At 43.9% G+C, this 144,179-nt stretch overlaps 1 protein-coding gene across 1 annotated transcript; it reads right to left on the reverse strand.

Annotated features, from left to right (window-relative positions):
• Nucleotides 1–4,564: 4,564 nt before the first annotated feature.
• ADGRA3 (adhesion G protein-coupled receptor A3) lies at nt 4,565–120,531 on the reverse strand. The gene is made up of 19 exons (XM_036243405.1): nt 120,038–120,531; nt 90,621–90,692; nt 85,093–85,164; nt 78,763–78,834; nt 72,550–72,621; nt 68,667–68,827; nt 65,857–66,070; nt 61,163–61,327; nt 58,269–58,470; nt 56,820–56,975; nt 43,829–43,990; nt 40,543–40,746; nt 31,566–31,779; nt 31,150–31,358; nt 22,273–22,397; nt 21,060–21,183; nt 10,798–10,943; nt 6,295–6,390; nt 4,565–6,153 (listed from the first exon to the last, which is right to left on the reverse strand). Exons 1-19 carry the CDS (start codon nt 120,277–120,279, stop codon nt 4,911–4,913), a joined length of 3,951 nt encoding a protein of 1,316 aa, XP_036099298.1. The 5' UTR covers nt 120,280–120,531; the 3' UTR covers nt 4,565–4,910.
• Nucleotides 120,532–144,179: the final 23,648 nt, after the last annotated feature.

Consider the following 144,179-nt stretch of genomic DNA (forward strand, 5'->3'; position numbering starts at 1 on the left):
CATTTGCGCACTCTAAACTTATCTATCCAAGCAAACCTTCATTAAAATAGCGTTTGCCAAGACAGAGTGAACACATGGCTGAACTGAAGATGTGATCAGCTGTATTTCGAATAACCCAGTTTGAAATGCACCTGAAGAACCTTCTGAAAATACTTTTGATTCATTACAATCAGCTATTCATAATAGGCAAGAAGCAAAAGGAAGGGCAGACATTATAGGCATGGCCATCTGAGCAGCTTCCCCTGGAAGCTGCAATTCCACACTCCCCAGGGAACACTGGCCCATTTCCTGCAGAATCACTGAGGGAAGGGATCCAACAAAGTGGAGACAGACACATGCCCAGTGAAGTCAGGGCGACATAGGGAAGATGCTTGCCTATCAGTCAAACCTGAGAACAGAGATGGTTGGCCAGAATGGGCAGGGCCACTGCAAGACTGAAAATTTGGAAATACATAATCTCCTAAACAAAGGAGCTCACTCTTGTTGCACTTGACTTCTGGCTTTTGGGGCTCTTTTACTCCTGCTTCCTTGCATTCAGCCATGTTTCTTCCTTAGCCAGGTGGCCCTGCAGACCCCACACGCAATGAGCTGATGGTCTGCAGCAGGGAACACAAACTATACCAGCCTGACGCTGGATTGGACTCTGCTCCAACATAGAAATGAAACTGGACACTGGCTCTGACTTTAGCTCTACTGAAGCCCCAGCTACACTTTTTCTATAACTGGACAAAGGGAAATGGGAATTTGGAAACTTAGGGATTTAATTCCACGCATATAAAAATCACTCATTCTCCAGTGCGAGTCTCAAAAAATTCCTTTTTTTGGGGTATCGCAAGAATTCCACTCCCAAAAGCAACAGGTGGGGATGAGGAACCCTCTCACACTGCCCACTGGTAACCCTTTGAATATTGGGAAAATACCTGAAATATTTAACTAATGTCTTCACTAGTACCTTGTCAAACTAAATGGCAGCAGCAGATAATGGATTCAACTCTCTGTGTCACCTTCTACCATTTGTAAACATGACACAATTAGGACAATACACTTTTCAGACAACACGCAACCAAAGTTAACAAAAATCTAACAAGATCTTGGCCAGAGGTAGTGACCCACAGTTAATATATAAATAGAGATTTCTTCTTCTTTTTTTTTTTAACCCTCACCCGAGGATATTTTTCCATCTATCTCAGATAAAATGAGGGGAAGAGGGGTAGAGAAAGAGAAAAACACATCGATGTGAGAGGAACAACTAGCTGTCTCCTGCACACCCCTAACCAGGACCAGGGACAAACCGCAACCGAGGTACATGCCCTTGACCGGAATTGAACCCGAGACTCTTTGGTCTGCTGGCTAATGCGCCAACCACTTAGCCAAACTGGACAGGGTGTAAAGGGGGTTTCTTAATACCACATGTCAATGTGGTATCCACCTCTGAGCCACTGGCATCCCCAGTGAAAGGAGGCCAAAACAGAGCCGTGACCAAAGGCTGCCTGGGGCCTCACTGCATGCCCAGCGGGGTCCTCCACGTAAGGCAGAAAGACAAGACTAGTGAGCGCACGGGGCCAAGTGAACAGAACGCCAGCGGTCTGAATTCTGTGTATCAGTCAATGCCTCCTGTATGGCAGTATCGCCACTGGCTAGGAGCTTTAATGACCCATACAAGACCTGGTTCTACACAAGAGGCCCCTGACTGCAATTTCAACTTTGTCTAAAACCAAGCACCATGTAATCAGAGGCTTTTAGAAATTGACAGATTACAAACAGCTAGAAATTTCTCCTTGAAGAGTTTCCTTATACTTCAGTGAAAAAGAGTGAGTTGATCCATACAACACTATTTATATAAATGTTAGGGAAAATATGGCAGAGTTGACAAAAGTGCTGGAATGACTCAAGTTTGGGAAACATTACCATCATAAGTCATTAAGAATAATCAAATCATCTCTAGATAAGAGCCCTGAGGTGAATACCAACATAATTAAATGATTCCGGGGATCTGAAAAGAAAAACAAAATTAGTATGTTTTAAATTTTGGATTCCTGTTGTATGAATCACTATCCTTGATGATTTAGTTTAATTCCAACATTAGGTGCTTTCAGTTAATTTTTTACTTTCTCATTTTTTTATGGTCTTAACCAACTTCAGTTTGAACATTCTGAGCTCAATGTGTGAAACATGCAGGCCTACATGCTTTAACATTGTTACTTCTTAATAATGAGCATGACCTAAACATCAGCATTTCTATATAATGTGACATCTGTTTAGAAGATTGTATCTATTTATATAAACATATTGAACATGGACAGAATGACATGAAGTTATATGTGCTGAGATTTAGAAATTACTTGCTGCCTGTTAATGATCTGAAATATGAGCACGCATTTATACACACATATAAATCTAGTTACAAAAATACTCACACACAAACCTGACTTCTAATCATCACCTAAAACATAGGTTAGCATCTAACATCCAATTATGGATATAAGATGTGTATATTATATACACTATATAGTAAGTATATAACGATATGATTAAAAAAGCTTTGATGGAATGAAAGAATAAACCATGTATGTGTCCTTGAATAGAATATAACCAATTATGCCTTATTATAAAATTAAAACTCAAACACAACTGGGATGAGAACACAGTTGGTTGACTTCAGGAAACAATGAGAAGTGGAGCTGGTGGCCACGGCATCGGGGACGGTCGTGGTCCTCAATGTGGCATGACCTGCCGCACATTCAGGGTGTCAGATTTGGACCTCGGTTGCCCAAATTTTTTAATGCGAAAAATGTATGAACCAATCTTGAAGAAAACTGAAACATCTCTTAATGAGCGTATGATTCTATGAAAAAAAAAAAAACAAAATAGGGAAACCTCAACCAGAACAAACCATAAATCATAAATGACAAAGATGGGGGAGGTGATGTGTTACTTCCTACACCCAAACATCAGATTTCAATTGAATCACATACTAAGAACAGAATACATAAAATCACCACTCACCAGCATCAAAACACTCCAAATATTTTAGTGAAATCATTTTATTCCAGGCATTTGAGTTTTTCTTCCAGTCTGCACGCCCCCACCCCGCCCCAAGTCTCTCTTCCTTCTGTTACCTACAGGAAGTGATGTTTCAATTAATAAATGCTTACTAAACAGTGAACATTTTCAGGAAGGGAATTTATCACTTCCTGTGGAGAGGTAGGAAAACAAAGAAGAAAGAGGTTCTTTCCCTATGTGGGATTGACCTGTGGGTCAGGGAAACAGGTTAGACGCAGGAATGATGAACTGCAAAATAGCAGAACAAAATTAAATAGCAATAGAAAATAATCGTTCACGCCATTTCTTATTAATCTTTGTCATTTCTAAACATCACTCTGCACATATGCACCAACTCAGCAGGAGACCCTGGGCCGGGCAGTGGTGTAGCGTACATGAGGCACATCTATCCATCTGGTCGCCTTGATTCCCCACCAAAAAGAATGTCTCTAAAACTAACACCTGACACAAGTCTTAACTAAAATGACCAGTTTCATTACTGCAAAGCACAATGATTTATTTTGAATGCAGTAACTTGATAAAAAGAACATGTATACTCTAATGGGTGATCTCGTGGTGTCTGAGAGAATCACTCTGCAAAAATAAGCAGTAAGTCAGGTTTTGAGGTTTATCAAAGTAAGCTAACTCTTAGCATTTCTTGAATGCATACTTTTGAATTGGATCTGATTTTGCAATATACATGAAGTATTATAGAACTGTACACTTGAAACCTATATAATTTTATTAACCAAGGCACTGTTTTGCACAGCAGAGGAGCTAAACCCCCAAAGGAGTCAGGACAGACCCAATCTGACTTTCGGAAGAACTCCCCAGTGGGAGTGGGGAGTGGACATGGAGAAGGACCAGCGTTAGCTTTTGGATCAGATCTACTTTTATCCTTGCAACATAATTTAAAAATCAGGACGTCAGCATGAACCTAAGGAAGTTCCTCTCTTTAAGACCAAAAGAACAGCCAACCCAAGAACAGTGACGAAAAACCCAGAGGGAACATGAACCTTACGTGGTAGCTCTTCACTTACATTCAACAACCATGTGCTGAGGGGAAAAAAAATCAAATGAGAAAACTACACCCAAAAATAAACCACCGAAAAGCCACAAGAGTGGTAAAAGTAGTATCAGCAGGATCAAATGGATATGGCAAAAGTAATGAAATCTCGGAAGAGCTTTTCAGGCATTTCCATTTCAAAAGACATGCTGCGAGATATTTTTGAAAACCTGTAGCATTTGGAGAGGGGGGCAGGAGCAGGTAAGAGGGGAACAATGGTGAGAAACGTAGGGCCATCTGTAATACTTTCAACAATAAAGATAACTTGTTAAAAATTATATTTATAAACTGCATCAGTCCAAAGGCCCTTTGATTAATATGCCACAATCAGGGGAGCTAATCATGTAAAAATCTGGTACCTGACTTAAGTACACATCTCATTAAACTATCCCAATGTATAAACATCATTAAAATACAACTAGATGCTTCTATTGCAAAATATAAAAATATAAGATTGACACAATGACAAACACCTATTTATTGCATTAAATACAACTCTGAAACGTGAAGTCGATGTTACAGATTTCAGGAAATCACATTTCAGGTTCCCAAAACGTCCTGCTGGTACTCTGACAACTAAAACAATGCTTGAGAGGTTTCCTTTCTTTCTTTTTAATTCATAAAAAAAAAGCAACAACGGAGTGGGGGATATAAAATAAGTACAATTCAAAACGCTGACGTTTATTCAAAACTCGTTTGAATCCATGGGTGGCTGTAAACAGTTTGCTTTCACGCGTTCACCGCTTGAAGGAATGTGACTGTCAGAGGATGGACGGGTGTCTGCCCGGGAAGCCCACCCCCGCTACACAGTAGTTTCATGTTTCCATAATCCAGTCCTAACATTGCCAGTGCTGTCCGTGCCCAGCAGGGCTCCATCCTGCCCGCTGCTTTTGACTGGTCCGTTCTGAATGGCCAGGTTGAGGCCATAGGACTTCTGCTGACTTTCAAGTTCAACGGCAGTCGGCTTCCTGAACGCATCCTTCTTGCCGCCGGCTGCCGCGGGCTTCTCCACGTTCCTGCTGCTCTTGGGGAGCGTGCTGCAGGCGTCGCTGCTGTCTTGCTGGGGCGGGTTGTACTGTCTCTCCCTGTAGGCCAGGTACGCCCTGCGACTCCTCGAGTGGCCGTCGCCATTGGGCGGCCGGCTCTTGGGCGCGCCGTTCTGCACGCTGCCCTCCACGCTGGTGGGCACATCGTAGGCGTACTCTCTGAGGACGGTCAGGCGGCTGGCCCGGTGTCCTTTGCTTCTGTTCTTGTGGTGGCGGCTGGGGTGCACGTTTGTTCGAAACTGGACTTCTAAAGGTGCCACGTGCATTTTGATGTCGTTGTCCACCGAGTGTTCGGTCAGACTGTTGTCAAGCTGCGGCGTGGCGCTCAGGGGCAGAGAGCTGGTGCGGCACTGCGCGGCCGCCGCCTGCAGGTTCGTCAGTTTGCAGCCCTGGGAGGAGTTTTTGAAGCTGGACGCGCTCTTGTTGGTGCAGGAAGACTCCGCGCTGCTGTTGGTGCACTTTGGGGCCTCTCCGTTGGTGCCACTGGCATTGGGGGGCTGCACGTTGACCTGCACCGAGTACGAGCTCCGTCCCGGGCAGCAGGTCATGATCCACGCCAGTCGCACGTCCTCCCGGTTGACACAGTGGTGCACCACGAGGAACGCACTGAGGCTTAAACACGTGGCCCCGAAAAAGAAGCTAAACACCAAGTCCAAAGGGTAATACAAAGACACCGCCAAGGCCCCGCACAGCCACAGCGCGACGTACAAGAGCAGGGCGAGGCTGGCCCCCAGGAGCTGCGAATGGAACGTGTGCTCGTTTTCCAGCGCCGACGTGGAGATCAGAGACAGGGACAGGGAGTCCTGCGGGTTCGCCTCGCCGTTTTCACTGGCCGCCAGCCTCTGCTGCTCCTCCGGGGGCTCCTTCAGCTCGTACCTGCGCTCTGGGTGTCTCTTCAACTGAATAAATATGCTTAGAAAGTACATGCAGTTTACGAACGCGATGAAGCTGGCTGGCCCGTAGAAGGCTCCCAAGGAGGGTTCCCACGCCATCCAGCAACTAGGAGAGAAAACGGGGAGCCAGCTCAGACGCTACATGTGTCACCAAACTGTTTAGGAAATGGCAATAAGCTTTAGTGCCCGGGAAATAGTTAAAAAAGAAACGACTGGGTGAGGCACACAGAGAACACAAACTACTCACTAGGGCGCATTTGGCCGGCTGCCATAATTCTTGATGTTTGCTGCCGCGGTTATGCCGCAGACGATGATGGGGATCCCGCCCCCGATCAGGTAAAACCTGGGAGGAGCAATAAAAGAAGTCAGGGTTCGTCATCCAATCAGTTAAGGTGTACACCTGGCATCACTGCACAAATCATTCTTTAAAGATGATTATTCCTATTCCACAGTAAATGAAAGGTCAACTTTCAGAGGCTGCTGTGTTAGCAATAATCTCTTTAGAATTTTTTTAAATGTTTGTTTCAATTTCTTTTTTTCAAAGCACAAGGTCCACCAAGTTTCGAGTTGAGGAAAGATGGTCATCTCCTGCCACCCTGTGGACGGACAAAGTAACACTCAGCTACAGCCGGGAGGGTTTTAGTCCATACTTCTTTTAGGAGATCTGTTTTTGTGGGGGGTTTTTAGATTCAGCTGGTGAACCAGAACGTTAGTCCATTCCATTAGAAAATGGAATTCAATCTTTATTGATTTTAGAGAGAGAGGAAAGGAAAAGAGTTATAGGAACATCAATTGGCTGCCTCCTGCATGCCCCCCACTGGGGATCAGGCCCATAACCTGGACATGTGCCCTGACTGGGAATCAAACTGGCGACCTCTTGGTGCATAGGTCAATGCTCAACCACTGAGCCACACCAGCCGGGCCGAAATGGACTTTGAGATCTCACTGTGCCATAGTGCAGACAAAATACGCAACGACAGATTATTTATTAATGTCTGGCTAAGCCTGTGTTTCCAGGACGCTCTGGTGCTGTGTATGCTTACTGTCAGTCACCTGAGATTAGGCCAGGAAGGCACCTGGACCCCAGCAGCCTCCACCGTGCTCAGCCCCTCCTGGCCCCTTTCCCATGACTACCAGGGAGACAGGACAAATGACAGGGACTGAGAATCGAGGTGCTGGATCTGGGCACACACACCTCTTTTCATGGCTGGAGCTCCTTTGAGCTTTCTGAAGACAGAAACAGGCAACTTTCTGCCCTGGCTGGGCACCCCTGGGCGGTTAGAACCTTAATTCTGCATTGGCCACTTTCTGGGACACAACCTCAAAACTGAATTGGCTGGAAAAAGGCAATATTCATTTCATAACACCTTTTCCACAGACTGTTTCTTAGTCATGCATGCTCACAGGTACTAAAATCCTTAAATAGGATATTAATTAGTGTTGCAGAAAAGAACAGCTCATTATGGTATAAAACCATAACCTGCCTTCTCTTTCACACATTAGAGGGAGGCCGACATCCTCCACCTCCTCCTTCCTGCTTTATTAACTCCCGTCGCTTCTTCCCTGCGAAGGCGTCGTTTCCCACATCAGTGTAGGTCCTGCCGCTCTTCCCCTCCCACCGCCAGCACGGGTGTTGTCAGTGAGCCTCCTTTTGCACCTTTCCGTCTTCTCCACTGCCTCGCACCTGCAGCCCATAGTGTGCTCAGGTTTTCTCCTCTCTCCTGAACCTTCCCTGGACCTACACCTTCTTCGCCTCTCCCTTCCGGGATAAGCTCCTGGAGATATGAACACCTTTCATGTGCTTCACCTTCATCACCTTATTGTGAGGCTGCTTCTACCTATATGCTACTGACACTGCCCTCCCTGGGCCAGGAGAGACTCGGGCACCCCCAGCCCAGCCTTCAGGAGGCCAGGTTGCCGGGGCTTCAAGCTCCAGGTCAAGGGGAGGGAGGACGTCCTAGAGGGAGGAGCTGGCACGTCTAAAGGTAAAGGGGTACTTGTGGGTCATTCAGGGAGTGCACAGGGTGTGGAGACAAAGCTGCCGTTTACTTAACCACGAGGACAGAAGGCCCAGGTCTCTTAGCCAAACACCACCTCCGTTCTTGTAATACAAGTGACAGAGATGCCAAAGCTCTTACTCTATAAGCCGACTGTGGGCCGGCACGCTACTGTGCTCTGTGTTCGGGTACATGCTCCCTGAACCTTCTATGTTCTCAGCAATTCATTTCTGTCATCAGAGTACTTTTATTTTATTTTATTTTATTTTTTATTCTATTTATTGGGATGACATCGGTTAATAAGATTATATAGGTTTCGAGTGTCTATTTCTATGATACATGACTCTTCCTTTTATTTTCCATGGCCTTTCACAGACATGGCCCAGGAATCACTGTGCTCTTCTTAACTAGCTTATCCCAGGGGGCTCTTGTTTAGGTGACCAGGCACGTAACGTCTCCTGTCCATCTACAGTGGGTCCAGCTCGTCTTCTCCGCAGAGCACCAGACTTCCGACAACGTCAACTCTCCACAAGAGAAGTGTGGTGAGCCGGCCTCCCTGTGCTTACCCGTCCCACACCCCCTGCCCCCATTCACTTCTCTTATCCGGTTCTCAGTCCATGGGGCCGCCGGCTGAGGCAGCGAGCGCACCGGGGTGGCATCTGCGGCGTGTGGCCCTGTCAGCGCACAGCTCTCCAATCCAGTGGTCATCAGCGCAGAGAAGCTGTGTCCAGTCCCTCAAGCACACGTCCCCCTCTCTGTTCTCTATGCCACTGCTCCTGTTTGAGCCCTTGTGGGGACCCCCAACGCCCTCAGTGGAGCCTTTATTCTCCGGTCTTGCAATTCCTATTCCAGCCTGGTACCTTCCTTCTGATGGCTGTCCTTCTAAAGTCACCTGGTCAGGCTCTAAGCCCCCAGTTAAAAACCTTCGATGGCTGCCCACACGCCACCACCGCACCGAGGCCGAAGCTCAGCGCTCACCCCGAATTCCTGCTCCTCCACGGCACTCAACTCGGCTGCAGACTAAATGCTTTTCTACAAGCCCCTCAGCTACCACCTTGTCCTGCATCTGCAGTGCCCCCCCTCTCTGCTCCGGTCTCTAATGAAGGCTCCTATCAGTGGTCTGACAATTAACAACAGCCCCTCACCCCCAATAACGGCTGCTTGGTTTGCACTTTCCAAAAATCCATCTATTGCAGTTCTTCACTGTCACCGGTCAGTTTTCCCTGTGCCTGTCTCCTCGAAGACTGGGGAGGAAGGCCTCGAGATGGGGGGGGGGGGTCCCTTCAGTCATGTATGTATCCGGCACTCAATTATCTCAGAGACGCTGATCAATTTTTACTCATCAAGCTTGATAACCCACTGACAACTTTCTAATGATGATGGGTAAAAAGGGCATAACTCCAAACTCTTTGTCTTTTGCAGAGAATAAAAGAACTGATGCAGCCCTGGCCAGTTTGGCTCAGTGGTGGAGCACTGGCCCACGGACCAGAGTCTCAGGTTCGATTCTGGTCAAGGGCATGCACCTCGGTTGCGGTTCATCCCCAGCCCTGGCTGGGGTCGTGCGGGAGGCAGCCACTCAATGTGTCTCTCTCACATCACTGTTTCTCCCTCTCTCCCTCCCACTCTGAAAATAAATGGAAAAATATCCTTGGGTGAGGATTAAAAACAAAAATCATTAAAAAACAAACAAAAACGATGAGTGCTTGAGTAAAACCTATGGCCTGACCCTAGGAAAATAAAACAGCTAACACTTACACACCAGCCCATTTCTTGTCCACACTGGTTCCATGAGTCGGAACCATCCCCTTCACAGCTCAGGTGGAAGGGCACCAAGAGGGTCCGAACTTCACGGACTCTGAGCTGGAAGGGGCCCGGCTGGTCCTCAAAACCAGAAGCCCAGCATCCAGGTCCATTCTCTCCCCTTCCCACACCCAGTGGGCCACGCTGTCACGACGGCACTGCATTACAGACAGCGACTAACGGAACCCCGGGCGCAGGGGGCACAGGGGGCGCAGGGGGCACAGAAGGGCCCAGGGGGCCCAAAGGGCACAGAGGGTGCAGAAGGGCCCAGGGGGCCCAAAGGGCACAGAGGGTGCAGAAGGGCACAGGGGGCGCAGAGGGGTGCAGAAGGGCCCAGGGGGCACAGGGGGCACAGAGGGTGCAGAAGGGCCCAGGGGGCACAGGGGGTGCAGAAGGGCCCAGGGGGCACAGGGGGCGCAGAGGGTGCAGAAGGGCCCAGGGGGCGCAGAAGGGCCCAGGGGGCACAGGGGGCGCAGAGGGTGCAGAAGGGCCCAGGGGGCGCAGAAGGGCCCAGGGGGCACAGGGGGTGCAGAAGGGCCCAGGGGGCGCAAAGGGTGCAGAAGGGCCCAGGGGGCACAGGGGGTGCAGAAGGGCCCAGGGGGTCAGAGGGTGCAGAAGGGCCCAGGGGGCACAGGGGGTGCAGAAGGGCCCAGGGGGCGCAGAGGGTGCAGAAGGGCCCAGGGGGCACAGGGGGTGCAGAAGGGCCCAGGGGGCACAGGGGGCGCAGAAGGGCCCAGGGGGCACAGGGGGCACAGAAGGGCCCAGGGGGCGCAGAGGGTGCAGAAGGGCCCAGGGGGCGCAGAGGGCGCAGAAGGGCCCAGGGGGTCAGAGGGTGCAGAAGGGCCCAGGGGGCACAGGGGGCACAGAGGGTGCAGAAGGGCCCAGGGGGCCCAGGGGGCACAGGGGGCGCAGAGGGTGCAGAAGGGCCCAGGGGGCGCAGCAGGCGCAGGCACCTGAGCATGGGTCGAGGTGGCGGTGGCAGCTCGTCAGGGTCCCGGCATCTTTTGGCTTTTCGGGTGACTTGTTTGTAGATGTTTCGGGCCGTCACTCCCACCCAGAGCACCGTGGCGAGGGTGGAATAATGAAGGAGTATTCCAACCTAGAAAGAAGATCGAAAAACACATAAACTAAGAAGAAAAAAAATTTCAGTCATACAGTGTAGTCGCTGCTAGTAAAGTTTATCAAAAAGATTAGCGTGTCACATTCAAAAATCTGGTTCGGAAACAACAGGAAGGTGTACTTGAATGATCACCTGTTTGCCCTAAAGAAACAAGAACGTGCCCACTGCCGGCCAGGAGGGTCGGTCGTCACAGCAAACAGCAGCGGGCTCCTGGGGCAAAGATGCACACCAGCTGTCGGGGCACAGATGCACACCAGCTGCCGGGGCACAGACGCACACCAGCTCCGGGGCACAGACGCACACCAGCTGCCGGGGCACAGACGCACACCAGCTCCGGGGCACAGATGCACACCAGCTCCCGGGGCACAGATGCACACCAGCTCCGGGGCACAGATGCACACCAGCTCCCGGGGCACAGATGCACACCAGCTCCGGGGCACAGACGCACACCAGCTCCGGGGCACAGATGCACACCAGCTCCCGGGGCACAGATGCACACCAAGAGACCCTGACACAGCACGGAACTGGTTATGGAGCAACGTCATGCCACAGGCATGCGTCCCCAGGTGCAATGTTATCACATAACTCAGAGCTCCTTTCTGAAGCCCATTTTAAGGAGTAATATAGAGGACAGAGGTCAGAGCACATAAAATAAGCTTCAGAGTAAGAGACCCAGGTTCTTCTATTTTTCACTTGTGAATTGATCTTTATTGTTGAAAGTATTACAGAAGTCCCCCCTTTTTGCCTCCATTGATCCCCTTTTCCCCATTCCCACCCCCATACCTTCACCACACTGTTGTCTGTGTCCGTGGGTGAGAGAGACCCACATTCTAATTCAGGGTGTTAACACACGGTCACGGTGAGAAAGCAACTTAACACACTGGCCTTCAGGTGGGCGAGAGCTGCAGTCAGAAAGCTTTGCCGGATCCCTCCTCACCTGCCCTGATACCTTAGCAAGTCACGTGACACCCCAAGCACCATGTTCCTCATTTGTAAACTGAGAATAACATGACAGCACCTCGAGGTTTCAATCCAATGCTATTCAAAGCACTTAGCACACTGCCTGGTGCCTGAGCCACCGCTAACGCAGCTCTGCATTTCTCTGACTGTGCCCTGGGAGCTCGGACTTAGGGCAATGCTACCTGTCCACAGCATCTTCTCACTGGAGCAGTGGGGAGATCATCAAAACCATCTCAGGTGTTTACAGGGGCTGAATGGGCAACATCTGGGCCACGTAAGTGTTCAATAAATAGCGGGTAACTGTAATGTGTGTAACAATTACACTAATCAAGTCACTTCAAGGAGGGGGCTGAGGGGGCATGTTTATCATATGATCTGTGTTCGAAACAACCCTAATTAAAGATACAGTTCTAGGCAAAGATATATGGGAGGCTAAGAGAGGTTTAAAATTTATTTTAAGAAAAATAAATGCATGTGTCAGTGAAACAGCAAGGGCATAATTCAGCTTTCCTATCTAATTACTTACTATCTCTTTGATCATTTCTTCTTATATAATTATTATAGGTAATCTCCTATTAACAAAATTCTCCAAGGAAAAAAAATTTTCATTCTAAAAGGATGGCTCTCCAATCTCAAGAAAATCAACTTGACTGACATTATCACATCTAGGTTAATAATGGAGCATTCAGACCTCTGCCCAAAGTTCATTTCAATGAGACCCAATCTGCAGGCGGAACGTCGTGATGTGGAACCTCAAGCATTATTCTGCAGGAAGAGAGCGAGCGCCCGCCCTGCCCTGGCGAGGGTCCCGAAAGCCCTGCGAGGGTGGGGCCCCCGGGCAAGGGAGGAAAGTCCGAGTTATATTTTCCTGGAGAAAAGTGGCTCCTTGGTTCCTGTTAGTTTCACTGACCGCAACGTAAAAGCGAAATTTATAGAGAGAAGCGGAACAAAAAGTGTCAAGTAACACTCTGAGTTATCTGGAGCCACCCCAGGAAACTGCAGGTAAAAACAGTGTCAGTGAATTTGGTCCGTGGGAACCAAACACTCTGACAAATTGATGACACTGATGGAAAACGGCAGGCTCTCCTACTGCCGGGGTTTTCTCCGGAGCGAGGTCAACAGAATGAGACAGGGCTGTAAAGTAGTAAGTTTTAAAACAGAAGTTAACAACATTTTCAATCCAGGAGGTGCAAGATGAAAAATTCCTTTTTGTTGTTAAAAACACGTGCTTTTTATTTTTATTTTATTTATTTATTTTTTTATTTTTTTTTATTTTTATTTTTTTATCCTCACCCGAGGACATTTCTCCATTTTTTGTTCAGGTAGAGTGGGAGGGAGAGAGAGGAACAGAGAGAGAGAGAGAGAGAGAAACATCGACGTGAAAGGGACACATCGAGTGGCCGCCACCCGCTCAACCGACCAGGGCCGGGGACAAACTGCAACCGAGGTACGCGCCCTTAGCGGGAACCGAACCCGGGTCTCTCAGGACCGCAGGCCGACGCTCTAACCACTGAGCCAAACCGGCCAGGGCTATTTTTATTTTTTAATTGATTTTTTTTTTAGGGAGAGGGAGAGAGTGAAACATCGATGAGAGAGAGAAACACTGACTGGCTGCCTTCTGCATGCCCTCTACTAGGGATGGAACCCCCAACCTGGGCATCTGCCCTGACCTGGAATCAAACTGGCGACCCTTTGGTGTATGGGATGATGCTCAACCAAGCCACATCAGCCAGGGCTGGAAACTTATTTTTATTGATGTATAATTTACATACACTATCCTATTCATTTCAGGTTTACATTATAGTGATTTGATATTTATACATACTATTAAATGATCCCCAGGATAAGTCTAGTTACCATCTTCTACCATACAAAGTTGTTACAGTATGGACTATATTCCTTATGCTGTATATTACATCCCCAGGACTTATTAATTTTATAACTGGAAGTCTGTACCTCTCCATCCCCTTCACCAATTTTGACTTCCCTGAAATCCCCCACCTCCCTGGTAACTACCAGTTTGTTTCCTAAAAATTCCTAAAATTTGTCTGGAACCGTGAAAGACCCTGAATAGTCAAAAAATCTTGAGAAAGAAGAGCAAAACTAGAGATGTTGTGTGCCCCGATTACAAACTATACTACAATACTATATTAATCAAAACAATATGGTACTGGAACGAAAACCAACCCACAGATCAGTGAAACTGAACAGAGAGCCCAGCAACAAACCCACACCTATCTGGTCAATTACTCTATGACAAAGGAGGCAAAAATATACTATGGGGAAAAGATAGTCTCTTCCACAAATGGTGTCAGGAAAACTGGACAGCTACAGGCAAAAGAATGAAACTGGACCATTATCTTAAACCACACACAAAAATTCAAAATGGATAAAAGACCTAAGACCTGAAACCATAAACCTGCTAAGAGAAAACATAGGCTGGCTGCAAACAATCTGACATCGTCCTTGCAAACAGTCTCCTCGGACAAAGGCAAGAGCAATCACAACAAAAATACACAAATGAGACTCACCAAACTAAAAAGCATTTGCACAGCAAGGGAAACCATCAACAAAACAAAAGGTAACCTACTGAATGGGAGAAGATATTTGCAAATCCTACATTCAGTCAGGGATTAATTTCTGAACCATATAAAGAACTTACACAATTTGATATAAAAAACACAACCAACCAATTAAAAAATGGGCAGAGACCTTAAACAGACATTTCTCCAAAAAACACATGCAGAGAGCCAAGAGGTACATGAAAAGACGCTCAACATCACTGACCATCAGGGAAATGCAGATCAGAATCACAATGAGACATCATCTCTCATCTGTGAGAATGGCTATTATCAAAAAGACAAACATATAACAAGTGCTGGAGAGGATATGGACCAAAGCAAACCTTCATACACCATTGGAGAGAATGCAGACTGGTATAGTCACTCTGGAAAACAGTATGAGTTTCCTCAAAACATTAAAAATAAAACTACTACATGATCCAAAAATTCCTCTTCTGGATATTCATTCAATGAAAATAAAAACAAATTTGAAGAGATGTATGTAGCCCTATGTTTACTGCAGTATTATTTACAATAGCTAAGATATGGAAGCAAGTGTCCATCAATAGGTGAATGGATAAAACTGTGGTGTGTCTTTATGTATTTGCATGTATATTAGAATAATACTGTAGTCTAATAATACTGAAATACACAATGAAATATTTCTCAGCCATAGAAAAGAGTGAAATCTTGCCATTTGCCACAATGTGGATGGACCTAGAGAGTATTATGGTAAGTAAAATAAGTCAGACAGAGGAAGACAAATACTGTATGATCTCATTTTATATGTGGAATCCAAAAAATAAACTAATAAAACAAAACAGAAACAGATTCACAGACACAGGAGAATTTTCTTGTTTTAGATCTAAGAGGGAAAACTCAAGGTTTAGATTTTGAAGTGTTGCCTATGACATTTCAAAATTTCTAGATGATTGTTCATACATAAAAGATACTGAAGCTGCCTGGCTGGTGTGGCTCAGTGGACTGAGTATCGCCCCATGGACCGAGAGGTCCCGGTTCATTCCCGGTCAGGGCACATCCTTGGGTTTGGGGCTCCATCCCCAGTAGAGGGTGTGCAGGAGGCAGCCGATAGATGTATCTCTCTCTCTCTCTCTCTAAAAAAAAATCAATCAATAAGTTAGAGAGAGAGAAAGAGAGATGGAAGCCTTTCAGTTAAATAATTATTACCAATAGTGGAATTTTAGGGGTCTGATGTTATCGGTCACCAAACATTCCACAGGAACGAGAATACAGGCAAAGTGAGGTCCCATAGAGAAGGTCCTCCTATCTTTTAGAATGAGGTATTTCTTATTGTATTCCCCATCAGATATTTGGGCTGCACCTCAAATTCAACTCCACTATCACAATCTCTTCCAAATAAGCCAGAAATACTCAGGAAAAGTTTGTCAATGGTTTGGCAGTAGGTAATCTAATTCAGAAGACATGTAAATGATTCATTAAATGCAACAGATGACAACTTAAGTCACCTTAGCTCAGAACATCAATTTCCAAAGCTACAAAATGGATATAAATTCATTATCCTACAGAATTGCACTTTATCTATAGGCATGGAAGCATAAACTCTCCCGGACTGGCGATCAGACATCATAGCAATCGCATTTTTAACCACTGAACGCCTCAGAGTGCAGCACGCACAGGACGAGTGCCAACGACGACTGCAATGCTCATGTAACCACACGTGAAGACACACAGAAACCAAAGTACGAACAGCTTCCCCTACTGAATGCCTGCTATGTGCCCAAGAATGTATTAGACACTCTTACACGTGCTTCCATTTCATCCTCCTCGAATCGCCCTTCAGTTAGTGTCAATAACCTCGAGTTTCAGACACAGAGACCGAGGCTGGAAAATGTGAAATCATCCACCAGAGGTCCCATGGTCAGCAGCAGGGCCCCAACGCACACCAAGTCTGTTGGTTTCCAAAGCCCGTACCCCTTCCATTATACCACGCTGGTCCTCACTACATAGGAAAGCACAGTGATGGAGAGTGGGGGACACTCGGAGTCAGAGCCTGGCCTTTAAATCATGCCTCTGCCACCCAGGGACTGGGGCAAGTTAGCTCAACCTCTTAGACTCTGTTTCTGTACTTATGAAATATATGAGTAAGAAGTGTGTGCTAGGGTTAATAATATGAAAGTTAAGATACCACATTTGCAGTATTGGCAAGTAGAAATCTTGAACAGCTCCCTGATTGAACTTCTCCCAAAGCACCTCACAGGCCACAGCAGCAGTCTGCTTGATGACAGATAGCAGAGGACACCTGAGAAGGTCAGCTGGCACTATATTTAGTTGATTAAATCACGGAGTGGTGGAGCAACAAGGTCACTTAAAGGAGCGCCAGCCAAATCCTTTCACTGAGAGTGAAGGAAACGAGAAACCAGAAAATGAATGATCAAGCACTTATTTGGTGGTGCGGCATGACCCAGAACCCAGATCCCTTCCAACCTCGAGGCAACAGCCGCTGCTACTCTGTAATCACTCACTCGGCTCCTTTTGCAAAAGAGTCAAAGGTTCTAGAAAGCACCCAAGGTACCACCTGGAATCGACATAAAGAACCACAGTGGAAAATACCTGGCTGGTGGCACCTTTCATAACTTCACCCAATTACCGTGGGATAGAAACTGTTAACACTGTTCATAAAACATGTGAGCTCTGAAAGAGATAAGAAAGATAAGACTACACTGATAGGTGCACAGGTAAAACTGCATGTAAAATATGTACACTTTAGAGTTCAGTTTTTGATTTGGAAGAACCTTAATGATCACTGAACTTAACTAGCCCAATCCATTTTCTTAGAGCAGAAGCATTAAGCCCCTACTGCGTTAAGTGGCTCAGACACAGAATTAGAACCTACCTACTAGTGTCTGCAATCCCAGGCTGCTCCCTTCTGCCTTCTACCACTCCCCTCTCAGCTGGCTACCGGCTGAATTAAGAATGAATTACATTAGGAAAGTAGACCAAGTCCTGTCTGAGTCAGAAATAACATGAATGAAGCTATGTTTTTCATAGAAAAGGAGGACACTGTGGAGACAGACAGACTTGCCTTTCCCTTTTCATATCAATCTTTAAATGGCCTGGCCCGGTGTGGCTCAGCGGATTGAGCGCCGTCCCATGGACTGAGAGGTCCTGGTTCAATTCCCAGCCAGGGCACATGCCCGGGTTGCAGGCTCCATCCCCACCCAGTAGGGGGCCTGCAGGAGGCAGCCAATTGATGTTTCTCTCACATTGATGTTTCTATCTCTCTCTCTCTTCCTCTTTCTAAAAAAAAAAATCAATAAAAACATGTTTTTTTAAAAAAGTCTAACACATGGGCATTTGCCCACTCCTAAGAACTCACTACCATTCTCCTTTTCTTTCTAGACATGGTATAAAATCCCATTTGGGACCATGAAAGGCAGCCATCATCACAATGCTTTTTTCTATTCATGTCCTTGATGAACCCAATGTATGTGTGCCTACTTCACGAAATCAATGAATATTTTTTGGTATAATTGAGACTATTACTACCATGGTGTGCTAAGTAGTCTCTTAATAGTTTATGCTCAAAATGGCTCCAGGGTTGAATGATTTCTACTATTTGCACACAGGGGTCTTTTTGTTCATCCACACAACAAATATTTGCTAAACACCTACTGTGGTCAGGTCCCCGGCTGATCCTTAGACTAAATCAATGTAATTCCTGCCCCCGCAGGGCTGAGAGGCCAGCCACAAGAAGTAGCTAAACACCAGTCAGTCACGACATTCTGTAGGCGCCACTAAAGTGTAATAAGCACCACAGGATAGTGGGGGAGGCGAGGGCAGAGTCTCTGGAGCAGTAACAGTCAGCTGGGCCCTGACAGGTAAGTGGAGGCAGCCTGTGAAGGGGGACAGGCTAAGCTGTACTAATCGGCCTGACTGAGACCCATCACCGGACTCCCTGCAGGCTCTAAACAAGGTTGTTTGCAAAGACACAGTAACACCTGAAGCAGGGAAATGTTCTGCAGAGCCAAGAGGTAATTTCCTCCGTAGTAACGGTAGTAGTAAGAGCTAACATCTATTGGCACTTACTGTATGCCAGGCACCCTCCAGCCATTGACTCCTCTCGACAATTCTTTTTTTTTTTTTATCCTCACCCGAGGACATTTTCCCATTTTTTTGTTCAGGTAGAGTGGGAGGGAGAGAGGGGAACAGAGAGAGAGAAACATAGATGTGAAAGGGACACATCGAGTGGTTGCCACCCGCACAACCGACCAGGGCCGGGGACAAACTGCAACCGAAGTACGTGCCCTTAGCGGGAACCGAACCCGGGTCTCTCAGGACCGCAGGCCGACGCTCTAACCGCTGAGCCAAACTGGCCAGGGCTCGACAATTCTTATACACTGACATTTTACATGACACCTCAGATATACACTCTTGGATAAATCATCTGCCATAGGTTCATGGCACCTGTTAATGATTGGGCCAAGCATGGCCCGCCTTCACCTAGGTATTTACATCTTGTTAATAATAAGTATCCCAGAATCCCCCAGCAAGACAGCAGGTAAGACCTTGACAAAAACCCACATGGAAACATACGCTCCCCTTTGCCCAAGGTGGCCGTCACCTCACAGCCTGTGCTTCTCATGCCCTTGCTTTCCTTTTCGGACAGTTTTATTACGCACTTCATTAAAAGGGTAGTTTATTTTTAGTTACTTTTATCTTTATGAAAAAAGATAACGGGGGAATGTAATTCATGGTGCTGAGACGTATTCGAAGTAACGCATTGTTGTAATTCATTAGTGTTGACTCTTGTATAATATCCCCGTTTATTCTTTCCCGTGCTCCGTGATAGGCATTTGGGCTGCTTCCAGGTGGTGGCTACTCTGCAGAGAGCTGCTATGAATATTCATGCGCACATGCACCCTCATTTGCACACCACGGTTACGCATGCGCAGGCTTCTGTCTGAGCCCGGGTGGGGCTGCGGAGTCCCAGGGAATGTGAATGCTTAACTCCAGAAGGTAGAGCCCCCCGAGCGCCCACCTACATTCCCACGCACTACGCACAGAAAGGGCCTGAGGACCCACGGGCTCTGCACGGCACTGTTATGGTAAAAGGCATGAAATGGTAACTCACGGTGCTCTTCATTTGCATCTCCGTGACCAAGGACGTGACCATCTCTTCACGCGTCCACTGGCCCTGTGCGCTGACAGTTCTACCACGTCCTGCCTACTCTCACGTCCTCTTTTTCTACTGGGCTTTCCGTGGCCCTCTCACTGATTACATTTTTTAACATATTTTTTTATTCTATTGTTGTCGGAGGTATGGATTGAGTACATCATCTTATATTTTCACTTCTGTTAAGGAAGCTTAACAAAAAAAAAGTTCTTAATTTTTAATTTAGTGAAAGGTATCTCTTTTCTAGTCATGCCTTATTAGTGTCATATTTAAGAAATCCCTCCTTAGCCCTCAAACTGATTATCATCTAATACAAATTTTAACATTTTGGTATGAGCATGTAAGTTTCTTAATCCACTGAGAGTTGCCTTAAAAAAACATATATACATCTGTGTGTGTATGTGTGTATATGCATATATGTATGTGTGTGTGTGTGTATATGTATATATGGCACGAGGTATAGATCTGTGTTCATCTTTTTCTAAACGGACTTTCCCCAGCTCCCTTTACTGTACAGTGGTCTCTCCTTACCAGCTGATGAGGCACACAGCCTGTCTTCTGCCAAAGTCCCACACAGGTCTGCTTCTGACCTCTCTTCCATTGCACTGGTCAATCTATGATCCCTACACCAAGTGCTCCAGTTTTCATTACAACAGCCTAATTAGCCCTGATGGCTAGACGGACAACTGCCCACTCTTCAGAGGTGCCCTGGCTATCTTTGGTCCTGTACTTGTATATGCATCTTAAAGCCACTTGTGGAGGAGAGACTGGTCCAGATGTGACTGCTGCTGGACCCATGAGCCAGACCAGGGCCAGAATGGAGATGCTTCCTGTAACTCCCGCGGAGACTGTCGGCTCATTACTGGATGCTTTCCTTCTGACACAAACCAGGACCTGTCCCATGTCCCGTGGCATGTTGGTTCCTGGAGTAGGCCATTGTCCTGACCAGGTCAAGCATGTAAGGCGTTTTCCCATCTGGGGACCAGTCACACCCCAGCACCCCCATCCATCCTGCTCTGCTCTATGTAATTCTTTGGCACCTGCTAGGTGGTGTGGAGGGTAACCAAGCCGTCTTGCAGGCACCCCAAATGTGCCTCGTATGTTGCTTCTCCCTCAGCCAAAGTCAGGATGTGGGAAAACAGTAAATTAAATGCTCAGCATTATAACAGACTTAACAAGTAGCTCTGAATTCCCAACGATAAAGAGACGAGCTCAAGTCCTATGCTCCGTTATGAAATAACAATTCAAAACCTACAGGACACCAGCAAACTGTTTAGGTGACAGACTTCAGTTCAACTTCAGTTAGTTCAAGAAAACAACTTGAAGGGGTCATGTTTCCTTTTACAGCTAATGAAACGTAAGACACTACTTTCCAATAACAGCACGTCTTTGTCCATTGCAGTTTCCCCTCGCACTTACTGCTTGGCAAACGCTGGCGTTCCTGGTCTGGGTTATTCCTCCCACGAAGACCACACAGGTCAGGAAGATGTGGCAGCACAGGTTCACGAGCATGTGCCAGCCCTTGAGGCTGATTCTGATCGCACTGAAAGCACAAGAAAGCAGGAAAACTCAGCCGAGCAGATGTGAAGCAGGCACCACAGTACTGGCCTTCAAGTTATCAACTCCAATAGCCTAAAACACCACACTGAAATGCTTAAACATTTCACTTTAAAAGCCCAGACTATCAGACAGAAAGACAGACACACACATGTTGAGAACTCATTTAACTCAGTCCTGTTTCTTAACATTTAACTCGGCATACTAAACAAGACACGTCCCACCGGGAACCACGGCCCCCACCACAGGCTCAAGAAATTCTCCGTAATGAAAGACATGTGGACTTTGGTCAGTTCCGACGTCTTCTGACAGGGTAGTGACCTGTCTGCTGCCTCGAGGTCTCTGCCAGTGGCCAGTCTGTCTCCTAACCTGAGACTGCCCAGTGCAGGTCTTCCTGGCCTTTCCTAATGAAATGTTGAAGTCTTTCTTTCTTTCTTTTTTATTTTAGTTTCAGAATCTCCTTTTGTTTCTTAACTAAATGTCAAGAAATGCTACAGAGGTCCAGCTAGAATAGGAAAATACATTCTACCAAAACCTCTGACAAAGTGAGTTTCTGCTTAACAAATCCCTCCAATTCACTATTTCCTGCCATAAAATAGAAGTTTCTGTAGCTCTGCCTCCAATTAACAAAAACCATATCCCATGCTGAAATGCCACAGACCTTCTTAAAAATGCCATCTGCAACATAAAGAATATCACAGCAGGGGGAAAAAATCATAAACCAGAATTCTGTCCACGATCTGACTCTGGAAGACACCTCTCTGGGTCACAAGCCCCCACCCGACCTCGCCTGCTGGTTGCTGCCCTGCCCCTCCTCCCAGCCTCCAACACAGACCCCCACCTTCTCTCCCTGACACAAACCCAGAAGACTGACTGGATGCTATAAAAGATGAACTGACCATCTCGTGTGCTAATTATTTATGTCCAGAAATGCATGAAATGCACAAAGCTTGTATGCACTCTAAGTAACCGTTCTGACTTTAGAAAGATGGCATAAAACTGGGCGATACCCTAATTATGTGTGAAATCAACTCCTCCAAACCAAGTCCGATACTTGTGAAGCTTGACTCCTTACCTGTGATGGTATATGTAGCTGACCATCACCGCGAGGAGGCACATGAGAAGAATGACGGCCGTGGTGTACACCACGGGGTGCAGGAGGCTGGCGGCCTGGGTGTAGAGGTCAGATCCCGTCAAATCCTGGGGGGAAAAGAAAGCATCATTGTCGCCGCACTTGCCTGGACATGTAACCACTGAGATGTTCTCCAGTGAAAACACACTGATAAACACAACTCAGGTCCTTCTGGTTCTTCCTTTTATTTAAGGACTAATGTGTTGTGCTATTTTCCTCGCACCTTACTTTGCCTTCCTAACTTCCACAGTGTTAATTACTAATAGTATACATACTTATGGGGGTGAGTGTGTGTGTGTGTGCACTGACTCTTGTCTACACTATACTACTCTTGTCCTACCTCTGCTCGATACATCTGAACACTGACAGTGCGGAGGCCAGTGGGGAGAGCATTGAGCCCACATGTGGGTGACCTAGAGGGGCCGACCACAGACTTCACCCTTCTCAACGCTCTTTCTTCCCACTCATCACGCTGCGTGTTCACCAGCCGATGCGGCAGAAGTCAGCAGTACAGTAGCCCTCAGTCAACAAAGCTAACCGGATCTCGCTAACGGCCTGTAGTCAAGTTCAACCAATACGCATGGACCACACACGGTGCAAGGCACTGGGGACATCATGGTAGGATGTGGTTCCCGACTGTGCAGAGCTGACAGTCACAGGAAGACAGGTGCACAAGCAGATCACAGCAATGCCTGACAGAGGTAAGGCAACAAGGTTCTGGGGGTGAAGGGCTCAAAATCAGTAGGAGTAATCGATAATAGCAAGTCACTTCCATAGCAGTCACGGAAACCCAGGCACCATGCCAGCACTTCATACGGGGTAACCCTAGGAGCCAGACATAGGATTAGCCCCCCTGATAGCCTGAAAAACTGTGACACAACGGGGCTAAGTGTTTGAGGATTCGATGCAGAGGCGGTGGCTGCCGCGTCTGTGCTCCCCAACACAAAGCACCTCCTGAAACGACAGTGGGCCCCTGAAGGCGTCCTTCCTTACAAAGGCCCAACGCAGGCTGAGAGGCGGCCTCCACCCCGGCCACAGCCGCCGAGTCAGAACACTGCGGACTCGCCAGATGCCACGACTAACGCGTCTCTAACGCCTGAGAGCCGAGATAATGTCTGAAAGGGAACCGCTAGCTGAAGAAGGGAAGGGAGCAGATGGCAGACAGGAAAACCAAAGGTGGCCTCCACGGGGGAGGAAAGAAAGGGGCACGTTTTCCCACGCAAGAATCGGGAGCTGATGATACACGATTATAGATCTGAACTGGTCAAATCAACAAGCTCCTCGCTGTCATGAATGATGAACAGTGACCCAGGGAGCCTGACCCAAATCCCAGTTAACGGGAGACAGAAGATACAGCCAGGAACATGGAATCCCAGCCCGACTGCACTGTGACGAGTCTAAAACCTGTAGCTTGTCTATTTACTTGACAAATGGTAACTGAGTGCCCACCATGGCCAGGCGCTATGCCAAGCACAGGATACCCAGGGAAACACAGAATGTAGTTCCAGTCCCCGAGGGCTGACAGTCTGTAAACTAAGTACCTGGACAGGAATATATGGGAGAAAAAGCCCAGCACCGGGCATTCGGAACAATCGGCCGGCGAGCTGCCCAGAGATTCACCTGTGGTCCGTGGCCTAATGTAGTGGCCTCGGCTAACAGTCCAGATGGTTAGCGGGAAGTTCAAAACCACACTGGGGCAAGGAGAACCAGGCAGGATTGCAGGAAGAGTGGACATTCCCCCTCAATTCCTACGAGAGGCAACAATGCCAGCGCAGAATGAATGACGGGATACACTTTCAGGATCGAGGATTTGGCCTCCAAGCTCCTTCCAGGCACTAGCTGCTTACAGTCCTCTAGGAACTGTTGTTCAGTAACACGTCGCCACTTTCTCGTTTGCTATACAATTGTGGGGCAGTCAGAACTGGAGACACCTCCAGTGCCTGGCAGGGTTGGGGTGAGGGCGGAGGAGGAACGTCTTCCACAGTCCTCGGCAGAGTGTAACACAACGCAGGCAGCTGGGTATTATCTGACAGGACATCAGACAGAGCGCCGGTTCGGTTCCCAAGATATGCTATAGATGGTATGTAATATTTACATTGAAAAAAAAAAAAAATTAGTGTTTTTCAAAAGCCACATGAATGTGACACAGTACGAGAAAGAAACCGGATTTTGAAACAGAGGACAGCGACTCCTGATTCAATGTTACGGCTGGAGAAAAGTGACGACGTCACTGGTCACAGGGGCCACTCCTTAAACGGGGCATTCCTGGAGGCCAGAGCAGACCGACCTACACACACACAAGAGAACCCCATGCAGAGACCGACCCAGGGGGAGGTACAAAGGCTGGGCAGTGAATGTTCTGGGCTTTGCACGCCAAGAGGCGAACCGAGGCTGTTATGTAAGTACTTAAAGCCACTAGCCACTAACAAATTTCCAGATCATTCTTAGCATTGAAAATAAACAGCAACTAACTGAACTGGGCCTGAGGATCAAATGTCTGTGGGGTTTACACGCCCCAGGTATAGAGAGAACAAATAAGCTATTAAAAAAACCTATCTTGATGGCACAACATTCTTGAGAATAAACGTCTATTTAGGACGGTCAAGGAGATTAGTACAGGGAAGATGTCAAAGATCTCAAACAAGAGAGGTCAGGTAGAAATCGGAATCAAAATCATTTTTAATTTTACTAGCAAACAAAGACAGGCTCCGTGATACTGTAACCAAAACATTACTAAATACACTGTCCAGAAATGGCCACTAGGAGGCACCCATGAGAAGGAAAAGGGAGCCTCATTCACAGTTGCAATGCGGTGATAAGACAGGGAAGTCTCTGCCTCCAGGGTTTAAGGACAACCACCAGTCACCAAAGGAAACGGTGATCTCAGTCACTGGTCTACAGGGTACAAAGTCCAAGAACATACTGAGCCAGGAAGTGAAAAGTAAAGTTGTCCCCATACGCTAAGCAGTAGAATACGTGTGTGTTAACAGTCACAAAGATGATTATTACTAAGGACCCAAATAAATGAAAGAAGAGAAAGTTACTTTTAGCCCAAGAATTATTATAGATAAAATCGCTGGCGGTTTTAAAGAGTTCACTAGCATCATATCAATAACAAGGATAATTATAAAGCAGTAATTCTCTAATTTCACCAGGATCTGAACAATGAAAGTAAAAAATATATATAGTAGGGTACCATCTGTCTGAATACAAAGAATAATTTTTTAAAATTTTACCAATAAAATAAAATTAATACTTTCAACAGTAAAGATAAATTTTAAAATATATAAAAAAAATAGATCGGAAATCAAAAATGTAAAAAAAAAAAAAAAAGGCGATGACCACTATGTTGCTTTTTATATGTCCCCTAAGAAACAAGGAATAATTTAAAGATTTTGCTCCCCCTACATCATGCCATACACAGTCACTTCCAGCCGGGTCATGAACCTAAATGTAAAAGATAAAACACATTAAAGCTGCTTAAAGAAAACAAAGAATATCGTTATGATCATGACACAGGCAAAGATTTCTTAGATAGAACATAAAAGACAATAATTATAAAAACAAAACAGAAAAAACTTCAGAAAAATTAAACATAAAATGACAAAGAAATATCAATATGCTAAGTGGTTGTGGCCCTCATTCATGTATGTTGAAATGGGACTCTCAATGTGATGGTATTAGGAGGCAGGACCTTTGGGAGGTCACCAATGGGGTTACTGTCCACATGAGAGAGACCCCAGAGAGCCTCCTGTCACTTCTACCACGTGAGGACAAAAAGTGGGCCCTCACCGAACACTGAACCTGATGTTGGACTTCCAGCCTCCAGAGCTTTGAGAAATAAACCTGTTGTTTATAAACGACCCGATCTGTGGAATGCTGTTACAGAAGCCCGAATGGATTAAGACAGACATGGCCTGAGAGAAGGTATTTGCAACATATAAATCCAACCAAAAGCACCTGTTTACAATTCATATCAAGAACCCCCATAAATCAATAAGAAAACAATAGACAGCCACATTAAAAACAGGCAAAGATTTATATGTGGAATTAAAAAAAACACACCACACAACTCCTAGAAAAAGAGAATGGAGGCCAGGTCGGGGTGTGGGGGGTGGGGGTGTGGGGGGATGGGGAATTGGATCATTTGGATCAAGATGGGCATAGGGTCCAAATTTCCAGTTACAAATCAAGTAAATACTGGGGATGAAATGTGAGACATGATGAATACAGTTAACAGTGCTGTGTGGTATATTTGATAGTTGCCAAGAGAGCAACTTCTAAAACTTCTCATTGCAAGAAAAAAAGTTAGTTTTTTTTTTTAATCCATACGAGAACATGGATGTTACCTAAATTTACTATGGTAATCATTTCACAAAATATGTAAGTCAAGTCTTTCTGCTTACACAGTGCTGTCGATCACATCGCATAAAACTAAAAGAAAAAAAGGTCAAAGATAATTTTAAAAAAGGGCAAGACGTGAGCAAGAACATGACTAAAAGGGATACCCGATCTGACAAGAAAATGAGGAGGTGCTCAACATCATTAGTCACCGGAGGAAGGCAAATGAAAACCACAATGATATATCATAATACCACCACCAAAGATGGAAATTAAAGACTTCACATCCTTGCCAAGTAACTCAAAACTCTCATTACGGGTGAGACCGTAAACCAACACAACCACTTTGGTCAACTGCATGTCATTATCTACTAAAGATAAAGACAGGGGTAGCCTTCAATCCAGCTATTTCATTCCATCAAAAAACATGTACATGAATAATCATGGCAACATTTTCTTAATAGGCAGAACCTAGCAACAGACCAAATGTCCATCAACACTAGAATGCACAAGTTTGGGTATTTTTATCCAGTGGGTTACTATGTAGGAATGCTGCTATATGCAAAAACAAAGATAAATTTCACAGATATAAGTCATGGGAAAGACACCACACACAGAAATGTATATACTGTATGATGCTAATTATATAAGGCAAAACTTACCTATCGTGGTAGTCATCAGAAAGATGCGTATCTCTAGATGATGAATGGAATTAACTAGGAACATGGGAGCTACCAAGTCCTCAAGTAAGAATCCTGACTTTGACGGTAGCTAAATATGTTTTCAATGTAAAAATATCAGCAAGCCATACATTTAAGATCTGTGCACTCTGTTCAATATCTCAATTTAACAAAAACATGGAAAAAGCGGTGGTCCCCCTTTGATTACCAATTCCACTTGAGGAACTAATCTTGCAGATTTTTTTTAGTAAATGTGCAAAATAATACTGTGTAAACACATTACTGGAAAAAACCAAAATAGAGGAAAATCTAAATTATGGTAAGGACATAAAATAATAGTCAAAGGTGAAAAAGAATGGGGGAGCTCTTTCATATTGATATGAAAGATTTTAGAAAGGAGACATGGGGAAGTGATTAAGAACACCAACTTCTGAAGTCCGAATTCAAATCTCAATTCCAGCACTAACTAAATTTTGTAAGCTGGGGCATGGGGCTTAAGCTCTCTATGCCTCAGATCCCCAATCTGTAGACTGGGGGTTAAGATAATAGTACTAGTGTTCAAGGGGTGGTTATAAGGACCAAATAAGTTAATGCCTTTTGTAGACTTCAGAACAGTGCCTTGCATATAAGCACTTAATGAAAATTAGTCACTGTCGTCACCATCACCACTATCATATCATCATTAGATCTCATCATCATATAATCTATTTTTCCATCGAAACTATCATCATTGTAAAATGTCGTTTCATGGCCAAAAAAAAAAAAAGCATGGTTTAAAATGAGATTTGTAGCATGCAACCTTCCTGTATAAATCAAAGAAAATGTATTCGTTTTGTTTCAATATGCCTGAAAATCTCTTCAACAATATTCAAGAAACTAAAATTACTGGTTACCTAGTTTGTGGAGAATGCGAGGGGAGGCAGGTGGGAGTCAAGATTTCACTGCACATTAATGTGTGGAAATAATTAAAACGTTGATCTATGCCAATGCAGTACCTATTTTAAAATGATGTAAACAGAAACATGGCTGGCACTCGGGTTCAACTATAGAGCCAGTGAAACCAAAGTTTGCTTTCATCAGCAAGTTTATACAAACAGTATTTAAAAGCAACACTAGAGAGATGTAAAATCAAGTGAGTGCTCTCCAGTTTCACATATTTCTAGGTGAATACAACAACAAAGGGGATTCAAGGTACAGAAACTATTTCACCTTCACTACTGTTATCAACTGAAGTACGAAGCACATATGCTTTGACCCTCATCATCCCCTACGTGCTATTCACGTTTTTTCTTTTGTTGTTTCCTGCTGGCCCAGCTCCTAGAATTCTTCTTGACCCAACTGGCTCTCTCTGATCATCGCGTTCAAACAGACTCAATTCCTGCTGGATGTTTTCTGCTCTCACAGAGACCTCAGGTTATCACAGGTTATGGAAGGCTGTCTACTGGACCCACTAATGGTATCTGCTTGAGATTTACAAACGAACATTCTTTTTTGTCTCATTTTTCTAATTACAATATTCTTTAAAGTCAGGACAAGATTTATGGGCTACCTACAAAAAACAGAAATTTAGACTTGCTATACAAAACCATATTTCAAGATATTTTTCAAGAAAAAAATAAGATTTTATCTATTATTCAATTTAGTGTCAGGTGAGGGAAAAAAATGTTGACTTCCATATATTTTTTTAAATCCTCACCTGAGGATATGTTTATTGATTTTTTAGAGATGAATGTGAGAGAGAAACATCAACTGGTTGCCTCCTATACATGGCCCAACCTAGGTGTGTGCACTGACAGGGAACTGAACTCAACCTTTTGGTGTACAGGATGACGCTCCAAGCAACTGAACCACCTGGCCAGGGCAAACTTCCAATTTGTAAAGACATTTCTTCTAGTTTAGACATTATTTGATAGTAGGTATGATTAAATTTAACTGCTTTTAGTGTTTAATTAGCAACTCAAACAATCCCACATACTAATTTTATTATAATTTTGTCAACAAATTTAGATACATTTTACATTGCAGCCTCTAGGTGGCACAGTTATATTTAAGCAAAGGAAAAAAAAAAAAATGGATATTCTTTGAAAATGAATAGAACAAAATCTTAGTACTATATTTTAGCTTTAAAGAATTGTGTATTGCAGTTTTTACAAGATTAAAGTATGAAAGATAAAAGAATAGCTTATTTCTCCTGGAAAGGGATTATACTAATTTAAATAGTTTAGAAGAACAGCCAGGAAGTTCAAAAATAGATGCTTTAAACTGGTATTAGATTAAATAAAAATAAGTTTCACACGGTACTGTATCATGTCATTACCAGTGAAATGTATAAAATGCCTCCGTGTGTGTGTGTGTGTGTGTTTTGTGTTTGATTTATTTTTCCCAACTTTTTCTACTTAACTATTATGTACATTTCAGACAATGCTGTATCTCTATTATTTCTCCTTCAGTACTACGTAGTTTGTGGTTATTTCGTAATCAAAATCTGAATGAGAAGATACTTTCAAACTGAAAGAGAAAATGCTTCATACTTTAATTAATGGTTCATGCTTTAATTTGGAAGGTTACTACAACTTTATAAAAAGTGAACTTACAGATACCAGACTCACACTTATAGAAATCCAACATCTTCTATTTGGGAGGAGATTCCTAAATTATGAACACAAACTTGAAACCCCAAAGGATAAACGACTTATATAAACACAGCTGAGTCTAAATAGTATAGAAGACTCTTCCACTGTCCCCTGCGGTGAATAACATATGTTAATGGACGTCACTGAAGAGACGAGCCTTATACCCTGCTAAATTATCTATTCACTCTTCCTGCTTGACAGGTATGCCAGGTAAGGTGTACTAAGTTGAGCAGCAAAGAGAGGAAAATCTATTCTAATTCAAGCCTGTCTTAAGATCATTTCTGGTAGTAAAGGCTCTTTAACTTTTTTCAAAAAAAGAATCAGAAAAAAGCAAAATGTATCATATTTCAAGATTAGTTAAGGCTTTCATGAAATATTGTCTAGATAACGGATTCAGAGTTGGAGACAGAAATAAAACGTAGGTGTCCTCACTCCCAGGCTAGCCTCCAGCTATTTCTGAGAAATGTCTTTCAGATTCATTAGTCATCCCTTCCACTATACCCTAAATACATGTATAGACACTGCAGGATGTATCTTATAATGACTGTAAAATAAAATAAAAATTAGCAGGATTAATTTCATAATTATTAGCTCAGGGACCAGATTCACATAAATAACCCATTCATGAAAAGACCTGCCCCTGTACATTAATAACTAGCTACTTTACCAAAGATGAATAATGATAAACACAAAACAGCCTGATTAGCATTAAGACCGAAAAGACATGATTTGTGCTGAAACTGTCGCTGTGGTGGCAACACCCAAACGCTCACCATTCCTCCAAACTCAAAAGGAGATGAAAAACCTCTCACTACTCAGTTTATCTCCATTTACTGGGTTGAGAGCTGGACTGTATACACCCCAGGACGTCTCCAAATTTTAAAGTCAAAGTCGAGGTGAGCTGGCTCACTTACAAAGTCGACTGAAAATTTCTATACCAAATTCAGTCCCCACACATTTCACTCGGCAGAAACTCGATTTCCTTTTGAAATCAGAATTACACCGAACATCACTTCTTATTTACAGGGAGCCATTTATGTTAAAAGTTGGGTTTTCTTTTTTTTTTTTTTTTTTTAATCTTCGTTTGAGTTTATGCATAAGAAAAAAAAAAAAAAAAGAGAGAGAGATGACTTCGTGTTTATGCACACAGTGAACAGCTGCCATACCATCAGAACCGCATAGTTGCTGAGGGAGGCGCACTGAATGGTGGTGATATTTTCATCCGAGTGGAGGATGCGGCACCCGTCGGACCTCCAGCCGCCTTGTCCGTTCAGCAGGTCGAAATCCCACTGCGCGGCCACGGCATCTGCTCCGTGCGCGATGCGACGCAGCGTCACATTAACGGGGACGCGGTGGCTGGCGACGTTCACGCCATCTGGAGAAAGGGGGGAATAAAAGCATTTCTGAAACAAACTCCGTGAACAATTACATGCCAGCCGATACCCAAATGGGCACTGAGCAGTATCTGCCTTCACTGGTGACTCATTAGAACGAGGAGGAACAACAGTACGCATCCTAAGGAACGCTGAACAATGAAGTCGCGCTGCCCGGTGACACAGGATGGCATCTGCCGCATACCAACCTATTTTGGTGAGAATCACGGGGGTGACCACTGTCCGCCGCTTCCCATCATCGGCCAAATGTGTCGAATTCCCCGTGGCTGGAAACAGCTTTCCGTTGCGGAAAGCGATGAGCTGAAGCTTGTAGAGAGAGTCATCGGTGGGTCTGACTTCTCTTTTTTGCTTTGGTGAGAAAAGGGATGGCGGAAGCTGAATAGAAGCTTCTACAATAGTATTCTGAAAATATATAAAAAACAAACAAAAGGATGCTGTATTAGTATGCAGAAACCAGAAAGAATATCTTGCATAGTTACAAATGTTTCCTAACTATATGCTGAACACTTTTAAAAATGTGTACATGCAAATATGATGGTTGAAACAATTTATCAGTTAAGTGAAATGTCTGAACACCACATAACAGCATAGAAGCAAAGAACTATAACATAAAGAGAAATGCAACTCAATTTCAAAGTTAAAGAAGTAAAAAAGAAATAATTTCAAACCAGAGTGAATTTTCCCAGGATAATTCTGCTGAAGTAGATAGCATTTAACAGATCGGGAATCTCTGATCACTCTTTATATCAATTTTATGATGACAAAATTTGGTAAATAAGTACAAATGTTGCATATCACAAATGTGAGTATAATTCACTTGGGTTTATGGAACTTTAAGGTTATTTATGATAGATTCAAACTGTCAAACAGCAAAAGAAAGAAATTATACAAACATAATAGAAGCTTAGATTCAGCAAATTTTTCTTCTGGAAGTTTCCCTGAGACTAAGAAACACATTATGTTTAGAAAAACATAGTAAGAAACAGGAACAACAGAAGATGCTGGCTGATCACTGAATGTTTTTCAAGCTTCTTTATTAGGAATTTTAAGCATATAAATTATTCAGCATTCAATAAAAAATAAACCTATAAACCCAGGAGGCAAATAATTAACTACCTAAAACAAACATCCCTATTTTAAGAATGTACCACAGTCTTTCCATTGGCACCAACCAAGCCCTCTCTCTCCAATCCAATGTTCATGTTGCCAATGGAATTTCCTCTTAAGAAATGAATCTGATCGTGATAGTTCAGTTTATTTATTTATTTAAAATATTTTTTTATTGATTTTGAGAGAGAGAGAGGAAGGGAGCGGGAGACAGAGATAGAAACATCGATGAGAGAGACACATCGACGATTGACTGCATGCCCCCCACTGGGGATCGAGCCTGCAACCTGGGCATGTGCCCTGACCAGGAATCAAACCAGTAATCTCTTGGTCCATGGGGGATGCTCAACCACTGAGCCATACTAACTGGGTGTGATAGTTCAGTTTAAATAACACCTTGGTTCTCAAATGATTAGAGAATACTGCCCCCAAATCCTACATACACCATGTCATATGGCTAAAAGCTATGTCACAAATTCACCTTTTATTTATTCATTCATTCATTCTCTTTTTTCCTTTATTGATTTTACTGAGAGAGGAAGTGAGAGGGAGAGAGAGAAAGAGAGAGAAACAATGATGAGAGAGAACACTGATTGGCCGCCTCTGGCATGCTCCCCACTGGGGATTGGGCCCACAACCTGGGCATGTGCCCTGACCAGGCATCAAATGGGCAACCTCTTGGTGCCTGGGTCGATGCTCAACCACTGAGCCACACCGGCCAGACTCAAATTCCGCTTTTAACACTCCCCATAGCACAACCTACAGTCTGAGCACAATGAATGTCTCTGCTCTCCTCTGCTCTCGATGCCACTGTGAACAGCAGCACACAGGCCGGTGTGCCCGGCGGAAAACCTCCCCTGTTCTGTCTGGCAAACTCAAACAAGGCAGATTTGATGTTTTGCAAGATAATTCTGTTGGCAAGTAAAGGACAGGTCAGGATGAGAAAGTTTGGCAGCCAAGAGAAAGACACTACAAAGTCCTTTAAATTGACCCCCTCCCCCTTTAAAGATGATTAATTATCTGAGTCCTCACTATGTTGCTTTTAGTTGCTCCCTCTTCTGGGCTCACGCACTATTCTGCACAATCTCTAGCATAACTAATATTTGCAGTATCACCAGTGGCTCTCTGTCTGCTCCTCCAACTAGAGCAGGAGCAATTTTAAGTACAGACAACCTCACTTATTTTTCTAAACCCCTCCTGGTGTTAATAATGGCTCCTGGCAGTCACAGTTGATCAAAGTAGCCCATTGTCTATAAGGTGAATAAAAGTCCGTGTGACACGTTTATTTAAAATAAAGGTTCTACTTAAGCAAGTGGACAATTTTTAGAATTAATTAGTCTCTGACTGCTCGGCTTAGAACAATGCTGGGACACTGCAGCGTCCCCCAAACATCTGTTAATGGAAGTATTTGGAAGTTTGAATACTGCCAGCTTGAGTCTTATTTTTAAACTGAAGATGCCAAGAAAATATTAGAAATACTTCACTAAAGAGAATATATAAGACAGTTTCTTCTAGTCTCACAAATATAATCTGGTGAGGAAACAAAGTGTATTACAAACTCATTCACTAATCTGGTACATTTCTATTAAGTGTATAAATTTCTTTTAAGCATATAAGGCATTAAAAAAAGGAAAAACATATAGAGGGGATAAATGGTGATGGAAAAATGAAATAAATTTTTTTTTTAAAAAGGAAAAACAACAGATTGATTAAAAGGTTTCTTGAAAGAATGTTACATACCAGATATTCATTAAAACTTAAATAGTACGAAATTCTTAACTAAAAATTACTTAAGCCCTGGCCAGGTAGCTCTGTTGGTTAGCACTGCCCAGACACGTCAGGGTTTTGAGTTCAATCTCTGGTCAGGGCACATACAGAGAATGCATTAATAAGTGGAACAACAAGTCGGTGTTTCTCTCTCTTTCTCTCATTCTTTCTCTCTTTGCCTCTCTCTTTTTCTCTCTCTAAAGAATCAATCAATAAATACAAAAAATGACTTGAAAAACCAAGCATAGCTCTCTGCAAAAGTATTTCTTAGGATAAACCTTTTTTTTGTTTTTTAATCATAGTAATATTTTCTCAAAGAGAGCTGAAAAATGAAATGGTATCTAGAACTTCAAAAACATTTTCTTCACATGTTAAACTTGTAAAGCCAACCAAACAATTTTAAAAAACCCAGGTGTATAGACAGGTCAATGAGAAATGAGGCTGATCCATACTTATGGCTTCTAAACTATCCTTCAGAGTTCACTGAAGACCATTAGTAAATCATAATTACCGGTTCCTTGTGACGGAGAGAGGGTAGCCTAGCGGTGCTGACAAAGCAAACTCAGCTGTATCAATGATGTTTAGCGTTTTATAGTAAAAATATAATATCTGTACATTTAATTTTTCGAAAGAAGTGTTGATCATTTAGTATGAAAAGGTTCAAAATCACCGAGACACTTCATTTTTAACATTTATCCTAATTATACCATTTGCCACATGGCCTGAAGTTAGGGACCACAGAGTTTGTAATTTCATTTAAACATGTATTTATTTTTAAAAGTATGGATTACAGCAAGGGAAATGGATGAATTATAGCTAATAAATGAGGGAAATCTCTCTTCAAGTCCTTTGGGAAGTACATGTTTCTGGTGTCTAATATTTATTATCGGAAGCTCACCCGCCACCCAGGGGTTAACGAGCATGGGACTTGAAACGAGAGACCAGGGCTCGGGCCCCAGCTTCACCACTCAGCAGCTTTGTTGCCCTCTCTGAGGCTCATCTGCCAAACACAGTGAGTGACCTTTCCAACAAATGGATGTGAGGACCAAATGGGATCATGACCATGACAAAACAAAAGGCTACAGAACTGTGGGTGGTATTTTTATTATTATGACTGCCGCAGTGTGGCGAGCGCTCATCTGGAGGTTGGGGAGAGAGAAGAGGAAGTACCTGACCTCCCACAATCACCTAGAACCCCGTCCTGTTGTTACTTCTACTCTGGAGGCTGGGGAGAGAGAAGAGGAAGTACCTGACCTCCCACAATCACCTAGAACCTCATCCTGTTGTTACTTCTACTCTGGAGGCTGGGGAGAGAGAAGAGGAAGTACCTGACCTCCCACAATCACCTAGAACCTCATCCTGTTGTTACTTCTACTCTGGAGGCTGGGGAGAGAGAAGAGGAAGTACCTGACCTCCCACAATCACCTAGAACCTCATCCTGTTGTTACTTCTACTCTGGAGGCTGGGGAGAGAGAAGAGGAAGTACCTGACCTCCCACAATCACCTAGAACCTCATCCTGTTGTTACTTCTACTCTGGAGGCTGGGGAGAGAGAAGAGGAAGTACCTGACCTCCCACAATCACCTAGAACCTCATCCTGTTGTTACTTCTACAATTCTAGTGTTCATGTCAATACAGAAAATCAACAAAGTGTGAACACACATGAAATCAGTATTATACAGAACTCTGAAAATGAATTAATTTGCTAAGCTGTTAAATTCACATATATTTCTCTATTTAAAATGACATTAAGGTGAGAAGAGCATGTTAAGTACTCTAAGTGATGTTAACTCCAATACCTCTAGATTTTAACATCATTCCTTACAAAACAATCTGGAGTTCCACTGCCACATAATTAATATATTAAATTTTCCTAAAACCCTAAACTGAAAGTCTATAGAAACCTAACACTAACAGAGAGTCCGAGAGCCCCCTGATTTAACAGAATAAAATATGAATTTCTCCATGTTTTCTTGACTATCTACACACCCGATTTTTAACACAGATATGAGACACCCTAATTGTTTTCTTGTGAATAATTAGTTATAAATTGCACACCACCTTTTGATTATGTCACTGCGAAAGTTACCAGGAATTATGTTTGCCTTTAGAATTAATATTTTAACTGACTTTCTTTGCTAATTAAATATGGCCGTTAATTTTTATTCAACAACATTTAGTGAATGTTTCATGCCTCTGTGCTTGGCACTTTGCAGAATCTAGAGAAACACAATGAAATGAGCCATGGTTCCTGCCCTCAAATATCCATAATTTAACAAGAGCCAGACCACAATAATAATACAACAATAATAATAAGAGCTAACATTTATTATGTGGCTCTCTCTGTGCCAGGCACTATTTTAAATGTCTACACATTTGCTTCATTTAATCCTCTCAATAACCCTTTGAGTTAAGTACCGTTTCACGAGTCCTGTGTAACAGATGAGGAACTGACATCAGGGAGGTTAAATGCTCGCCCCAGTTTGCACAGCCATTAACTGGGGGAGCGGAATGTGAGGCTAGGCGTCTGGCTGCAGGAAGACCATATTCTTAGTCACCCTGCCCTATGGGCTCTCTCCTTATAACACAGCTCACCTCTCATCAGCTTCTCCTTCTGCTGGCGAAAGAACAGAGTGCCGTGGACTGACGCGCACAATGCACTCTGAGAAAGGACGGTGCCGTGCGCATGGGGCCTTACTGGGAAAGCAGCAAGAATTCCACCCGTGGAGGTGGTGCGGAGGGCACGAAAAGGGGAGAAATCAAGACAGGAAGCTCGAGGACACCCAGAGCTGGTCTGGGAACGTACAAGGACTTCAGCTGGGCTAAAGCCCTAGATGTCTGAGAGGAAGGAAACAGGAGATACAGGGAGAAAACCTGATTTCTAAAGTCCAGCCAAGAAAGGCTTAAAGAACCATTTCTTTCTGGCTACAATATAGCTGAACTCAAAACACTAAACATTTCTAAGAACCTTTAGTAGTTCATCGAAAACAGGTAATACTTTGTGATGCTAACATATCTGAGCTAGGGTGCCAACAGTGGAAGAAAGCCTTTGGTTATAAACACGATCAGATTTGCTGCTCTCAGGGTCAGATGACAAGTGAGGCCAGGCTCCAGCTCCACCCTCGGACAGTCCTCGGTCCGGTGTGGGAGGTTCGGACCCATGGGTTCTCGTGTCCAACAGGCAATGGCAGAGATGAGCAGAGTGTTAGGGGCAAAGTGAAGCAGAGACAGAAAGGAGATATGGATGGGAGAGGTGAGGACAGTCAGGATGGGATTAGCTAAGACTTCTTGAAGGTGACATTTCTACTGGGTATTAAAACACAATCAAGGGGCCGGAAGGGAAGGAGAGGGGGAAATGCTGGGAGAAGAATTGGCACGAGCCTGGCCTAAGAATGGCCAGTGGTTGGGAGAGAAACCAAGGGCAGCGTGCTGCACTGTTAATGAGGAGGCAGCGAAGGATAGATACCAAACGCTGAAGCCACCGAAAGCCAGTCTCCAGACAGACAGGAAATATCTGCCGCGGGAGGTACAAGGTCAATGTCCATGTTGGGTGGATCTAGGGTAATGATCCCAATATGAGCACCTGAAATGATGCACACACTGACCGTCAGGACAACCTCCGTCTGCAGAGGGGAGCCTCCGAGATGCTGTACGAAACAGATCCAGGTGGTGTCTCAGAAGGACCAGCAAGACTGAGGAGGCACTCAGGGGACAGCGATTGTAGCTATTTGCTAAAGGTAAGAAGCTATTTCAGTATTTTGCTACCTGGCCTGGTTGTATTTGTATTGGTACTTGTTGGCCAAAGGACAGCCCTACGTAAACTAATCTATATGAGAAGGATGAATTTTAAAGGAACAGCCTGGAGACAAAGAGACTAACTAAATAGGTCACAATTGTTTGGGCAACATAGGATAGCAGTCCATCCAAACCAGGTTGCAATGGTAAGTCAACACAGGACAGAGATTCAAGAAGCATCAAAGCAATCAAGCAAGGCTTCTGTATTGCTAAGGACTGTGTGTTTTGGGGTGCAACTTCATACACGAGCATATCTTCCCACTGAAGGGTAATATAATCAATTACTGGATGTTTGAGTTGTCTAGTGCCATATTTGAGGCATTAAAAAAAAAAAAAAAGGCCCTGGCCGGTTTGGCTCAGCGGTTAGAGCGTCAGCCTGCGGTCCAGAGAGACCCGGGTTCGGTTCCCGCTAAGGGCACGTACCTCATTGCAGTTTGTCCCCAGCCCTGGCTGGTTGTGTGGGTGGCAGCCACTTGATGTGTCCCTTTCATGTCAATGTTTCTCTCTCTCTCTCCCTCCCACTCTGTCTGAACAAAAAATGGAAAAATGTCCCTGGTAAGGACTGAAAAAAAGAACCTGCACAAAAGTATAAACTGTCCTGGTATAAAATTTATGTATTTATTTATTTTATTATTATTATCATCACTATTATTATTATTAGTTTGGTACATGCCCCTAGTGGGAACCAAACTTGGGACTCTCTGGTCTGCAGGCCAATGCTACAACCACTGAGCCAAACTGGCCAGGGCTGTCCTGGTATAAAATTTAAAATAAGTTTTCACCCAGCGGGTGTGGTTCTGTGGATTGAGCGTCTGTCCCATGGACTGAGAGGACCAGGTTCAATTCCTGCTCAGGGCACATTTCCAGGTTGCGGGCTTGATCACCAGTAGGGGGCGTGCAGGAGGCAGCTGATTGATATTTCTCTCTCACATTGATGTTTCTCTCTCTCTCTCCCTTCCTCTCTCTCTCTAAAAAAAAAAAATCAATAAAAATATATTTTAAAAAATAAAATACAATATAAAGTTTTCTGTTAAAGTGCTAAAACACTCTGAGCTGTCGACACTAAGATATTTAACTAGTTGTGTGTCGTGAAGGAAGCATTCCTCTTTGACGCAGTGTAATCACGTCCACGTATGAAGCATGAATAACAGTGTGATTGTGTCCTTGGTTTCTGGCCACAAGACGATCTTAAAAGGATAGAATGGTGTGAAATTGACAAATCTGAGTGTCCACATAAAGCCTTCCACTTTAGCAAGTAGAATCTTTTCTTACCCAGAGGGGTAAGTTGTGAAATTGATAACATGTACAGGGTTTCATCATTTTTATTCCTGTTCTACCTACGACCATCCCCCAAGATAGAAGGATTCATCCACTGTTAAGTGCTCCTCCAAAACACACACCTTTCTCTCAGGGGCTTGTGCGTGATGCTGTTTCTGTTCCTTCTGTGGTATATTTTGCCAATAAAAAATGCAATAAGGAAAGAGGCAGGTCCGCAGTAGCATGGCTGGGTACACTGAGTACTCTCACAGAGCCCAGAAGAACAAATGCATCTTCATGATTTCCCTCTGAGTAGATGGTACCAAGTAAATACATGCTCATTAAACATCCCGACCTTGCTGAGATTGTCTCGGGTTGTGGGAGAAATGGGATCTTCCTGGGTTTAGCAAACTGGCTTTCTTCTGGTGGTCCCCAGGGTCAGGGGTGACAAACGACATCAACTCTCCGTCCTTTCATTCATTCACTCATTCATTCACTATTTCCCACAGGGCATCAACACCTAACACCTATTTGATCAATTATGCAGCGATTTAAGTGACTGCAGCAGTGTTAGTGACATACTTCAGAAACAAGCCAAAGAAAGCACACGGTAATTAAAACCCACAGAGAACACAGTTACACACGACCACACCAAGCTAAATGAAAAACTGTGGTCTCATTAGGGGCTGGAGTTATCCCACACTATTTGTAATTTCATCAAACATGTCTAAACCCCACATTTTAAAAATCAATAGAAATGCTTTTGATTTTGCTCACTGCAATAACACACACATCTTTCTGAAGTCCTATCACGTTGGATTTCTTTGCCAAAAATCGTGGCATACAGGTTGCCCGATTGACTGCCCCAACGCCAGGCCAATTTCCCACTAGGTCCCGTGGGCACAAAGCCAAAGGCACACAACCTTTCACATCTTTAAAATAAAGAGCAATAAAAATAAAACTTAAGGTCGAAGAGAATGTTTTAATATGTAATATTAATATATTCACCTTTATACCACTGCCGTTGTAAAATATAACTTTGGTATTTTTGTGTGTGTGGAGAAAGGAGTTCAAAGGGTGAAAATGTCTGGGCCCATGAAAGTCATCCCAGGTCCCTTCTTGGTCCAAATTTATTTTAAAACAACAATAACTTTGTACAAGGTTATCTTGTAAAGCCAAACATTTTGAGTATTCCAATCTAACTGTACAGCGTCTTAAACGACCGCAGACCGTAACATACCTTTAGCGCCAGACTTGAAAACGTATTTGACACATTGCACTTAAAGCTCAGCTGCTTATCCAGGTTCCCATCCAGGTCGCGCCTGCCGTAGTCAGAGAGGCCTGTTCGGTCAGAAGCTGCCACTTTCTGGAACACGGTACATGTCATCCCAGTGAAGCCGGTAGCCTTGATTACATAAGCTTCCAGAGCAATATTGGGTGAATACTTCAAAAGTCAACCAAACAGGAGTTATAAGAGATTTACCACATGGGAATAAAAAGCACTTTCAAAGAATTTTCAAACACAAAGCATGGTGTATAAATTGAAAGGGGACACTCAGGTTCTTACGAAATACAGACACTATGTAGCTAGATGGCAGAATTGGACAGATACTCGCAAAAAAAAAAAAAAAAGGCACTGGAAACAAAAGCCAAAGCAAAAAGATACCAATGAAGAGGAAAAGTACAAATCACGAAGTGTGGAGAATCGGACATAAATCCAAAGTAAATTAAAAATAATTTAAAGAACACTTTGCAGAAAACTGTAAGCTAAGAATGGACGTGTCTTATAAAAAACATCAGCTCGAGATATCAGTGGACCCTGTTAATGATCTCAGTGCAGGAAGAGCAACAGGGGTTTGGGAGATATGTTTAAAAGTTGCCTTGTTCTGCACTTCATGCCATACTCACTTTTTTCTTTTACAGGGGGATCTAGTTAACTCCTTGCATTAAGGTGCACAGATAAGAATTTCACACACACTCACTTTCAAGGTGCGTCTGTCATTACACTGTATATAGAGCACCCTACAATTCCACCAAAAAAGCTATTAGAACTGACAAGTGAATTCAGCAAAGTAGCAGGATACAAAATAAATATCCAGAAATTAGTTGCATTTTTATACACCAATAATAAACTGTCAGAAAGGGAAACCAAGAAAACAATTCCATTTACAATTGCATAAAAAAAATAATAATAAAATACTTAGAAATAAATTTAACCAAGGACCTAAAAGGCATGAATTTGGAAAAGTATAAAACACTGAAAAATAAATTTAAGAAGATACAAATAAGTGGAAGCATATTCTGTGTTCGTGAATAGGAAGAATGAAGATCATTAAAATGTCCACATTACCCAAAGCACTCTATAGATTTAACACAATTCTTATCAAGATAAAAATGGTGTAATTCACAGAACTAGAACAAATATTCCAAAAATGTATACGAAACCACAAAAGACCTAGAATAGCTACAGCAATCTTGAGAAAGAAGAACAAAGTTGGAGGAATCATGCTACCTAATATCAAACTATACTACAAGGCCACAGTAATCAAAACAGCATGGTACTGGCATAAAACAGATATATAAATGGATGGAACAGAGAGCCCAGAAATAAACCCACACCTTCATGGTCAATTACTATTTGACAAAGGAGGCAAGAATATACAATGGGGTAAAGATAATCTATTCAATAAATGACACTTGGAAAATTTGATAGATAGGTGCAAGAAAATGAAATACCACCTTCTTACACATACACAAAAATAACTCAAAACAGATTAAAGACTTAAATGTTAGACCTGAAACCATAAAATCCTAGAAGAAAAACAAAGGCAGTAAAATCTCAAACATTTCTTATAGCAGTATTTTTCTGATGTATCTCCTCAGGTAAGGAAACACAAGAAAAAAAATAAACAAACAGGACTATATCAAACTAAAAAGTTCTTGCACAGCAAAGGAAACTACCAACAAAATGAAAAGGCAACCCACTGAATGGGAGAACATATTTGACAATGATATACTGATAAGGGGATAATATACAGAATTTAAAAGAACTTATAAAACGCAACACCAAAACATCAAACAATCCTATTTAAAAAAAATAATAATAATGGGCAAAGGACCTAAACAAACACTTCTCCAAGAGGACATACAGATGGCCAACAAACATACTAAAAGATACTCAATGTCACTAATCATCAGAGAAAGGCAAATTAAAACCACAATGAGATGGCACCTCACACCTATCAGAATGGCTATCATCAAAAATTCAACAAACAAGTGCTGGTGAGAATGTGGAGAAATGGGAACCCTCACGCACTGTTGGTGGGAATGCAGATTGGAGCAGCCACTGTGGAAACCAGTATGGAGTAATGTCAAAAAAATTGAAAATGAAACTGCTTTATGACTCAGCAATTCCACTTCTGGGAATATATCCGAAAAAATCTAAAACATTAATTTGAAAGAATATATGCATCCCTATGTTTGTGCAGTTATTTACAACAGCCAAGATTTGGAAGCAGCCAAGGGTCCATCAGGAGATAAGTAAATAAAGAAGTCATGGTACCTTTATACAGGGAAATACCACCAGGCCATAAAAAATAAGAAAAATCTTACTTTTTTTTTTTGTGACAGCATGGATGGACCTGGAGAGTATTATGCTAAATGAAATAAGCCAGTTAGAGAAAGGTGAGTACCATATGACTTCACTTCTAGGTGGAATCTAATGAGCAAAATAAACTAACTAATAAAACAGAAACAGACTCATTGATTCTGAGAACAAGACTGACAGCTACCAGAGGGGAGAGGGGTTGGGGGCTGGGTGAAAAGGTAACTGGATTTTGTGCAAAAAAACAACAGAACCTCATAGACAAGGTCAGCAGTGTGATGATCACCAGAGGGAAGGGGTTGGGGAGCTAGAAGAGGATAAAGGGGGGATACATGGTGATGGAAGGAGACTTGATTTGGAGCGGTGAACACACAACACAATATGGAGATGGTGTGTTATAGAATTGTACACCTGAAACCTACATAATTTTATTAATTAATGTCACTCCAATAAATTCAATTAAAAAAATAAAGAAAAAAGAAAAGTAAAGGAGTTGGTAGTCTAAATGGGAGTAGATGAACAGATCTTCAAATTAAGCCAGAAAAATCACCCGAAAAAGATGGCACCAGCCCAACAAGTTTAAGGCATTCAAGAGTAAGATGAACTCGAGGGTCTGCCAAGTGCAGACATATCGATACCACCCCCTGTACCCCACGTCTGAAGGGCACGCATCACTCCCACCCCTCAGAACCGCCCAGAGGGGGCGCCCCAGGTGACCGGTCTTCCACGTGCAGGAAGACGACAGAGCACTGGAGTCTGAGGACCACACAGCATCGCTCCCGTGTTTACGGACGGTTAAGTGCATGCCCACTCCATAGGCAGGCACAATTCTAAGTACCCCATTCGGACCAAGACCCCTTGGAAAATTTTCTTCCAAGCATAGGACCGTTTGGTGAGAACTCTAGAAGAACTTTGCGCTTACGGTAGAATAGACGTGAGCTCCGTTTGCCAGCCGGTACGTAGCGATCCGCTGCAGGCACTGGACCATCCGACTGCAGGCCTTCGCTTCCCGCTGCGCCAGCCACAGGACCCGCTCGTCCGCCAGCATGATGTTGCTCGCGATGTCCACCATCACGTCCCCCAGCTGGCCGGCGGGCAGGAGAGAGAGAGACAGCTAAGCAGGCTGCGTTACACCAACATCCGCAGAGACACCGAGATGGGCCTGCAGTCCACGTGTTCCAGTGACAACTCAGCAGGCCCTGGACTTGTTCCCCACTCGAACCTCTTCAGATAGGAACTGCACATTCCATGAGGACCGTTCGGTAGCATTTCGTCAAAACAGTGTACTTAAGGACCCATCAAACTTTTGGGGCAAAGACTGACATGCGGTACTCAAATTGAGAGGGGGCAAAAGACATCACGTGATCCCACAGATAAAACGATCTAAACTCTTCGTCTGGAAAACCATTTATGAACACTTTTTCATGTGCAAGCATTCACTTAGTATTATGATTAAGAAATATCGACTGCCTAGCTCTCTAGTACCTGGTCATGTGCAAACTCAAGGTGTGTGCAACCACAGGAAGTCCCCACCCACGTAGGGTCCCTGTGTGTGTCTGTGCACACACAGCTCCCTCTACATGGAATGGACTTGTCCCCCCAACTCAGTAACTGCTGTAAGACCCAATGCCATGAAATAAGTGGGTCGGAAGAGGTGCTCACGTTTGCACTGCTTGTTTTGTTATTTACTGAGTTCATGGATTCTGTTTTTGTTGTTGTTAATCCTCACCTGAGGATATTTCTTCCATTGATTTTTTAGAGAGAGTGGAAGGGAGGGAGGAAGGGGGAAGAAAAGAGAGAGAGAGACATCAGTTGGTTGCTTCCGCACACACCCCAACTGGGGTGGGCATTAAACCTGCAACCCAGGTATGTGCCCTTGACTGGGAATCGAACCCGAGACCCTTCAATGCTCAGGCCAATGCTCTAACCACTTAGCCCACCAGCCAGGGCCTAATGAATTATTTTTATTAGCTCCATTCATAACTTACAGATGGAGCCTCTGTCAGCAATGCGGGTGCGATCCACTGACGGCTGCTGAGGCTGACATGTCCGTCCGTGTCAGGACTGCACTGAACGTGCAGGGCTAATGAGACATACTGGCGTGGAGGGGCTGGCAGTGAGCAGCACGTTCACGAGGGGCAGATCTACGCAGACGGAACAACAAAAGCCTTCCGGGGTGCGATCAGAGGGTTCGGAAGCTGGCTTTTTCTCTCATGGAGACGGAAGCATCAAAGGTGTGAGGCCCCAAAGCTGAGCCCAAAAGCCAGGGCTGTTTGCAAACGTCTTTGATCACTGCAGGAGGTTCCAGGTGAGCTTTCTAACCCATTCTTCCCAGGATCCTCTTCCCAGGATCTGTGATTATGAGGGCTGGGGTGGCTTTGGAGAAAGTTCAGTCTACCCCACCCAGAGTCCACACCACAAAGACAGGCCTGGGGAAACCCACCAGATGCCAACCCTGGAACATGGGGTGAAATAACGAGGGTAGGTACCGGGGTGTAGGACAGGACCAAATCCTATCCCTGAGCTGCACTGGCCACTTAGCCTCTTGGACTTCCCTGGATTTGTATAAAGGGGACAATGACAATCCTATTGTGAATGTTATGAAGATTTAGTTGCAATGTGGCATGTAAGACTCCTAAAATCCCACCTGGTACGTGGTAAACACTCCAAAAATGTGAGCTCTCTTTGCACTTTTATTGCTCCTTTTTTTTACCACTGGGATCTCCACCTAGGCTCTAGGAGTATGAGAAAGGGGGTTTGTTCAAAGTCTGTGCTCACATGCAAACAGGACCAACGCGTCCAGCAAAACTCCTCTTCCTCCGCGTCCCCAGCCCCTCATGCAAACAGTTTATTGCCCTAGCTAGTTTGGTTCAGCAGTTAGAGCATCAGCCCGTGGACCAAAGGGTCACAGGTTCAATTCCCAGTCAAGGGCACGAACTTGGTTTGCAGGTTTGCTCCCCAGCCCTGGTTAAGGTTGTGAGGGAGGCAACCAATCAATGTGTCTCTCTCACATGAATGTCTCTCTCTTTCTTTCTCCTGCCCTTCCATTCTCTCTTAAAATCAATGGAAAAATATCCTCTGGTAAGGATTAACACTGCCCTTCACAAAGTATATCACAATCTTATCCTTATTTTATTTTCAGAGTAAACACCTTGAGGGCAGGGGCAACTCAATATCCTACTTATATTTATAACCTTATTCATTCGTTTAATTCCTGGTATAAAATCCAGTAGGTATACAATATTTATTTGCTCACTGACTAAATATTTACTGACGACCAAGGTGAGCCAGACACTGTCCTGAGCAATGGAGATACAGTGGTGAAAGAAACACACAGGCTGTATTTGGAGCTTATAACCAAGAAGAAAATACAAAATCAACACCTTTTTAAAAAGTGCTTTAGATGATAACTGCAATGAAGGAAATAAGCAGAGTCATATATGATGAAGAGTAATGAAATTTTATTCAAATCCCCTATTGTAATGGACTCACACATTCTCAAAGGGCATGTCCTCCAAACCCAATAAATTAGCAGTGTCAACGGGCAGAGGAGGAAGAGCCTATAATGAACCTTGCAGAATGCCAAGCCTGTTTGTGCAATTCACGGGCTCATCCTAGTATGGGCTCTTAATAATCAAGTATGGGGGTGAAATTCATTCAAACAGAAGCCCTTATTTCTGAAGTTACATTGAAGGGCAGTGACTCCGATATGTCAATCAATGAATATGGCAATGAGGGTTTATAGAGCAATTAGAATAGTACCCACCACCCCTCCATGGGAATGCAGAGTAGCTGGAATCATTTGACTAAGTTTCTGTCTATTATTCTTACCTACTGTTACTTCAAATTTTTATTAAAAAATACATAGGATAAAAGAGATATATGATAAAATAGGCTCTCTGGTTCTCAGAAAAGAAATTTCCACTGGCTGCAAACACCTAAAAGAAAAACTACACCGAAACAATAATTGTATTCTAAGGAAGTGTTTACAGATTAGCACAATTACAAACAGATTTGTCGTTTTATACTTTTTAAAATGTTTAAATGTACAAACACGATGACGATCTAACATGAGAACCGACAGATTCTCTACGGAAAAACTCTGATTATTACATAATCAAAGATCTACTGTTATGACTCACTCGAGCTAGTAATGGGACGTAATGTGTTAATCATTGTGAAGACAAGAAATAGCTCTGGGAAGGTATACAATTAACTCCAGAGATTCCCTCGTTGAGAAAAAGCTATGTTTCTCATCACTTCATCCTCCGTGGCCAAGAACGGGGGAGAAGGATGTCGTGCATCTTCTCAGGAGCAGCAGTCACGCAATGCTGTGTGCTGGTGTCGCTGGGTGACGGAAGCAGTTCCGAATCCTTCATGGTGGCAGAAAGGGCACAACAGGGACAGCAGTGCATAAAAAATGACACTGGAGTAAAACAGCATTCCTGAAATCTGACACACAAAGGGCTGAAAAACTGCAGCCGGCATTAGAAAGCATTGCATTTCCCCTTGACCTCATTCCCTGGAGGCCACTCCAGCCGCAGAAGGGTCAGAAGGCATCACGCACCTGCTCTACCACCTGTCACACTAAACGGTCCGGGTCAAATGAAAATACCTGTGAACACACTTTATCAAAGATAAAGGCTAAAGGATGAAAATGCCACATTAATAACAATGAAAATGTTAAATGTCATCTGTTTTAAAAGACAAAGTAGTTCTTGTTCTTCTCAGTACAGGCGTGAGCATAAGTAGGTTTACAGTTGTTCGTATGGAAAAAGACATGCAGGTTATGATTATTATAATAAACTGTGCTTCTCATGCTCACAGCTGCAAACCCACTCGTGCCCACCCTTGTATATGTTTGGAATTCTGATCCAAATTAGACCAAAATCATCTGTAAATTTCATGGATTTGATATGGTAGCATATGAAATACATAAGGAACTACATAAACTAAACTTGATATTTCATTTTCATGTAGTAAGAAAATAAAGTAACACTGAAGGCAGAATATTTATGGGTCTGGGAGTTAAATTCTCCTGGGTTAAGATTTCAACTCTGTCCCAAGTTAGCTGTCCATGAGCAAATTACTAGCCTCTCCAAGACTCAGTTTGCTCATTGATAACATGAGATTAAGAGCCCTCTGAAAAGTGCTCAGAACATCTCATTCTATAGTAACTTAAGACAAAAGAAAAAAATAAACATAAGATAAATATCTTCATTAATAATCCATGTGATGTTTTGAGGAAAGCAAGGGATCTAGACTCCTCCAGACTCTTCCCCACACTCCAGCTTTCAAGCATAAGGCAACAGGGGGCACTCTTGTTTGTTCTAATAACCAGAGAAGTAAGAACTGAAGACACAAGTGTGGGTGAGGCAGCAAGCTAGGCAGTTATTTGGGGAGAGCTAAGAGGGAAATGAGAACTCCAGAAATTGACATGTAGTCCAAACTGGACCAAAGAATAATAATAACAATAGCAGCCGATACTATTATTAAAGTTCAAGTATGCATCATGATTTTCTCCCGGTTACAAATTAAGTATAAAATTGAGATGACACCTATCTTAAAGTACGTTATTACCCTGATTATTATTATTATTCTTTTAATAATGGTTCTTGACTGATTTTAGAGAGAGACGAAGAGAGAGAGAGACATGGATGAGAGAGAACATCGATGGGCTGCCTCCTGCACGCCCCCAATGCATTTCGGGCTTGAAACCTGGGCTTACACTGATTACTTTTAATGAAGAAACTGCTCTTTTGTGAAAGCCTGGTTTTAAAAGTGTGTTTATGTCACTCTGCGTGTCTCGGGATCCCATTTTCGGCTTCTGGCTTAGCTGTCAATATTCTGTAAGAGGTCTCACTGTGATAACCATCAGGACTCCTGGCAAATACTAAACCTCTGGTGGTAAAGAGGCCAAGAGGATGATGGTGATGACAACGATGGGACTGGAGGAGCAGTTAGGAAAGGAAGAGGGAAAGATGCTGAGGATAATGCTGCATGCATTCATTCCCCATTACCTTCCAGAAAGGAGTTGAGGTTGGCTAGCAAAACTTTAAAAGTAATTATGTTAGACTTCGGTCAAGATGGAGCGTAGGTAAACACGGCATTGTTTTCTCCCACAACCACATCAAAGTTACAACTAAACTACAGAGAAACCATCATTCAAAGCTGCCTGAAATCCAGCTGAATGGAAGTCCTACAACTATAGAATTAAAGAAGCAGCCACACGGAGACTGGTAGGAGGGGCGGAGGCGGACAGGCTGGTCCCACACCCACACGTGGTGGATAAAAATCAGGAGGATACCTCGGCTGGGAAGGTCCTCCCTGAGGACTGAGGGGTCCCCGTCCACACCAGGTGCCCTGCTCAGGGTTCCAGTGCCAAGAAGAGAATCCCCATCACTTCTGGCTGTAAAACCAGCGGGAACTGAGGCCCAGGGAGACTGACGCGGCTGGAGCCCCAGGTAGCTCCTTAAAGGGCCCGTGCTCGGACTTACTGGACTCTCTCCCTCTAAGCTCAGAGAGGAAGCAGCTCAAGGGGCACCAGAGACATACAGGGAAGAACTGAGCTGTTTGGCATTGGGGTGGGGGCTGGAGAGGGGGCTTTCTCCAGGACAAACGTGCTGTCAGAGGCCTTTGTTCCTTTGGTGAGCCCTTCCCTGGGGCGGCAGACACCCTCCATATCTGGGACTCCAGCAACCTGGCTCACACTGGCAGCCCTGCCCTGCTGACTCCCTGAGGCCCCGCCCCACCCTACCCAACTTTCAGGCCCACCCAAGCTGCTGCTTAACCATAGCATTAGCCTGTCTTGGATCCTGCTTCAGGTTTTTCCTAAATTCTTTCAAACGAGCAGCATCTGGTCTCAGCTAGCCCCATACCTCTTGTTAAGTAATACATGAAACAAACACAGGGAGGCAGCCAAAATGAGGAGACAAAGAAACAGGTCCCAAATGAAAGAACAGAACAAAACTCCAGAAAAAGAACTAAGTGAAATGGAGATAAGCAACCTAACAGATGCTGAGTTCAAAACACTGCTTATAAGGATGCTCAATGAACTTAGTGAGAACCTCAGCGAACTTAGTGAGAGCCTCAAAAGCATAAAAAAGAACCAGTCATAAATGAAGGATGCATAGTCAGAAATAAAGGAGGCACTAACTGAAATAAAGAATAATTTACACAGATTCAATAGTAGAGTAGGTAAAGCCAAGAAGCAAACCATCAATTTGGAATATAAGGAAGCAAAAAACACGCAATCAGAACACCAAAAAGAAAAAAGAATCCAAAAAAATGAGGATAGTGTAAGGAGCCTCTGGGACAACTTCAAGCATGCCAACATTTGCATCTTGGGGGTGCCAGAAGGAGAAGAGAGAGAACAAGAAATCGAAAACCTATTTGAAACAATAATGGCAGAAAACTTCCCTAATTTGATGAAGAAAACAGACATACAAGTCCAGGAAGCACAGAGAGTCCCAAATAAGATGAACCCCAAAAGGCCCACACCAAGACACATCATCATCAAAATGCAAACGGTTCAAGACAAAGAGAGAATCTTAAAAGCAGCAAGAGAAAGGCAGCTAGTTACCTACAAGGGAGTTCCCATAAGACTGTCTGCTGATTTCTCAAAAGAAACTTTGCAGGCCAGAAGGGAGTGGCAAGAAATATTCAGAGTGATGAAAAGCAAGAACCTACAACCAAAATTACTCTATCCTGCAAAGCTGTCCTTTAGAAATAATGGCCATATAAAGAGTTTCCCAGACAAGAAAAAGCTAAAGGAGTTCATCACCACCAAACCATCATTATATGAAATGTTGAAGGGTCTTCTTGAAGAAAAAGATAAAAAATATAAACAAACAAAATGGCAATGAATACATACATATCTATCGACAACTGAATCTACAAACAAAATGAACAGGCAGAAGAGATACATTCTCATAGATACAGAGAACATTTTGTTGATTGCCAGATGGGAGGGGGGTTGGGGGAATGGTTGAAAGAGGTGAAGAGATTAAGAAGTACAAATTGGTTGCTAGACTGACAAACCTAGAAGGGAAGGGGGGTTGGGGGATAGGATGAGATAAACAAAGAACTTATATGCATAACCAGTGGACATGGACAACAGTGTGGGGAAAGGCAGAGCGGGGCGGGAGAGGGGAGAGGGGGGTCAATGGGGGGAAAATGAGGAACATCTGTAATACATTAAAGAATAAAAATGCTTTTTAAAAAAAGTAATTATGTTTAATTAAGAGCACATAAATCAAGAGTGGGAAATACAGACTCAAGGAAAAGAGACAGACAAGTTAAAAGCATGCAGAAGACAGAGCTGCTGGGACTGGGGGTAGCTGTTCATCCTGTTTGCAGTCAAGGCGATGCAGGTAGTTTTACAATTACCAACAGAAAGGGGGCGCTTCCTCCAGGCAGACAGAGTTGCTCTTATGATCCGTTCTAGGGGACATGCCAGGCCCTAGTCCAGAGAGGCAGGAAGTCATGAGACCTCAGCCATACCTTCGCCCCAGATGGAAGGGTTTAACTTCAAGGCTTTCCCCCAAGTCTCCCACTGGAAGTAGATTCTGTTTTTTTCTGGTTATAAAACGTATGTGCGTCTCCCTTTCGGAAAGAACAGAGAACTAAGTACTCTGGATGGTTCTTCCGCTAAAAGAGAAAAATGCTGAAGGGAAAACAGTTCTCTTCTTAAATGCGCCACTGACTAGGCAGAACACAAAGACTCCTCCAGAGGCCAAGAGCAAACCCGCAGCAGGTGGGGAAGCTCTGTGGTTTCACTGTGCGACCATGGTCTGGGCTCTGACTAGGTTCTGACGTCCGCACAGGGCTGGGGACTCACCACACAGGCCTCACAGACCACTGCATGAAGCCGATAACCGAGGCAGATACCTCCAGGGTCAGGGGGAACCAGCCCCAAATCAGCCTCATGGGAAACTTGAAACTTGCCTGGCTTGCCTTTGGCTCAAGGTGGGAGAAAGTAAAAAATCTCTCTTCCCTGATGACTTGTCAACACAAGTGGACCTTCACACGGGTCTGAGTCCACAGACTCAGCTGAGGATTAATTTCTCAGTCCTCAAGCTGAGGATTAATTTCTTTTTTTAACATGTCTTTTTTGAATGGATTTGTTTTGTTTGTTTTAAGAGAGAGGAAGGGAGCTTGGCTGGTGTGGTTCAGTGGTTAAGCACTGACCCATGCACCAAGAGGTCACTGGTTCAATTCCCAGTCAGGGTACATGCCCAGGTTGTGGGCCAAATCCCCAGTAGGGGGTATGCAGGAGGCAGAAAATCGATGTTCCCTCTCATCGATGTTTCTCTCTCTCTCTCTCCTTTCCTCTCTCTCTAAAATCAAGAGAAAAAAAATTTTTTTAAGGAGAGAGGAAGGGAAAGGGAGAGAGAGATAGAAACATCAATTGGCTGCCTCCTGTACACCCGTTCCTGGGTTCGAGCCCAAAACCCAGGCATGTGCCCTGACCCAGAACTGAACTGGCGACCTCTTGGTGCATGGACAATGCTCAACCACTGAGCCACATTGGCCGGGTAGAACTAATTTCAAAGCGGCCAGTTACCCTGGTATTGTCCCCAAACAGTTGACAGAAGCAAACATATCACACTTAATGACAATAAATTAGACCATTCTCGTTAATATACCTCATCACCAACATTAATCAACATTGTTCTGAGGTCCTCACCAACACATAACCAGAAAAAAAAAACAAAAAACACAAAACCACATTTTATATAGGAACAGAAAAATTGATTATTTGCTGGTGACATAACGGTCTGTCTAAAAAAATCCCACAGAACAACTGCAAACTTCTGTGGATGAATTCCATGAGGTAGTCAGACAGGATCTACACTATCAAAAATCTTAATCGGCCTGGCCAAGGAGCTCAGCTGGTTAGAGCATCATCCCGGTCTGCCAAAGTTTCGGGTTTGATCCCTGTTCCGGGCACAAACAAGAATCAGCCAATGGAAGCATAAATAAGTGGAACAACAAATCAATGTCTGTCTGTCTGTCTCTCTCTCTCTCTCTACCCCCTTCCTCTTTCTCTCTCTCTCTCCACCTCTCTAAAATCAATCAATCAATAAAAGAAAATCATAATAAAACATGGACTAGATATTTGATGATATTAAGGACTTACAGCTCATTTTGGTGACAACAATAATATCATGGTTCTATTTTAAAATCCTCATGTTGTAGAAAAATTATGGATAAAGTATGACATCCTGAATTCACTATTAAATGACCCAGCAGTGAGAAAGAAAGAAAGAGAAGGGGGTGGGGGAGGAGGGAGGAAGGAAGGGCAGGAGGGAGGGAATGAACAAATGGAGGGAAGGGGAAGAGGAAAACGAAGAGGAAGATGGAGGACAGAGGAAATAAATGAATGAAAGAAATACAAATGGCAAATATTAAAAGTTGTTGAAGGTGAAAGATATAACATAGGTATTAATAAAAATACTCTCCTATACTTTCAGGATTTTCTAATAAAAAAAGTTTCTAGAAAGTTTAACCCAAAGTGGGGAAAAATGTTAACTAGAAAAGTAGAGAGCATGACCATACTCTGGCGGTTCTCACAGCCTTTCTCAGGGGCTGGCTGCCCCGCACCGCGGGAACTGCACTGGACGGAAGGTGCTCAGCACAGCCCCAGGTCACCGGGAGGCGGTCAAGTATGAGAGGCCGTGTCTGACAAGGATCACAGAGCCAGCGGCTGGGTCTCTGCAAAGGTTGAACAATACAGAAAACTCTGACACCCAAGATCAAAAAAAAATCAGAAACAGTGAAAGACAAAAACCCTAACAACTGATACAGAAGTGATTACATTTTAAAAGGAATACATGATGAAAGAACTCAACTTTTTTTTTTAAACCTGTATATAAAAATGTGCCAAGTGTGCTTTGTAGTACAGGAGCCTGGGGCAGCTCACTGAACTAGCGCAGGGTAAGGGGGACCCCACAGCCGGCCCTCATCTCCAATACCTGCTCAGCTTCGGAAACGGATGCTGATGTTTTCTTCGCTCCCCAAATATGGAACACACCACCCAGACCTGGCTGCTTGGTAGCTTTTACTCTCCTAACCACAGAGTAGCCGCTTGTGTCGGCTAGATCCAGTTCCAGGTTAAATGGCAACCGCTTCACAATATTTCAGCCAAGAAATTAACCATAGCAGGGTGAGTTTTTGGATATAAAACAAGAATCAGTGTAATTATTTGTCCAATAAAGCTACATGCATTTTAAGATACCTTAGCATAGCCCTAGCCGATTTGGCTCATTGGTTAGAGTGCCTACCCGTGGACCAAAGAGTCGTAGATTCCGGTCAGGCACATGTACCTTGGTTGCCGTTCAGTCCCAGGTCCTGGCTGGGGTCCTGCAGGAGGCGGCCAATCAATGTGTCTCTCACATCGATCTCTCTCTCTCTCTTTCTCTCTCTCCCTCCCTCGCACTCTGAAATTAAATGGAAAAAGTATCCTTGGGTGAGGATTAAAAAAAAAAAAAAGACATCTTAGCATAATTTTCTTGTAATCAACTTAAAATGATGCCTCCTTTAAGTAATCCTCATGATTTTATTTGAATATACTAATGAATGGGGAAAACTATGGCTTCCAGTCTAACTTTCCAAAGAGTCACATTTATACTTCATTTATTCAGTCCTGAATATTTTTCCTCTGTTTCTATTTGTACTTAATAATTAGTTGCTGTCACGTTTCCCAAGGCAATTCGAACGTTACCCCCATGTCAGCCAGTAACAGCAATCCACACCAAACTAAGTCTTTACAGAAGTCACTAAAGCACTGACATATTTTTTTTTAACGACCTCATTCTTAGCTTCCGAGATCATAAGAACATTCAATTTCCTACCCCACAAAATCACATCCTCGCTTTGCAGCCGTCGTACAAAACACTTCCACCTGCATTTTCTCACTTGCGCACACATATTTTGCAATTTGAGCCGGGCAAGAATCGTCCCCATTTTTTTAAAATAAAGGGCCCACGCATGGTTAATTAACATGATTACTTGTGGTCATCAACAGGACACGTTCCCCTAAGCACATTCCCAAGCGGCAGACCATTCCCACCACACACTGGCGAACGCTGAAATCTACACGTCCGAGCGACGCTTCGCTTTCCACGAGCTGGGAGGGGAGCAAAGGTCCCTCACAGCAAAACAGAGGCGCGGGAATAAATACATGTCCCATGATGGTGAACTCTTTCTCGGTGTCCACATTCCAGATGTCACTCCAATTATTCAAGTGACTCGAAACATCCCACTTCCATGAATGCCTTGTAGTCATGTGGGCAGCTACACTGTGATTATAGTCAACAATGGAGAGCAGTATCACCACAGAGCCAGAACCCAGACAGCCTCTCCCAGGGCTGGGGAAGCTTCCAGAGAGCCGGCTGCAACCCAGGGCATAACAGCAGGTCAGTTCATTGCAAAACTGTGGTCTGGAGTTCAGATAACAGCACTGAAATGCTGTCTCATCAAGCGGCGTGTTTACCTGAGTCCCATTTACATACACGTCTGTCTGCCTTCCTTTCGTAGCTAGGTCATACCGGTCCAGGGCCCTGTGTACGGGGGCTGCCCTTTCCAATCTCGTCTCCGAAATGCAAGACACAAATAGACATTCTACCAAAACCTTTCCTTGCTTAAATGGTTTAGGAAAACAAGGCTTATTTTTCATCTTTGAACCTGTTCATGAATCTGAGTGTCCTACGTGTAGTGTAGACTTCGGTCAGCACAGTGTTTCCCCCACAGCTGTACACTGAGCACTCCTGAAATATCATGACAGGGCAGCATGTCCTAGAAAGTACATGGAAACTACAGGAATTTTTGCGTTAGGCAGCCAAGGCTCCTGGCTTCTGTCTATACAGCCCTGCCCTATCCGAGCTGTATAACCTTGGCTAAACTGTTTAAAATCTTGGGGCTTCAGTTTAGGACTTGATGTAGGTGTCTTCTATCTCTAAAATTCATTCTTGTATACATGATTCTATCACAGAAGAAAGTGCATGTAAAGTTCTCACAAAGCTGGAAACGTAAAGCTTAACAATGGTTAATCTGCGTCTTCAGACTCGTTGAAAGCATGATTTGCTGCCCATTCATTCTGAAAACGGCTGCTGTCAGTGATTGCCCCTAAAGTATATTTTGTGGACAAGCATGTCATAGTTTTTTTGTTTCTTTTATCCTCACTGAGGACATTTTTGCATGTATCTCCAGACAGAGCAGGAGGGAGAGAGGGAGGAAGAGAGAGAGAGAAACATCGATGTGAGAGAGACACATCGACTGGTTGCCACCCACACGACCCCAAATGGGGCCGGGGACAAACTGCAACCGAGGTACGTACCCTTAGCGGGAAGCGAACCCGGGTCTCTCTGGTCCGCAGGCCGACGCTCTAACCGCTGAGCCAAACTGGCCAGGGCACATGTCATAGTTTTAATATGGTCCCGTTAAAATGTATTCCTTTTCAAAGCTACTAAGTGTCCATAACTCATCTATTCGAATCATTCGAAATTTTAAGAAACTGCCCAGAACAGTTGTGCATTTCTCCAGGACATTACAAAAGGAACTGAGTAATTTAACACAATCTGGGTGACTAAACATTATTAAGAAGAATGAATGGGCGCTGTGTGGAGAAGAACAATCTGGAAACCTCAAACGAGCAGCCCTGGCTGAACTTCCTCACAGGAAGGCTCTGCTCTAAGTGCCTTCATCCCAAGAACGGACCATTCTCATCTAGTCTCCCAACTCAGGTCACTAACAGAGCATACGTTTCTGAATGATGGTTTTCAACATGAAAAATGTATTTATTTAGTTCAAATCCAGCAAACATAAACAGGCTTTAAAAACAGAGATTCAACGCTATCACATGACCATTTATTGACTTGCTATCTGCTACCCAAATGGAACTAGAAAAATACCTCTTTTGATTTTTCCTCTTTGGTAAATCTTCCAAATTTTTCTATCATTTCAGCCACAAATATAACATCCATCTTGTCAGAAAAGTTGGCTGCTTCCACGGTGTATGCCAGCAATTGTCTGGCTGTGGCCACAGCGTTGGTAAGATTGAGAGGCATCTGTTTTGAAAAGGCAAGAAGCAGCCCTTAGCAAACAGGTGATCAACATTTCTGACATGTTTTTCTTTGCATTTCATAACACTGCAATTCAATCTATATCATTTGCTCACCATGACTTTCTTAAAATGCTTTTTCAAACCTGAGAAAACTGAAATTTTTAAAAAACATTTTTTATTGATGTTTAGAGAGGAAGAGAGAGGGAGAGAAACATTGATGTGAGAGCAAAACATCAATCGGCAGCCTCCTGCGTATCCCCAACCGGGGATGGAGCCCACAATCTGGGCATCTGCCCTGACTGGGAATGGAAATTAACCTGAGGGGAACTTTGAAAAATGTGAATAAAATATAGTAATACATAAAACTACACCATAAAATAGTATGTACAATATACTCGCCACCTCTTCTCCGACTTACACAGACTCAACCCCAGTTGTTTAGGAAAGACTTCCCTGTACTGCAGCGGGAAGGATTACTACCTGCGTGGGAGTGTGAACCACTTATTTACTTACCTGTAGCACCAAGCACTGCCAGTGATGCTTTACATTTGTCTATTTATTGACTTAAACATGACTCGGCACCAACCACTGCAAAAAGGGTATAGCAGGTGCTAAGGATCATAAGAAAATGCGTAACCCAGAAACTATCTTCCAGCGGCTTACAATCTGATCTGGTTTTTAAAAGAAGCACAGAGCTCTGGCCGGTGGCTCAGGTGGTGGGAGCATCACCCTGTGCACTGAAAGGTTGTGGGTTCGATTACCAGTCAGGGCACAAACTTAGGTTGTGGATTCAACCCCCAGTTGGGATGTGTAGAGGAGGCAACCTATTGATGTTCCTCTCTCGCATCGATGTTATTTTTCCTCTCTCTCTAAAATCAATAGAAACATAGCCTCAGATGAGAATTTAAAAAAAGATGCGTAGAAACAAAAACAGCAAAAGGCATCTGAACAGCATGGGTACAAAAGGTAAATCACCTGTAACAAAGGGACTATAAAAAAGAACAAAAGAGATAGCTCCCCAGGTGGATGTAAAGGATGGCTGGGATCTCCTCTGGTCGACTCAGATGATAAACTTACTCAACAAAGGCACAATGACAGGGACCAGAAAGAGTGACTCCCTCTAGGCCCTGAATACCAGCTGAGAAGACTAGACCTTATTCTAAAGACATATCAGACCACTGAAGGCTAAACACCAAATCCGTATATTTTACTAGTATATTAAAAAGAGACCATACATGTTTGGTACGAATACCATGCTTTATCAACAGCCTCCGCAAACTGAAGACTCTGTAGTTACCTGATTAAACATATAAAGAACTCTAGTGACATCGTTTGCATATTGGCAGCGAGAATAGTCATCATCTGCCCAAAAGCCACCTCGGTCACATCTGCGCCAAGCCTTCCTCTCGTCCTGCGGGTTTCCGGGATAGATCCCGCTGCCGTGGGTGTTCCGCGTGCACTGCAGATAGGCAGTGATGCCTGCCAGCGTCCGGGGCCACCTGGACACGAGGACAAAGCAGCTTAAGAAACCTACACTAATGCGGCCACAGGGGAGGAGAATCCAGGATTGGAACATGGCACGTGCAATCACCGAGAAAAAAATCAAGGAGAAGAACATACATAACTCCTTCAACAATAAAGACCCAAGGTATGTTTTTTAAAAGGTTAACATGAACTAAACACTTTTAAACTATCAGCCAAATGTATTTTAATAGCATAACAGATATTTTCCTAAAATATTCTAAATGTTGCTAAAAACACACAAATTGTATCTTGTGCAGCACAAGAGAAAACTGGTGCAACAGTGTTTTGTGTTTCTTTTTAGTTACTGTTAATATATTGTTGGCTTACATAACCATGAGGAATGTGAAGTCGGAATCTTCTCCAGTATAACTAGAATTTGGCCTTTTGCAGAAGTGGAGCTAGTACATGTGCAGAAAAGAGTTACGATGGCAGGTCGGGACTGCCGTCCTTAGCCAGGCCTGCTTGCAACACTGGCCCTTCAGTGGCGTTTAGGAACTGGGAACTTGACCTTGAACAGTTAACTGGTGAGGGCGGTTCACTGTGCCTACTGCTTGCACAGGCAATGTGGTTTAGGCTGAACGCCTGCTTTCTTTCTGGGCGTCTGAAATGTCGGCACGTGCTGGGCAGAGGGTGCCTACATGACCAGCTATAAGACCTTTGGGAGCTGAGACGTCAATGGGCTTCCCCGGCGGAAGGGCTGCCTAGAGCTTATTGCCTTTTCATGGCTGCAGGAGTCAGCTCTGTGTGAGCCCCCTGGGAGGGAGAGAGCACAGAGAAGCCTGCACCTGGGTCTCTCCAGACCCCCCAACTCCTTTGTGACCCAGCCATGTATCTCACTACATCTCTATAACACATCTTAGTTGTCACTCTAACTATATGCTGAGTCCCGTAGTCCTTCTAGCAAATGTCTGCACTTGGGGGTGGTCTTGAAGACCTCTAGCACAGCACATTATCAAATGTGTCCGGGAGAAGCCCCTTCCTGTGCAAAGGACTACATGAACCTGTTGGCATTGACCATCACTAACCGGGCTGGGAAAACCTGTGTAATCTGAGCTCCATTTCTCCAACACTGGCAGGGAAATCGAACATATTTAATAAAAGTCACAGCTGACCGGTAACACAGGAACTGCTAAATTATAATACCAGTCACACCAAAACGTAATTCATTACCAAAATTTGCATAAATAGATCAAGCGACACTAAACTGAATTCTTATGAATGCAGTGGAAGATTAACTGCAAAATACCTTAAGGCATGTCAAAGATGAGTGAATCATTAATCAGTTAAGTAATTAGATTCCTCTTCTTACTTTAAAAATGTAACACGCTCACACATGTAAGTAGAAATAGAAAATCCCACACAAACAGAAAACATATGATGATTATTTAATAAAAGATTCTGAATAAAACAAAATTAACAAACATTATCTATTTCACTTTAAGGTATACAATATAAATATCAGAAATTAACAGTTAATCCAGATCAAAGACTTATCCACTAGCAGTGATAAATGCAGGTTTCCATATATTCATGTCAAGGAGAATTTTAAAAAGATAATTTTGTAAACAGCAATGAAGAACTAGCTGAGCTAAAGGCGTTATGCTGCTTCACCTTGGACTTGAAAGACTGACACCAAAGAATGTCCTTATCCTTAAAAACAGGCTTATAGCCATGAAGCAGCAATAGAACCCATGGCGAACAGGACAACTGGTATTCAACAATCTTCATGCTGCTTTTAAGGGCAACATCTTTCCTTCTATTTATCTCAATTACAAGCTCATTATTAAAATCCTGAACATAAAGAACATTCAGTAAATAATACATTTAAAGATGTTTTCAAGCAACTTTGAAAGTAAAGAGAGTCTAAGGTTCAAGTTGTTACTGCTTACAAATTCTACATTTTCTACAGAAAAAAAAAAAAATCATTTCACTCATTCTGTTCATGTTAACTAAGTCCAACACCAATGCCCCCCCCCCCCCACCGCCGCCAAGTTTCAGGCTTCCCAACAGCTTTCATTTCCCCAAAACTTATCTATTGGCAGTAATGAACGCCAATTTCCATACACTTGGGTCAAGGAGGAAAAAAAGGGAAAAGATAAACACATATCCAATTTCCCTCCCCCATTTGGTTCTTCTGCAGCTAAGCAGTAAGAACCCAACGGGGGAGGAAAAGTGGATACATGTTTCTCCTAATTACGGTGTTTACTTAACTGGCCAGTAGTTAGAGGTGACACAGCAATACAAAAACGTTCCAAAGTTCATCAATAAGAACCCTTGGGGGGAAAAAAAAACAGGCAACAGCATTAGCCTGCCCGAATTTCATACCATTTTAGAATTTCCAAAATGTTTCCCTACTGTAGTGGTTCTTAACTTTTTCAATAAAACCTCCTATTAAAAATGAACACTTCTGACTCTACCTTCAGAGACTCATAAATCAAGTTCTGAGATAAAATTCAGGCACTTGTTTGTTTGTTTGTTTTTCCTTAAATCTCTGTAAATGATTCTGAAATCACTGTCCTAAAGGACAGTCCTTATACATATAAGGATATACATATAAACACACATACATTTCTCCAATATTCCTACGGAGGATAGTAACCAGTTCTGAGCTTTGCGGATAAGGGGCGTGGGCAAACCCAACTTCCCCAGTACTCTCCATGCACTGACCTGAAGTCCCCTTTATTGTTGACCACCCTCTCAGGGGGACAGTACTGCGCGGAGCTTTCTAACACGACAATGTCCACAGTCCTCGTATTGTTTCCGCGCTTGGTCTGGACGTGACAGCCCCAATTTCCAGTCGATCCAGCCTGAATATTAGAAATGGTTAGGGCACTGCATGAAGAAAGATGTTAAAGAGAAAGAAAATATGGTTAGGCAAACAGGGAGACAACACGGGCTTCTCTCACTCACTCGCAAACGTGTCTGCATGCACACTGCATCACGCACGTGTCAGATAAAAACAAATTCTTAAAAAACGTCCCTCCATCTAAGTACTTCAGCAGCAAGTTGGGACAAGCAGGTAGAGAGACGTAAACTACCGTGGTCAGAGCAGTAACAGAAACATGGGTAAGCTGCAGTGTACATAATGCTGAGACTGCTCCTTCCAGAGGGGGTGCAGGGCACAGCGGCTGGGGGACGGCCGGGAAAGGCAAACCAACCCACTGACTCTCAGGAAAATCCTCAAGCACGAACAAAGAGGACTAATATTGTGAAGTATGTAATTAAGGAAACATGTAAGGTAAAGTATTTTGTGGAAGAAAGGTTACACAAGAAACAACTTGTTAAGCCCCCAAAATGATGTGGTAAATCATTAATGAATGGTTAACAAATGGAGTTTCCATGTGAAGGTATACTTCAGTTTACAAAGCAGCTATCTATCTCACTAGTTATCAGTACATTTAATTTGCAAGATGAAGTCATAATTCTCTAATATAAAACCCATTAATTAAAGAGCAAATGTCAGAACATTTCATTAACCTTTACTCCTCACCCCCACAGGGCAAATGAGGCTTTGCTTTTAAGTAGATACACAGGATAAGTAATTAGACATAAAGGATCATTTTAAATAACTTACAGAGTTATGTTTTGAAGTTTGATACACATTTTCCCAGCCTCCTAAGTCATCAGTGGCTACACAACAACAAATGTCCCAATAAAGACTTTGAGGCACTATTATTCTGAATCAGAGAAGATGTTTATCATCTTTACTAAGTCAATAAATAAAACAATATGCTGTAATAAGTAGATTCCAAGATAAAAGTGACACAAATGAGTCTGACATTAAATTTAAACAACTAGAAAGTGTATCAAACCTTCTACTTATAAGGCTCTACCGAACAAGGACGAGGTGTATAAAAAAAATGTTTTTAAAGGCAATGAACATCATTCTGTAATCTAATAGGCTCCCAAAGTGCTTGGTTCACAGCACTTTCACTGACGGGGTAACATTTTCATGGTGCCCCTGGCCTGAAAGAAATACCTACAGTGGTTCCAGTTACCAAATTAAACCCCCAAATTGCGTGTCTATGTCCTAATAATTTAGTAGTCATTTGAAAAAATAGCACATATCAAACATTTTATTCTTAAACCACAACTCCATGTCACGGCTGTGTATGCCTGCTGGGCACTAGACAATCACAAAACATCGGACACCGATGCCCTTATTTCTTGTTCCACGACGATCTTCACACGGTACTTGCTTTGTACCAAAGTCATCGACAAAAACCCCACATCCCAAAACATGACACCGGCAAAGGAATGCAGCACAGCTTAATGGTGACACCACAGCTGCCTGGAGCTAGAAGCTGTGTGGTGCCTGACAAACCTGGACATCGCTCTTCTTCCTCAAAAATGCAAAATGGCCCTGGCCGGTTTGGCTCAGCGGTTAGAGCATCAGCCTGCGGTCCAGAGAGACCCGGGTTCGGTTCCCGCTAAGGCATGTACCTCGGTTGCAGTTTGTCCCCGGCCCGGGTCAGCTGTGCGGGTGGCAGCCACTCGATGTGTCCCTTTCACATCGATGTTTCTCTCTCTCTCTCTGTTCCTCTCTCTTCCCCCCACTCTACCTGAACAAAAAAATGGAAAAATGTCCTCAGGTGAGGATTAAAAAAAAAAAAAATGCAAAATGCCCAAAGCGCGTCTGTAAACGCACTGTGGTGTCCAGGGCACCGTGACACACCCATCGGGAGCTCGAGGCCTAGTATGTGTTGTAAACATTTGCAAAGATAACTTTTAGCAAGAACTTCAACGTCTAAAACTAACCACTGGAATAAAATGTTCAGGCACCCTCAAGGCAACACAGGTGTAGATGTAAGCAAAAGAGCAGCTTCAGTTTCATCGCTGACGAAAACTGGAGACTCTGAGTTTTACTAACCAAGGATCAATGAAGAATCAACAAGTATCTCAGGTAACAAATCAATAACCACATTTCCTTCTTCTACAACGTCTGTGTTATTCTGCAGCTAACTCTTGGTACAAAAGACAACTTCTCAGACTTCCCAAGAAAGATTTTCACTTTAGTCATGTGTCCGTTCCCCCAAAAAATAGTAGGCAAGGCTTGCTATCCTTAGAATTTGTTTTTCTGTATTTCTATAAAGAATTTTGATTAAAGTATGACTTGCAGAAATAAATTTATTAAATTATTCTAGTTACAGTCATCAAAATTAAGGACTCTAAATTAATCAACACTCTTTTATTCAGAAATAGAGTCCATGTATTTGTAAAGCTCTATTGTTGTTTTATATGCTGATTGGTGTCTATCCATATAATAACTACTTGTAATGTACAACTGATGAGTTTCAATATATGTGTACACTTATGAAATTATCACCACTGTAAAAACAATGTAGCAACCAGAGTCTTCTCCCTGGGACCTAATATCCTGTTTCTTCCCAGCTCAGAGGTTCTCAGAAGGAACACTGCTTCTGGCAATAGCAGAGTAGCTCCTATAAACCACCCTCCCTGCAGTTAATAATTGTAAGCTCTGGACAAACAACAAAATGACAGCTCTCTGAATACACTGAGTGATCCAAAGCAAGCAGAAAGCAGGGAGGAGCTGACACCAGGAAGAAGGGACTGGCCCTGGGGAGTGATCATAAAATTGTTTTCGGTGGCTTCTGTCCAAGGCCATGCCCTCCTCAAAGAGAGATTCATCATCTTACTTGTTGAAAATCAGAGGACAAAGGTAGAAAAGAAGCCTGGCTGTAAGCCCAAACTTCTGCATATAAAATATGCCCAGATCTCTACCTGACTGACCCCTGACCTACACACGCCAGGGTAGATGCTCGCAGACTTCAGCTGCTGCCTATCACAGGGGAGACGGAGCTGGGAGTTGGAATTAGGTCAAGTTCATTGCTTGAGGAAACAAAAATCAGCTCTCTTCAGGTGAGCAGAACAAAATCTAGAGGCAAGGGTCAAACTTTTTCTTTAAAGGCCAAGAAGCAAAATTGAGGACATTATATAGACACTTATGTAACCATTTGAAATATAACCATTTAGTCCTGGCCGGTTTGGTTCAGCGATTAGAGCAACGGCCCTCAGACCAAAGAGTCATGGGTTCGATTCCGGTCAAGGGCACGTACCACGTATCTCAGTTGTGGGTCAGGGTCATGCTGGAGGCAACCAGTCGATGGGCCCCTCACATCGATGTTTCTATCTCTTTTTCCCTCTCCCTCCCTCCCTCCCACTCTATTTGAAGATAAACAGAAAAATATCCTCGGATGAAGATTAAAAAAAAAAAAAAAGACAAAGAAATATAACCATTTAAAATTATTTTTTAAATGTTCTTAGATCATATGCCCAGCAGGTGAGATTTAGCCCAGAAGCTATACTTGGCCAATATCTTCTCTATAGTGAATCATTTGCAAAATCTAGGATATAATCCAACATTGCTATACATATAAATAATATTTTTTTCAAATAGAAAAATATAAGCCACAGTCAAAAGATGACCGAGATGTTAGAACTGGCTGGCAAGAATTTAACAGCATCTACTACAAAGATGTTAAAAAACATAAATGAAAATATGCTTCTAATAATCAGATTGGAATTCTCAGTACAGAATGAAATTATAAAATAGAATGTTCTACCCCCACAATTCCAAGACATGATTTTCAACTCAGAGAAACTTCAGTTCCACAATAATTTTCCATGTCATTCCTGTGTGCCTGTTGGGACACTACTCTAGGGGCCCCCAGCAGAGTTTGGCAAGTACAGATGTACTCTCATAAACCCAAGCAGAATTCTGTCTTTAAGAAACTGGTAGGAAGAAAAGAGACACACAGAGAGAAAATCCCATGCCTACAGATTAAGATTTTACCACAATAAAATATATGGTGAGTGATAATATCATATATGTTTTTATTCTGCTTTTTTTTATACTTTATAAAGTTCATTAGAAATAATATTTTGGTGTTCACACCAGCCACTGGGCTAACAATACAGGTGTTATATTCTATTATTCTAGTGGGGTAGAGAAAGAAAGTATCTCAAAATGTAGCATTAATCATACAATAGTGAAAATTAGGTGATCCCTAAAAGTGAAGATCTGAGCTTAGTAGAAGGAAATGGTTAAAAATTAAGTTTGGCACAAAAAGTTTACATTTTCCTTCCTAAAATTTTAAACAAAAGGTCTCCAACTTTTTAATACTGTTTCCCTTTTATCCTGTGTTCCTCCCCCCGCCCCCCGAAAAAATGGATGGCAAAGATAGCTATTTAATTTTACAAGATGAGTAACAGTCAGGAAACCAGATGTTTTCATTTTTAAATGCAAGGAGATAAAATATTAATTCAAACTCCAACTAAACATGACAAGTCTCAAACCATAAATAAAATTCAGAGACAGTTTCTCATTTTAAAAGGTTTACCTTGCAATCAAGGAGCAGTTGTGAATCATGTTCTTCTCCACAAAGATACCTTGCGATTCATCAGTTTCAACCACTCGCCCATCCTGATACCATAGCACCTGCATGTCCTGGTCAATATACGAAGCCATGCACTGGAAGGGAAGGCTGTCCCCTTCAAACACAACTTGGCGATGAGATGGAGTCATGTAGAAAGATGGTAATTCAAGGGGAGGATCTAGAGACAGTAAAACAACTCAGTCAACAAATACAATACTATATGCACATTCCAGAATTAAAGGTTAGACATTCTCATTTAAACTTTAAAAATGGAAAAACAGCCCAGCCTGTGTGGCTCAGTGGTTGAGCACTGACCCATGCACCAAGAGGCCACCGGTTCGATTCCTGGTCAGGACACATGCCCAGGTTGTGGGCCAAATCCCCAGTGGGGGGCATGCAGGAGGCAGCCAATGGATGTTCTCTCTCATTGATGCTTCTATCTCTCTCTCCCTCTCTCTTCCTCTCTCTCTAAAATCAATAAAGGGAAAAAAAACTAAATGGAAAAACAAACATTCCTCAGTAATGACATTTTACTTATTTATTTATATCATTACTTTTAAATTGATTTGTTAATCCTCACCCAAGGATATGTTTCCATTGATTTTTAGATAGAGTGGAAGGGAGGGAGGGAGGGAGAGAGCGATCAAAACGTCGATGTGAGAGAGACACAATGGCTGGTTGCCTCCCGCAGGACCCCATCCAGGGCCAGGAACAAACCTGCAACCCAGGTGCAAGCCCTTGACCGGAAATCGAACCTATGACCCTTCAGACCTTGGGATGATGCTCTAACCACTGAGCAAAACCAGCACTCACGGCTGCTCCTGAGATAAGTGGGTCCCAGATGAAAACAAAATTGGCAGAACTAAAATGAATCCATTTTATAATTGGTTCCGCCATTCAGAGTAGTCCTTTTTTGGTGTTAACACAGGACTATCAGATGATCACAGAAGCAATACTAAAAGAACCAATTGTATTTTTTTTAATGTTTTTATTGATTTTTTTTTTTTTTAGAGAGAGAGGAAGGGAGAGAGGGAAAGAAACACTGACGTGAGATACATCAATTGGCTGCCGCCTGCATGCCCCCCCACTGGGACCCAACCTGGATCTCTCAATCCAGGGATGACGCTCAATCCACTAAGCCACACCGGTTGGGCAAAGAACCAATTGTAAAATGATACTTAAAGCCGGAGAATGGAACGGGTGATAAGTAAATGCTGAAATAGACACAATTTAAAATTACATTTTGGAGACTGTATTACCATTGATTAAACTACTGGTTTCTAGTTATAAAAGTAATGCATACTCACTGCAGAAAATTTAAAACATTTAAAGAAAAAGGGGAAACATTTTTTTAAGATCCCATATATTATAACCACTTTTAAAAAGTTGATATATTTTTTCCTGTCAGAAAAACAAAAGGCATAGATTTTAAATATATATGCAAAATGCATGCAAATATCATGGGCTCATTAAAAGCCTTTAAAATACTTGGTCCATTGTCTAACACAACCATTCTACTTTCAGTTTTTCCAAAAGAAAAATAGCATATATGCAAAAATGTATAGGAGGAAATTAATCCTTGAACTGTTTATGGAGTTAGAAATGATTACCAAACTAAATATGCATTAGTAAGGAATTTGTCAAGTTATGGTGACATTTATACAATGGATTGGTATGCATCTATTTTATATGATGAGGAAATAAGTTTATATTATTTCAAGTTAAAAAGGTTACAAATGCATGAAAATATGATATTTTGGTGAAAACAGAGGAAAAAGGTGCAGAAAATACACCAACTTATCTTTGACTTTAGCCACCTGGTAGTGATAAGAATGTAGGAAGGGTTTTGTTTTTATGATTTAGTTCTTTTTTTTTCTTTTCCTTATTGAGATAATAATTAACAAAGTTGTGAAATGTTTAAAGTGTACATCATGATAATTTGATGGGTGTATACATTATTTATTTTCATGAATCTTAATTTTTATCCAATGAGCATATGTTACCTGTGAAACAACAACAATAATACAGAGAAAAGGAAAAAAGAAAGAAAGATAGGACTGTTTGTTTCCAAACACAAGCTGGAATCTCCTCCTATCACCTTAAGGACTGTTTTTGTTTGATGTGGTTTTTTTCTTTTTTCACTTAACACACAGTAAATGTGTTAGTTCCCTCAAGTCTTTTGCTGTTCTTCAAAATCATGATTTTCAATAGCTGCATACAGTGAATGAGTGTGTCACCAACAATTAAAGCAATCTCCCGTTTTTTAGATTTTCAGATATGCTTAAATATAAAGTCTGAAGATTTGCACACATAGCTGATTATTTCCTGGAAATAAACCCTGACATACAAAATTACTAGATCAAATTGCATCAGTTTCTTAAGAACACTGATACATACTGCCACTGTATACTTCAAAAAAGCTGTATCAGTTCACACTCCCACCAACAGTGACTGCATCCTGAGGTTTTACGACGACGATCAATAAATTCCTCATTTGTCAACTGAAAGATCTTCTGAAGGTCTCTGCTATTCTTTGAGACTGGTTTTCAGAAAGCTGTTCAGAACCTAAGAATCTTAAATACCAGTTGAAACAATGTTTTGTTTTGTTTTTCATCAGGCTGCCTTAATTGTTGGTATAAACTAAATATTATGAATCCTTGAAGATTAATGATTATACTCGGTTCCATCAAAGTATAAAGAGAATTTTACAGTTTGTCAAGAAAAACATGGTGGCAGGGAAAATAGGACAACACTTGGTTTTCTTTCTCCCTTACCGCATGTCAACAGCTCCTGCTTCACGCCTGTGACCGGCTGGGCCTGCAGAGACTTGGGGTACACACACCGCGTGTCCCGCACGGTGATGTTCCTCTCCTTCACCCAGCGGTGCATCCAGAGTATGTTACAATCACACAGAAGATACTCAGTCTGGAATTCTCTGCAGTGCACAGGACACACATTAGAGATCACGATGCACAAAAGGAAACAGTGCTTTTGTTTCATGTCGGCTTACACTCTGGGTGGCAGTCAAGCTGGTGTGTTCACCTTCCCCACACTGGTGACCTACACCACCAACTGGTCATGGTCTCCTTTGCTGTGATGACCTGCTGCGGGTCTGACTCCAGCATGGTCCCCTCTCATCCTGGGACTCACTCTGCTTTCAACCAAAGTTGTCATGTGAACAAAAGCGACTCATCAGCCCTTGTCTATGCAACAAGCTGCTTAACCCCAGGGTTCTGGAACCCAAAGCCCCACCCTTTGGCCTTTCAACAGCTTCCCAGTTCACCTTGAAGCACAGAGTGAACACGCCTCTGGAACCGTCTCCAACGGTTCCAGCCGCTGCCGGTTCTTGGCTTAAATGCCTACAATGTCCCGTTAATTTCGGCAACATAAAGCAACATAAGGTTGCTTCACAAGGTTATGTTCATCTGTTGACTGGAGTGTTTCAGTCCCTAAAGGGTGGGGACGACTTCTGGCACTTTCTGCTATGTGCCAAGGGACACCACAATTATGTACAAACAAGGGATTCAGACTCAACCAATCAAAAATGTAAGACTTCGCACTTCATATGAAAGAAGATAGAGTTATCTTTCCATGGGGCAGGAAGTGTTACAATTGGCACGCTGGGTGTAGGAACAGAAAGAGGGCATACATGGCTTGTCCGTGAACACAATACTTTCTTGAACACTGGTTTTACAAAGCACGAACTATTCACCTGCCATGCGTTTCACTAAGTCCAGCTAATAAAAATAAATGCAGATACTGCCCCCTGCCAACCTGGAGGACATTATGTAAGGAGGGAACACAATGTAAATATAGCTAAAACAGAATGTAACATGATCTATACAAATAAGTCGACAAAGTGCAAAGAGCAAATTTAACGGTGTGTACTTCTAACACAGACCATGCCCTGGCTCAGGTTTCATCTCAGTTTTGGCAATAAAAAGAGTGGGGGGAGGGGGGAGTCAAGATAAGATACAGCTAAGAGAAAGTAACTTAAAAAAAAAAGTACCAGAAGGATGACCGGACTGACCTCTAATTCCTAAGCACCAGCTCTGGTCCCTTTGTGGCACTACCAAGTAACAACTCTAGCTATTTTCCCCAATTTGAGGATGAAAATACTTCCCACATTCCTGCTACCCAGGGTCTTAAAAGCCAAATTATTCTTTGCAATCTTTTTATTTCCTAAACTTCACAGTAATAACTGACTTGAACCCACTAAATATGCCAAAAGGAGATGTTTTCCCTAAAAAACTGGCTTCTGGATGAGAACAGCAATAGTACCATAAACACACCAGATGGAGTTTGATCCAGTGTGATTGTAGAAGTACCCACCTATGTCCACCGTGGGGGGAGGGGCCAGAAGGATGCCTAGCCACACTGAGGAGGGGCCAGGTGGATGCCTAGACACACTGGGGAGGGATCAGGTGGATGCCTAGACACACTGGGGAGGGGCCAGATGGATGCCTAGACACACTGGGGAGGGGCCAGATGGATGCCTAGACACACTGGGGAGGGGCCAGGTGGATGCCTAGACACACTGGGGAGGGGCCAGGTGGATGCCTAGACACACTGGGGAGGGGCCAGATGGATGCCTAGACACACTGGGGAGGGGCCAGATGGATGCCTAGACACACTGGGGAGGGGCCAGATGGATGCCTAGACACACTGGGGAGGGGCCAGATGGATGCCTAGACACACTGGGGAGGGGTCAGGTGGATGCCTAGACACACTGGGGAGGGATCAGGTGGATGCCTAGACACACTGGGGAGGGGCCAGATGGATGCCTAGACACACTGGGGAGGGGCCAGATGGATGCCTAGACACACTGGGGAGGGGTCAGGTGGATGCCTAGACACACTGGGGAGGGATCAGGTGGATGCCTAGACACACTGGGGAGGGGCCAGGTGGATGCCTAGACACACTGGGGAGGGGCCAGGTGGATGCCTAGACACACTGGGGAGGGGCCAGGTGGATGCCTAGACACACTGGGGAGGGGTCAGGTGGATGCCTAGACACACTGGGGAGGGGCCAGGTGGATGCCTAGACACACTGGGGAGGGGCCAGGTGGATGCCTAGACACACTGGGGAGGGGCCAGGTGGATGCCTAGACACACTGGGGAGGGGTCAGGTGGATGCCTAGACACACTGGGGAGGGATCAGGTGGATGCCTAGACACACTGGGGAGGGGCCAGATGGATGCCTAGACACACTGGGGAGGGGCCAGGTGGATGCCTAGACACACTGGGGAGGGGCCAGGTGGATGCCTAGACACACTGGGGAGGGGCCAGGTGGATGCCTAGACACACTGGGGAGGGGCCAGGTGGATACCTAGACACACTGGGGAGGGGCCAGGTGGATGCCTAGACACACTGGGGAGGGGCCAGATGGATGCCTAGTCACTGGGGAGGGGCCAGATGGATGCCTAGCCACTGGGGAGGGGCCAGGTGGATGCCTAGACACACTGGGGAGGGGTCAGGTGGATGCCTAGACACACTGGGGAGGGGTCAGGTGGATGCCTAGCCACTGGGGAGGGGTCAGATGGATGCCTAGACACACTGGGGAGGGGCCAGGTGGATGCCTAGACACACTGGGGAGGGGTCAGGTGGATGCCTAGACACACTGGGGAGGGGTCAGGTGGATGCCTAGCCACTGGGGAGGGGCCAGATGGATGCCTAGACACACTGTGGAGGGGCCAGGTGGATGACTCACCTAGTAGCTACACCCCAATGAAACTGCAAAATGAGATTTAAATGACAGGCTAAGGAAAGGAAAGGGGAGGTGAAGGGAAGGGGAGAAAAGAACTGAGCATACACACAACAGAGGCAGCTGGTAGGGAAGACAAGTTTCCCTGGAAAAAGAGACTCCATCTCAGGAGTTACACATAATAAAAACTTGAAAAATGCTGTACTTAACTGTAATTCCAATAGAAATTAGTATAACAATGCTTGAAATATATTAAGGTTTATCTGGCAATAAGGTTTCTCTGTCAAAAGTAACATTTGTAAAATCTCTCAGTTAACAAACTGCTTTTTGAGGGGAAAGAATCCAGCCAATTCTAGCTACAGAAAACTGTGTAAATATGATCTTACATTGACTTCATAAAGCAGACATCTGCATAAACATTCCTAAAATGTAGTAAGTTGTTAATTCAGTTTGGCAAAAGGGTTGCAGGATAAAATTAAATCCCTAAAAGTATAAAAAATTCTTAAGCACAAATTCTTCTGAGAAAGGAATATTTTGCACTTTGAGGATTAAATTAGCAAAGAACAAAATATTTTCAAATTTGAAAACAAATTGGAATATTTGTTAGAAAATTCAATTTGTTGAATATATCAAAATATTCTAAAGAGAACTGGCTGCCCCTGTTGGAAATGCATTATGTAAGGTTTGCAGTATGTTTTTCCATGTGAACGCAAGCTCTCAAGAAAGAGTCTAACACCTGCAAAACTGCAAGGTCTTCCCCATGAACGATCTTAAACCACATAATAACGTTTTAAATTTTCAAGACAAAATAGATATATAGATATAGATATAGATATAGATATAGATATAGATATAGATATAGATATAGATATAGATATAGATATAGATATAGATATAGATATAGATATAGATATAGATATATAAAAAAAAGAGGAGAAAAAAATTCTTACTTACAAAGACCGTAATGAGCCAAGATAATCAAAAGTCCCTTGAGATAATGAAGAAAACAAATTCCCGGAAAGGTTTCTGGGGGGGAAAAAAAGAATTTCACTTTTAAAAACACTAACAAATATATCTTTTTATACCATTTCAGATTTCCTAAAGGGTCCTACATTCACTAAATATTATAAAGAATTTATAAAAGTTGGTTTAAGTCTTAGAAAGAGGGAATGAGCAGTAAATATTTCTCCAAGGCTGAAAAAGAAAATTGATCTTAACCTTACATAAGGCAGTAAACAAAATTATTTAAAAATCATTTGTTCGACAAGGATTTTCCTACCAGTATCAGGTGAACATGGAAGCTACTGACTGGATTAGATAGCGGCCAGGCCCTCAGCGCAACTAGAATTACTCTTCCCGTGTTCACTCAGTTTCACTTAAGAAGCAAACATTTAAAACCACAAAAGAAAAGGGCTGGGCTGAATGATCAGCAGCAGCCCGCAGTAACTGGGCAAAACCATCAGCCGAGGGGAGAGGCCGGGGTTTAAAACGAAAGACCTGGGTATAATTCAGTGTTGCTTGTTCTCGTTCCCCCTTGTATTAGCCGGCTTCAAGAAATACCTGTCTAGCCCTGGCCAGTTTGCTCAGCGGTTGGAGCGTCAGCCTGCGGACCCGAGTGTCCCAGGTTCAGGTCCCGCTAGGGGCATGTACCAAAAAAACCTGTCTAGCCCTGGCCAGCATGGCAGTGACCCTCAGACCAAAGGGCTGCAGGTTCGATTTCTGGTCAAGGGCATGTACCTGGATTAAAGGTTTGATCTCCAGCCCCAGTTGGGGTCGTGCGGGGAGCAACCAACAGATGTGTTTCTCTCACATTGACGTTTCTCTCCTCCCTCTCTCCTTCTCTCTCTGTCCCCCTCCCTCCCTTCCACTTTATCTATAAATCAGGAATATCCTCCAGTGAGGATTAACAAAAAAAAAGAAAGAACTAACTAAGTCCTTGTAGAGTTTTATATGAACGAAAACCCCAAGCACCCCATGGCCCCATGCTACAATTTGAGTAGTTTGTTATACCCTCAATAATTTGATGGAACTACTTCTTCTGTGTTTGACTATGAACCCCAGTAGGGGAGGGACCTGTGTGTCTTATTTACCGGGGTACCTCTGGCAGCTAGTAACATGCTGAGGTATACAGTAAGTGCTCAATGGTGGTGGCTGACTGTTCAGGGTCCAGGGCCCACCTGCAGGAGGTTGCTGACACTCAAGGGGATGCAGGGCTCTGGGAGTATGGCAGCATGATCCACACTCCACAGACCAGCTCTGTCTGTTGTGGGATCAAGAACAGATACAGTTTAGACCTTGAGTTCTCAAAGAAGTCCTGGGACCTGCCTGGAGGCCTTCGGAGTCCAGGTTGAATGCGTCAAGTCAGGGAGAAAGTGCCAGTCGGTAGATGGATCCCCAGTGAGGTAGATGGATCCCCAGTGGGGTAGATGGATCCCCAGTCGGGTAGATGGATCCCCAGTCGGGTAGATGGATCCCCAGTCGGGTAGATGGATCCCCAGTGGGGAGAGGAAAGGGAACTGAGCTGGGAGAGACCCACCATGACACCTGCAGCGATGAACCCCTGCAACTTGATCCTACACAAATGATAGTCCTTCAGCAATGAATACATAATGAACTTCCATCAGAACCTCACTGGATGGGATTGTTCGTATGTCTTTTGACATATAAAGCTGGATAAAATAATTCTGACCCTCACAGAACTGCCTAGGAACTTAAAAAGCAAACAAATAAAAAAGAATATCTGCAAACTAAAAGAACAATAAAAGAGATGCCCTTTTCCTTTGGGGCCCAGAAGAGTGGATACTGAACGTGAATTTTGAAAAGGGTACTGATGATGGGAGTGTAAATCACCATAACATTTCAAGAAAGTAACTTAGATGTTATTAAAATGAACCACTGTAATTTTATGAAGCTATCCTATGTGAAATTATGATGATGGGGATTTGTTTAAAACAATGTCGGTGGGAAGACCAGAGATGAGAGATATATCTAAAAACAAGATTGGTGAGGTGTCACTAAGTGTTGAAACTTACAAGTATCTTTGATTTGCCTTAGATGTTTGAAAGATTCCATAACAGTAGCTTGAAATAAAAATCTACCCTACAAATATTTAAATATAAACATAGTGATCGCATCTTACAGGGACCACTGGATTTTAATTATTAGATATTTTACTCTAATTATTAGGTATTGTTAGGTATTTTCCCTAACAACCACAGAGGAAGGAATCACACTGGAGAGGGACATACCCACCTTCCCAGTACATCCCCACCAATTTTCCTCCAGGGTTGGAACAGACTGTTATGTGTTGGGCAGAACACCAAATGACGTAATGGGCTTTGGTTCAGGGGCCATAACAACTGACACATATTTTAAAACACCAGAATCCCACTCCAGCTCTGAGATGCTTACACACAAAAAATGCAAAAGGAAATGAAGAATGACAAGGGACCACCAGCAAAGTCACTGCTCCTGGGTCCCAGTGAGCTCACTGGATGGAGGGGAAGGTGAATTATCCACCCACACCCACCCCCACTCTTCAGGCTGTTGTTTCTCACTCTCCTGAGCTATTTTTTATTTCCTTGCTTTCTGCTAAACGGGTGTATCTGAGCTCCTGTAAGTGAAACGTATATGATGCGTGTGCACACGCAGCAGTGTTTCCCAGGCAGAGACGATGCCATCAAACCTCTGAGCAGAGGCACCACTAAATTATAATGTTTCATCCTTGAAATAATTCTGCAGCCATTGACAAGCATAAACTAAATCAACTTGTACTCTCTTGAAAAGACATTAATGATATGTTGGTAATTTTTTTAAAAAGTAAATTGTCAAATGTAGTGAATTTTTAAAGCCTCATATGCATGCCTATATGTTTACGGGGGTGACAGAAAACATGTACACGAAACGGTCTGTGCGGGCTCTCGGTAAGGGATCTGGAATGACGAGGGGAAATGCAACCTTCCCTCCTTGTCGCCGCACAGTTTTCCTACTGCAGGACATCGGGACTGTCTTCACTGTATAAAGAAGTGCTTAATAGTACCAGTCACCAATTATTCCTAAAGGAAAAAATATGAAAGGTATAGTAACCAGGGAAATATATAGGTTTTTAATTCATTAAGAAGGAATGAAAAAGGAGAGCATTTGGTGCGTGTGTTATCGCCTGACGGTTTGTTGGTCGTGAACTTCCTAAGCTAAGGGCAGGTGTCTGTTGGTCCCCAGGTCTTCGGTCTGCCAGGCAGTTCCAGGGTTACAGAGGGATGGGTGGGAACTCCTCAGGTCTGGCTTCACTTCTCTGGGACAGTTCTTCCCCAAATTTCTCCATCAACAAGGCAGAGGTCAGTACACAGAATTAACCACCCCCTAAATATATACCCATGTCCACTGAAGCCTCTGACACATTTATTTTTCAATATTTCACCTACATTTTTCAAACCAACACTTGCTTCAAAACTATGAGAAGTCTGGGCAAGAACAGTCCAGACCTACAGACCTTCAGTTAAGGTCTGATCCAGGCCAGCCCCGAGGGGCCTCCATTCGGGGAACAGACCCAGCCAGTGTGAGCGCCGTGGCCCGGGCTGACCCAGAGGGCTGGGCTGAAGAGGTAGCTCCGCCAATCACCAGAACAGTGGTCCGCTCCAGCCTCCCTTCCCTTGTCTACTTCTTGTGTGGGAGGCAGCAGCAGGGAGCTCTCTGACTGCTAACCTCAGCGGCGTCCTACATGACCCCTTCCTCCCCCGGTTCTCTTTTCTGCCCGTTAGGTTGGGAACAGGGTATATTCTCCAAGTCTAAATGACAGATTATCACCAGCCTTCACCACCAGCATACTGCGCGGCTCAGAGAGCCCAGAAATGTGGCGGTCGCAGCCGCCCGTACAGAAGGTGTGCCCAAAGATGCTGGGTCTGTGACTCCAGACTGTGTCATCCCAAGTGAGCACCAGCAACTCCGCTGCACTGAATTCCTCAAGGCTTCCTTTGGGAGTTGGGTGGCGGTGGTGGTCTTGCTTATCTTTTATTTTTCCACTAAATAATTAAGTTCTTCTTAAATTTTTAAAAATTAAGATATAAATGACATATTAGTTTTAAGTATACAGCATAATAACTTCACACACTATGTATATAGTGCAAAATGATTACTTCGATAAGTTTAGTTAACATCCATCACCACACACAGTTTCTTTTTTTTTTCTTCTGTGAGAACTTTTCAGATGGACTCAGCAACTCTCTATACACTATGGTATTGTTAAACTAGGGTGACCACGCTGTACATTAAATCCCCAGGATGTATTTATCTTGTAACTGGAAGTTTGTATTGTATATTTTAATCACCTTCACCCATTTTGCACACAACCTCACTCCCATTCCTGAAGGTGAAGAGCTACCTCAATAGCAAAACTGTTTTAAGGACAGTATTCAAAAGATGTAAGTCAGGTATATTTCTGCATATACCACAGATTGTTACATTTAAAGGGGCCACAATAATCTGTTACATGGGCTACAAATTCATCTCAATCAAATCTCAGACTAGGAAGCTTGTTAATGTTCTTTTCATGGTTTAATGATTCACAACTGCCCAGTGTGTTCCATGACTTTGTAAATGCTCACGACAGGTACCAGATAATTGGTAGAAAATAACGAGATGACCAAACCTCTAGAGCTTCCAAAAGCTTTAGCTTGTGAGGCAGGAATCAGAAGAAATCATAAGAAATAGTCATCTGTTCCCATCCTGCTCATTTGCCTAAAAAACATGCTCTAATGACCAAGTACCGGAGCAAAGCTGTAAGTCCACCTGGAACTAAAACCAACGAGACAGTCAACTCCAGACTCTTTCACTACTTAAGTCGCAGCTAAGCAAAAAGGCAACACGTTTTTCTTTCCTTCATGGACGCCTCACTTTCCGATTCATGTGCAGTCCTCACGACTAAAACTACAAAACTCCGAAGAAGAAAGGGTAAAAGCACGGAAATAAAAGTGTTTGCAATCCAGTTACAAATAGAAAAATGCAACTGATCACATTAACTTCAAGTTCTGAGAAAAGCTGTGCACCAAATCGATCTTTTATTAGCGATACAAATGCAGACATAAATCTGTCCCCCAAATTAAAGGTCACACTGAAAAACACGACCAGTTCGCTAAGAAGCAGCAGGGCTGTGTTCGACTCCAACAAGTGATTTGAGGTCCCCTCCTATACCAGATGACAAAATAATCTCACTATCTAAGCCCCAATAGCCTTTTCAAAGTTAATATGAATGAAATAGAGGACATATTCTAAAAAGCTACAGAGAGAAACAATCAGGCAGAGATCCTTACTAGAAATTATACCTCAAATCCCATATTTCATTCTGCACCCTATCCCCAAACTACTCTTCTGTAAAACATGATTTTATGCTATTTTTCCACATTAATGTCCTGCAGTGGCTTCCTACTGTTGAATCAGTTCTAAGCCTCTGTCTGCTTTTTGTACACTCCCACATAAACTCTTTCTAGATAATCGGCCTAATTTCTAGCTACTCCCAAAGCCACCCCGTTTAAAACATAAAAATATCTTTGATGGCGTCTACAAAGTTCTACATTTATATTATACATGCATTAAAAGAGATAAGTAGATTCAGATAATTCAAATTTTAATTTATCCTTATAACTTTGAGGTACTATTCATCTCATCTGCAGATGAAAAACAGAAAATCTCAGAAAAATTAAACAACTCACCCAAACCACAAGGCATTTTACTCCTAATACCACTCACCTTCTCCTTAGAAAATTGACCTCGCTCTTTCTGCCACCCGCCAGCATCATTTGTTGGACTTCCTTTGCTTTCTCAAGATCCAAATCTCTCCAGCCTTCTGGGCTGACAGCTCAGAGTTTTACCTCTTCCAAGAATTTTCCCTGGATATCAAAGCTTTCAATCATCTTTCTCAGTGTGAACATGTTCCCTGGAGCATATTCTACAACATGTGTCTGTGTGTGTCCCTTCGTGTGCAGCAACGCAGTATCATGTTCTGATGACATTACAAGTATCCCCGGGATGAAATTCCGACCTCCTTACCCCCTCACCACTTCAGTTGCTTCTGTACAGTTGCTACTTGAATACTAAACATGTCATCACTATTTACAAATACTTGGGGACTGGTTCAAATGTTTCCTTATATCTTAACAGGAAAGATGTACTTACAATCTCACCAGATTGGTGAGTCCACGAAATATGTCTGCATTCAGACATCCTATTCGATTATTTGTCAGGTCCCTAGGGAGAAAGTGGGGAAAAATGTCTTCAATCAGTGATCTGGGTTAATGAAGGTTTCATACACTCAATATTCAAAAACAGGAGCCAGGGATCGTACAAAACCTTTCTTCTCAGCATCTCTGAGATACTCACCTACCTCAGGAGAGATGCTACACACCGAGAGCGGCAGTAACCCCTGCTCCCCCTGACTTCTGGCGTGTGCAGGCTACACGCTGTTTGATTAGTTCAACCACTGAATCTTGTGAAATGACCCAAGATCCAACTGGAGGATACAAATGAGACCCCATCTACTTTCCTGTCCATGACGCAAGTCCGTAGATGCCCTACACAGTTAATTATTCTGGGGAAAGTGAGGGAACCCACCTCATCTCAGCCAACATCAAACACAATGGATAAGAGGGCAAATTAGCAAAATAAATGCTGGAACTTGTATCACCTCCTCGAGAACATCTGAACCTTCAGGCTTTCTTACTTCAATTCTTAAATACTCAGAAGTTTTCAAAGTAAAGAAAACACAACTGAATACGCTTTTACTTCACAGATTTATCATTTAGTCTCCATAGAAAAATAACTGGGCCATTACTAGATATTGTTTAACAGTATCGAGGTAGTGGCTCGATTATGGTTTTTTTTCCCCATCACTCAAAAATTGTATAGTTCTCATCAAATGCTACTATCTCAGTGTTTTTTTCTTCTCGGTCCATTTTTTCCCCCCCTTTCCATCTGCATAAAATGTTTAGTAAATACAGGGGTGGGCAAAAGTAGGTTTCTGGGTAAAATACAAATAAATAATACAAGAATAAAATCTATTTCAAGCACTCACAACTATAAAGATACTTTTGCCCACCCCTGTATTTTATTTTTTGTTTGTTTGTTTGTTTTACTGTTTTTCTTCAAACCAAGGACAGCAGACACAATTTTAATCTGGAGATTACATTTTAATTGGGAAGTAAGTGATCACTCCTAGAACCTTCAAGGAAGATGGCATGGCTTTCATTTACCAGTGGACTGAGTGAACTAAACCGCAAGAAAGCCCTAAAACAATGAGTCTTCATTTTTATCAGCTGTTAGATTTGAAACTATTCACCACTTTCAATTCTGATCAAAGAATGAGAACACACTTTCTAAAACAAACTTTCAAACATATTTTTATCACATCTTCTTAATGTCCCTATTATTCCCTGTAATAACTCTGAGTTATGTATTCTTTGAGTTACACTCTTTAGAGAAGTGATTTGCACCACCCACTTCTGAACTAAAGCTGTTGGATTTTAAACTGTATAGTTGGTAAAGGAAGAAAAAGTATCAATCTGATGAGAAGTTACAAGGAAACAGCATGTAAACCTACTAAGTTTTTCACGTAGGTATTTCGTAGTTTGGGGAATCCTGGTGGTCTGTCATCATACAGTTCTGCCTTCCCTTTCTATGTCAGCTTTTGATCAGAGAATCTTATGCAATACAATTCTTTATGTGCACCTGCTATTCTCCAGCTCCTCACACTGTTAAAGCTAAGTATTTAATCGTGCAGAACTTTCCTTTTTTTTAATTCCAGCTGATTTTCCCTTTATTTCTAGGTTTTACTTCTTAAGAAAACGAGGCATCATCTTGTGAGTTGTTGCTTAAACAAGCATTTCTGGCCTCTATTTATTCTCTTGTTTCAATTCTGAGCTTTAAATGGTGCAATTACCATCGATTCTTTGGGAAACAATTTCATTATAGCTGTATCTATTTAAAATGGTATTTAGGTACTGATAATGGGTGTTCATTTAGACTGAGAATCAACTTGAATTTGTTGATAAAGCAAAAAGAGACACAGAGTGGGTCTAGGTTTTACCTACTTCTGGTAGTTTATTCTGCAGAAAGCCACTTAATTTTCCTGATTCAAATTATCTACAAAATAAAGGCAAAAGCATGGCACACTTACAAAAACACTTACGTGTGGCTATCAAGTGAGATGCACAATTGAAATGAATGATTTAAGGCCCCATAAGAAAAAGCGCCTGTATCCATAAGCAGCTATAAAACGTCACTACCTCAGAGAATCTTTACATCTCCTTGAGTTTACATCTAAGCTCAGCTTGCGAGCTAAATACTGTACGTTCAACTACAAGTCAGCTGTTTGGAACTTAGAATGTAGTTTCTAGTGGGAAGAACATTACAAATGGCAATTACCTTCCTAGACAAGAACACAAGAGACTACTTAATGTGTTATGCAATGAAAAATGCTAAGGCGATGCCTGGTACGATATTAGTAATTAAATTAAATGCTGCTGAATAAGTAGTTTATATATTTATTTTGGATGGCAGTAATTGAGAAATTATTTGCTGAAGGATAAACAACTAGATGGAGAACCTAAGATATTTTGCAGTTTCCTTAAAATGGCCTAATAAAACTGCTTTTTACTAACAGTCCAGTGTCCTTCAACCTCGACTGCAGCATGGGGATATTGTTAACACTAATCTTCCCTAAAAAACAAAAAGCTATGGCCCTGGCCAGTTTGGCTCAGCGGTTAGAGCATCGGCCTGCGGTCTGGAGAGACCCGGGTTCAGTTCCCGCTAAGGGCACGTACTTCGGTTGCAGTTTGTCCCCGGCCCTGGTTGGTCGTGCGGGTGGCAGCCACTCGATGTGTCCCTTCACGTCGATGTTTCTCTCTCTCTCTCCCTTCCTCTCTCCCTCCCACTCTATCTGTACAACAAATGGAAAAATATCCTCGGGTGAGGATAAAAAACAAACAAACAAACAAAAAAAACAAAAAGCTATGAATACAGTGGTGTGGATCACACAGTGCAAAATCAGTGACCTTGTCTGGCAGTATGACGTCGCAGCCTTCCCCTTGGGAAAAAAATCTGGAGAAAATTACTCACATATTCTAGAAGTTCTCACTCTTTAGTGTCAGAATCACCAAGAGGGACAGTGAAAACAGAGATGGTTGGACCTTGGCCCCAGGGTTCCTGGCTTCCTATCTAGGCTTCCTGTTTGCAGGACAGGTTCGAACTGACCCATCCGAACACAGAGTCTGTCTGCCCCTAGTAAGAAGCACAAAGAATGTGAGCAGCTGCCCGGCCGGTGTGGCTCAGTGTTTGAGCGTCAACCCATGCACCAAGAGGTCACCAGTTCGATTCCCAGTCAGGGCACATGCCCAGGCTGTGTGCCCTGTCCCCAGTGGGAGGCATGCAGGAGGCAGCCAATCAAGGTTCTCTCTCATCGATGTTTGTATCTCTCTCTCCCTCTCCCTTCCTCTTTCTTTAAAAATCAATAAATAAAAATTAAAAAGAAAAGAAAGTGAGCTGCTGGTATAAATCAAGCTCCTTTGGCCCCAGCCCTCCACTCTCTGACACTTTCCAGAGAGGTGTGCTGCCTGCTCATGGCCCGCTCGACACCCCGGCCTTTGTCAGTCTGGCTGGACCCCAACAGCTTCCGATCCTCTTAACAGCTAAACTCCAGCCATGGCTCCACCTCTCTGTAAGCAGACTCCAAGTCCGCATCCAGGCTTCTGGTTGGGGATACGATTTCACTATATTGCACACCCTCAAGGGGTTCCGGGATTACCTGTGTCTCTCTGGAGCCTGGCGCACTGTGGGGTTTGTACACAACTTAACTGAGGCTGGTCTGCCTCACCACTTTGTGTTGCTAAACCTAGTTGCTACCACTACTCTGAACTCTACACTGCTTGCCCACTGCAGCTCTGATCCTACCTAATGCCTACCACCCTCCAACCCTCATCCCCCTTTTCTAGAACTCCGGTCTCATACCCCACTGATCTACCCAAGACGGGCCAGATTTTCTGACTTGTTTCATTAAAAAACCTTGACTGGAAAACAGTGAAGAGTCGTATGAATGGGGAAGAAACCCAGCCTCCTCCACGCATCCCTGAGCATCTGAGGACTCTGAGGGCACATCAGTCCATGCGGACACCCTGAGCCACCACCCCACCTTCAACAAAGACCATGGCAATAAGTTCCCTTTGACAGATTCTGCCCGGAATTTCAAACTTCACAAGACTAGCGAGAACACTTTAATTCCCACTACTCCTAATCTTCCAGCATTCTAAACCTTAAGACTGCCCAAGAGGGGAATTCTGAACCTTCAGACTAACAGGAGACCTGGAGAGAAGAAGTTTTTAATGAAAGATAATTTTACTTGCAAATGTAACAAAAAAAAATTTGAAAAATTAGCATGGCCAACTCTTACAAATGGATCTGACTATAAATATGAGCAGACATTAACTGACAGAGTAATAGCTACAAGAAGTCCAAAGCATTAGATGGAAGGTCAGCATCAACGTGAAAGTCAGTCATGCATGACTACACTAAGAGTAAACATAGCCAGTTTTATTGCACAGACACCATGGAAAACAAGTAAGACATAAATAATATGCAGGCAACTTGAACTTTTTACTTTATTTTTCTTTACTGATTTTAGAGGAAGAGATAGAAACATCAATGAGGGAGAACATCGACTGGCCGCCTCCTGCATGCTCCCCACTGGGGATCAGGCCCACAACCTGGGCATGTATCCTGACCTGGAATCAAACTGGTGACCTCTTGGTGCATGGGCCAAAGCTCAACCAGTGAGCCACACCGGTCAGGTGGCACCTTGAACTTTTTTAAAAAACGTAAATAATAAGAAAGCATCACAGAACCAAAAAAGAGATAGAGACAGAGACAGGGGCTAAAAAGGTGACTATTAAAAAGAATGAAGGCGCCCAGCAGGTGTGGCTCAGTGGTTGAGCATCAACCCATGCACCAGAAGGTCGCGGGTTCGATTTCCAGTCAGGGCACATGCCCAGGTTGTGAGCCCGATCCCCAGTGGGGAACATGCAGGAGGAGGCCAAGCAATGTTCTCTCTCAATGTTTCTCTCTCTCTCTTCCTCTCCCTTCATCTCTCTCTAAAATCAATAAAGAGCCCTGGCCGGTTTGGCTCAGCGGTTAGAGTGTTGGCCTGTGGTCCGGAGAGACCCGGGTTCGGTTCCCGCTAAGGGCATGTACCTCGGTTGCAGTTTGTCCCCGGCCCTGGTTGGGTTGTGCGGGTGGCGGCCACTCGATGTGTCCCTTTCACGTCGATGTTTCTCTCTCTCTGTCTCTCTCTCTCCCTCCCACTCTGTCTGAGCAAAAAATGTCCTCGGGTGAAGATAAAAAATAAAAATAAATAAAATAAAATCAATAAAGAAAAAAAAATAATGAAAGCATGGAGCTGGTATCTCTCCTCAACATTTTTTGTCCCTGATTCTTTGCACTCGAGTGGTTTCTCCTCACTGCCATTAGAAATATTCTCAAACACAAATCTGATCATGTCAATGTCATGTTCATAAAGTTCTGCCCGTCCCACCCCATCCCCCCTTCTAAACAATAGATTTGGAAACTTTTTAACATGGCGGGAGGTCTTCAAAGCCTACGGAAGCCTCCTCCTGCCCGGCCCGGCCCCAGCCAGCCTGCCAGCATTCTCGGTGCCCTTGCTACTTCAGTCTATGGCCAGGAAGCAAACTCTGTCCCCGAGACACGCGTTCGCACCTCGGCCCACTCTTCCGTTACTCCTCAACGGGGCAAGGTCCAATCTGCACGCTGGCTGCTCCTGGGCGGGCCAGGCTCCTCTCGGGTGGCGCCGCCTCTCCTTGGCAGACTGTTCCCATTTGATCGGGCAGAGCATACTCGATGTGCGTTCATCCCCTCTACCTGTCCCGCGAGTCTGCAAGCTGTGCCCGAGAAGCCAGAGCAGGCGAGCAGCCAGCCCATGACGATGCCCTGAGGAGGGCTCGGCAGACAGCGCTGGCGTCAGCAGAGGGTCGCGTCCCCACGACTGCGACACAGTGCACAGGAAGGAGTTTCCAGCTTCGAGTTAAAACTGGCCTTCAGGTTTTGAAGTAATAATACATGACGTACACAGGAAAACGGCAACACTTTAAATCATTAGTGCAAAGGCACCCCACTGGATGCGGCAGTTAGAACAGCTGCGATGTGAATGCACTCGTACCTGAAAGTCGGCTGCGGATGACTGGCAGCTGACAAAGCCAATACGGCAATGATTTTATTAGCATGAGAGGGACACAACCAGCCAGCAGATCAAGTCGCTACACAAACTAACTGCCTTCTCAGTGATTTATATTAAATCTTCTCTGTTTCCTATCAGGGACCTGGCCAGGTGAACCTCTCGAAACTGTTAAAAACCCATTTTTTATCATGTGAAACCTTCAAGTCGATGACCAGCTGACTTATAAAAGAAGCGGTTCAAACTCCTAAGTGAGCAATTCAAACACTTACAATCTTTTTAGCGATGACAGTCCCCAAAAGGCACCAGGATCTATACTACTAATAAGATTATTTCGGAGATCCCTGTTGAAAAGAAAAGAAAACGTTATTTATATAGGAACACGGTCACAAATATTTCAGCACACTGCGCTTAACTCCACGCAGAAAACAATCATAGAGTAATGGGAGGAAACCGAAGGCAGAACGCTTCGACCAAGATCAGCCCAGTGGAGGTGCCAAGCCAGACTTCACGTTCCAGGAAGCTGGCTGCAAGGCTATGGGTTGTGGTTAACAGAAGAGCAAAGGCGCATGTCAAAAAAGTAGTTTGTATCCTAATGTTATTCAAATTCAGTCATCACTAAACTACAGTCCTATAGAAGACTGCAGCTGTCACAGATTCCAGAATTGAACCATGATAACGGCTATACTTGTTATCAACTACCTCATGTGCAGTCGCCGTGCTAAGCATAGCTTTTGCCCTTGTTTGTGCACCTTCTCCCTGTTTTCCCTACTTTCCCACGCATATGTCACACACCAGAGAGTGCCTAGAATCCTCAACACCACCTCTCCAGATGTGGCACTTCATCAACCCCCGTCCTGAATTTCCAAACAGTCTGGCCCTAGTAATTGTCATAATTACATGACCTTGGTCTAAGGAAACCTAGGAGCTGGGGTGAGGAGATAGACAGCGGTCAGGGAGCAGCCATTTCCATTGGTTTGATTAGCGGTCAAGATGTAAACCTGGAACTGATGACCCTCTTGCTACCATGAGAGAAGAGCCTGTCTGGTGAAGCCAACAAACAGGAAAAGAGAATAAATGCTGAGCCCCTGGATCCAGCCAAGCCTGAAGTCCAGCTCTCACTATAACTGGGCTCAGTTATACAAATCACTCAAATCAGTGAGTTAGTATCTGTCACTTCTCATCCCATTAAGACCTCACAATCAATCCTAGAAGGTATTGCTGTAGTTTCAGACAAAGAAATATTATCAAATCTGGCCAAGATCTTGGAGTTAATTAGTGGCCAAGCCAGACATCAGGATGTACACACATCTTTTGATTGTCACAGTGAAGATTAAGGAACCAAGAAAATTTATACCTAGCGCAAGAGGGAGAGAGATAAAGCAAACAATCCAAAAAGTTGGCCACAATTAAATCAAGGTGCTAGAGATACTGTTCTTCCCACTTCTTTGTATGTTTGAAAAATTTTATAAAAAGCTGAAGAAACTCTACATGGTATCAACCAGCTTCCTCATTCACAGTCATCACCTTGGTCCAAGTCACACACACACCGACTTGCACCCTTGCTTCTTGCCTCCGCTCTCCATTTACCTCTTTGTAAACCTCACTCTGATCCTGTCTCTGTGCTGGTTAAATCCTGCAGGAGCTCCACACTCCCCTCAGAAGACAGTTCAGACTCTTCAAGGTAACTTAAAGGTTATCCGTGGCCCACCTTGCACATCTTCCTGTCCAGCTCTCCCTTCGCTTTCTGACCCCACACCCTCTCGCGCAGTCGCTCTCTCTTCATATACAAGAGTCATATTTTGAGATGTGTATAGAAAGACTCATATTTCCCTCACCTGTCTGTTCAGTGAGAGAGAGAGAGAGAGAGAGAGAAATAGAGAAAGAGAGACTTAGTATGTAGAGTGTGGACGGATAGTACTATGGTCTAAATGTTTGTCCCCCTCCCCCAAATTCATACATTAAAAACCTAACTCCCAAGGTGATGGAATTTGGAGGTGGGGCTTTGGGGGGCAATAGTCATCAGAACAGACACCTAATGAAGGAGATGAATGGCCTTATAAAGGAGACCTCAGACAGCTCCCTCTCCCCCTTCTACCAGGTGAGGTTTCAGCAAAAAGATGGTCAAGTAGGACGAGGTTCCTCACTGGACACCAATCTGCCAGTGCCTTGATCTGGGACGTCCCAGCCTCCAGAACTGTGAGAAATAAATGTTTGTTGGTATAAGCTACCCAGTTTCTGGTATTTTGTTATACAAGCCAGAACAGACTGAGCAGACGATAAATGGATGAAAATGTACACCATGGCCGAGAGACAGAATTGTATTAACCTAAACTTTACTACAAAAATCTTTCCAGTAACTTATGGTTAGCCATGACATCATTAGAATATTCATCATGTCAGACAATGTGGAGACAACTGCATGTCACTCACAGTACTTAGACCTCTGTAAAGGTGAAGGCCGTGATGTCTGCAGTTGACCTTCGAATAATTTAGTAAGCGCATGTATGTGTGGGCATATTCCAACACAAAGAAAAAAATGACTGCAGAGAGTTCATAATTATTGAACCTGGGTAAGTAATTGGTGAGATGGGAGATTACAACATTATTCTTCCAATTTTGGGATATGTTTGTAAATGTCATAGTAAAAATTAGTTTCTGTCCTCAACTTTTTAAGTCCCAGGACGTACGATTCATCATCAGGCCCGATGTATTAGTTCCTATCTCCTGCTCCCCAACTGCTCCCAGTCCTACACCTCAAAGAAGATTTCTGGAGGAAATTCAATCAGTGTGTGTGTGACTTGTATTGCATAAGCTAAAAATCTCCGCAAATGGAAATATATAATGTCAGTTCTATTTTTCTTTTTAAATAGGCTTCCTTTTTCAGATTTTAAAAACTGTCTCCAACAGGAAATGACTTAGCTAAAGCACTACATAAATTTGCGGTCAATGATGCACTGCATGTGTTTCTAGAAAATACCTCTCATGAATAACTAAGTAGTATAATATGATTTAAAGATACACTTTTTATTTAATAATAAAAAGTGCTTGACATGTTATATAACATTTAATAATAGCCACATTAATCAGGCATTGCCAAAAGATATTTATAGTCAGATCATCACATTTAACATTCCCCTCACCAACCCACAGCTTCCCTCGTGAACAGAAGGCTAATGTTAGGATGTGCAGCTGAATCTACATATGTGAGGTCATGAAAACATAAATGAAAAAAGGTGCACAGAAACTGCACAAGTGAAATTAGAGAAATATTTAAACAGTTCTTGAAAAAGAGCTAGCTCCTTTAGGCAAGAATACAAAGTATATGAGGAGAGACACTTTTTAACTACAAGTATCAGAAACCTCTAATCAAAACAGCTTCAACAGTTAAAACAATGATAATAATCCCCTGGTGTTACAGGAAATCGAGATGTAAGGCAGCCTTAGTGGTTGGTTCCATTTGTTCCTCAGAACCCCGTTCTCAGAAAGTCAAGTTTGCCTTCAGGCTGACCTTCAGTCATGACATCATACCTCAGGTGCAAAAATCACCTCCAGCAAAAAAGTCATAGAAAAGAATGGAGACTAGAAAGAGATGCTTTGGTCACCAAGGCCCATCATTCGTGGTGCAACGAGCACTGAAGAGTCAGACACATTGACCACCAGGCAATTCTAGTGTCAGTGATTAGAGTACAGGAAAGTGTCACTACATTCTGGCAACTGCATCCCCCCACACAAGAATGACAATATTATACACTGAAAAGGGAAGGTGGGAAGGAGGAAAGGAGGATGGATGAATGGGTGCATGGGAATGGATAAATCATAGAAGTTCTCAATTATAAAAAGTCTAGAACACACACACACAAAAAAACATTTACCAAAAAAAGTGAGGGAAAGTTTTATAGGATGTATAAATTTTAGCCTGGCCAGTTTGGCTCAGTGGTTGAGCGTCGACCCATGTACCAAGGAGTCGCCAGTTCGATTCCTGGTCAGGGCACATGCCCAGGTTGTGGATCTGATCCCCAGTGGGGGGCAAGCAGGAGGCAGCCAATCGATGTTCTCTCTCATCGATGTTTCTATCTCTTTCTCCTTGTCCCTTCCTCTCTCTCTAAAATCAATACAGAAAAAAAATTTTTTATTTTTAATTTTGACAGGACGGGATCGGGAGGAGGGTGTCTTGGGGGTGGTAAAAGGAGAAACATCTGTAACAAAAATATATTAATAAAAAAATTTAAACAATTCTTTTAATAAGAATATACAGCTCAACCTTGAACAACATGGTTGGAACATGAGGCCGAATTGTGGCCCCCTCAATTCCTACGCCGAGGTCCTAACCCCTGTATCTCAGAATGTGGCTGTATGCGGGGACTGGGCGGGCCAGGACCGATGGGCTATGCCTGAACAACACGCCCGCGGTGCAGCAGCAGGTCCCGTGGGAGCCCCTGGTGCAGGGGCGAAGGGAAGGTCGCCTGGGGTGGAGAAAGTGAGCACAACAAACAGACCTCAGGAAATGAGCAAAGTGTGATTTTCAGCAGAAAAGATGCTCACAGTGTGGCTCCCTGATGTACTCTGAAATGTTATCCTACGTGTACGGGGAACAGGGGAATCGGAAACACACTCCCAGCACAGCGTTCGGAAAAGAAGCAAATTAAATATCCACTTGTGTACACTGCACCCGGAGTGGAGGGTGAGCGGTGCTTCTACCTCTTGTGATCATAGCAACACCAGACCTAACTGCTAAGCAAAACACAGGATCACATTCAGAGGCCTCAGGATAAAACACCAACATTTACCCTAAAGTTTTTCCCCTTGGTGGTTTTGTTTGTTTGTTTTAATTATACTTGGCTATTTTATGAGGTGAACACATGTCATGGCAGAACCTCAAAATAGCACCTACACTCGAAAAGCCAGTGGTCAGCCCTGGCCGGTTTGGCGCAACAATTAGAGCATCAGCCCACGGACCAAAGAGTCGTGGGTTCGATTCCAGCCAAGGGCAGTACCTCGGTTGCGGTTCGGTCCCTGGCCCTGGTCAGGGTGGTGGGAGAGACAGCCAGCCAGTCAGTGTGTCTCTCTCACATCACTGTTTCTCTCTCTCTCTCCCTTTCCTACTCTATCTGAAAGGTAAATGGAAAAATATCCTCAGGTGAGGATTTTTTTTTAATAAATAAATAAAAAGCCAGTAGTCAGCAAACCACGGCCTGTTCTGAAAATAGCGTCGCCTCCACATCAATTCATTTCTTTATGGTCTATTGCTGCTCTCTCACGACAGTAGCAGGATCGAGTCACTGTGCCAAAGGTCGTATGGTCCACAGAGCCTAAGTCTGGCCCTTCAAAGAAATTTGCCAAACTTTGCTTTAACTAGTTCCTTTTTTTATTTATTTTTCAATTACAGTTGACATATTATATTAGTTTCAAGTGTACATCTAATTTACATACCTTATATACCTTACGAAGTTATCACCCCAATAAGCCTGGTACCTGTCTGGCTCCTACCTACTTCTTTTCTTAATCCCTGTCACTCTCTTCACTCATCCCCTCAACCCCCTCCAATCTGGCAACTATCACTTTGTTCTGTTTCCATGAGTCTGTTTCTGTGGAGTTTGCTCGTTTATTTAGTTTTTCAGACTCCACATATAAGTGAAATCATGACTAGTTGTTTTTTTAAATTCAATTCTTGAAATTTCTCCTAACAATATGTTGGAAAACTAAATTTGTATTCTGAAAAGTTGGGAGTTTAGTAGATTTACAGTAAAAATGCATTGTGCAAAAGAACAGTAAAAGGTGACAATAAAAGCATACTCACAATCTCTCAAGGAGACTTAGCCCAGAAAAGGAGCCGTTCTTCAGCTCGGATATTTTATTGTTACTCAGAATCCTAAAAATGACAGAAAAATAAAATGTAAGTTGCTTAATACATGTATGCCACCAATATCAAAGTAATTTAGCTCATTATATTTAAACCTATAAGGAATTCTAAGAAGTCCTTTATTACACCCCTAACTTTTGAGATGCCTGGCCCCCCAAAAAAAGGAGGTTTTTTGTCTTTCTTTAAAAAAACCACCTAAAAGAGCTCACACGTCTGTCGCCACTTAAATTGTTCGTGTCACACCGAACCAAAAATTTAAAATAGAGATATCAACACAAAATAGCTTTCAGTTCAATATAAGAATAAAGAATGCCACATACATTTATATAATTAACCAACTTACATGAGTTGAACACTTATTTAAAAATTAAAAACCTAACAGAAAGATGTGTACAGTGCTCTATAAAATATTGACCTTACAGAGAAAGAAACACCCTCCAGATATCACTGCGATAATGCTGAATGTTATTTATAGTTTAACAATATGCAAATCTAGTGTCCAGGTGTGGAACTGGGCTTTCCACGCGCCCTCACACACAGACGGAGAAGGTGACTGCATCGCATTGTTACAAAGCACGCATCACGACAATGTTCCAAGAAGCAAACATGTATTAGAAGAGGTCACAATCCAGCCACCCCCAAGGCAGGACTAGCCTAAAAAGAGTATGTATCCATGATCTAGCTTCCTCGCTAGGCTTTGTAACTATGTGCCTTTGGCAGCTTGAACAACAATGAAGAGTTTCTATAAATAAAGTGGCAATGCTACAGCTACCTGATTTGGGGGAGTGGGGATGTCAACATAAGAAAGTGAGAAAACTGAGGTGCAAAAGAGTTACGTTAATGGCACAAGATTATACTAACCAGTGACAGACCCGAATGGTGAACCCAGGACATTTCTACTCTGAACCCCACATTCTCCAAAATACGCCCACATTGGTCAATAAAGACGCCACTGGCACCTGGGCCAAACGTTCTCCATCACACTCGTCAACTTCAGGGGCACCCTTCACAGTGGGTCCAAGGCGAGTGTGACCTCCCTCCAAGGCAGTGCCATGCACAAGTGTACGGATACGCAAGTGTTAACACGGTACCACCCCATCATACAACTCCAGTACATTTTCACTTTGTCTACTTAGTTATTCTAAAAATGCATTAAAACAAAAATACCCATGTGACATCTAATTTTCTTTTGATATATGTGAATTTTTTAAAAAATCCTGATTCATGCAGATTCACATTTCAGAGCCTGCTATGTGTGTGTGTGTGGGGGGGGGGGGGCCCAGAGCTTCTCAGGTCAAGTCCACCTGTGTTTGAAACCCAGCTCTCTGGTCATTTTCAAGCGACACTGATCTTGGGCTACTTACTGCACCTCTGTAACAGAGTTTCCTCATTCATGAAATGGGAGGAATAATACCTACCTCATAAACACTAGAGGGAACCAGAAAACGCACGACACGCTCAATGAGCATTCATGAACAGTCGGAGTCCGTTTCCCTGGTTGTAAGACTCACATCTTCCCTCATTTTAATGCTTCTTGCGATCAAAGTATATTGCTGTATAGTGTTTGGCCTCTCCCCATAGCTGTTACTAAAGCAACAACCAGGAGACCGAGAACACGTGGTGATCAAAAAGACAAAGACCATATGATCTCACTCATATGTGGAGTCTAATGAACAGAATAATCTGACAAACAAATTGGAACTGGAACTCTGGAATAGACTGGCCAGGCCCCGGGGCTGGGGGCTGGGGTGACTGCATGAAGAAGGTGAAGGAATTAGCTCAAGAACATATATGCATACCCCATGGACACAGAGATAGTTTGGTGAAGGCCAAGGAGGGAACGGAGGGGGAGATGGGGGTAAGTGGGGGTGGGCAAAGTGGGGGAAAAACGAGACGACTGCAATAATGTCAACATTAAAACTTTTTAGTAGCCCTTGCAGATTTGGTTCAGCGGTTAGAGCGTCGGCCTGAAGTCCAGAGAGACCCGGGTTCGGTTCCCGCTAAGGGCACGTACCTCAGTTGCAGTTTGTCCCCGGCCCTGGTTGGGTCGTGTGGGTGGCAGCCATTCGATGTGTCTCTTTCACGTCGATGTTTCTCTCTCCCTCCCACTCTATCTGAACAAAATATCAAAAAATATCCTTGGGTGAGGATAAAAAAACAAACAAAACTTTTTAATAAAAAAAAAGTAAAACAAACAATATCGAACCAAAAAAAAAAACATTCCAATTAAAATACAATACTGTGTTCTTTCATCAAAATTGCAAAGGTTTTTAAAAGTGAGGTAGCTGGCATGTGGTAGGCAGTCAGGCAGACATGAGCAGAGCAAGCACGATGGGCCAGGTACAGAGGGTCCAGGGTGGAAACCCCGGGTACTAGCAAAGAACCACCGCAGGGTGGGCCCTCTCCCCCAGGATGACCTTTCCTCCCCTAGCAGGTGTAGCTGGCCCTGCTGTCTGGATCCCCTGACCTTCCCTCCCTAGAGATAGCATACAAGCCTCAGATGTAGTTCAGCCCCAGGCCCAGAAAAGCAGCAAAGCCAGACAGGTGACCCCATGGCTGATCTTAGGACCAGCTGCACAGACTAGTGACCCCCTATTCTGGCACTGACCGACTAGTCAGTAGGGCCCCGGACCCTGAAAGGACACACGTGGAAAGCTGCTGAGTATTCTATTGAGAGCTTCCCTTGGGACCTCCCCTAAAATCACCACCCTTCAAACCCTTCGGACAGAGGACCCAGTGTGCTCTCTCTCCTGGGAGCCCCCCCTCTCTCCACCTTCCCCAGCAAGTCACCTTTACCTCCCTCACTTCTAAGCTCCAAGGGCCCTTCCCTTACTTCCGTAGCTTGTTTCCTAAGCCCAATTCTTCTACAAATTACTTTTTCTACCTCTGTGATTTTTCTAAATAAATGTTCCCTTCTAGTTTGAGTCTTGGCTCTGAATTCTTTCCTAGCGAGAACTCAAGTACAGGTCCAGTCTGATCCCACCAGCCTAACACCTGGTGCCTTCCCGGCCACCAACCCCCCCCCCCACACAGGCATAAGCAAATTCAGTGCCTTCCCGGCCACCAACCCGCCCCCCAGGCATAAGCAAATTCAGAGTGGCACGTGGCCACAAAGGTCCCGAAACAAGCTTCTTTGAGCAGCCTGGAGGTGCACACCCAGGTATCAACCCTGAGCTAACAAGTCACCAGCAAATCTGACACAAAGTATATCCAGTGACCCACTTCAGCATGGTTTATAACTGACAAAATTGAAAACTACCTAAGAGGTCAGTAAGAGGGAGAGATGAACACTTTGTGATACATCCAAACAACAAATTGTTATTACACACCATTAAAAATTACTCTTTCAGAGGAAACCTGATGAAAAGAAAAATGCTTACAATGTTACAAAGCAAACACCAAAACTGATACCACTGACTGAAAAGGATCCAAGTGGAGAAAAAAAAAAAAGACTTGGAAGAAATATATCAAAATGCTCACTAAGTGATGAGGCTTCTCTACTGGTTTCTTTTATTCTTTATAATCTTGTAGTATCTTTTAAAATATACAGACTCTAATTTTTTAAATATTTTCCTGATAAAATATTTTCACCTTAATAGCTAAGCATAGCTTAAAATTGAGTTAATTTTGAATAAAATTATATCTAAGTAATAAAAAATACAGAATATTTTCTTTATATTTTGAGATTAAAGACTCACATTTATTTATATTAAAAAATGTTTATGTAGTGACTGTTTGCACCTTATTAGGCGCTAACAGTCGTGCAAAGAACAATGGTGACGATATCCCAAGTCAGAGGTTTTAGCTGAGACCCCAACGGTAATAAATGACTTCTTTTGTGACAGTCATTTCTCTAGGTAGAATTCGATGTCATAATTTTTAAGATGGAAAAAATCAGACCAGAATAATCAACATCTCTTCTAGCTTCTTTAATTTTCTATAATTACTCATGTTTTAATGAGTAAAGTTGGTGAACTTTACAGTGACCAAAAATTTATAACCAATAAACCAAAATTAAGGAAAACTGCACAATCAACTTACTAAGCTTAGTGACATTAGTGCCCTGTTCCTGAGTGAAAAATGAAGCCCAAATATGGAAGCAGCTTGGGAAAGACTGTCAGGGTGGACTAATACAGTGGCTGGCTCAGCATTGCTTCAGCAAAAGGACTGTCATTTGCTCAGTCATAAAGGCTTTGGTACAATAAATGATAGATTTTATTGAGGAGAGTAAAAAGACATTCCATCACACTTAAAAAGTTATAACTGTAACCTTAAAAATATATTTACAACCTCATGTTAATATATTCAGTCTACACATTACTTGCCATGTTTAAGGATTCTGTGCAAGAAAAAAAAGAATCAGTGAGAATAAATCTCCTCTGCAGACAGTTTTTATACTCAATTTGGAGGCGGGGGACTGTGGAACTAGAAAATGCATAATATCATGTGTCATTATAAACCTGAAACCCCTTCATAATCAATATTTTTGCTGACATCTTTGAAATTTCAAACTTTCCAGGAGGTAACTAAATGAAAAATATAAAACTCGGCCAAAGTTATAAAGCTGAGATATACCCATTTCTGTTCTGTGCGAATGGTGATCACACCACTTGATCTATAGACAATGCTTAGGAGAGCTATTCCGGGCTCACGCCTCCTGAATTCTAACCGCGAGAGACGAGCTTCGTGTGCGGGCTGTAACTCAGCGCAGGGCCGCACGGTGCAGTGTATCATTTACTGGAGACGAGAGGGGAGGGAGACAATGTCAACATGCTCGGTTTTGTTTTTCTAATCAAAGTTTATGAAACAGGAAGAAATAAAAATTAAGTATTACATGTTCTCTCTGCGGCTTGCTATCGCAGCATCCACACCCTGATCGACAGAAGGTAGAGAGCAATTATCCTCTTGAGGAAATGACAATATATTTTAAGAGCATTAAATAGTCAGATCAAACATTAGGAATGTAATTCTTAAAGTCAACCACTGGAGGGAAAAATCAGAAACACAGTCAAACGGGGTTATTGGAGTGGGTGGCATGGGTGTGTCTCCAATAGACATGTCCACCCAGAATGTGTGAACGTGATCTTAACTCAAAAAAAGGCTGTTTGTGATGGAATGGAGTTAAGGGTTTTGAGATGAGATCATTCTGGATTAGAGTGGGCCCGAAATCCAAGGACAAGTGTCCTTAGAAGAGGAGGGCAGATGACGCAGAGGAGGTCTGATGAAAAGAAAGGCAGATCAGGCCCTGGACGGTTTGGCTCAGCGGTTAGAGCGTCGGCCTGGGGTCCTGAGAGACCTGGGTTCGGTTTCCACTAAGGGCGCGTACCTCGGTTGCAGTTTGTCCTCCGCCCTGGTCGGTTGTGCGGGTGGCAGCCACTCGATGTGTCCCTTTCACGTCGATGTTTCTCTCTCTCTCTCTGTTCCTCTCTCTGTTCCCCTCCCACTCTACCTGAACAAAAAATGGAAAAATGTCCTTGGGTGAGGATAAAAAAAAAAAAGAAAGGCAGATTAGAAAGAGAAAAAAAGAAAAACATGGAAGGTAGGCAGATTCTGAAGGCATACTAAAGATTTTCAAGATCTAAGGAAAGGAACAAATAGGAGTACACTTTAAACTGTAGTACATTTTTAAAACATTTTCTTGAAAATTTTAAACCATAAGCAATGTTAAAAGATAAACAACAAATATTTATAACCACTACAAAAACAAAGGACTAATTTTGCAAATATATAAAGAGTTCTTTAAAAAAAAAAATCCCCAATAAAAAACCTAGCAAAGGCCATGAACAGATAGTTCAATAAAAGTAAACATTAATAAATCATAATCATATGAAGGGATATACAATCCCAATCATGAGAGAAATGTAAATTAAAACTAAAACAAGGTACCATAAATCGTAGGATGGGTAAAAAAGTGCTAACATTTTTCCCCCCCAGAGGGAAATAGCCGCTTATAATTTGCTATAAATCAGTAAAATCACTATGGAAGGAAAAAATACAAATGCATATATAATATTTGAACCATAAATTCCTCCTTTGGAAATATATCCCAAAGATATAATTGTATGTTTGCAAAATATATTACATGTTAAATGCTGTATAATTATATATTTATAGAACAAAATTATTCATTGCACTATTGTTTGTAAAAACTAGTGGTTGGGTATTTAGGTTGGTTCCAGTAATATGGGCTTGGTTAAAATTGTCCACAAAATGAGATACTATGCAAATGGGGGAGAGGATTGCAGAATTGGGGAGAGGAAGCTATTCATACAGAACGCTCAATAACATACTGAGGGTTAAAGGTATGCATTTTTTTAATTTAGTTTTTGGTTAATCTTCACCCAAGGATATTTTTTCCATAAATTTTTAGAGAGTGGGGGAGGTGGGGAGGAGAAAGAGAGAAACATCAATGTGAGCTGGGCCGGTGTGGCTCAGTGGTTGAGCACTGACCCATGCACCAAGAGGTCACCTGTTTAATTCTTAGTCAGGGCACATGCCCAGGTTGTGGGCCCGATCCCCGGGGGGGGAGGGGGGGCATGCAAGAGGTGGCCAATCGATGTTCTCTCTCATCAATGTTTCTAGCTCTCTCTCCCTCTCACTTCCTCTCTCTAAAATCAAGAAAAAATATTTTTTTAAAAAATCAGTGTGAGAGAGACACATCAAGTGGTTGCCTCCCACATGCATCTGACAGGGACCTGGAATCGAACCTGCAACCCAGGCATGTGCCCTTGACCGGGAATCAAACCTGCAACCTTCAGTGCACAGGCTGATGCTCCAACCACTGAGCCATATCAGCCAGGGCAGCATGCATTTAAATATTAGACGTTTCTACCCCTTGATATACATGCTTTGCTCAAGTAATACAAACTGTAGTAATACAATTTGATCTGTGTATTAGATTTATCATACAGAAGAACACTTGTTATTGCTACATCTTCACCAAGTACAAGAAAAATGGACAACAGAGCTAAGCTATGTTTTGAGTCACTGACCCCAATGCACATTTGGCCTAAACCTTTAGAAACACCTAAAATCAGGAATGTTAACTCCTCAAAACTCAATGGTTAGCCCTTTGCTGCATTTATCCCACTAATGAAAATGGTTCCTCAACAAGTTCGTCCAAGTTCTAGTCCAGGGACAGCCAAATCGAATACTCCATCTGTTCCCCTGACGGACCATGGGCTCTAAGAATGGTTTTTATATTTTTAAATGGCTAAAAGAAAAATTTTAAAACAGTATTTTATGATACATGAAAATTAAATGAAATTCAAATGTCCAAGTCCTGAAAGTCTGACTGGACTTTCCTGCATCACACACGGTCTGTGGCGATGTGGGGCTGAGGGCGGAGCTGAGCAGCATCCAGACTGGCTGCCCGCAGAGCCTGAAACGCTTCCTGTCTGGCCCTTTGCAGGAAACATCTGCCGGCTCCTGTTTTAGCACCCTCTGTGCCAGCTGATTCTCTGTTCTCGGGCAAGTGAAAGTCCAGTGCTGATTTCTAAATGAATTCCTCCTAGCAAATAAGAAGAGAGTATCTACTGGATTCCAACACTCCCCATCACGTTGAACAAGCTCTGTTTGACAATCCCACGTAATTCCACATGCCACCGGCGGTCACACACATTTTGTCCTCAGTATTATTAGATTGCTCACCAATGTGTCCTCTTCTTAATGGCATTCATTCATGCACTCATTCATTCACGAGGACAGAAAAAACTCTGGTGGCACACTGTAGTTCTTGCACGTCAAACAATGGTTTGTCATCATTGTCACATCATCCTGTTTGTTTGTTTTTATTGATTTTTAGAGAGAGAGAGAAACATCGATGAGAGAGAGCACTGACTGGCCGCCTCTTGGGGATTTGCCCCCCCCGCCACTGGGGATTTGGCCCACAACCTGGGCATGTGCCCTGACCCAGAATCGAACCAGCAACCTCTTGGTGCATGGGTTGATGCTCAACCACTGAGCCACACCGGATGCGCACATCATCTTGTTTTACCAGCACTACTTATCATCTAAAATAACTGTCAGGCATCCGTGTATTTACCATGCTTTCCATGAAAATGTCAAACTCCTGAAGTGTAAACCCCACAAAGAACATAAGGTGAACATCTGAGTGATTCCATTGTACACCCACCCTTCTTTATGAGTACACACTACTCAGGCATGCCCCACAATAACTCCAAACAATAGCAACAAAAGTTTGCAAATTAAAGTAACCTGCTCAGGTTCACGCTCAGGCCAACGGCAGAGCTTAAGTAGCTGCCGTGGCTGTGCGCTGCCCTGCTCACATCTCCCTGCAGCTGTCTAGAGGACCTGCCTCAGTTTCCAGGTAGAAGCCACTCACTTTGCAGGCAATGCCAGCCAAGGACTGGGCACAGCAGTGCTAAGAGCTCTCCATTCCTGGCTGGAAAAGACTCCCTGACAGGCAGTCTCTGCAGCAGAACTTCCTGTTGGGCTAGCTAAAACTTTCTTTAGCTGAGCCAGAGTCTGAGGCCATCCTATCCAATCGCCACCCCTCCTGTCACAGGTGCTAGCCTGCGTCCCGTCCGAAGCTTCCCACGCCCACTGCTGCCTCCTCTCCCTTTGTGTTTCACTGGTTTCCCCAGGACACAGTTTGTACTTCTAACCTCCGCCTGGCATGTGCTTCCCCGAGGATCCCGCTGACAAGATGCCCACAGTATCTGTTCAATGAATGAATGACATAAAAATACAGCTGGGTTTAAGTTTCTGTGTATGGTCAAAGGTCCTCTCTAAGGAATTAACAGTACAAAATCCGTAATGTCCTGGCACCCAGAGAACAGATGAGAGTACAATTATCAGGCCCCTCCCATTCTTTCTTCTGAGGTTTAAAAAAAAATTGGGGGGAAGGGGAGGATAAAAAATTCTACCAGAGTATGTTTAGTTTTTGTCTTCTTTTTTTTTATAAGGGAAGTCATATATATATATATATATATACACACACACACACACACACACACACACAAACATATATATATATATTTATATTTTAGCGAGAGAAAGGAAGGGAGAGGGAGAGAGAGAGAAACACTGATGAGAGAGAACATCAATTGGCCACCTCCAGCACGCCCCCCAACTGGGGATTGGGCCCACAACCTGGGCATGTGCCCTGACCAGGAATCGAACCGGTGACCTCTTGGTGCATGGGTCGATGCACAACCACTGAGCCACATCAGCCTGGCTAGTTATCTTCTTTTACTATTGCAATAAAAGTATTCTAAGATACTTTTTCCTACATTTTAACCCTCTTATAATTAGGACCATTTTAACCTTGCTATCAAAAAAAAAAAAAAAATTTCTACCCTCTAGGAGAAAGAATAAGTTATGAATGTAACCGTGGCTGTCAGCGTTGGCACACAAACACAAACTGTGGTTGGGTTTTAAGTCGGGATCCCTAACTGTGGCTTAATGTTTGTACGTTAAGGTTTCATATGATTCAGCACCAAAATAAAAAGTTGTATAACAGGAGATTGCCTATTATATGGCAGACTGCATAATAAGAGGCAGCAGAAATATATTCATCCGTGTGCGTGGACAACTATCACTCAAGCAACTTGCATCTCTCAGCTGCCAGTTAATTCATAAGGGAAGCAGTTAAACTTGCAGCGATGCGTAATTAACTTAAATTGGGGGTAAGTTAACCAAGTAAAAAATACAAACAATAACAATATCCTAACTTCACAAATATCCAAATTATACTATCAAGACTAAAGATGCAAAAAAAATGTTTAATGAAGTCAAGGTCACCCTGATAAAAAAAAACCTCAGTAGATTACAATGTATGCATCTGCCTAATGATCGGAGACGTATTTATTACGCATTCCTAAAGCAACCAGCAAAGGCATAAAATGTGAGTAAGAGCAAAATCTGTAAGGGCTTCTCCTTATTCTGATGCGTTTAACTTTTCATGTGAGTTTAAAATGATTTTCAAATAAACACTGTGAAAGCTGGTGTCAGAACGACGCTAGCGTGTCAACAAGACTGGCAGAGTGACCTGGAGAGTTCTAAATGAGACGGCTGGGGTCGACCTACGAACTGGAGAACTGGCATTCCATGGTGTGGGGAAGAAACACACATCTTTAGGGAAAGAGTTCTCTGATTCCTCTGCCCTCTGTCTTCTGCTCCCTCACTGATACACTGTTTGGAAACAGGCGTCTGGTCTTTGATGGGATCTGAGAATCAGAGACATGCCTGCCGCTTCTCCCTTCTCCACCTGCTCTGAGACAGGTGTCTGTCTCGTGGACCCGTCCTCCCCACCTCCTCCTCCTGCTTCAAAATTCTCAGCTTAAACCTGTTGCTTTGGTTTTTAAAAGAAAACCTCGGCTCCGCTTACAAACGACTATTTTCTAAGTTCTAAGCCGTTCCCACTTTGCCCGACTCCATGTCCTGCCCTCGCCAGCGCTTCTTCCAGACCCCTCACCTGGGCAGCCTGCTGGGCCTCCTCCTCCCACTCCCTGCCCACGGTGCCCTCTTGGACCTGAGACGGGCAATGACCACTTTCCTGTCCTAACTTTTGGCCGGTCATTCTGTTGATTTCCTCTCCAATGTCTGACGACCCTTGGCTGCGTGCTCACACTTACAAATGGGGGGCCTGGATGGAGGGGGCCCCGTTACAGCAGAGGGTTTCTCTGGCACGCTAAGAATCAGGGTGAATGGGTAGAAAGCGCAGATGGAACAAAAGTGCCTTTATTTCCAGGTTCAGGAGTCACATATCCTTGGAAAGTGGGGACACAAAAGAAACCTGAGTGCCCCTGCGTCTCCTTCTGGCTACAAGCCCCACAGTACTCTGCCTTGGCAAAGCTCCCAGCTTTCTGAAAATGGGGCTGAGCGGAGGCAAGGCGGCCGCCAGGCTCCCTGCGCCGGGCACGCGCAGCAGCGTGACAGCAGCTGCTTCAGGCTCATTCACTCGGGCAGCGCTCTCCTTACCCACTTCTGCTGCCACTCCCCACAGATTCAACTCTTGGAAGTCTTCCAGGATCCCGCTAGGAAAATTCATTTTTCTGGCTATTCCTACTTTCGTCTGCCGGGCTCTAAGTCCCTGTGCGGTGTAATGTCACCATCAATCTGATTCCATCCGTTTTATTTATTCCACCATGTCCTCCATGCTTCTGGACCACCGGAACACCTTTCTCATTTCCAGCCCGGACTGTTATGGGTCTGCTCATATTTTTATGGGGTTTTTTTTTCTGTCATTTTCAACAGAATTATGGAAGGAAAGGAGAAAAGGTAAACAAACATGGTCCGAAGCATATCCATGCAGGGGGCTGAAAGGGGTCTTTTCCTAGCAGAGGACTATTTCTTCTTCAACCTCCTCTCTGGATGCTAAATGACCAGGGACAGGCTTGGTTTCCAGACCGCCCCTCCCCCTTCACGCAGGTTGGCTAATGTTTACCTTTATGAATTTTGCCAAAGCCTCAACTACCTTTCCCTTAACAGAATGACTACTGTTCATGACAAGGGTGCCTGTAAACACAGAATACTTCATGTCAACCCAGGCTAGGGCCCCAGGTTCCCTGTAAAACATGAGGCTTCCCTGGGTACACCCACTCTTCGGCGCCCTAGTCATCTGGGTCCAGCGTCCCCTGCCCGATGCAAAGCAACGGTGCCCGAGGCAGGGCCTGCAGAGAGCAAGGTGGGCTTCTGTTCCCTGACCTGGGCGCTCTCACCAGTGTGTGTTTGGGGTCCCCTTCCAGCCTCTGCACTCTCCTGACAATTGCTGAGCATGAGAAACAATGACAGAGGCTAGACTGGACTGCAAAGGGCCAGACTTCGCATCTCAACTCCAGGATCTGACTTCCTGACTTTGGACACGTTCTTTAACCTCCCAGTCACGTCCTGCCTCCCTGTAAGACAGCCTGGGACTTCTGGGAGGAAATACAGGGCTTTCGTGTAGAGTGCGTGTGGCCGCGAACTTCAAGCACACGCTGGCAAGTTCCACGCAGTCAGACATAACAACTGGAAAATGGTCCGGCTGACCCAGCCAGTGTGGCTCAGTGGATTGTGTGTCATCCCATGGACTGAGAGGTCCCGATTCAATTCCCGGTCAGGGCACATGCCCGGGTGTGGGCTTGATCCCCAGTAGGGGGCGTGCAGGAGGCAGCCAATAGATGTTTATCTCTCTCTAAAAAAATCAATAAAAATATATATCAAAAAAAAGAAGAAAGAAATAAAGAAAACAGTCAAGTTTAGACCCAGACTTTTCCGTTCAGTTGTAACTGCTGCTGATCACCTGCCTCAGGCCAGTACGTTGCCTTCAGACGAGATGGGTAGCATCTGCTCCATCACAGTGACCTGTTTCATATACAGGGCAAAGGTAGGTTTACAGTCGTTCGTATGGAAAATAATACAATTAATACATAATAGTACAAAAATAAACTTTGCTTCACAATTGTAAGCGCCCCCCCCCTTTTCTACAGACTGGGTGAATCAGGATGAGTCGGTACACTCTGCCTGCCCTCTTGAGCTGTATGCAACAGTACTTCCAACTTCTCCCTCCACAAGGTGAACAGTTCCTTAAAGTGACACAGCAAGTCAACAGCATCAACAGCTAACGTACCAACCACTTGAGCGTCACAATATAGTTTATCATCAAACAGACACCTGAGAATACAAGGAGGTGCCATTAATGTTTGCCCTAAGACACCAGGTGTCAAAATGGGCCTATGGCCACCCTTAACAACTCAAACAGGTCACTAAATGATCTTTCAAGCTTCTAGGCATTTTTATTAAAGAACTGACATTTTTTTAAGGTCTGTTTTTCTTACCATTATTTCAGATTCTTTATTCAACAGTTTCATACATAAAAAAGAAATAATCTAGCTTTCTGCTTTAGCATTCAACAGTAAGTTTACATGTAATTGAATAGCATCTGGTTGATTAAAAAAAAAAAAAAAAAAAAACCCTAAAGGGTTCTTATGCCGTATCTTGCAAAACTGCCCCCAAGTGAAAAACTGTTTATTAAGTACACTTCATCTTATCTTATGAACAAATCAGCTCCATGGAAACAGGGAGCCCATTTTTCAAGGTGTGGGATACATGATAAATAACACTAGATGCTTAATATTTATGCATACAATAAAAGCAAATTTATTTGGCATTGTAAATGAATGGAGAAATCCCTACTGAGACCATACTGAGGTTCTTCTAGGATCTTTGATTTTTAAGCTGAATTCATGATGGACTAACTACTCATTCACTGAGAAAATACCTGAGCACCTGCTGTGTGCTGAAGTGACACTCAGGACACAAAACCAGCCCTCCAGGACTATCAGCACACATGATTCTCAGTACAAGTGCCAGCCGAGGACGCAAGACTGATCCAAAGTGAGCAGTGTCAATGCTGCTGAGCACAATGGTTAGAGAAAATGTTTCTGAACTTTATTTAAAAGCAGAAGTCCAAAGGCACATGACAGGAAGGGAACATCGTTTTCGACAGAGATGATCCCTCAAAGTTCTGCATGAGTCATCTACCGCTGTGTAACAAATTACCACAAACTGTATGGTTTATATCAGCACCTATTTACTGGCTCGCGGTTCTGCAGTCCAGGAGTCCAGGCATGAGTGGGCGGGTCCTCTACCCAGGTGGAGCTGCAGAGAACCTGGTCGCCAAAAAGGGGATGATCCTAAGTTAGTGAATGGGGGGAGGGGACATGGAAGTACAGGCATCACCTATGAAGTATTCCGGGCAGATTCTTGCTTAAATTGGAGTAGTGAAAAGTGGCCCTCGTCATTTTAATTTGCATTTCCCATTGTGAATGTGTGTTCCCTTCCTGGTACGGTCTGGAAATGTTCTTTGACTATGATAACATACTGGTCATAAGTCCCGACTGCCTGGAGTAAAATCCTTTCCCATCACTACTGCCTGGGTGACCTCGGGGGAATTAATGAGCTTCTACGCCCTGCTCCCCCGGGCACAAAAGAGGGATCATGGTAATGATGACCTCATTAGGGAAATATGGGACTTGAAGAATACAAGACTTAAAATCCTGAGGACAGGATCTGACGCACTCAGCAAACACTACCTGTTATTACTGGCCCATATTTCTAATGGATCATCTGTCCTACTGATTTGTAGGAGTTCTTAATATACGGGAACCAGCATTTTCTTCCACTACAACTCCCAGAGACCCGTGGGCAGCTGGTCCGAATGCTGGGAGCCTCCCTCTATGAGAGATACTTGGAGAGCACATTTTGGAAACTATCACTGAGGAGTGAAATAAATTATTTTTCAAAGGAGAGAGCTTACTGGTAAGTATAGAATCTAAATAATTCTACCGGTAAGAAGTCTCCCGAGACTATTCGTAAACGTAGGTGGCTGAGCCACTGTTTTAAAGTAGCTGCTGAAACTCTCCAACAGTGCAGAGCCCTGATGTACAAAATGCCATGTGGTCCTACGATTGTAAAACCGAAGAAACAATCAATCGAGTATTCACAGATCTGGGCTTCCAGGGCCACCGGCAAACAAGGGCACGTGCACCCCCACATCCTGGTCCCGTGCAAACCGTCAGTCATCCCGGCACTGTCTGCAGAGCTCACACCACATCCTGAGGGCTGCTTGGCTCCACCCAGTCCCCGGTGCGGAACTTCGAGAAATCTAGCTGCCGCCCTGGCTCCACTGCAGAACGATACTATGGCCAACCGTGCCCACAGGTATTTCCACAAACGGCGGTGGATCGTGACCGGGAACTGGCCTGCTGACTTGGAGGGAGCTGGTAGCGTCAAGGGTCAACAGGAACCTGCTGTGAAACAGAATCAGCCAGAACCTGGTGCAGAAGGAAACCTGTAAAAGGGCAGGGGGCACGCAGGCAAGAAAATAGCCATGTGATTCAGAATCTGCACACAGTCCATAAAGCTTAGATATCAAAGGAAAAAGGGGTGTGTGTGTGTATGTGTGTGTGTGTAGGTGTGTGTGTAGGTGTGTGTAGTCATGAAATGTGTCTTCACTATGCTAAAATAAACACAAATGTCTGTTTCCAAACACCGGGCGTGCTGTCCGACAAGCAGGCTGGGCGACTCTGCGAGCTGGGGTTTAGACATCTATGTTCCTGAGAAGACTATGTGCTAAAAACCTGTATTCCAGAGGAAGAAATAGGGAAACACAAAGAGGCAACCAGAGTTCAAATGCTAAAACAGCTCCTCAAGTGATCAGATCTAAAAGACAGGAACTTAGGGGCAAAAGTCCAGTAAACCAAGGACAGCACAGGGCCCATGTGGGATGAGCCCCCGGGGCGAGGGCAGGTCTCAGCAGCTGAGGGGGGCAATCAGCGCTCAGGTGGGGAGGGAAGGCACGCGAGCTCAGGCAGGACCCCGGTCGGCCAGCAGCCTGGGACTACACAGGCCCCGCGCCCACCTCGGCCCCCACCCCCCGAGGAAGCAGCCCTGCATTTACTCACTACTGCAATGCAGTGAATGAGTTCTAATCACATGACGTGAGCTTCATTAAATGTGCCTGTAAAGTCTGTGGATTTGAAAAAATACCTCAATAATCTCATCAGGTTTGGCTCGGTTTTGTGAGATACGTAAAATCACAGAATTTCGGCAAGGAGACCAGTAAGGTGATCTAGTTTCAAACTTCATTCCGGAGGGCTGGATCGATGATGATTCGCTGAGGGTCACAATTCTGTGCGGCCAAGCTCTCGTGAGGGCTTGTACCCATCCAGGCTCCTGACTGTTCCCTCCCTGTCCTCCCATCTCAGACCTTTATCACATAAGGGACAACACGCCGGTGCTCTGCTGACCCAGCACGGACGGGAACTCGTACGTGAACCCTCCCCACTAGGGAGTTAGAGTCAGGGCCTCTTTCCACTTCAGAAGACGACAGAGCAAAATGCAACCACCCTCCCGATGGCAGCTAGGTGTGTGATAGGGTCCTTTATTATTCTAGGATCCAATGTTCCACCTCAAGGATACAGATAAGAAAAGGACGGATCGTTTGATAATCAATAACACCACACTGCAGATCTCAGTAGGACCAGCCGTGGTCGCTCCCAGAACCACGTGATGACAGTCAGATGGGATGTTAAAACTCTTTCCTGCCACAGTTAGTTACTAGGCCATCAAATGTACTAGGTAAAAAGTCTCAGTTACTCTCTTTCCCATCACTCACACTTGGAAAGAAATGGTTCCGTGTACACAAACAAGTCCCCTGTATCTTTTGTGCTCCAAAGGTTTACCCCCAACCCTACTGTGACAGTGAACAGTTAGGTTGTCTGTGACTTTTAGGGATATAACAACAGCGAGATTTACAGGCCAAGAAGACACAGTCCTGGGCCAGGAGCCTCCAAAGCCTGTAATTTGGGAGCAGCCACGTCCCTGCTCACGCTCAGCTGGCCCACCTGTGAAATGGGGCAGTGCCAACCTCAGGAAGGTGCCTGAATCCACTGCGAGGTTGTATTTGGTACAGTATCTGGCGCGTGATAAATATCCGAAAGCTGGTTGTTATTAGAATATTTAAATTGATGAAGGGCACTTATATATAAAGTTCTGAAGGCCAGAACATGTTTCTGTCCTCAGGGTAGTTCAAGATACCTCCCAGACCCATTTTAGGAGAAAGTCAAATTAATATCGGAAAGATACACTTTCTAACTATGGACCCCAATCACGGTCCCTTTAAGGTTACATCAAAACTAGAAACAGCGGGTCTGTCCAGCTAATTTCCTCAGAGAGCTGAGAAGTGTTTTCTGAGATACTCTCTTGAAAAAGAACAATGAGAAGACCAGATCTTTAGATTTCTCTACCCCTGTGCAGCATCCCAAGAGAAAAATAAGCGCATCACTGGAAGACAAACTCAGTTGGAATAAGATACAACCATAAGGCTTACATACTTTCATGGACTAGCTGTACATCAAAGAAATTTTTAAAAGAACGAGAGAGAACCTGAGTGAAGCATGTTATGTTCCCCTCCCAGAAAAACTCCTCCAGGCACAAAGGGAGCCGGCGAGCCACCGTCTGCAGGACTGTCCTTCCCGTCCAACAGCTGCCGCCACCTGCCGTCAGTGACACACTGAGACCATGGAGGTGTCCACGCACCCTCCTTCCGTCTCTGCTGCACTCAGGGACACATGGGGAAAACAGGACACCTGCAATTTAAATCGTCTTATAATGGCTAAAATGGGGAAAGACAGACACACCAACACAAGAAAATGAGAACATTACAAAGGTTAAAAAAGTGGAATCTAAAGAACAAAATAAACAAACAAACAAAACAAAACAGACTCGGAGATACAGAGAACACCTGATGGTCGGCAGCTGGGAGGCGGGTTGGGGGCTGGGTGAAAAGGTGAAGAGATTGAGAAGTAGAGATTGGCAGTGACAAAATAGTCCCAGGGAGCCCTGGCTGGTTTGGCTCAGCGGCTGGGGCATCTGCCCAAGAATCAAAGAGTCGTGGGTTCGATTTCAATCAAGGTCAGTACCTCGGTTATGGTTCGGTCCCTGACCCTGGTCGGGGTTGTGAGGGAGGCACCTAATCGATGTCTCTCTCTCTCCTTCCCTCCCTCCACACACACATACACTCTATCTGAAGATAAATGGAAAAATATCCACCCTGGCCAGTTTGGTTCAGCGGTTAGAGCGTTGGCCTGCGGACCAGAAGTCCCTGGTTCGGTTCCCGCTAAGGGCATGTGCCTCGGTTGCGGTTTGTCCCCACCCCGGTTGGGGTCGTGTGGGTGGCAACCACTCGATGTGTCTCTCTCACATCGATGTTTCTCTCTCTCTTCCCCCCCCTCCCTCCCACTCTGTCTGAAGATAAATGCAAAATATGTCCTCGACTGAAGATAAAAAATAAATAAAATGGGAAAATATCCTCAGGTGAGGATTTAAAAAAAAAACAGTGCCAGGGATGTAAAGTGCGGCACAGGGAACACAGTCAGTGTCACTGTAACAACCACGTACGGGGCCAGGTGGTGTGGGAAACATCAGGGGGACACTTTGTAAAGTATGTGACTGTCTAACCACCATGCTGTACACCTGAAACTCATACAAAATAATACTGAACATCAACTATAATTGAAAGTAAAAAAGAGAAAATAAATAAATTAAAAATAAAACTGCAAATAGCCATTTAAAAAAAAGAAGGCAAGTCTGAAAAAGTTTTTATGGTCACGGACAGTCCCCGTCTGTGGTTGCCAACTTCTTGTCAGCGGATGGACAGACAGACACCTTTCCAACTTCACCCCTGAGTGAAGAGCACACACTTTTCCTAGTAGAACAGTTAACTAGGAGTCTTTCGGAAGGCAATTAACTCTAGCAGACAATCTGTTTCTCACGGGTTCCGCTGGGTGACACCCATTCCCAGGCGCCCCCCCCAAAGGGAGACAGGCCTTCCCCAGGGGGGATCCTGGCAGGGCGACACTGCAGTCAAGCAGCTGTTTCCTCATAAGGTCTTCTGAGCCCAAACTACATGAAGCGGCCAGAATTTGACAACTAAGTGTGATAACGAGGTGGTGGTGGTCAAGCCACTGGACCGGAAGAGGACACAGCTGGTGGTGAATGAGAAATGTCCAAGTCAAGCCGACACTGGGCAGTGGGTTAAAGCTGAAATAGGTAAGGAAATGAAGAGGATGGACTCAAGGAGTTCAGTTATCGGGGAGGAGAGTGACCCCTCCAACGGCGCTACGAAGGGAGAAGTTCGGGGAGCGGGTTCTCTTAACACAGGACCGTCAGGACGCAGCTCTGTCTGCTGAGGAGAAACGTCGCAAACTAGGGGGCAGGTTTACAGTGAGGAAAGATATGTGATAATTTCTCAAAAAGTAGGAGGAAACTGGATCAAGAAAATGGGAGAAATAAATGAGCCTGGGTAAGAGACAGACACGTTTCACTACCAAATGAAGAGCAGGAGTTTAATAAGCCTTGACCTAGTAGGTTGACACTCCGCTTTTGACACACAAATGCTTATGCAGAACACACAAATGCATGATGCATCCCATGTTAAGAATAAGGCAAGATTCTTCCCCTGGTCCTATTTGAGGAAACAAACAAACAAAACGGGCGGGGAAAATGGGACTTCTATAAACAGGGACTTCCCCAGTGTTCACATGCTATATACTGAGGACACAGGAAAATGTCACCATGGAGAGTTCACAATCGGACCGTAAATAGATGCTTCCAGCAGCGTGTAGCTGCAGCCGGACACGCAGGAAGGGCAGGGGGGGCAGGAGGGGTGGGGGGGGGGTAAGGGGGGTAGGGGGGGCAGAGGGGGCAGGAGGGGCAGGAGGGGCCGGGGGCACGCAGTCAGCCTCATGCTGGAGTCGTGGCCATAAAGGGAGAGTTGTAAAGCCCGATGTTGTTTAGAGCAAACAAACACACAAAGGCAGGTTAAAAGAAGATTAATCTAACAGCACATGGTCTCAGAATGTCCTGGAGGACTACACCCCCAGCCACTTCCCTTTGCCTCCTTCATGAGACAAGAGTTGGGAGGAAATGCACCATAAAATACAAAGAATGCTCTCAAGTCTTATCTGGATGGGAAATGCATCCATTTCATTAGACTTAGAGTCAAACAGGCTTAAAGAAAGAAAAGTTTACCAACTGTGTTTCAAAAGCCTGTGTTACTGTTACACCTCTCGGGCACTCTAAATGTCCTTCTATGCACTCTCAGGAGGGTTTGGACCAAAGTGTCATCCAACACAATTTACAGCCTGCTTTCCTGTGGTCACAATCTGAGGCCACCGCGAAGCACCCGTTCATGCCCATCACTATTCTCGAGGCCACCGTCGCAGGAGGGCGCAAACCAAAGGCCCTCGCCACAACAGAACTGACCTTCTAGACGAGACCAGGTCATGTAGACGGAGCCTTGTTTTCCACTTCAGAAATGTCTTCATACAGGGAGTGAATTTAGTTCACAATCACATACCGTGCACTCTGCTTTGTGCTGGGGGATGAGGGGTGAAGGGCGCCCTGGGGAGCTTAGAGTACCCCAGGGGTCCTCTCCTCCCCAGCCTCGGTAGGGAGCCTGCTTACTCCTTTTCCAGGGAGACACATTAGCCTGCAAGTACAATGCCTGGAATAGGCGGGAGCAGCACCCACAAAGCAGAGCTACCAATGTGCTAAAATGATCTAACGTCAGTCCTAAAACAGACGGTTCAGGTGGTGGACACCTGAGCCTCCTTCGCATGAAACAGGAATATACAGTGATGATCCCACAGACCTGCCCCCAACCCCCAGCCATTACTCAGGGACAAAAGATTTAAAATACACACAAGTCAAATATTATATCATTTGACTCAAGAAGGAAAAATATGGGAGTAAGAAAAAAAGGGCAAAAGATGTCTGTTTTTACTTGTGTTTAAGCTAAGAACCAAGAATGTCAGTCGTTGGAATTGATAAAGAGCTCAAGGCAACCAGCAAATGTCTGACACAGGAGCTGACAGCCCACAGCCCAGCAACAGCGATGTGCCCGCCGGAGGAGACCTCCTGTGCGGTCCACCCACCGTGCTTGTCCATCTTGGAGTCCTCCTTAGTCCCCACCAAAGCAGCAAGAAAACAACAAAAGAAAGATACTATTGGATGATGAGTTGCCTCTAAAAACCTCAAGAGTGTTCATTGGAAAAAATGTAAAAGGCCATTAGAAACAAAGTTCACAGAGGAAGTTGTCAAATACAAATGACCCTTTGGCAGACACATCAAAATATATTAATCTCTTACTTGTCGTCAGGATGCAAATTAAAATAAGCTCTTTTTACTTATCAAACTCACAAATGCTAAAAAAAAAGATATTTCCCAGATTAAGTCCATCCTTGGAAAATTGTATAGTTTCTCATACTATTTTGTGATTTTATATTAATGCATTTTTACCTGGAAACAAGTCTCTATTTTACATCTAAAATAAAAGATGTAAGCTACACTAAGGCGAGGGCCGTGCGTTTTGCTGCCTGCTCCCCAAGTACCAGGCCCTCGGATGCTGGCCACTGTTAGACTCCCTCAGTGAACCCTCAGAGCACCACACACCTTTAAACCTCACTGTCCTTCATCCAGGGTTGATATTAAATCCAGTTTCTGCACATCACACCCCGCTTCACAAGAGTTGTTTTTCTTGTCTCCTCTGAATCAGCCTCAATGCTAAAACTCCCAGCAGTCTGTCCTAAAAATGTCTCTAGACTTTGACTTCTCTGCTCCACTGGGAACAGCCCCGTCCTCCCCGTAGGAGGCTGCCCTCCACTGGTTCCTCTGCTCTTTCTACTTTCTTCGGTTGAGCTGATGACCCCCAGTGAGCATGGTTAACCCTTCAGGTCGCTGGGCTACCGAACAACAGCTTCTCAACCCAGGTGGCATCAGAATCACCTACAGAATTCTGAAAAATGCCAACAGCTAAGCTCCATCCGTAAACAATTCAATCTGAGCATGAGGTCAGTGGTCCAGGCATGTGAACTTTCAAAGCTCCCAGGGATGATTCAACGCAAGGTCGAAAACCGCAACAGCACACTCACCAACCAGGTTATAAGAAGGTGGAGTTGACTGCTCTTTGACCCCTGGGGCAGGGATGCAGGACCTGGGGCAGTGCGACTCGAACCCAGAGCTTCCTTCACACAAACATCATTATTGTCTACACAGGTCATGACGTGAAGAGTCTTAGAAAGCACTACCATAAACACTGGAAGTATGTGCTACAGGAAGTCTGAGACATACCAGGCTGGGGAAAGGTTGTTTTCCTTCTTAATTTATTGGAGTAACATCAATTAATAAAATTATATAGGTTTCAAAGGTACAGTTCCATAATACATCCGTATATTGTATTGTGTGTTCACCACCCAAAGTCAAGTCTCCTTCCATCACCATTTATTTCTATTTACCCTCCCCCACCCCGTCCCTCTGGTAATCACCACACTGTTGTCTATCAGGTTTTCTGTTTGTTTGTTGCTTACTCCTTCACATTTCACCAGTCCCTCTTGTGCCGACGAAGAGGAGGGGAAAGCAATGACCACTGAAAACCGAACAAAGAGGTCTATCAGTCCCTTTAACAAGGTTGCTCCTAAAACAGTCTTGCGAATTTCCCTAAAATATCCAGGGTCTTTAATCATTTCTATAAACCCACCAGTGACTTGCCTACCTCCTGCTGACTTAACAGAGGAGGTAATGGAGGAAGAAGCGGGTTAAAGCTCATCAAAAAGAGCCGGATTGTCAAGTCTATCCTGAGACGTCTGACAGGCATTGTGTAGCTGGAAGGCAAGAGGCAGAGATCCAGAAAGAGATACTTAGCATACAGGACTAGGATAAAGCTGGTCTAAGGAGCACCCTCCCCCCACAGAAAGGATGAGAAGTCGCATAAGCTCACCTGAGTCCACAACAGGCCCAGTAGGCAGTGGGCACCTATTTGCGGAATGAATGCAAAAGCAAGCAGCTTAACAATCTAGGAAACGAATGATCAAGCACGCCCCAAGGGAAGGGTAAATAGCAAAGGTAAATTCTGGTCTCTGGGCAGCCCCTGCTGTATGAGGAAGGCCCAGATTCAAACCTGACCTGTGGCTTGCAGACAAAGAGGAAAGGAAGACCAAGGTGTTCCGGGGCAGGGACGGGAGGTGGTTCTGAATTCTTTTTATACCAATCCCTTAGACCTTCCCTTTGTTCCCTTCATGCCCTGAGCAGGGGAATCTGGGGACAAGAAATGCCTCCCCGGGTGAAAGACTCCATGTGTGTAACGGATCAACATGGTCCTAAAAGTGCTCCAGACAGACATGAGCCTCGGGTGAGGTACCTGCCACTGCAGTATGTGGGCACTTCCCTTCCTGGACATGCAAAATTTCTAACAAGTTTCACTGCAGGGGGGAAAGAGGCAAGCGTGGGAGATACACTGCTTACCATTTTAAAAATGCTCTCTTCAGGCTAACATTGCCTGCATTGGAATATAAATGCAAGCTGAACCACACACAATGCATTAAAATGATATTAAGTTTTAAAATACATTAGGTCAGGCAACAATTAAAAGCTCATTGAGCAGGCTTTGTACTAGAGCTTCCTACTCTTCCCAGAACCCAAGCTGATGAGACAGTAAAATTTAAAGAAGTCTGTATCCTAATTTTTATCCGTTTGAGAAAAATGTTGACATTAGAATGAACTAGTTACATTCTCTGGACTTGAAGATTCCTCCCCAGGAATACAGTCGACACGAAAAACTACTGCCTTCAGAGATGTAGCTGAACTGGGGGGGGGGGAAGGGGGTCACTGTGTATTCATAAAAAAAAAACTTCACCCTGTGTCATTTTCTGAGTTACTTTGAAGAGTCTTTTACCTTTTTTTTAAAAAAAAAAACCATCTTTAACTAGATTAGGGCGATGATTTCCAAACTTTCCTGTGTTTGTCTGTTTCTGGTATGTTGATTTCTGGGTCACTGCCAAACCCACCGACTTCTTTCATATACTCCGATGCTGGAGGACTGCGGGCAGGCAAGAAGCAACAGGATTCCGAGGCGGGGCCATGCAAAACATTCTCATCTTCTTGGGAAAACTAAAGGCTTGCCTGCGTCGACCGAATGCCTGCGTCGGCCCCCAGTTCTGCAATATTTCTGAGCAACTCACCAACATACTGTCTTACGTTGTGTGCTCACTACACACCTAAGATCATGTTGGTCAGCCGTAACTATAAATGAGTTAATGCACCTGTTCTTGGATTGGGGATCCCACAGCTCTGAGATGCTGACCTAAACTACACAGTAAATGTTCTACTTTGCCACAGGGGGGTAGAAATTTGAATCTGCACTCCTCTTCCGTCTTCCCTTGCCTGGGTCTCCCACCACACAGCCACAGCTACTCTTATCAATAACGATCGATTTCACTCCCACACTACCAGGACACCAGCCAAGACAGGCCTCACAGGCCTGCCCTCCAAGGGGCTGGGTGTTGTGAAAGTAACATCAGCATCAGGTAAACAACACAAAGCACAGAAGATAAGCCTTGCCAGGGCTCAGAGCAGGGAAGAACAGCAGAATTCACAGCAGCTGGGCTGGACTGGGAAGACCCCAGAATTTATGGGATCAGGGACTCCAGCAAGAGAGGCCGATGGAGCCAAGGCACGCAGGACGCAAAGTACAAACTCTGCTCGGGGACAGTGAGAGGCACCTTCTGGGAAGCAGGGAATCTGTGGATAAGCCTGATCCTTGGATGAGAGAATCACGGCTTCTTAGCACGGAACCCTGGCATCAGCACTGAGCCTACAGTGTGACAGTAACTCCGTCCATGTGCAGGAAAGAATATTCCGTGCTGAGTGCTGGAAAATAAGGCTCCTGAGGTCTGTAAGACCTTTATGACCTCGCATTCAAAGATAGGAACCTCGCCCATGACCAGGGGAATTCAGGCCACAGCAGCTTGCTGGGCTAGTCCTGAAAATCACCTGGGCTCCTCTCCCTCAGTGGCACTCACCTGGCAAAGCAGCAGCTTGGCTGGTCCCAACTATTCGCATCTCTAGGCCGAATGTAGCGCGAGAGAAATACCAATGTGGCTTCTTCCCTTTGAATCTGATCACCAGGCAAAAGCTGACAAGCCGCCACCCTGCTGCATTTCTGCAATCCCAGTATGCTCGCTTTCCTCCTCTCCAAAGGCCATTTCACTGGTCCTCCACCCTCTGCTCACCCCTCAGGCCTCACCAGCTTCCGTGTCTCTGAGAAAACAACAGAATGGGGCAGCAACTCCCTCTGCACCCACCTGTACCCCCACTGCTTGCTGCTCATTCCAGCCACCTTCCCTCCTATCACGTGCGATGAAATGTCCCTGGTGCCACCAGGAGCCAAACCCTCCCTGCTCACCACGCACTTCCTCTCCTGAGTCTGCCAACCGTATTCGGAGGTGCTCCAACACTCTCCCTCCTTCCTAAGAAACCTTCCTGCACACCAGACTTTGTCCCCATCCAGGTGCCATGGCCACCCTCTCGTCCCATGCTCCCTTCAAGTCCAACCTGCTTTCTACAACCTGCTGTCCACGGAGGGCCCCAGGGCTCAGGCTGTCAACCCCAGTGGCCAACCCTTGGTCTTACGGTTCCTCATCTCTCAGCATCTCGACTGGGGCACCCATTCCTCTCTGCAAACCTGAACTTCTCTCCAGGTCGCTCCCCTCACCAGCAGCTCCTGCTCTGCACCCCACCCCCACCCAGTGTGCTTCTGCGGGGGACACTTCCTCCTCCCTGTGGCACACTCGCCCCTGCATGACCTCAACCAGACGGGGTTTTAAATACCATGTGTGACCAATGGTTCCGGAAACCATCTTTCCACTTCAGTAGGGCTGGTCAGTCACCACCCCTCACTGTGACTCCGGAATGCCCTCTTCCCACAGTTTAATCCCATGGTTCCCTTAGGCCATGCTCACGGCCTAACTCCAGAAAAATAATAAGTCTTTCCGGGGACTCTCCCCTCCTCGGGCTCCCTGAAGCATGCAAACAGCCAGCAGTACAGATTTACTGCTTAATGAGACTTTCTGTAACTGTTCCCTACATGTCTCCTCCTTGGTGCACATCCAGTCTCCCCAACGAGGTTCCGTTTCTGAACGACACAAGCGTTCCTTTCTGTGTACCTGGCGCTGAGCTGGACACACCGGTGTGCCCAATGGTCAGGTCTCTGATAGCAAGCGAACAGTTTATATAAAGTAGAACCCAAAACTCATGCACTATTTTAGTCTATTAAATAGTCTGAGAAAAACATGGACTTTGTCCCTGAGTTACTTGACAAATCATAAATAAATGTTGCTAAAAGGCCTTTGTCTGTAATCGCTACGAGGTACCACGAGGAGAACTAACATTTGGAAAAGCAACGGCTACATTAGCACAACTTTTCTATCCCCAAAGTCCTCAGAATTTTTTAAAACTTAAAATACTGAGCATTTCACATACAACATGGAAAATTAAACAATCAATATTCCTAACAAAAACGTCCAATGTGGTTAAGTTTTTATTCAATGTGTGTGCAGAAATAATAAATGCAATTTAATCCTTTAATCCAAAAGGCTACAGGAGATACCGAAAACAAGTGTAGTCATGCCAAGAATTTCTGCTAGACCTCTCCGTAAATGTGGTTTTGGAAACTAGTGTTGTTCACTAAGACAGTTGAAAAATCTGAGCTTTAGGCTATGTGTAAGTCCAGTTCATCCACTATGTGAAACAGCCTTAGTTTTCATTATTAAATCCATCAGTAACTTCTATCCTGTCCTTGCCATCCTCTCAATCCCCAGCAATTTTCAACTGAAAACAGTTTTAACCTGAGAGGTTAAAACTCAAACCACAAAGCCTGCCTGTTCTCCAACTGGCCCTACTGCCTCCCCTCTGACCACTCTGGGCAGGGGACACTTGTCACTGTCATTCCAGCAACATCAACTGCATAGCAAGTGGCACTGCCCTCGCCAAGCCAAGCAGGTGGGCATGTTGGGGTTCCCAACCTTCCATCCCCTCATTTTTTACCCCAGCATTTCCTACACAGTTATTTTTCTCATCTTTCTCCAATTGGATCGGGATCCTTAGATCCTCGATCCCACCAACTGTGCCCCAAGGAGGTCTTGGTTGCCCTGTTCTCTGGGTTCCTTTTGCTACATGTGCACCCCAGTATTAGAACATTTATCATATGTTCTGAGACTTGTTTATGAATCTTTCTCCCCAACCACCTCCCCAGATTCCTGGTGAGGAAAGACCATGCTTACGTTTATATTTTGCACTGACTTGAACAGTGTACGCCAAAAGGTACGTCCAAGTCCAACTTCTGGTAGCTCTGAAAGTGACCTCATTTGGAAATGGAGTCTTTGCAGATGTAACTCAGTTATGAATCTTGAAATGAGATCATCCTGGACTGAGGGTGGACCTTAAATTCAATAACTGGTGTCCTTATAAGAGAAAGGAGAGTATCTGAGACACAGAGGAGAGAAGGCCAGGTGAAGACAGAAGCAAAGATTGTGGTTGATTTGCCGCATTCCAAGGAAGGTCAGAGCTGAAAGAAACAACGAGTCTCCTGGGGCTTTTGGAAGGACTGTGGTCCTGCGGACACCCAGATTTCAGGCTTCTGGCCTCCGGAACTGTGGGAGAAGACATTTCTCTTCAGCGACCAGTTTGTGTTTATTCGCACAGCCCTGGAAAACTAACACCTAGTCCAAACCTCAGCATGCTGCCTGCTAGCTGGAGAACCACTCAACAAAAACTGTGTTGAGCTAAGAAGAAAATAAAGGCAAGGAGGGGGGGATGAGAAGCATGGGAACCACAGGACAAGAACCTGGGACATAGACTGCCCACTGTTCATTCACTGCGGGAACCTGGGCAAGTCAGTTATCCACAGTGCCCCTCTGTTGATTCCCTAGTGAAGATGAAGGAACTGGCCCAGAAGACCTTCGACCCACTCCAGTACACCTCGAACCAGCTTCATCAAGAACATCAGTTTTGCCCTGGCCGGTTTGGCTCAGCGGTTAGAGCGTCGGCCTGCGGTCCGGAGAGACCCGGGTTCGGTTCCCGCTAAGGGCACGTACTTCGGTTGCAGTTTGTCCCCGGCCCTGGTTGGTCGTGCGGGTGGCAGCCACTCGATGTGTCCCTTCACGTCGATGTTTCTCTCTCTCTCTCCCTTCCTCTCTCTCCCTCCCACTCTATCTGTACAAAAAATGGAAAAGTATCCTCGGGTGAGGATAAAAAAAAAAAAAAAAAAAAAAAAGAACATCAGTTTTATTTGATCCTTAAATAACTTACAAGTATTTGCCAATTACTAATGCATCTTATTAATTTCATCTAAGGAACTTTCAGGTGCAAGAAAAAGGATTAAAATGACATTTTTAAAGGCACTTACATTTTAACCAGCTCGTGAGAAATTCAGTAAAATAGCTGAACTGATAATCTGCTGAAAAGTGATATTCTACATTATCTTTTTTTTTTTCTTTCCACAAAGCAAAATCAACAGCTGTAACTGCTGATGTTTTGGAAAATCTCGACTTAAACTTGAATCAGCCTAAGCGCCACTGATCCAGGACCAATGTAAGATGGATGACAGGGTTCCTTCCAGTTGGCTCAGGACTGTAATTAAGGTCCCATACCCCGAATTTCCACTTCAAAGAGCCTAGCTAATAAATTAAACAGTTGCTGCCACTACCAAATGGTCAAGTGTTGGTAAAGGAGTCAAACAAAACAAAAACTATTTTACCCATTTTTATGCCTTCATACACACACACACACACACACACACACACACTTTCCAGTGATAAACCTTTCCTAATTCAAACAAATGAAAATAAAGAGCAAAGTGCTAGTACTGAGATTTATACTTATCTTACCCAATACCCTGCTTAATTTGGGTTAAATTAAAAACTATATTTAAAGTTTTTCATGGCTCATGCTGCTCCCCTGGCCTTCATGTTTTTATAGTGGCAGCGTGGGTGTGTGGGGGAGGGGATGTGTGTGTGTGTGTGTGTGTGGTGTTTTTTTAGAAAACCAACCAAAACAACATAGGGGTACGCAGAGCCCAGAAAACTCATATTTCACTTCAATAAAAGATCCATTAGGAACACTTGAAAGACTTTCCAAACCAATTCACAGTTCAGAAAATACAATCAAGAGCCACTGGTGCCAACTGTTCAGCTGGAATTCACAGAACCACGCTTGCAAAACTGGGCCGTGAATCTCAGCACACACCGAGTTAGGAGACCGAAGAAAAACTTTCCCTTCCAGGTGGCAACTCAATTCGAAAACCAATCCCCGAGTTGGAAGGCTAACAAACCCACAGTGTTCAATTCCGAAGTTCTCAGCTTTTAAATCTGAGCTCCCACACACGGGGAAAAAGGGGGGGGGGGGGGGGGCTGGAAATTGCAAGACTTCATCTCAAATACGTTTCTAGCCCTTAATAACAACTCAATTGTAAAAGGTGCTCCTTAACTTTAATGCAACGAAGATAGCAAGGGCAAGGCAATCGTCTGGGGGCTGGGGGTCACACTCAGGGCGGCCCGAGTCCTGTGTTGTTCTGATAGTGTTCTGTTAGGCTCCGAACTGCTGTCGGAGCGGACCTGAACGTGCACGGAGCTAAGGGCTGGCGCTTGGAACCGAGCGCAGTTTTCTGGGAGCCGGAGCACAGGATGAATGAGCTGTAACTCTGCCAACTGCGTGTTTACTCGCATCCTCACGTGGCACCGCGCCGCGACAGGAGCGCTGCGCCCAGACCGCGCGGGGCGCGCCGGGGAGCCCGAAAACTTTTACTTTGCAAACGAGCGGGCCAGAAGGCGGCTCGGAGGCAGAGGCACTCGCCTTCCCCCGAAATGCGCCCCGGCCAAGCCCTCCACCCAGCAGCACCCCTGCCCGCAGCCTCCTTCACACAAAGGCGCGTGGGTGCCGGCGGGACCCCTCTCCGAAGTTGCGCGGAGCGCGGCGGCGCGGCCGGAAAGCACCGGAGGGCGAGAGCTACTCACAGGGTGACCGTGCGGTTGGGCAGCGTGTCCGGGGGCAGGACCTGCGCGAGCTCCAGGCTGCTGCACACCACCTTGCCCTCGGCGGCACCCGCCGCCCTGCCGGCCACTCGGGGCCGCCCGTCGTGCTTGCACCCCGGGGGCAGCGCCGCGGCGCCGCGGCCGCCTCCCAGCAGCGCGAGCAGCGCGAGCGGCAGCAGCAGGGGCGGCGGAGGGCGGCCCCGCCGGCGCCCGGGCGGCTCCATGCTGCGGGCCGGGGCCTGCGGACCGAGCGGCGGCGCGCTGGCCTAGCGGGCCGGCCCGGCGCCCGGGATGGCGGGGACGCGGCGCGGGCCCGGCGGCGCCCGGAGCCTCATGGCGGCCGGAGGACGGGCCCTCCTCAGCGCCGGCATGCTCCTTTGTCCGCCGCGGCCGCGCTCGGCCTCCCGGGAGCCGCGGGCTCAGGGCAGCGCGGGTCCCAGCACCGCTCTCCAGCCGGCGGGAGCGCCGCTTCCTCCAACGTCGCCGCCGCCGCCTCCAGCCCGGCCGCCGCCCCGCCCGCTCCTCCTCCGCCGCCGCCTCCTCCGGGTCCCCTCCTCTCCCCGCGCCGCCCGCGCCCGCGGCTCCGGGAGGAGGTGCGCGCCCCGGCCTGCCCCGCCCACCCGCCTGGGGCGCACCCGGCCTCGGCCCGGGGAGGCGCGGGAGTCCGGCCACTCGTGGGAGGGAGGGAGGGAGAAAGTTCTAGTCCAAACTCCAGGCGCGGTGGCCACCCTCACACACGCTTCCCTTGTCGTCGCCGCCCTCCAGACAAAGCCGCCCTGTGCGCCCTGGGGCCGCCCATTCAGCCCGAGGAGCCGGCCGGGCCAGAGCGGGGAGCAGGGCAGGGCTGAATGTCCGGGGGGAAAGGAGAGGCTAGAGAGTGTCCCAAACCAACTGTCTCGAAAGGAATCGCCTTCCCTCCTCAATCCTGGGCAGGGATTTCGAGCCTGCTCCTGGCACACCTAAGTAGTCTCATTTGTCCCAAATACACCAGAGCGAGGAGCAGGTTCCTCACCAGGAACGTGGGCTCCCGCAGCTCTCTGGCCTTCAGCAACTCTGGCTTTGGTCCCTGCAGAGGATGCATCGGGCCTCCCTGGACCAGCAGCCTTTTGGAAGAATTCTCCTGGGAGATCCCATGATGTCAGATGCGACCATTAGAGCCACAGTGAGCAAACTAGCCAAGAAACCCCAGCTGAATCCATTACATACTCTCAATGTTTGCAAGACCAGGGCTCACATATCCTGTGTTTAAATATTTAACATTAAGCCAACAAGTAAAATATACTATTCTCCTGCCTTGAGAAATATACCATAGTAACAGTCCGTGAGGCTCAGCATGTGCACCGAGTCCTGGGTACCTTGGACAAGGTCTAGACTTAGAAAGGAGACACAGGCTCTGGAAGAACACCTGTGGAGTTCCACCCTGAAACATGGTGGGAGCAGCCACAGTTCAGCCGGGGATCAACACATGTCCACCCCCTTCACTTCCTGGGCCAGCTCCAGTGGTCCACAAGAGGAGCTTTCTGCGCCTGTGGACTCGTAGCCACATAACCAAGCTCTGTCCACACCCTTGGCAGCCTGTGGGCCTCGGAATGCACCCACCAGTTGTTTGCTCCTCGGCTTGGGAGGGCAGTTCTGGGAAGAAGCCTGCTCAGGCTTGGAAGTCACCTTGGGAATTTTCCATCAGTGCATTCCAGGGTCCTGGGTGCTTTGGACAAGGTCCCTAAGTAGGAAGGGGACACAGGCTCTTGAGAAAGGGAGAGCTAGGATGCTGCCCTCTAAGATGCAGAGCCCAGGGCAGGGTTTTTCTTGCCTGGGTCTAAGGGTCCAAGGTCACTACAGCCTAAAACCCCTACAGAGTTTATCTTAGGGACCCATTCCCGGGAATCTATTTATGACCAGAACTTTCCCAATAGTAGGTAAATGGCTTTCATTTAATGTCCAGTGTTGCATTCAATTTTTTTCCCATTTTGTTGTTGTTGTTGTTCAGATAGAGTGCGGAGGGAGAGAGAGAGAGAGAAACATCGACGTGAAAGGGACACATCGAGTGGCTGCCACCCGCACGACCCAACCAGGGCCGGGGGCAAACTGCAACCGGGGTACATGCCCTTAGCGGGAACCGAACCCAGGCCTCTCTGGACCACAGGCCGACGCTCTACCGCTGAGCCAAACCGGCCAGGGCCAGTGTTGCATTCAATTTAAATAGCACTTCATTTGACCAACATTTTTTAGATTCAGCTATGTAAACCTGTGTCCTCCCTAATAGTATGCCCTGTGATGACAATGTTCCAGGTCTGTGCTGCCCAGTTCGGTGACTGTGGGTGGCTGTCTAACTCCTGCAATGAAGCTAGAGCGAGGTAAAAAGATGCTTTCTCGTTTTATTTCATTTTCATGAATTTAAATTTTAACTTAAATAGCCCAAGGTGTCTAGTGGCTACCACGTTGAACACTGCAGGTCTCAATACTAATGGGTAGGAAAAGTGGGAGACTGTCACCACCATTAAGTAGCTTTACATCTATTAGTAAGCTCACAAGGCAAACGGGTGCTTCTGTGTTAAGTGGCTGAAAGTGGTCACATTTCTCTTGAATTTACTTAAAGAATTATTATTCTCTAACAAAATTATTATCATTATCTAGTTTCTTTATAAAGACAAAAACTTCTTCCTGTAGCAATATGGAGATTTTAATAGTCACGTTACTATTGTCAGCCACAAATTCTCTTGTGAATATTTTCACATACTCAGTTTCAGCCTATAGTTGAAATAAACGTGCATATCTCTTTTGAACTTTGTTTACCAACCATACTGACATCAACTTGGTACATAGCCTCATTCTACTTCATTATAGGCGAGCAAGATATATAAAGTACAGAATTATCCGAAAAAGAGATGTCTCAGGTGTTACCATGACTCCAAGGAGAAATATGGAGGAAATGTTTATTATATAGATAATTTCAGTCATTCTTGCCTAGAAATTACTCAGACTATCTTTGAAAGTAAAAATCATTATAAATCATAAAATAGTATATCAAAGCTGGAAAGGACTTTAGAAAGTGTATCTTTCAACACTGTAGCCCTTGGAATGCACACAAACCACAGTTATTATCATTCTGTACAAGTGTGTGTTCATAAGACATAGCAAGCCGTCCTTTCCACACATAAAGAGATCTTAGAGGACGATACTGTCTGAAACCTACTGTCACTTAGGCTCAGTCACAGCAAAATCTTCACTTTAATTAAGTTACCCCAGTCCTGATAGCCTCCTGCAAGACAGGTCTATCTACTGTGATCCTCCCCTCAGGCTTCAGAAACGTTGTACCATTTGAAGTTCTGGGACTTAACAGGTCCTTTCTAAGTTTTTACTGTGCTCATGACTGTCCCACTTTCAAACACCCTATAGATACTGTTTGAGCAATGGCTCGTTAGCCATATTCATGTACACACTGTCCAGTAAAGCTGCATTGCTTCAACTGTTGCTCGAGGGATGGTACATGAGCCAAATTCCAAAGCTTCCACGCTGTAGATCCTGTCTTACTATGTTGCAGAGGCTTGTGGGAGATCCCAGGGCAACACTGAATGATGCTTTGTGTTTCCTCCTAATATAAACATTGTATTCACTATGTGCGTAAATACATATGTAATAAATATACATGTGTATATACGTGCGTATGTGCCACCCTATTTATTAACAGTTGCTTTTACATGCCAGTGTTCTTTCTTCTCTACCAGACCGTGAGCTCCTAGAGACCTTTCCCAGCCCCTTCTCCAATTACTTCTCCCACCTTCAGTCACTCCCTGTTACGTTACCCTACAATCTGACCAATTATCTAGACTGAGTGTAGATAAAATGGCTTGTTTGGACCTGAGGGTAGCTACCTTTTTAAATGTATTTACACCTTTATATTGTTGGCCTCCCCCAAAACAGCATCAGCTCTGTGACACTGTCTTGTTCACATCCTATGGCAGACACTTGGATGCTGCCCAGTGGCCATTCCTAAACGTTTTCTCCCTTAGAGACTGAAAAGGCTAATTATCGCCCAGCTTCTCCCTTCCAAGAGTTGGTGGCTGTAACCTAGTTCTAGCCAAAAAGAATCAAAGGCTGTACTGTCCAATGTGGTAGACACTAGATACATGTGAATATATCAATTTAAAGTAAATAAAACTGAACACTCGGTTCCTCGGGCACACGAGCTGCCGTTGAAGTGCTCACTTACTATCTGGATGCTGCTTGGACAGCACACATTACAGAATGGTTTCAACATCCCAGAAAGTTCTGTCATCACAGAACGCCAGCAGCCATCGGAGGGGAAGTCTGGGAAGCCTCGGGACAGACACCGTTTTCGTGATAAAAGGACACTTGTCAGAGCTCTCTCCCACCACCCGCACCCATGTCGCTGGGAGGTGGTACTGGGAGAGCCTGGCGCCTGAGCCTGAACTGGGCCTTCTGTGACCACAAGGCGAAAGCCCAAGGACAAGTCCGAAGTGTTCAGAGCTAAAAGCCATTTGCATCACCGAGGTCACAGCCGAGCTGCCAATCGAGGCTCTGGACTTACCTCTATTGACAGAAAAATTTGTTTTGGTGCCCAGAACATCCTGGCACGTGGAAGGAAGTCCAAAGTGTGTGCTGATTAACATAATTTAAATCTCGCTCCTCTTTCTGTTCGAAACAGCTTATTCAGTCCTTCATACATATTAGCTGGTGAGTGAAAGCTTTTTTGAATTAAGCATTTTGGATGACAGGGCACAAACTCTCAGCTAAAATCAACTAACTTGAGGAGATGGACTACAGTGTAGCCTTCTAGAAGCAAATGGAAATGTGTACCTTCACGATGACACGGACAGAACAAAGAACAGCAATTTTTAGCACCTGAAATGCCTCAGTGACACTTCCATACACCCTGTTAATAAACAGACATTCTCTGTGGGTTTTTTACATCATTGGATGTTAATCTATTAATTGTGACAGCTGTACTTTCTATTTTTAGTCATTACATAGTATGTGCTGGAGCGTGCGCTTGGTCATCATCCAGGACCCCAGAGGAACAGCAATAGTATCTCAAATAACCCCGGAGCCTCTTTCGACAGCTCAGCTCCCGTTCTGGCTTCCTAGTTAGTGGAAATAGTGACCTTTGACATGTCACTAAATCTCACCTTTCAGAATGAGAGTTTGAATTGGAACCAGCTTCCAAGTGCTCTGATTTTATCCTGCTGAACCATGAATTCTTCTTTTGTTTGTCTGCTGCAGCCAGACAATTACTGAAATGTATCCCTGTGATGGTTAAATGCTCTTTTTAGATGACCAAATACCTTTCTGAAATAGTATATTCTTTACCCGCTGCAGTGTAATTATCATCAATTGTAAATATAAAGAAGAAAAATGAGGTCAGAATTGGCCAGCAGTGCCACATGGGGAGTGACCTTGATGTAACTGTTGTCTCCAAGTACAGGACCAGAAATTTCAGCACTGAGGTCATGGAACAGGAAGACTCACCATTCAAATTAAAATACTCTAGCCACACAGCTTATCATATCCATATGAAGCACATGGTGAGAATCAGGAAAAGCGATGGGCTAGATTAACCTATAATGGACAAACCGATGACAGATCACACCACCTGAATATCCATTCACAAAATGTTCATATGAACTACCTGAGATACTCCATCTGTCTCTCTTCTAACCCTGACACATCAAACCTCCCCACCCCTGGGTGTGGTTACAAGGACCAGAGTTGAAGTTTGAGCTAGTTGACCCAACAGGTTTAGGATATCTGGGGCCAACATCTCGCTTGCTCTATTAGAGAGTTGTCCCTGGGACAGTTGTTCCTGTCCACAATTTTAACACCAGATAAGCAACTCTTATTCTTTGTGCTTCCTGGACAGAGAACATGCTGAGCCAGATTGGATGTTCAGCCTATAATTACGGAGTACCTCATACGCCATGTGCAGACGGGTGAATCGTACACATTTGTACATTCAGTCCTCTTCCATCCTTTCCTACCTGTAAGCAAATTTCACCTTTGTCCCAACATTTGTATCTGTTTGCCACACATGTACTCACTCTTTCATCTCTGTGTCTCACAGGCTATTTGCTTCTCTACTTAATGCCATCTAGACTTCCTTTTTTTCTATTCTTTTATAGCAGAATTAAATATTTTAAAATAATATATGAAACCCATAGATGACAGATGAAACAGCAGACTTGGGGGAAATCTAGAAGCGTAATCCACAGCAGAGATGTAGATAGCTTTCCCAAATAGCAGTATTTCCTGAGAATCTGTTTTCCAAATATAATCGCGAATATTATATCAGCTATCTATGTTATTATAAGTTTTAGTTCTATGTACCAACTCTAATGGTTAAAAATCTATCAACCAACTAGTAACGTTTAATGATAGGCAGAGTCGCAGATATACCAATCATGAAATGTCTATCTAATTTTTTTTTTTTTTTTTACAAAAACACAGTAGCTTTTCTTTCCTTATGTCAGTTAACATGAAAATCCATTTGTTGAGCTGAAGCTGAACAGAATAGAAGGTGTATTTGAAATTATACATTTCTCAACAAAGAATGGAAAATATTTCTCCATTTATTTGGGTGTTTTTTCTTGACTACCAAATAACCACAATCTAATTGTTTGTAAGGTAACTGAAGCAAAATATTTGAATCAACCTCTGAATCAGTATGTTAATGAAACATCGAATATCTTGTTGAATTTCTATAATATACTTTCCTTTTTTTTTTTTTATCTTCACCCGAGGACATTTTTCCATTTTTTGATCAGATAGAGCAGGAAGGAGAGAGAGGAAGAGAGAGAGAAACATCGATGTGAAGGGACACATCGAGTGGCTGCCACCCGCACGACCAACCAGGGCCGGGGACAAACTGCAACCGAGGTACGTGCCCTTAGCGGGAACCGAACCCGGGTCTCTCTGTACCGCAGGCCGACGCTCCAACCGCTGAACCAAACCGGCCAGGGCTCTATAATATACTTTCAACAGCTTCATATATCATGTAGGCACCTCAAACATTATTAAATCATAAACAATTTGGTTATATGAACTTACACTTTTAAATTTTTATTTTGTTATATTAATTATGTTACACAGATTACATGGATTTTGGATAATAGGTTTGTTTTAGTTTATGTGTAAACAAATCAAAATGCATGTATAATTTTTTTGCAGCTTTATAAAATGCTAAAATAGAGAGAGAAGTGCTAAAGTGGAGAGGAAAAAGCATTGAGTTCTGAAGTCAGGATGTCTGGATTAATATATTGACTGCCTTTAGCTGGGTTACCTTAGGCAAGTTACTTAACTTCTTAGTGCCTAGGTTTCTTCATTTGTTGTGAGTCTTCATTTAAATTTTAATTCAATTTAATATGATAGCACCAAAAGCATCTAACGCATGATTTGCACATAATAGGTAACTGTTGAAAGTTAGTAGAACCTGAGTCTGGCTGATGGCCTCATAGTCTACGAAGAAGCTGAAACCTAAAGAGGTTATTTCGGTGTTTCATGCGAAAGCCTGAACAGAGAGCTGGGAAAACTTTGCAGATGTAATTGGTTTCCCTTATAAACCTGTAATCAGACTTTCTGATAAACCTGGTCATGATTTACGATGTGAACAAATCACTCACTGAATATCTCTGTTTCCCTACCTGCAGAACCAAGAGACCAGTAATTGGCCCTGTCAGTCCAGTACCATTGGAAAGGTAAAGAAGTCATGCATAGAATAAATCACTGGGGAAAACATCCTGCGTAATTCTAACCTATCATTATAAATATTATAAATTACAAAAGCATTTCATCTGCGGTAACACTACTTACAATTATTTTTATATGTATCAGCTCCTTTCATCTCTAGATTTCTAAATTCCTCCACAATAAATGCCGTGAACATTCTTACCCAACACTTAGAAATCCTACTAGGAAGGCAAATGGAGAACTGTGGCAGTTATGGAGAAAATTCAGGAGGAATCCTGCCCATCACCTCCATGGGGTCTGACTTCTGTAGTTCTGTTTGTCCTGGTCATTACTTCCATTGTTCTCATCCCTGTGCAAGTGACTACCCATCACTATACAGGTTTATAGAGGGACATTCTAAGTTCAACTCAGTATACAGGAGATGCTTCTGAGGTATGGCCCCTGAAAGGAGTTTTTGTCTTGTTTGTTACTGTCACCCCAGCACCTGAACAGTGCCTGGCAGGCACTCCATGAGTGTTTGTCAAATGAACAGGTGAATGAAGGAATAAATGAATGAATGAGTCAGCCAAAGAATGGGAAGTAGTTCTCCATTTATTCAGGTGTTTTTTCTTGACTACCAAATAACCACAATCTAATTGTTGGAGGGTAACTTAAGGAAAATGTTTCTTTCCGGAGTCAACTCTCAACTCGGTTGACCGCACTGAAACTTCTGCTATTTGCATTTACCTCTTAAAAAATATTTGAATATTTGATGCGTTCCTATCGGGCAGAATTACTCATCTAATTGAAGCCTGTTTGACTGTAAAAGCTCTGTATGTTAAGTTCTAAATTCACTTAATTAGCTTCTCTAATCTTCATTATATAAAACTCAGTTCCTTATGATGGGAATATATAATCAAAACAACCTGTCTGGCAACTAATGTGGCAATATACAAGGTGGGGCAAAAGTAGGTTTACAGTTGTTTGTATGGCAAATAATACAATAATTAATAAATAACAATACAAGAATAAGCTCTGTGTTTTGTATACTCATCACTGTAAACCTACTTTGGCCCTAAACTGTACAAAGAGTCGTAGGAGAGAGTGAGATTCTGTTGAGGACGTTATCCTGTGCTGTGACTAACCTTTACTTAAGACCCTCGGGGGCCCTAGCTGTCTGGCTCAGCGGCAGTTAGAGCCTAGGCCCCTGGACTGAAGAGTCGCGGGTTCAATTCCCGGTCAAGGGCTTGTACCTGGGTTACAGGTTCCATCCCAGGCCCCAGTCAGGATCATTCGGGAGGCATCCAATCCATGTGGCTCTCTCACATCTCTCCCTCTCCCTCTCCCTCTCCCTCTCCCTCTCTCCCTCTCCCTCTCTCCCTCTCCCTCTCCCTCCCTCTCCCTCTCCTCTCCCTCTCCCTCTCCCTCTCCCTCTCCCTCTCCCTCTCCCTCTCCCTCTCCCTCTCCCTCTATCTCTCCCTCCCTCCCACTCTATCTAAAAATCAATGGAAAAATATCCTCTGGTGAGGATAAAAAATTTTGAAAAAGAGTCTCTGAGGTTATTGGTTACTCAGCCAGCTAAGAATATTTTCTGCTTTTGCTCTTCTTCGCTTTGTGTTTCCATCCCCCTCCTTACCCCCAAACAGCAAGACTCTGAAAAGAGGGTGGGCAAGAGACACACAGTTCTGAGGGCCCTCGACGGAACACCGTGATATTCCACCCAACTATTCCTGTGTTTGTCAAAAGGTTCCAGGTGAGAGTGATGGAAACACAGCTCTCACTAGCTTAAGCACAAAGAGGAATAGAGTATTGGTTCATGTGAATAGAAAGGTGCTTCAGGCATAGCTGGATCCAGGAGCTGGAACGAGGTTTCTCTCATTCCATCTCTTCTCACTTTGTTGTCTTTGTTCTCTGGCAAGAACTACTCACCTGGTAACCGAAGAGCCACTGGCAGCTCCACCCTTACACCATCTTGGTATTGTAGCCCCCAGCACAACCCCCATCCTCTCTCCCAGGGTTCCCGGGAGGGCTGTGACTGCCTGTCATGGGTCACGACCCTGGAGGAGGGGTGGGGCAATGAGGTTCCCTGACTGACCTGGCCTGGGTGGAAAAGACACCTCTTGGAACAAGGGTAGGATAGGATGAGCTCCCCAAATGCATACTTGATGACAGAAAAAACTGTCCACTCTGTTATCTTTACCTCTGATAGTTTATCACACAGACAAAAAAATAGAAGTCACACAGTGGAAATCATAGTTATTTCTGGATGGGAGGCTTGCAAGCAAATTTTAATGCCTTCCATATATATCTTTTCATCTTTATTTGAGGATATTTTTTCATTGATATTATTAGAGAGGAAGGGAGGAGGAGGAGGAGAGAGAAAAAGATCATAGATGTTTGAGAGAAACATCAGTCCATTGCCTCCCATAAATGCCCCGACTGGGGATCGAACCTGAAACCTAGGTATGTGCCCTGACTGGGAATTGAACCCACAACATTTTTGGTGTGTGGGACAATGCTCAACCAGCCGAGCCACCCCGCCGGGCTCTTTATAATTCTTATGTTGTTATATTTTAGAATTAAGGATTATTTTCAGTATTTCTTCCTCTTATTGAATAAATTAACATGTTTACTGAGTGTGACACACTCTTCTCAGTGCTGAGAGCAAATTAATGAAAGGTTTGGTCGCTGCCTTCAAGGTGTTTGTTGTCAGATGGGGAGGACAAGCGAACACTCATTTAATCACATCTGCGAAGGTCTTTACATTCTTGCAGCAGAGGATAATTGCTATTTAAAAGGTACCAGCTATTATTACTCACTGCTTATCAGCAGAGGTCTGTTATAACAGAGAGATCAAAGACTTAAATATAAAAAAATCATAAAATATGTTTTGAAAACCATGTTTATATACCTATATGACCATGTGGATGTATGTGTGTATGCATATATACCACAAGACACAATGCTCAAATAGATCCGTTTTATAAAATTTTATAGTCTTCCTGAACAAATAATGTGGAAAAAAAAAATCAGAAGTAAAAAGTTGAAAACAAAACAAACGAAAAACCTGCAGTATATATGGTAGAGAAATATTTTTTATTATGTAAAAAAAACAACTTACAAATTAGTAAGAAAATGTTCAATAGGTGAAATGAATGAATCTCACAGAAAGAGGGACATAGAAGGGCGTGAACTATGAAAGGAGGCTCCGCCTCACTAGTAATTAAATAAATGCAGGCTAACAAACCCCAAGATCGAGATGCTAATTTTCAGTCTTCAAATTGGAAAATTTAAAGAACTAAATAATATTTGGTAGAGAAGCCAACCTTCTTCTACAGTTGGAGGCAACACAAATGGATACATTTTTTTTATTTATTTAATTTTGCTCCCCCCCTCCCCCAGCTTTCTCTGAGGTATAATCAACATATAACTTTGTGTGTACAGTGGTTTGATTTAACTTAAGGTGTATAACTTAACAGTGGTTTGATTTAATGCATTTATAAATTGCAAAATGATTGCCACTAATTGTTAGTTACCATTTCTTTCCTTTTTTGTGTGTGTGGTAGAGAGAACATTTAAAATTTACTCTCTTAGCAAGAGTCAAGTGCATGATATATATTACTAGCTATAATCACCATGCTGTAATTAGAGGGATACAACTTTTTTGTAGGACAATTTAGTATCATCCTTAAAAAGATTAACAGCAAATACCCTCTGATATAGCAATTTCAAGGAACATCGGAGCATGCTTTTTTGCAATCACGAAAGACTGGAAATAACATATATGTCTATTAGCAAGTTCAATAAAAGAGAATGGTTTCGATAAATTATGTTAAACCACAAAGGGGTGACACTCTACCTCAAGTGAAGAGTTGAGGAAAGAGAATAGAGCATCTCTGTGTGCTGTGGTGGTCTCCTAGTTAAGTGAAAAGGGAGCAATAGTAGATCCTCTGTTCTATAAATAAGTGTGTGGGGGGAGGGAAGTGTATTTGTACTATGTATAGATGGAGTACTTTTGGAAGGATACAAAGAAACAATAATGGCTACCTTACCTGTGGGAGAGAGATGGGCTATGAGACTTACATTCACTGTGAACCTTTTTAAAAAAAATTATCTTTATTGTTGAAAGTATTATATATATATATCCCCTTTTTCACTCACTGTGTACCACAATTTGATTATTTTTTAAAATTCTACACAAGCATATATTTACTTTTGAAGAAAAAGATAAATTTATTTAAAAGTAGAACAACATTTGTAAATATATTTTTCAATGTAGACAGCACACCATCAAAGTACATCCTATTTGTTCCAAGAAGAATCTCTTGAAGGAAGCCTCCTAATTATGGGAATGTAAAAAAATATGACTATGTAATTGTAAAAACTATAAAGCAAAACGTATCTATTGCCCTAAAAAAGTCCTTTGAAAAAAATGAGTTCACCAAAGCTGCTCTTTTTAATATCCCTTCAAATGTAGATCAGGTCACTGGGGGAAAGGGGAGTAAAGTTGCATAGGGACCGAGGAGATGCCTGGGAATTTAGGGATGGAGACCGCAGACCAGGAGCCTTCTGAGGTCCAATGGCTCTACCTCTCTGATAGAGTTAAGTGGTCTTGAGGGAGTTCTGTCGGAAGTAACATTTTAGCTGACTTAGACACAGAGAACCGCCTGAGGAAGGCTCTTGCAGCTGCAAAGAAAATGGAACATTTGGGAAAATGAGAAAAGACCAATTTGTCAGGGATTCAAATGGAGGGGAATTGTGCCCTGGACTGAGACTGGTGAGGTAGACAAAGGTAAGATGTGGTGGTGGGGGGGGCGGGGGGTCTTTGTTCATTAAGAATGCTGATCTTCACCTTAGTAACAGTTGGAAGCCATTGAGGCACTCAAAGCAGAGGGCTGACACAATGAAGCTGCAGTTTCATTGTTTCTTTTGGCTCCTGTGTGGAAATTGAAGGGGGGTGGCAGACTACGCAAGAATAGGTTCTGTGAAACAATGAGGTGTCTCTAGCCAGAGATGAGAGATTATCCTGGTAGCTGAAGCCAGGATGGTGGGAAAAGCAAGAAAGAGAAGTGGGTATATATGAATGATAGGATATTCGAGAGCCCACAAGACTCTTCTTTGTGGTTGCTGGGAGAGAGGGAGATGTTGAAGATGTCCCCCAGTTTTTTTACTTGCCTAGGTGCCTGAGGATGTCTTTCATCAAGATAGAAGACCCTGGCCCTGGCCGGTTTGGCTTAGCAGTTAGAGAATTGGCCCTTGGACCAAAGAGCTGAGGGTTCAATTCTGGTCAAGGGCACATACCTCAGTTGTGGTTCGATCTCCAGCCCTGGTCGGGGTCATGCAGGAGGCAACCAAGCAATGTGCCTCTCTCACATCGATGTCTCTCTCTCTCCCTCCCTCCCTCTCTCCTTCCTACTCTATCTGAAGATAAATGGGAAAATATCCTTGGGTGAGGATTTAAAAAAATATATATATATATATATATATATAGATATATAGATATATATACACACACACACACACACACATATATATATATATGACCTTGGAGGAAGAGCAGCTTGCACAAGGGTCCTGAGTGCTGCTGGGACCAGGGTCAGTTTGAAGCACTCAGGTGGTTCTGTACTGTAGTCTGGAGTCTGCAGCCAGGGTGAGGGTACTTTTTTCTTTTTCTTTTCTTTTTTTTTTTGGTCAAATTGTCTTTGAAGCATGAGTGAGGATAAGATTTCATAAGTAATTATATTTATATATATTATATATATAATTATAAAAATGAGAAAGGAAAAGGGATTAGCTAGCATCTGTCCTAAAGAAATTAAGTTTTGAAACTTTGGGAGAAAGGAAAAAGAGAAGGAGTTGGCAACAGAGAAAGAGAAACAAGAGAAAAGAGGATCAATCCCGATTGTGGCATTTCAAAAACTAATAATGTAATAACACATGACTGGTGCTAAATCTCCCTCATCTTTTAATTTCTTCTTGCTTTATTGTCAGTGAGATTACTTAGTGACAAGTAAGATTTTAAGAAATCTTTCTTTATCAAGAACAATATCTACTTTAAATCAACCCTTCTCAAATTGCTTCTGGAACACCAATTTAAACAGCAAAGAAGCAAAACACCCTAATAGTAAGAGCGCAGAATCACCTGTCCTGCATGCCTCACCAGGCACCACTGTCCCCCAGCCCCAGCCCCAGCCCCAGCCCCAGCCCCTGCCCCAGCCCCAGCCCCAGCCCCATGGGTGGCACAGCTTTTTATGAGGTTGCTTCTGAGTTTTACTAATAAGTGTGGAAATTCCAGCTGACGCCTCTTCAGCTGTTGCAGGAATCAAGGGAGAAGGATTGTTTTCTTTTCTTTGTGTTTCTACACAGTTTTTAGAAGACAGAGCTTAAAACTCCGGGCCAGATTCCCAGAGGAGGCATTTCTCAGGGGTCTGTGGTCACCAAGTCATAAGGAAAGAATATCTTATCAATAAGTCATTGATCAAGGGCCATCTTTTGCTCACTTATGTCTTTTCAAGATAAATATCTGAAATAGTACTTTACAAAGTCTCCAGCAAACTTTTTGTCTTTTGGCAAAATTGGTAAAAACATGGGCCTGACTTCCAGAGGAAGTGTTTTGCTTTGTTTTCTTTTGCTTGTCTTCAGACCGTTAAGCAGGGGTCAGAAAACTTCTTCTCTAAAGGGCCAAATGCTAAGTATTTCAGTTTTTTTAGTCTTTGTTACAACTACCATGGTGAAAGTAGTGATAGACAATACATTAATTAATGAGAGCCACCGTATTATAATTAAACTTTATTTGTGAACACTGAACTTGGGAGTTCATGTAACTTTTTAAAAAATATGTTTGTATTGAGTTTTGAGAGAGAGAGAGAGACATTGATGTAAGAGAAACACATCAATCAGCTGCCTCCTGCATCCCCCCACTGGGGATCGAGCCCACACCCCGGGAATGTGCCCTGACCAGGAATGGAACCAGAACCTCTCAGTCCATGGGACAGCGCTCAATCCACTGAGCCACACTGCCCGGGCATCATGTAATTTTCATGTGTCATGAAATGTTATTCCTTTGATTTTTTCCCCTATCAATTTAGAAATACAAACACCATCTTAGCTCGTGGACCTCATAAAAGTAGATGGGAGACTGACGTCTGCCCTAGATGAGGCCCGCAGAGCAGGTCTCTCCTTGAATTGTCACTTCCTCCTTTCCTACTCCCAGCAATTAATTCAGAAAATTCAATTTCAGTTGTTGAAAATGAAAATGTTAAACCCTGGGGGACAAAATAATCTGTCAGGTCCTGGAGTCCAGTTCTTTCCGACATACTTATTTGAGGCGTTCTCCGTCCCTGCACCATCCAGGGATGGCCATTTGCCCAGGGTCGATAGGACATAATGGGGACAGCTCAGCTAGCGCTTCCAACTACAGATTCTCACCACCCGAGCTGAGGCTGACCCACAACTATTGTTGGTGAGAATGGTGTCTGCAATCCATGTGTTGCTAAACCCAGCACAGAGCTGATTGTTGAAGCAGATGTTTGAAACGTCATTATAAGCACTTAGAACCATTTTGGGAGGGAGTCTAACCCAAGAAGTTCTCTTGGTATCAGCCTGCAAAACCAATATGAATTCTTGAAGTGAATTTTGAAAGTTTCCTGAGCCCATAGCCTGAAGTGACCTTGGGCCAATGAGGGCCAGTATGCTGGAATGTGCACAACTCTTTACAAGTGGTACCAGTCTTTCATTAGCTACATTTGTTCCAGGCTCCCTGACATAAACTTAAACAATGCGGTCATGCAAATTTCCTCTAAATGTTTTGTATCCAAGATGATCTGATGACCCCCTTTCAGCAAATCAATATTATCTCTCTATAAAATGCAGCCTTTATATGAAAAAACAACAACAACAATAACAACAAAACTCATGTTGATGATTTGGGATTAAGATTTTCTTTCATATTCTTACTGTTTACCTAATTTGAGACATAGGCAAAAAAGAGCATCTCCTGCAAAGGTAATTCTCTAATCAGACCAGTGGGAAGACATGGCCAACGAGAAGCCCGCAGGCTTGGATGACCATAACACAGTAAAAATCTGTAATTTCCAGGCTTTCCAAGAGAAATTCTCAGAATCGAACCTCAGACTAGTGGCCAGACTCAGAAAGCTAAAGAAAACTCCTTACTGACAAATACGGGAGGATAGCCTTTTCCCAAGAAAACTCAGCCACCGCATGGTCCCCTTTGCTCAACCTCTTTTAGGGATAGAAACTCTAAGGACTTTAAGGCATAACATCCACTAGGACCAGAAGCTGGAAAGGCTCATTGGAAACAGGCTGAATTTTTATCCACTCAAATGAGCTTTAAAGACACCCAGCCAGTTTTCTCCTCCTTCTTTGCCTAAAATTTACTCCACAGCTCTGTAAAATTATACATCATGGCAAAGGAAATCTTAGAGCTTTCTTCAGCAAATATCGACCTTTTTCATTCTCTCTATCATTCCCCACCCCACCTACAAACAAAGAGGACAAAACTCCCCCCATCAGGTATCTTTCTTGGGTTTCCAATTTGGAATGAGTTGAGTTTTTATTTTATTACAAGTAAAAGTAGTTTCTGTAGACAAGAGAAAAGTAGACTTGGTGGCTCCTTAGATGGAGCATGCATTTTTAGGGAAATCAAGAAGAGGCATTCAATGAACAGGGGAAAATAAGTGATTTGGAAGCATGCTCTGACTGCTGGGGAGACCGAAAAGTTGTGCAAGGTAAATATAGAACAGATGGTCAGATAATTGGGTAGTTATGGTCAATTAATGGGGGAGATTGTCAAGGCTAAAAGCTGGGTTAATCAGGTAAGGCAACTGAAAGGTTGCCGTGGGAGACACTCACCTTGACTACGATATTCCTTCACTGGAGCCTTTAAAAGTCACGTCTGAGGAGTTTGTTCTCCCGTGATTTCACAAGCAGGCTGTTTCGGGTGAACTGGACTTGAAGCTGAAATGCCAGCCAGCTAAGGAAAGTTTGGATTCCTTTCTTCACTTCAGGCGTAGGTGGAACATATATTGCACGAGTCTTCTCTTGAGTTGGGGTGAGCACTAGCCATGTTGATATAATTGCTTTAGGAAGTGACACTGGAAATACAACTTTCCAGATTTTTCCCAGTCATATAACCGATACAGCAAAAATGATTTAGGACCTCCCAGATGTCTCTGTCATTCATCATCTGTTGATACCAGAAATATGGGGCTTAAAGCTAAGAAGTAGAAGCACTGAACTCTAAGACTTAACCTGGGAGGATGTTTAATGGTGCTAATATCCACGACACATCTCAGAAATGAACATAACCCAAAGGAAAAAAATCTGGGTTCTAAATAACTAGGAGCAAGCTTTAGATAGAATTAAATGAGACAGCATCTACATTAACCATCTGAACTTTGAGCTATTACAGATGCAGAGACTAGAAGTTCTCATTCAAGATGGGATGTTCTCTGTAAGTGGTAAAAGGCCTCTAACTAAGGATATTGAAAGTTAACCAGGACCACTGTTCGGGAGACACAAGAAAAAGATTGGCAAAACACCAACGCGAAGAAGAAGAAAGACCAACAAATCATACTTTAAATCTCTTTACTGGCATCTTAACCATCAACCTGGTAGATTAATTAAACACTATATGGACTTGTGGGGAAGAAGAAATTTTCTCTACCCTTCTAGGTTCTTCTGGCTGGTCTAATAATGAAATCAACATGAGACAGATTAACAAGAGAAAATGACCAAATTTAATTGCACACGTTCACATGGAAACCCCACATACACAAGAGAGTCAGAGCCCCCACACACAAGAGGTTCAAAGATAGAAGGAGAAAATGAGGTATATGTGACATTCTGAACTAAGGACAAGGTAAGGTGCCTTGGGAAGTCAGAGAGGAGGAAGGTCACTCACAGGATGGTAAGAAGAGCAGATGTTCTGTAGTCATGTTTGCACTTTCCTGTAAATAGGTCATACAAAATTATTTCTGGTAATACCTCTAATTATGAGCAAGGACCCCAATTTATATTTTTAGGGGAGAGGTAAAAGCTTATCTTGAGCCCAAAGGATCTTGATTGCCTTTAGCTCAAAATAATCCACATATCAAAGTAGCATATCTTGGGGAGGCCTGTTCTGAGCCCCTTCAGACTACATTATATTAAAACATATATGTATAGAGAGAGTCTACCTATCTATCTATCATTATATAGCTTATCTACCTACCTATAGCTTATTTGAAGACAACTTTTCTGATTTGATGATTAAGGTTGAGAACTAAAACCATCAACCCTTCCCCATGGCTTGGTCATTCAGGTATTACAGTTTCTAGTAAGATACATCCACACATCAATGGAAATCATCAACACAGTTTGCATCCTATGACTCTTTGAAAGCCTTGTCCCCAAGAGCCTTGCCTTGCTATTGTCAGCAATCCTGGGACATGTGTAGGCTAATCCTCATACACTTCTCATCAAGCCCTCCTGCACTGAAAGACCCACCTTGAACTAAACATGACCAACGCTTTTCGGGGGTCATGTTCTCCATGAATATGGTAAGCAATATAGATGGCTTTATCTTATCCAAAAATTGTTTGGGAATATTTGAGGACCCAGCATTGAGCAAAGTATTTTTTGGTTATTTGGCATAGAGCAAAATTCCACTTGTAGATTTCAAGCACATTTATAGATGACCCATCTGTGTTGGCATTTTTAAAAGATAAATTGCTCTAACCTCTCCCTGCACACTTAAAAGACAGCATCGTTGTAATCTTGAGAATATATAATGGTCTCAGGAACTGGCATAGGAACTCTCAATAATATATGGCACATGGTATATTTATTATTTTTATTGGCACAGGACGGCCAGGATGATCTTTTTTCTTGCCCTGATGTTCATTTATTTTGAGGACTATTTCATATTTCTGACCCTCTGGAGATTCACTGTTGGGTGAATAACTGAGATCACTTGATACCACATGACATGTACTATTTCTTCACTCTTTCCATAATAGACTTTGAACAGCCCGTTCTCTTCAAGCGAACCTGCCTTTGACATAAAATGTAGTATATGTTGTTCCAGTTGTTAGCTCGTCACCCAATTTGAGTGTTTTATTTATTTATTTATTTATTTATTGGCATGGAATGGGAGCTCTGAAATAATAATGATGGTTTACATGAGAGCAGAGATCTGCAAACTTTTCCTATAAAGGTGCAGAGAGTAAACATGTTATGCTTTGAAGACCAAAGTTTCAACTCTGCCATAATAGTGCAAAAGCCACCGTGGACGACATGTAAACGAATGGGCATGGCTGTTGCAATAAAGCTTTATTCACAAAAACAGGCAATAGGATGAATTTGGCCTATAGTTTGCCAACCCCCAGGACAGAATATGAGCTCTGGAATTAGAGCTGAGTGTGTAACCTTATTTTTCCATGTCTTAACTTTGTAATGTTGGGCAAATCATTTGACCCTCAGTCTCTAGTTTCATGTCTTGTAAGTGGGGAATTACATGATCTGCCTCATATGACACCTAGGAAGAATAAGATGGTACATATGAAGCACTTCACTAAATGTTTAGGGTGTTTTAAGTGCTAAGGAAATACCAAGTATTATTAATCCGCTTGGTATTATATAATTTATTATCTAGTTTACATGCATTTAACCATTTTCTTCATCAGTATGCAGAAGATTCTGGCATTTAAGGAACTGAGTTTCAAGTGTAAAACAGCTGTACATTATCCCTGGGTTACTAGTTTTATCATCACTGTTGTCATCTTGTTTAGGTTCAACCCCCAGTTGTTCCCTCAATGACCCAGATACAAGTGTCAAACTTGGATGGCTGATAAGGATATCAGTTTCATTGTGGATGAAGCTGAGGAATGTGGTTTAATCTGTGCCCCCCACGGCTTCCTAATATGCTCCTGCATCAGGTGGCTGTACCCACCCTGCCATCCGCAGTGCTGGGCAACCATACGCCGCCTTGCAGGAAACAACCTTGCCCACCCAAGCTTTCTGCTTGGCAGAGAAGGCAGCCAGAATGGGTGTCTTTCAACTAGGCTGGTGCCAAAGGAGAAAGGAAAGGGTCTGAGCACAGTGAGGTGAATAAGAGCAGGGAGAGGAGCCAGGAGTGTCACGTGGCTAAAGCCTCCCTGTGAGGGGTGCACATCTGCAGCAGCGGAGGGTGTCCGCTGCACGTGGGAGCGGTCCGCCTCGAGCCAGCAAGTGTGGAAGGTGCTTCGCTTTGATTGGCGTACAGGATCTTTTCTATTTTTTTTATCCTCACCTGAAGACTTTTTTCCCCATTTTTGTTCAGACAGAGTGGGAGGAAGAGAGAGGAAGACAGAGAGAGAGAGAGAGAGTGGAAGAGAAACAGCGATGTGAAAGGGACACATCAAGTGGCTACCTCCCTCAGGACCCCAACCAGGGCTGGGGATGAATCGCATCTGAGGTACGTGCCCTGGACCGGAATTGAACGCACGACTCATTGGTCCACCGGCCGTGGCTCTAACCGCTGAGCCAAACCAGCCAGGGCTAGCTGCAGGATCATTACAGCAGCCCTTCGAGACAGTATTATGAATAAACAAGAGGGAGAGAGCATGTGTGGTCCCCAAGATCTTCCAGGAAAAAAGTAGGGCCAGGATTCAATCCTTGTTCGCTCCTGCCTCCCAAGCTCAGGGAGCTCTTTCTAGCAAACCTGGACTCTGGCTGAACAGAAAACCGACTGACTACAAACCAAAAGCAGAGCACCCATGCAGATGAGTTAGTTTGCATTTTGGGTTTGTGATCTCTCATTGCTGCATGCCCCCCCCCCCCCCATTATTTTCTAGGTGGTTAAAATGCTCATGCTTAATAAGCCCTCTCTCAGATTTCCCTGCAATCGATGTCTGCTGCCTAAAAAAATAAAGATAACACATTTTCCTTAAATAAAAGAAGAAGAAAGACAACGGAACAACACAGAGCTTTCTTCAATTTTCTGGCATCTACTCCTTTCTTCAAAGCACATAGCAGTGCTGAGATCCCATCTACAAATTCCTTCAGCTTCTGAGGATGTAATTTGCTTGGTGTTAGAGACTTAAATCCACTTAGAGTGGCTATGTGCTCTTTGTACAATCTTCTCAACCATCTTGGGCTATAATTTCTTTCTTTTTTTTTTTTAAATTGGACCTTTCCAACTTGAAGGAGACCAAATCGAAATATTTTAGTGTTCTATCACCTATTAACCTTATAGTATTTAAATATCAGCTCTATCTTGTCATTTCCTCTTGCACCAAACAGTTGAAAAATCCTTTTCTGTCATCTTTAATGTCTTTAGATACCCGGACTCACATAGCTTTTAACCTTCCTGACTATTCTTAGAGGTTCTTCTTATTCCTTTACATTCACCTGCCAGTCTGAAAACCTGAAATCCTAAAACGTATATAACCATCGTTCTACACAGGACCATCTATTATAGCTTTTGACCCATTTATAATATATGGTGTTTGTATTGAAGGGCAATTGGAATCAAATTGTTCGTTTCCATAAAAAATGAGTCGGATTTGCTGACATTTTGATAAAATGCTGTTTCTTTAAATAGCCACACATTTGGACGTTCTATCAAAGCAACCAACAAGATTGCCTTGCAGGATTTGTGTTTGTGGTTGTAATTCAGTTGCTTTCCCAACTGCTACAAATTCTTTCCACGTGAAATCTGTTGTTCTTGCTAGATAATGTTAGTTGTATCAGAGAGTAGTTATCAAAATTTGGGTGCGTTTTAGGGAATTTGGGTTGGCTTGCCCTTCGAACACAAAATTGATGCTACTGACCCGCCATTAGTAGGACAGGAAGTTTGAGTTATTTCCCCTGTGTTGGTGATGGATTGTTCTGTCCGAGTCGCTGACACTCTCTTCTGCATTACCCATAGTGACTAATCGCGCGCATTTGCAAGATGATTAGCCAAGGTTAGGGGTACAGTCTGTGATTATGAAACCAATTTTTTTCTTTCTGTGAAAAATTACTGGCTTACAATAGCATTAAATTACAATTTTGCTCCATATTGTAACCAGTGGTAGGTTTTTAATAGCAATTCCTATTCCTCTGGCTATTTATGTGTATTTTTGCGCCGTAGTTCTTGACTAGAGCCCTGTCCCATCCTCATTTTTCTCCCATTTAATGTTTACAGCTTTTAATATACCAATTTTACTGCTCAAGAACCAGAAGCTCATTTATTTATTTGACAAATTGAGTGCTTACGAGGTATTAAGCTCTGTCCTAGTGCTGGGGATATAGCCGTGGATGAATCAGTCTTTCTTTCCAGGAACTTTCTTTGCAGTTGGGGGAGAAAGAGAATACGTACGTACACATGTAGAGGCATAGGTAAGATGCTGTAAACAGATAGAGGGATAAAGTGTGGAAGGAAGATAGAAAGTGCTAGGGAGAAAATTGCTGATGTTTTATAAAGCGTCACTCATGAGCAGAGACTGAAAGGAGCAAAGGAACCCCAGGGCTCTGGGGAAGGGTCTTCGAAGCAGATGCCACAGCTGGTTTGAGTCCCCTGACAAAGGAAGCACGCTTGCATGTTCCCGAACAGCCAGGAGGCCAGTGTGGATCAGACATGAGCGAAAGACTCCCAGGGGATGAAGTCAGAGCGCTGAGCAGGGGCCTGATGAGGTCAAAGCACGCTGCTATTGCAGGAATTTGGATTCTCCTCCAGGTGAGACGGGAAGCCATCAGGTGGTTTTAATTCGAGGAATGCCTTGATCTGACGTCTCCTACAGTCATTTTGGCTATTGTTTCAGAATAGACTTTACTGGGATGTGTTACTTGCCTATTGCTTTGTTACTAACTGCCTCAAAATTGCAACTGTAAACAACACGCATTTTTCTATCCCATACTTTCTGCGGGTGGGGATTCGGGCGTCGCTGGGGCCGCTGCTTGAAGGCCTCCCGATGCTGCAGTCATGGTATTAGCCGGGGCTTCAGTCAACTCAGCATCAGCTGGGGCAGGATCTGCCTCTAAAGCTACTCAGTGGTTGTCACCAGTGTTCAGTTCCTCGTGGGCTGTTGGACCATCCCATCACTATTCCTGTGTTTGGGTCGTTAAGGAAGTCATTAAGCCTGGCCCACATTCAAAGGGAGGGGGTTGCGTGGGGGCATGGCTCCCAGGAGGCGGGATCCCTGGGACCCGTGTCAGAAGCAGCCTACCGAGGGAGGCAAGGACAGGCCCCAGGAGAGCAGAGAGCAGTGAGGATCTTACCGTATGTTGTTAATGGCTATTGATACTCCTCTGGGTATTTACGGTGTGGGATGCTAAAGAGTTTCAAAAGTTCTGCTTCTTATGCAGATGATGAATATATTTTTGAAGTTCAAACTAATTGAGGCATTAGATATGGAGTGTGAGAGAAACATTAGAGTCTAGGATTACGCTATGATTTTTGGTATGAACCACTGGAAAGATGCAATTGCCATTTTCTGAACTAGAAAAGGTCGGGAGAGGATTTATGTCAGGCAGAGGAAGGACTCAGGAGTTGAGTTTTGGACATGTTGACTTTGAGATGCCCCTTTGACATCCAAGCAGATGTGTTGATTTGCCAATGGCACATGCTATTCTGGAGCTCGAGGTAAAGGTTTGAGCTGTAAATAAAAATGAAGAAGACATCATTATTTACATTGTATTTAAAGCCACAATACTAAGGTCTATAAGTGAGTGTGTGACAAGCACTACACGCAGTGCTGACGTGAGAACGGACATCTTTGTGAGAGATTCCTGGGTGAAGACCAGTTAGTGCTATATTGATCTCAGCAGTCTTCTTGTCCCCAACAAGGACAACTTTTTCCATTATGCAAATCAGTCTAGCTTCTGATGGTCCTAAACTGCCACAATAGAACTTTGATTCCACTTCGCTTTTTTTTTTTTTTCCTGGCCAATATATATATACCCAAAGAGTCTGCTTCTCCAAAGATAAAAGCAGACCTACACTAACCAAAATGAAAGTTTTGAATTGACAGACCTTTCTTAAGAGAACTTCAGAGATAACTATTTTGGGGGGTGGGATGGGAGTGGGGCAGGGCTCAAGATCATTTAATATGAGTTCAGGGCTTGGAATACTTTTTCCTAGCTCTTTTCTTTTTCTCTCTTTGACTAATTTTATCTACTACTTTTACTTCAAAAGTCATTTAATTGCAGACAAGCTCCAAAATTCATATTTTAAATGTCAGACTCTCCCAAGTTTTTAATCCATATTTTCTACTGTGCCCTGGGCATCTCAACCTGCAATCCTATAGAGACTGGAAATGAATTCATGCTCATTTCTTTCTTTTTTTTTTTTTTATCCTCACCCAAGGATATTTTTCCATTTTTTGTACAGATAGAGTGGGAGGGAGAGAGAGAAAGGGAGAGACAGATAGAAACATCGACGTGAAGGGACACATCGAGTGGCCGCCACCCGCACGACCAACCA

The sequence above is a fragment of the Molossus molossus genome, unplaced genomic scaffold, assembly GCF_014108415.1.
Source record: "Molossus molossus isolate mMolMol1 unplaced genomic scaffold, mMolMol1.p scaffold_m16_p_1, whole genome shotgun sequence".
In the NCBI taxonomy this organism is placed as follows: Eukaryota; Metazoa; Chordata; class Mammalia; order Chiroptera; family Molossidae; genus Molossus; species Molossus molossus.

Excerpts from the sequence above, each read along its gene's own strand:
- ADGRA3 (XM_036243405.1), bottom strand. The coding sequence starts at position 120,279 with ATGGAGCCGCCCGGGCGCCGGCGGGGCCGCCCTCCGCCGCCCCTGCTG. Across the intron at positions 68,828-72,549 it reads CTTGGCTCATTACGGTCTTT|AGAATTCCAGACTGAGTATC; the intron begins GTAAGTAAGAAT and ends TGTGCACTGCAG. Across the intron at positions 43,991-56,819 it reads AAGAGGAAAAATCAAAAGAG|CTGGGGGACGTGATGGTGGA; the intron begins GTATTTTTCTAG and ends CCCGCCGGCCAG.